Source organism: Henckelia pumila, chromosome 4, assembly GCF_033568475.1.
Source record: "Henckelia pumila isolate YLH828 chromosome 4, ASM3356847v2, whole genome shotgun sequence".
Taxonomy (NCBI): Eukaryota; Viridiplantae; Streptophyta; class Magnoliopsida; order Lamiales; family Gesneriaceae; genus Henckelia; species Henckelia pumila.
The window spans coordinates 33426223-33568954 of record NC_133123.1 but is presented as its reverse complement, the minus strand read 5'-3'; the positions used below and the strand labels follow the sequence as shown (position 1 = coordinate 33568954).

Here is a 142732-nt window from a genome sequence, read left to right as displayed (position 1 = left end):
AGAAGCCTTGCCTTGCCTTGCCAGGAGGAGTCTTGCCTTCCCTTGCCAAGAGATGTCTTCCTTTCCCTTGCGAGGAGAAGCTTTGTCTTGCCTTGCCATGAGGAGTCTTGCCTTCCCTTGCCAGAAGGAGTCTTGCCTTCCCTTGCCAAGAGGTGTTTTTCCTTCCCTTGCGAGGAGTATTGCCTTCCCTTGCCTTGCCTTGCCAAGAGGTGTCTTCCCTTCTCTTGCGAGGATAAGCCTTGCCTTTCCTTGCCAGGAGGAGTCTTGTCTTCCCTTGCCAAAAGGTGTTGAAATGCCTACTACTAATAAAATGCGGAAAAACTTTTTTTTTTTTTAAATAATACTATACATATACGCCCATACATATATGTATATAAAAATAACATATATTTCTTAAATAACCTGAAAAATATTAAATAAATAAATAAATCCTTAAAAATGTTTCATGCATCAATTTAAAATGATAAACAATGCTGCTGAAAAATCTCATATGCGGAATAATAATAAAATAAAACATGTTTCAAAATTCCATCATAATAGACTAAATAACTGCGACGGTCACGGGGTCCACTGCTCCGTGAGCTCATACGTCCTCACCACCGGTAGGAGCTACATAAATGTCATTATGCTCACCTGCACCATATAAGCGTAGTGAGCCTAGGGGCTCAACATGTCTAATCCTTTATAACAAGGTTAAAAATAATGCATCACGTAGATACTAATACATATACATGTACATGAGCATGCATGTAAACATTTTTCATAACATAAATGCTGAATCATAAATCATAAACATAACATAACTTTCTTCATCATACATAACATAATTGAGCATGTCATAAACATAAAAACTGAGTATGGTCATATCCATGAATGTGACTAATAACTGTGCCGACTGATCAGTCTAAAGAACCATCGTACGTGGCGGTGGATAAATCTACCTCTATGCTGGTAGTAAACTACCTCTGTGCCAGTGGTAAAACCACTTCTATGCCGGTAGTAGAACTACCTCTGTGTCAGTGGTAAAACCACTTCTATGCTGTCACATCACTTCAATTTCCATAAAAATATTTTTCATGCTCAATTCTTAATCATAAACACATCATAAAATATTTCATGTATGCATGCACTTAAAATATGTCCGTAATATATATTTAATTAATTTTAATAATAAATATACTTTTACTTAAAATAGACTTCATGCATAAAAATAATTAAATATATATTCCGGACTTAGTTTATTTTCATGGGTTGGTCCAGACTGCTGGTCACTCACTCTAAGCCCATTAAACTTAAATAAAAGCTCAATAATCATATCTTAGCCCAAATAACTTAATTAAACTTAATTGGGCCTAAATAAAAATATTTAAGCCATTAACTTAATTAAACCCAATAAAATTCTAGACTGGCCCAAAAATACACTGACTGGCCCAATGGGCCCAAAAACCCAAAGACTGGCCCAATAATTCCCATGGGCTCCCAAGCCCATAAAATTAATTGGGTTGACTTAAATAAATTATTTGAAGCCCAAATAAAATTATTTAGTGACCCAAATAATTTTATTTCTAATTAATTAGCCCAAAAACTTAATTAAAACATAAGTCACTTAAAAATTAAAATACTCGAGCCCGGCCCACCTAGCCCGGACCCGGACCTACCTGACCCGACCCACTTACACCCTAGACCCGAACCGGATGCCCAGACCCAACCCAGGACCAAACCCGACCCGGAAACCCCCAAAAAACCCCAAACCCGTAGCCCTCTTCCTTTGTTCTATTGGCTGGGCGAGCAGTTCTGCTGCTCGACTTTGGCCGGCCAACTACACTTGAACTAGCCTAGAGGTACGTACACATTGACTGAGATTGCCAGCGAGTATACATGTTTATATGTTGAATTTATTTGGCATTATTATATGGCATGATATATGATTTACCGCTTTCTATATTTATATGTCATGTGCATATACACGTTGAGCCTATACCTTGTTATACCTAACTATAGAGCCGCTCAGCTCTATACTCGATAGTCTGTTACTGAGAGTACCGTGACGGCGGGGGCATTTATGTCTGTCTACTCTGGTGTACTAGACAAGTGTGGTTGCACCCAGAGGTTGATCTGTGTGGTGGCAGCACTCATGTGGCGCCTGTACTGAGAATGACTTTTCAGATGACCCTTTACCAGTCATCATGTTGCATGCATCATATTTATACGTGTACTCATGTTTATGTACTGGTCGTTAGCGCTCACGTCCTAGTTGTTATCTTGGACACCCTATTCCATGGGGCAGGTCGCAGGATGGACGAAGCTGGTGGTTCAAGGCAGGATTAGGGAGCAGGCCTTGAGGAGTTAGTTATACAGCAGGATTCGATATAGCTGTATAATGTTTACTTTTAAGTATTTCGATATGGTTGTATCACTACTGATGAATAAGCTTGACACTTTTATACTAAGCTGATATGTAATTTATGGTTATGTTTCCGCACGTTTTACTCTGTTAAGTTATTTTGTTGTATTAAGTTTAATGCATGCTATTAGTTACCAGTTAGTAGGTGATACCATGCAGGGTCACTACATTTTTTGTATCAGAGCATGCTTAGATTTTGGGATTAGTACTTGGGATTTAAAATTAGTTTTGAGTAATTCTTGCGCATTTGGGATTTTAATGTGCAATTATTTTCAGGATATGGCTGACGAGAGTCACGGTAGTGTTGGCCAGGGAGGTGGTCATCATCATCGTCATCACCGCCATCATGATGATCAACATCGTCATCATGAGGGTAGACGTCTCTACTCTATCAATAAATTCATGCAAGTAGGACCGAAACCTTTGGTGGGAGGCGAGAATCCTGAACAAGCAAGAAGTTGGCTGTCTAAACTCGAGAGTACTTTTCGTGCTTTCGATTGTACTGAGGATCAGAAATTGAAAGTTCTAGAATTTGTTCTAGAGGATCGAGCACATTTTTGGTGGGATGTCAAAGCTGCTCAGGCACGTACTGAGAGAGGACAGGTGACTTGGGGAGATTTTCTGTCAGCAGTTTCAGAAACGGTATTTTCCTCCAGCTGTTCGTCAAGCACGATCGATGGAGTTGCTTACTCTGAGGTAAGGATCAATGACTATTGATCAATATCAGCAACGATTTCTTGATCTGCTACCTTTCAGTCCTCATATTAATGAGAGTGATGCATCGAAGTATGATCTCTTTCTACAAGGCCTGAACCAAGATATCTACTCACAGGTTGTTGTCTGTGATGACCCAGTATCTTATGAGACTTTGGTGAACCGTTGCCGTCTTGTGGAGACCAGCAACAGGCGTGCACAGTTGTTGATGCCATCACAACTTAGTGGATCATTTGAGCCTAGAGCTCAATCTGTTGTGCAATCAGGACCTACGTCTTCTTCTACTCCTACTACTTCATCTGGATCTCGTGGTTCACGAGGTATGTTCCGTTTTGGGAAGAAGAAGAAGAAGGAGGAGTTTTTTAGTTACTGTGGAGGGAAGCATCCTGCAGCTTTATGTCGGAGAGCTACTGGTGCTTGTTATATTTGCGGTCAGCAGAGACATCTGCGGAGAGATTGTCCTCAGCGCATGGGTTCTGCTAGTGGATCGGGATCACAGGTTGGATCTCAGGCTTCTACTTTTCCACGACAGCAGCCAGCACCACAGAGTTCTTCTGGGTACCGTCCCCAGACTCAAGGGCAGGAATTTGCTCTGTCTCAAGAACAGGCTACTGAGGGAAGCGATCGCATGTTGGCAGGTACCTTTCTGTTATGTGGTATTCCTGCACTTGTTTTAATTGATACTGGAGCATCGCATTCCTTTATTTCTAGTCGCTTTGTTAAGAGACATAGATTACCTTATGTATCATTAGATATGGATTTAGTTGTATCTACTCCATTGGAGCAGGAGGTAGTAACTAAGTGTCTAGTGATGTGTTGCCTTCTGGAGTTTGAGGGTAATGTGTTATCGGCTAATTTGATGATATTAGCGATGGCTGATTTTGACTGTATTTTGGGAATAGATATGCTGACTTTGTATCACGCTACTGTGTATTGTTATCAGCGTCTGGTACAGTTTCATCCTGCTAAGGATGATAGCTGGTACTTTTATGGTGAGGGTACGCGACCTCCGATGCCACTTGTTTCGGCTCTGAAGGCATGTCATGTCTTAGAGTCAGGTGGGGAGGGCTACCTCATCTATGCAGTTGATATGTCCGCGAGTATTCCGGGTATTGATCAGCTACCGGTTGTCAGCGAGTTTCCTGACGTATTTCCTGATGAGATTCCTGGTTTTCCTCCGGTGCGAGAGGTTGAATTTGGTATTGATTTAGTACCAGGAACTACGCCTATATCCCGAGCGCCTTATCGTCTAGCACCATCAGAGATGAGGGAATTGAAACAGCAGTTACAGGATCTGCTTGATAAGGGATATATTCGTCCGAGTGTTTCTCCGTGGGGAACACCTGTTTTGTTTGTCAAGAAGAAATATGGATCGATGCGATTGTGTATTGATTACAGGCAGTTGAATCGTGTCACCATCAAGAATAAGTATCCTTTGCCGCGGATTGATGATCTATTCAATCAACTACAGGGTACTTCTGTTTACTCCAAGATAGATCTGAGATCTGGATACCACCAGATGCGGGTACGAGACTCAGATATATCTACGACTGCTTTTAGGACCAGATACGGGCATTATTAATTTCTGGTTATGCCATTTGGTTTAACGAATGCACCGACAGTCTTTATGAATCTGATGAATCAGGTATTTTGAGAATATCTGGATAGATTTGTCATCGTCTTCATTGATGATATTCTTGTCTATTCTCATGACAAGGATGAGTATGCACAGCATTTGAGTATTGTTTTACAGACGTTACGAGATAAGCAGCTGTATGCGAAATTGAGCAAGTGTGAATTCTGGCTTGATCGGGTAGTGTTTCTCGGTCATGTGATTTCTAATGAAGGGATATCTGTTGATCCTAGTAAGATAGAGGCAGTGCTGAACTGGACTCGTCCGACGACGGTTGCTGAGATTTGTAGTTTCTTGGGTCTAGCTGGATATTACCGTCGGTTCATCGAGAATTTTGCACAGTTGGCCAGAACTTTGACACAGCTTACACGGAAAGATGTTGCCTTCATATGGTCCTCGGATTCTGAGGAGTCATTTCACGAGCTGCGTGGACGTCTTACTACTGCACATGTTCTAGATCTACCTTCTGGATCAGGAGGTTATGTTGTCTATACTGATGCCTCTGATCAGGGGTTAGGATGTGTTCTGACACAGCATGGACATGTTATTGCCTATGCTTCTCGACAGTTGAAGACGCATGAGAGTAATTATCCAGTACATGATCTTGAGTTAGCCGCCATTGTATTTGCACTCAAGATCTGGAGGCATTATCTTTATGGCGAGAAATTTAAGATATTCACGGATCACAAGAGTTTGAAGTATTTATTCACTCTGGCAGAGTTGAATATGCGACAGAGACGCTGGATGGATCTTTTGAAGGATTATGATTGTGAAATCAAATATCATCCAGGTTCTGCTAATATTACTGCTAATGCCTTGAGTCGACAGTTGAGACTTTCTGCACTTCAAACTAATGAAGTATCTCATATGATACAAGAGTGTTGTTCTTTGAGTTTTATGCTCAAGCACAAGAAAGGAAGAAATGGGATTCGATTGTATACTATTTTATCTGAACCAGCATTGTATTCTCGGATCAGAGATGCTCAGATATCTGATATTAAGACTTAGCGTTTGGCATGTTCAGCCAATGGAGTTAATACATCTGGATTTCATTTTTAGGCAGATGGTTTATTGTGCTTATCTAATCGAGTGGTTGTACCTAATGTTGCGGAGCTCAGAAACGATATTCTATCGCAAGCTCACAGGAGTCGATTATCAGTTCATCCTGGAAGCATGAAAATGTATAAGGACTTGCGAACTAGATTCTGGTGGAAAGGGATGAAAAGGAGTGTGCATCAATTTGTTTCGAGATGTTTGATTTGTCAACAGGTCAAGGCTGAACATCGATGACCAGGTGGATTACTGCAGAATCTTGAGATTCCCGAATGGAAGTGGGAGCACGTAACTATGGATTTTGTTACCCACTTACCTATGACTTCACGTCAGTGTGATGCTATCTGGGTCGTTGTTGACCGTTAGACGAAATCAGCACACTTTATTCCTTATAACCGGGAGTATTCTTATGATCGCATGGCACGTTTATACATCCAGGAGATAGTGCGATTGCATGGGATTCCAGTGAGCATAGTCAGCAATAGAGACCCGCGATTTACCTCACGTTTTTGGGGTAGTTTTTAGGAGGAGTTGGGTACCACTCTGATTTTGAGCACTGCATATCATCCGGAGACTGACGGACAGTCAGAGCGGACGATTCGTACATTGGAGGATATGCTACGTTCTTCTGTCATGGACTTTGGCTTATCTTGGCAGGATCAATTACCTTTGATCGAATTTGCCTACAATAACAGTTATCATCGTAGTATTGATATGGCACCTTTCGAGGCATTGTACGGTCGACGGTGTCGTACTCCGTTATTCTGGGATGAAGTCGGGGAACGACAAGTCGAGGGTCCTGAATTGGTGCAGCAGATTGTAGACAAGGTAGATTTGATCAAGCATAGAATCAAAGTTGCTCAAGATAGACAAGCCAGTTATGCTAATATTCGTCGCAGGCCACTTCAGTTTGAGCCTGGTGAATATGTGTTTCTACGAGTATCACCTTTCAGGAAGGTGATGAGATTCGGCGTGAAAGGCAAGTTGTCTCCTCGTTTTATTGGACCTTTCCAGATACTGGAAAAGATCGGAGATGTTGCATATCGTTTGACGTTACCGCCAAATCTTTCCAGTATACATAATGTTTTTCATGTGTCGTTACTTCGACAGTATATAGCTGATGAATCTCATGTGATTCAGTCTACTGATATTCAGCTAGATCCAGATCTGTCTTTTGTTGAACGACCAATCCGTATCTTAGACAGAAAGGAGAAAGTTCTTCGGAACAAGACTATACCACTTGTGATGGTACAGTGGCAGCGCCGAGGCGTTGAAGAAGCAACTTGGGAAACTGAGAGTCATATGCAAGCAGAATATCCTGAGTTGTTTGCTTTGTATTTTTGATTACCATGTAGTTGTAATTACAGTTGTTGTAATAAAACATGGTTTGATGTTTCATATTATTATCTTGATTTGTCTTTAGATTTTATTTCGCGGATGAAATATCTAAAGGTGGGGAGAATGTAGTAACCCAAATTCCATTTTAAGATAATGATATGTTAAACATGATTAAGGGTTAGTAATTAACCAATTCCAGGGCATAATTGGACTTCAGAATTACCAGAGGGATCGCTGCATATAAGGGTGATAGCCAAGTTTCACTTTCCATGCTATGATATGGCATATAATTTTAAATGTGGCAAAACATGATTAAGGAGTCCTTATTTGGTAAAAATAAGTGGAAAATCAGCTCCGGAACGTCCGAAAATGGTAGGAAGGGTCCTGGGGGTCTCGGACAATTCGAAGGCACCGAAATGAGTTCGGACCATCCGAACTCAAATACAAAGTTCGGAGGATCCAAACCTGGGTTCGGAGGATCCGAACCCAGCACTTAGGAGGCTCCGAACTCCCCCAAACAGCAATGCTAGATGACTAATCCGCAATTTTCGACAAGTGTCGTACATACAGGTTCGGAGGGTCCGAACCCAGTTCGGAGGCTCCGAACTCCGACGGATTTTTGGCTATAAATAGGGCTCTTCGGAGTCATAATTTGAAATACAAATTCGCGAGGTTCCTTCTTCAGTTATATAGTGTGAGTTATACACTTGAGGGCCCTATCGGTTATAATAAAGGTTCTGCAATAACCAAGGAGTGGTTATAGTCATCCGGGACTAGCGACTCCAAAGGGCTATCTACGGATGAAGGTATGGTTCGGGAATCTATTTAAGTTTTGGGAGTACTTATTAGCTTAGTTAAGGCTTATAGAATTTATGTAGTGATACGGTGAACTTTTGAATATAGGCTTGGAACCTAGTATCCTACTATACTTGAACTAGCCTAGAGGTACGTACACATTGACTGAGATTGCCAGCGAGTATACATGTTTATATGTTGCATTTATTTGGCATTATTATATGGCATGATATATGATTTACTGCTTTCTATATTCATATGTCATGTGCATATACACGTTGAGCCTATACCTTGTTATACCTGACTATAGAGCCGCTCAGCTCTATACTCGATAGTTTGTCACTGAGAGTACCGCGACAGCGGGGGAATTTATGTCTGTCTACTCTGGTGTACTAGACGAGTGTGGTTGCACCCAGAGGTTGATTCGTGCGGTGGCAGCACTCATGTGGCGCCTGTACTGAGAATGACTTTTCAGATGACCCTTTACCAGTTATCATGTTGCATGCATCATATTTATACGTGTACTCATGTTTATGTACTGGGCGTTAGCTCTCACGTCCTAGTTGTTATCTTGGACACCCTATTCCATGGGGCAGGTTGCAGGATGGACGGAGCTGGTGGTTCAAGGCAGGATTAGGGAGCAGGCCTTGAGGAGTTAGTTATACAGCAGGATTCGATATAGCTGTATAATGTTTACTTTTAAGTATTTCGATATGGTTGTATCACTACTGATGAATAAGCTTGACACTTTTATACTAAGCTGATATGTAATTTATGGTTATGTTTCTGTACGTTTTACTCTGTTAAGTTATTTTGCTGTATTAAGTTTAATGCATGCTATTAGTTTTCAGTTAGTAGGTGATACCATGCAGGGTCACTACATTGACTCATCTGATCTAGCTGTCCGTCGTTCTGAAGATATTGAACTGAAATAAGTTGTAATCAAACAACAAAAGTCTCTTTGAAGTCTAGGCCGAAAGAACGAGTGTATCGAGAATCTCTGTCTAAACTGACAGACTTCGGCAAAAAAATGACACCTGACGACTTTCGACAAGATATCAATCCTCTGCTCTTGAATAAAATTAATTTTGTACGGAATACGATAGCAGATTTCATCAATCGGTCAATCAAAATCAGATAGTAGATAAAATAAGAACAGCTCAAACCATTAGTTGTTGCATACAATTCCTCAGATAAAGATTCTGTAAGGCCCGAAAATATTAAGTTCTTAATGATGAGATTTAAGATTTAAATTCCGAATAAGAGAGAAAAGATGAATTTAAGAATTTATGGAAATTAGAGATTTCAATTTCGGGTCAAAAATATTTAATTTGAGGATTTTTCGGATTTTAAGATTTTAATATCCGAAATTCTTAAATTAAAAGATTAAAAATATTTGAATTGATATTTATGGAATTTAAGATGTAAATTCCAAGATTAGAAATATCAAGGATTTAATTTGAGTTTGAAATCCGAGCAAGGGCCAATTTGCAAATATTGCAAAATTCAAGGACTAAAATGTGATAAGGTCCGAAATGATTCAATTTTAATCCGAAAATATTTAATTTGAGAATATTTAGAGTTTAGAATTAAATTCTAATATTCTTAAATTATTTAGGATTGAAATTGAATTAAATCGCTTGTTCGGGGACTGAATTGCAATTAAGCAAGAGTTTAGGGACTAAATTGCAAATAAGCTTATATATATAAAAATTGACACAATTTTCCACTCAATTCACGTGAACTCAGCAGAAATAAGGCAAAGAATTCTGAAAACCAGCCTTCATGCCATTTTCATTTATTTCAAGCTTTGATATCTTTTGATCCGCTCGGTAGAATTTCCGATTGATCATATATTTGCGATTACGGCTTCGAGTGCCACGTTTTGACGTAAGTTTTATGAAGTTATACCATGTTTGAATTTGTAAGATGTTGGTAGAATTAAGATTTGATTGTATAAACATGTCTTAGTATATATGATGATAGCATATCTAAGATGGATCGAAAAAATATCGTCGTTTGAGCATGTTCATGAATTTTTGAAGAAATTTGTGAAATATGAATTTGGAGGGCTGACATTCACGTGAATGGGATGTTAATTTGGAGATGTCATGTTATCAAGATGATGATCATATTGATATTTAAGCTTTTGGAATTATCGATTTTGTACCGTTACGCCGTCGGTTCAAGAATTTGATAGCAATTGAATGAAGATTGATTGAGATGAATAAGAATTGAGTGTGATTGATATGTTTAGCTTATGAACATGTCATTCCAGATTTTCTTGAAGTTTGACGACTCGAGAATCCAATCTTCGAACCGAGAAAGAAGGAAGCAAAGTGTGAAGCTATTTAGAATTGCAAGATTTCCAAGACTTGGAATAGCTTTTAATATGAATTCGTGATACATATTATTCAGAATTGGAGCTTCTCAGATTCATAAGGAAAGGTATGATTCAACATTATCCTCTCCAGGTAGAACAACTCGAAAACGTGGTGGTTTTTGAGTTTTTCTAAAATCACATAATTATTTGTCCAAGTGTTTTTTATGTGATGTATTTCTTATTATTGCCTTGCATGATGTTTGAATGGTGTGTTCAAGATGTGTTAGCTTATTTAATTCATACAGATTATGTTGCATTCATCTTGAACCCTACCTTGAATAGCACAGAGGGCAGAATGGCCTAAAGTGCATATGACGTTTGGAGGGCTATAGTTGAGTGGCACGGAATGTAGATTTACTTCCAGAGCTAGATGAATCACTATAGTTGCACCAAAGTCAGGGGAATTGAGATATTTAACGCCACCTCGATTGGGTAAGTTGGTGGTCGGTTAAATATTTTATTTCCCCGGGATCTCAAGAACTAAGATTTATTGGTATCAGATTTGATAGCCTATTCCTTGAAACATGCATTGCATTTATGCATTAACCTAGAGATTTCTATGGTTTAGAATATGCAATTATAAATGCTAGAATTTTGTGATATCCCATTCTAGATATGAATGTATTGATATGCTTGATATGATATTGCTTTAGATGAATAGCTATGCTTTAAGGATTGAAGAAAGAAGTATATTTCTATGATTACATGTTGTTACATGTTTTGATGATTTAGAATTCTTATAGCATATAGATTCAATATGCTTATATGATGTATATGCATGTCTTTTAAACTGAGAATTATATTCTCACCGGAGTTATCCGGCTATTGCTTTGTTTTGTATGTGTGCATGACAATAGGTGGGGAAAGAGCTAGTCAGAAGCGACAAGAATAGCTCGAGAGAGTGTAATAGCATGTGGTGATTCGGGTTTTAGCAGTTGATGTACTAGATTTTGTATCGAATATGTTAGAACACTAGATATTGGTATATGTTTGATATTCATCACTTTTGAGATTGGTACATATTGTGTATTTTAGACCACGATTTCATGTATAATTTTATACATGTTACCAAGATGATATGAGCTATGCATGATTCTATTTTTATGGTTTAATACACAATTCAAGAATCAGAGAAATTCAGCCAGAAATCGCTGGTTTGTTGACCTACGTGCGGGCGAGAGGTCTTCTCGCGCGAGCGCAGGCTACCAGCGTATTTCGCTGGAACTTTGCCTCGCGCCCGCGCAAGGTGTTTATCGTGTGCGCGCGCAAGCCATTGGTTAGCCGCGGGAGGAATGAATCGCGCGAGGGCGAGATAATTCTCACGCGCGCGCGCGAGGTAGCATGTTAAAAAAAATCTGGTTGAATTAGATTGTGTTGTATGATGTTTAAGTTTAATTGCCCCAAGATAAGATTAGCAATCCGGGTCCCCACAACATGTGTTATCAGAGCATAATTTCTTGGAATAAGATAGAAGTTGAGCGAGGTAGATTGAGTTGCATGCATTTATAGTATTGCATGATTCTGCTTTACTTGAATTGAGAAATTGTATGCAAACATGATATATTGATTGAACACTACTTGTTGCACTGATATGAGACTTATATGCTTATATGCTAATATGGATGCATGATTTATTGAATTCATCAGAATAAGTGAATTCGTTGTAAGCATGTATTATGTGAAAAGCATGAGCATTTGCAAGTATGTGTTCTCTTCAGACGCGTGAGATTATATGTATGTTATACTGACATTGTATTTTATAATCTCTGCAATATCTATTGTTTCTGTTATCGAATCAGACATATTGTAAATATAGCATAAGAACCTCAGACATAACAGAACAATGTTGAGGTAAGGTATTGAGCCTATCGATATTATGATTGCCCTGAGGAGTATGTTAGTTGAACAACTCCAGAGCTATTAATCACCGACTCAGAAAGATACAGAATATGCTATGTCTAGAAAGGAGTGAGTTGAAAAGCTGGATCAGTTGTTCAAGTAAAGAATATTCAGATGAACATAGAACCAGCCTGATTTGATATCAACTCCAGGACTTAGCAAGAAGTTGGTGAATTTGCCAGAAGAACTTATGGAATAGCAGACGTATTGAAATGGTTTGACAGATAAGTAAACAAAATTTTTTCTTTTTGTATGTGAAAAGATAGAAAAGCAGAATTTGCCAAACAAAAGAATAACAACTTGAATTAGTTGATAGAAGCCAGTGACTGAATAAAGAAATCACGAACCGGTAGTACGAGGCAAAGTTGAATTTTTATTCACACCTCCGTAGTTACAACAACTATGATCATCACCTACACCACAACTTCCATAGCTGTATAGCTATGAAGCAAGAGAAAGTGACAACAGCAGCAAAGATTGATGTAGTCGAAACGCCAACAGATGAAGAAATAGCAACATAGCTCCCCTAGCTGAAACAGATCAAGATAAAATGTGAATGGCAGATAATTTCATAGACAATAAGCAAGTACAGAAAATAAGGCTCAAGTTGTATCATATAAGAATATTGCAGGTATGTGAGTTTATTCTAGTTAACCCGCTTATATATTGATTGCATAGCATACATTCATAGATTAGTGATTTGTTATGCTACAATCCTTATCTGATGAGCCTGTATTCATAGTATTTGCTGAGATTTTGCCTTTGAGTAGATGAAACGCATTTATAAGAAGAGTCAGAAAAGATAAAATACAGATTTGATGAAATAAGATTGAATTCGATAATTAAAATTTTAGGGTACTAAGCTAGCATGCATTATAGATATTAATGCAATACCTGCAGAGATTCAGTTAGATCAACAATAGAAATGACTAAAGATTTATGATATGAGTTTTAGACAGTACGATTCCTTTTATTCGGTACTGGTTATATCAAGATGAACGTAGAAGAATGTCGGAAGAATTCTAGTCGATATACTGAACTAATATAGAATTAACCTAGAATTGACATATATGTCAGTGGTTAGAATGTACAAAAATAGTTCAATGACATATTCCGACCTTTCTACGAAATGAAAGGAGTTTGAGATAGAGTGGTGTTTAGTACGAAGGTCTTATGACAACTCGTATCGAAGAGCACTGCTTAAGCTGAAGAACTCCAAAAACAGCAGAATATTGATTAGCAAAGCATTATTCTAGTACAGAAGTGATTATTAATTCTATGACAACAAGTTAAGTCGAAAAGATAATATTCGACTATTGTCAAAAGGGAATTAATAAATAAACTCATATCCATAGAAAATAAGAAAAAATCAGTTACAGTTGAGCTTTCTCTTCAATTTTGCTGAAGTTATTACATTATAGAAATCATGATTCTTGAATCTCTTGATATCGATTCTGAGGTTTTTGTATTCGACCTCGATCGATTTTGATTGACTCTTATTTTTTTGCTAGAGTCTGATTTGATTCATTTTTCTTGATTTTTATGATGCAAGTGAATTGGTATCTTTTAGCAGATTTTTTCATTCAGAATATGTAATTTTGGATGATCTTGATTTGAGCAAGTTCCTTTGAGTCGAGAATATCAGCCAGAATTATGGGTTGATTGCATAATTTGTCAGTAATTGGGAAATAGAAAGAAGGAATCTTGATCAATTGTGTGCAGATCTGTAATATTTGTACTTTTGCGCTTGCGTTTCGAGACATCTACTCAAACAATCAGAATTGTTGCAATCCAAGATAAACTCCATTGTCTTGGAAAGTTAAAAGCAACATTGTTATTAGCTCAAGCAATGAAAATGTGATTGAGAACATTAGATTCATAGATCAGATAAGACAGCAGATAAGAACAGATGCATTTTGCGGTGAAAAATCGTTTGAGGGTGCCATATATTCTAGATATGAAATATCAGATTCTGAAAGAGGCATATGACAACATATTTAATATCCATTCAGTTGTCTACACATGTATGACTTACATGTAGTCATTACTTGGAAATCAGTATTGGTGAAATAAATGAAAGTAGATATGACAGAATTGACATTACCAATACTAAAAGTCCAGTAAAAGAAGCAGAAAAGAAGAACCCGAGTGATTTCTGTAACAGATTAGTTACATAAGATCGGAAAGAAGATCAACTTTTTGAAAGATTTTAGTTCGAATCTACTCAAATCGTCATGATTTTCCAATTTAGATTGTAGTAGATTTTGACAGATTCAAGAATATGTTGTATTAGACATGATATACACATAAATAGATACCTGCTATGAAGTTAGCAAGATTATTAGATTACATGAATTATTGAAATCTATTGCCGAGATAGAGACTTTAGATTTATTTTCTAAATTGTGGCACTGATTGTCAGATGTTCTGAGTATTTGGTTGTATGAGATTCATTATAACATCCTCCGATTAGTGGACTATCAGATGTGATTATCCAGATTTCCGAGGATATGCTCAAAACAATAGTACTATATTCGGTACTAGTTGATTGATTATGTGCCACTTGATTACTATAATTCATGTGACATCTATCTGATAGATATAGAGACAGTATTTGATGATTGATTGATAAGAAAAACAGAATTATTTTTTGATCGAAATGATATTTCAGAAGTATCAGCTATCAGACCAGATATGAGTCAAGAAAATATAAAAATGTGAAGATTGATTTGAACAGAATAAGAACAGAGCAGCATAGATAGAGTTAGCAAATAAGAAACAGATACATATTTTTATCTATGAATAAAATTATCAGCAAGAAAATTCGTCACAGAGCATTATCCAATTCATAAAGAGATTTCAGAAGTGGATCAATAATTGATTCTTGTGAGCATTTGATCTAGTTTATTGATTAATACTCAATTTCGAATGGTCATATAGATGAATTGTCATCCATATACATTGGCTGAAGAATATCAGCTAGAATATGTATGTGCATTCAATTAAGATAAAGCAGAAGTCGATAAGATTTTAAGAGAAGCCAACTAACCTATGCAGAGTGAGATCACGAGAAAGAACAACTTCGATATAAGTTGACGCAGTGATTATATGTTAATGAGAATAGATATGATTCCAGAAGCGATCAGAAAGAAGAATAAAATACTATAGAAAAGAAGATATCAGAATAGATATCTAAAGCTCACAGAAGTGAAGTAAGTATTACTTCAGTTAGCTATACAACTTACGAGAATCAACAGTAAGATCGAATGCGATTTCGAGGACGAAATCATTCCTTAGAGGGGAGAAATTGTAAGAACCGAAAATATTAAGTTCTTAATGATGGAATTTAAGATTTAAATTCCGAATAAGAGAGAAAAGATGAATTTACAAATTTATGGAAATTAGAGATTTCAATTTTGGGTCAAAAATATTTAATTTGAAGATTTTTCGGATTTTAAGATTTTAATATTCGGAATTCTTAAATTAAAAGTTTAAAAATATTTGAATTGATATTTATGAAATTTAAGACGTAAATTCCAAGATTAGAAATATCAAGGATTTAATTTGAGGATGAAATCCGAGCAAGGGCCAATTTGCAAATATTGCGAAATTCAAGGACTAAAATGCGATAAGGTCCGAAATGATTTAATTTTAATTCTAGATTATTTAATTTGAGAATATTTAGAGTTTAGAATTAAATTCTAATATTCTTAAATTATTTAGAATTGAAATTGAATTAAATCGCTTGTTCGGGGACTGAATTGCAATTAAGCAAGAGTTCAGAGACTAAATTGCAAATAAGCTTATATATATCAAAACTGACACAATTTTCCACTCAATTCACATGAACTCAGCAGAAAGAAGGCAGAAAATTCTGAAAACCAGCCTTCACGCCATTTTCATTTATTTCAAGCTTCGATATCTTTTGATCCGCTCGGTAGAATTTCCGATTGATCATATAATTGCGATCATGACTTTGAGTGCTATGTTTTGACGTAATTTTTATAAAGTTATAACATGTTTGAATTTGTAAGATGTTGGTAGAATTAATATTTGATTGTATAAACATCTCTTAGTATATATGATGATAGCATATCTAACATGGATCGAGAAAATATCGTCGTTTGAGCATGTTTATGAATTTTTGAAGAAATTTGTGAAATCTGAATTTGGAGGGCTGACATTCACGTGAATGGGATGTTAATTTGGAGATGTCATATTATCAAGATGATGATCATATTGATATTTAAGCTTTTGGAATTACCGATTTTGTACCGTTACGCCATCGGTTCAAGAATTTGATAGCAATTGAATGAAGATTGATTGAGCTGAATAAGAATTGAGTGTGATTGATATGTTTAGCTTATGAACATGTCATTCCAGATTTTCTTGAAGTTTAACGACTCGAGAATCCAATTTTCGAACCGAGAAAGAAGGAAGCAAAGTGTGAAGCTATTTAGAATTGCAAGATTTCCAAGACTTGGAATAGCTTTTAATATGAATTCGTGATACATATTATTCAGACTTGGAGCTTCTCAGATTCAGAAGGAAAGATATGATTCGACATTATCCTCTCCAGGTAGAACAACTCGAGAACGTGGTGGTTTTCGATTTTTTTCTAAAATCACATACTTATTTGTCTAAGTGTTTTTATGTGATGTATTTCTTATTATTGCCTTGCATGATGTTTGAATGGTGTGTTCAAGATGTGTTAGCTTATTTAATGTATACAGATTATGTTGCATTCATCTTGAACCCTACCTTGAATAGCACAGAGGGCAGAATGGCCTAAAGTGCATATGACGTTTGGAGGGCTATAGTTGAGTGGAACTGAATGTAGATTTATTTCCAGAGCTAGATGACTCACTATAGTTGCACCAAATTCAGAGGAATTGAGATATTTAACGCCACCTCGATTGGGTAAGTTGGTGGTCGGTTAAAGATTTTATTTCCCCGGGATCCAAGAAATAAGATTTATTGGTATCAGATTTGATAGTCTATTCCTTGAAACATGCATTGCATTTATGCATTAACCTAGAGATTTTTATGGTTTAGAATATGCAATTATAAATGCTAAAATGTTGTGATATCTCATTCTATATATGAATGTATTGATATGCTTGATATGATATTACTTTAGATGAATAGCTATGCTTTAAGGATTGAAGAAAGGAATATATTTCTATGATTACATGCAGTGGCGGCGGAGAATAATGTGGGCAAAGCTGGGCTTTAACCCAGCAGAAGTTTTGATTTTTTAGGCCCAAGTATGCATGTTTAAAGCCCAATTTATTTACCGTTTATTATTAATTGTGTAGAACCATTAATCCATTAAGGGGTTATTAAATTTGTGAAAACATTATCTCACAAAAAAATAAAGAAAGCACGATAAAGTCCATTTAATTATAAGCAACCGATTGAATTTTTCGAATGAAGAAGAAGTGGCGCACAGAACGACACGAGAGGAGAACTTCAATTCTTCAAATATAGGTCCATGTTTCAAATTTATTTACATATAAATCTGTAATCAATTATATAAATTTTATTTTTTAGATATTATGCAAGTATATTAAATTTTTACTTTCTAGGGTTGATGGTGAATGGAGATTTTAAGATTTCTAATATTTAGGGCTAAAAATTGCAAAATACGGTAAATAATAATTCTATATGTTTCTATGAGGCATTAATATTGAGTCAGATTCAAAAATCTCGGTTGATGCAATCTACTCCTGCGCACAAGACTTCACAGAATTCGGTCAAATAATTTCAGCATGTTGCTTACTTGTAAGGAATGAGCTCTTGTTTAATATCGAACATGTTAGGAGGCAAGCAAATAGAGTACCTTGGTTAAAACGGCTCTTCAATATGCTTGTTTTAATATTTCTACTGTTATTCCTAGTTCTATTATTAGCATTGTTATGGACAATGTTTGTAATCTTCTATTGATACTTTATAAAATTTGGTGTGTCGAGTTATAAAAAAAAAAATTCTATATGTTTTTTTAGTTTTTTTTATTTTTATTATGTGAAATTTAAATTAATAATTAAAAATATTATGCCCACCAGAGAAAATATTCCTGGCTACGCCCCTGATTACATGTTGTTACATGTTTTGATGATTTAGAATTCTTATAGCATATAGATTCAATATGCTTATATGATATATATGCATGTCTTTCATACTAAGAATTATATTCTCACTGGAGTTATCCGGCTATTGCTTTGTTTTGAATATGTGCATGGCAATAGGTGGGGCAGGAGCTAGTTAGAAGCGACAAGAATAGCTCGAGAGAGAGTAATAGCATGTGGTGATTCGGGTTTTAGCAGTTGATGTACTAGATTTTGTATCGAATATGTTAGAACACTAGATATTGGTATATGTTTGATATTCGTCACTTTTGAGATTGGTATATATTGTGTATTTTAGACCACGATTTCATGTATAATTTTATACATGTTACCAAGATGATATGAGCTATGCATGATTCTATTTTTATGGTTTAATACACAATTCAAGAATCAGAGAAATTCAGCCAAAAATCGCTGGTTTGTTGACCTGCGCGTGGGCGAGTGGTCTTCTCGCGCGAGCGCAGGCTACCAGCGTATTTCGCTGGAACTTTGCCTCGCGCCCGCGCGAGCAATTGGTTAGCTGCGGGAGGAATGACTCGCGCGGGCGAGATGATTCTCACGCGCGCGCGCGAGGTAACATGTTAAAAAAAATCTGGTTGAATTAGATTGTGTTGTATGATGTTTAAGTTTAATTGCCCCAAGATAAAATTAGCAACCCGGGTCCCCACAGATTCGCAGTCAGAAATCTCATACAATCTAATCCTCTTCTCTGTCTCCAAATCAGTTCCGTCTGCGAAAACAATTACTCCAACTCTTAAGATAGAAAAGATCACGGAAACCTCCTCATAAGAAAACGATGCCAAAACTCCCAATCAATAAGATCGCTGCGAGCTCAAGTCCAGAAACAGACATTGAGTCTCGAGCGTCTTCAGTTATCTCGATGGCTAGACTAGAGCGTGATTCCTCTGAATAAGAATACATCCCAAAATCTCGATAAGAAGAATGCCAAGTACTGAAAGATCATCAGTATCAAAAATCAGTATACTGGAGTGCTAATCGACAGAATTTCCATCACCAGATCATAAAATCTAGGAAAACAGCTTGATCCAAATATAATTCAGACATCGAAGAATATCATACAACTGCTCGGCACCACAATCTGCTATACGATTCTCAAAAGCTCTAAATGATCAGTACAATTCTTAATCCAAAAAGATAAGAAATCATCGATAAGAATTTCTAGTCCCAACTAATTCTTCTGAAAGATCCGGTTAATAGAAATTTAACAACACTATAGGAGTGTTCGTCAATTCGAACGACTCAACCAAAGTTAAGGAGCACGATAAACATTAAACAGATTCCTCAATAAGAAGGCAAGAGACTCACCAGTATATATCAGTCAATAAGAGTAGGAAAACCAAAATCGAACGGCTACCTGCTAGGTCATCTCCGGGTGCATTCCGAGTCCGTGGATCATCAAACAGAGCAAAAACTCGTTCTTGCTGTCTAGAAGGCTGGTTCGCATAATGATTACCTTCCTGTCCATTCTGCTGCTGAGGTTGGAAAGAGTGGACCGTAGATGCTTGCCGTTGAGGCTGAGCTGACTGTCTCGAAGAACTTCCACTCCGTGCTTGCTCAGGGACACGCTGAGGACATGCTCTGGCAAAGTGCCCCGCCTGGTTACAGATATAACAGCTTCCAAAAATACCTCTACACTGATCACTGGAGTGACGACCTCCGCAATATGCACAAGAAATTCCTGATTGACCCGAATTCTGTCCCGATCCGAACTGTCTCGAGCCACTAGAGCTTGAAGAACTGCTTCCGTGCTTCTTAAATTGCTTCCCCTTCGGATGATAGTAATCCTTCTTATTACTTCCACTACTTCCACCCTCAGATTTTGTTGGTTGATTCTGAAACTGAAAAGACTGATTCTGGTTTTAGGACGGTTGGTTTTGGTATTGAGAAGGTTGTGCCTGGAACTGTCTCTGCTGCTGCTGAGGCACAAACTGACTTCCTCTCTGTGTCCACAAACCTGCTTCAGCTCCTTTTTCATGATTCATGGCATTCGCAAAATTATTAGGCCTAGCAGTGTTTACCAACGTGAAGATATCAGGGTTCAGACCATTAATGAACTGGTCGGCTTTTTCTTCTTCGTTGTCGGCAATGTGAGGTGCAAATCTCAGAAAACTATTAAACTTGGCCACATACTCTTCAATATTCAAATTCTCCTGCCTCAGATTTGCAAACTCAGCTCCCTTGTCCTTTCGGTACGAAACTGGGAAAAACCGCTTATAAAATTGAGATTTGAAAAGATTCCAGTTACTAGCTGAACCTCGGTTTTCCATGGCTCTCTTCGTCGTGATCCACAAGTTCTTAGCAACACCACGAAGCTGATGAATGACCAACCTGGTTCTGCGGTCATCCGAATAGTCAAGAGAATCGAACAATTGATCAATGTCGTCCAACCAGCTCTCACAGTCAACGGGATTCTCTGTACCTAACAACAACGACGGATTAAACGATTGAAACCTTTTCAGCAAGGTTTCCATAGGAGTCGATGTAGCATCCATCTGCTCTGTTTCAGTACTGGCTTGCTCATTCAGAGGAGTAACTAGAGGTGGGTTTCTGTTAATAACTCGACAAGGACCCATATGATAACCAAAGGTTAGGACACAAGATATCTCAATCGCTACAATTTGGTTCCCTTCAACCTCTCAGAATTCGGATACCAGTCGATAAACAAACAATTATATCTCAAGTAGTACATGCTTTATAAATTAAATCACATAATCATGTAACTCAATTAATTCTCAAATAATAAAGCATGCTCGCATGAAATTAAAAATAATCAATAAATAAATCAATCACATGCGAGGAGCCAATTCAAGCGGACTCGATCTACCCCGCGCACTCTAATTCAGTACAAGAATCTTTTCGCTCTGATACCACTTAATGTGAGACCCTGATTCTAATCCTCTAATAGCAAAATAATACAAACATACATCGATAATCAAAGCCCGAAGAAATCGAATAAAAACAAATTTCTTTTTAAAGGTGCCGCGCTCGATCGCATGAACTTGCGCGATCGAGCGCGCCATCCAAGCATCAAACACTACGGAAAATTTGAGGTGCCGCGCTCGATCCGCTGAACTCGTGCGATCGAGCGTGCCACCCCTGGACATAATACTGCCACAAAATTGAAGGGCCGCGCTCGATCCGCTCAACTCGTTCGATCGAGCGCGCCCTCTGCCCAAAAAAATCAGAAGACAGAGCAGGTTCCCCAACTCCAATTCAACAAACCAAAACTAATCAAATTCAACATGAGCTCGTTCAACATGCACAATACAATACCATACAAAGTAGTTCTAAAAATATTCGTCCATTCCAAAATATTATAACATGCTACAATTTCTAGGTTTACAACTCACGAAAATACAACGAGTTCGAATACAAAATCGACTCCTAAACACCAAGACCTCACTTCTATCCACTCGACCACCTAGCCATTCGATCTATGACTTGGTCCTATCCCACTTGTCGCCAAACACACATACAAAGACAAGACAACAGCCGGATAATCCGGTGAGAATAATATTCCCAGTAAAAGAGACTAACTTGCAATCTCACATAAACATATCACAACATGATATGCATCAACTTCCACATAATATATCAACTCAAGATATACATAATAAATCCATTCAAATGCGGAATTAAAATGATATGCATGACTTTAAAAATTTGGGATTATCAAGTTTGGATAATCAAAAGGTACTCCGGTTATTCTCTTCCTCTTATTGGGTTCCCGAGGATAAAATATTTCACAAATCACACCGACCCTCCATTCGGGGTGGATAGTGTATAATTCAATCCTCTAAACTCTGAAGCAACTATAGAGGGTTAAGTCGGTCATTGCAGTAAATCGCCTGCCAATGCCCCCTACTATAATCCTCAGATCGTCTAAATCAAAATGAATGAATTCAAAAGGCTCAATATGAATGCAAGTCCAAGGCATAGCTCATTCAATAATCCAAGTAAACAATAACATGAAAGTATGTGATTTCTCCGGAACACTCGAATCAAGTCGGATTCGAGATAAACGTTCTATTCCAGTTTAAGTCGTCTTATACCTCTTCTCAAGACGTCGATGCTCCAAACCTGGAAACAACAACAATAAACTCATTCAAATACTCCCTCGAATCTACTTCATACAATAAGAATTCGATATTATACCGGCTCCAATCTTCAGAACGATCTAACTTTTGCACCCTCGCAACTCAACGGCCTTCAAATAATCTGTAAAAGAAGTAATAAAGGCTCGAGATTAAAATACAACTCAATCGAAGACTCAGCTCAACAGTTCAAACCGATTAACAATCCAAAACTCAAACCGGCGGCATAACGACTGTATCCTGATCAAATCGGAAACACAGACAGCAGTATAATATCGATAAAAACTCATAGCAATGCTAATACAACCATAACAATCCAATTCCAACAAATCACAAAATCCTCATTTTTTAAACTTGCTTCCATAAATCATAACAAATCCGAACGATGCTCTATTTCGAAACCGACAGAGAATAAACGATCAAAACTCTGTCAAGAACAACATAACCGAAACTCAATCGATTCTAATGACATCCAAAAATTAGAAAGTGTTCGATCGAAGAAAAACTTACGATAGAACGGATCTCTTGCAGCCATGATCGTTAAACTGCCTTTAAAAATAAATTCCAACGGACGGATCGAGCTCGGGGTGAAATCTAGAAAGCTTGGGAGGCGTTTTCTCGCCTTCAATGTAGGGAGAGGCGATGGAGGAGGATGACAATGAAGAAAAGAATTCAATCCCAAGTATAAATATATATTAAAGTCCAAAATTATGTTTTAGTCCCTGAAATTTCCGAAATTTGCAAAAAGGACCCTGATCAAAATTAAGTCGGCTCTTGAACTCTGTAATCTCCGATTATCTCAATTAAAGTCAATTAAGATAAATTTGGGGTGTTACAAAATGTATAAACACCAGCCTGGGACCGACCTATTACCGCCAGGGCTAAGTAAGCCACCTCCTCATAAACAACATCAGAGGTAGAACTCCTTCACCTACTAAAACAACCACCGCACTGGTAGCTCTACCACTTCTCACAAGTCAGTGAAAGCCCCATTTTTCCCTCAAAATTGGTGTTCGTCGTGCCGTGTTCATGTTTTCCCCGGATATTGAGGAAAAAATGCTTCACCAAGCACATTATCTTCGCCGACCCGCCGACCTCATCAACTCATGAACAAGTACACAGCCTACTATCACGCGATCCTGATTAGAACTCCATACGAAGATCACTTGCGGAGACTCCATCATGTTGAAGCCCGGGAGCTTTTTTCCGCGTCCCTCCTCAACTCGTTTCCGCATATTCGAGAAGATGAAGTCGGGCACCTGGTATCTAGCCTCAAGAAAGTTTCACGCCCTGGATTCTCGAAGGCAAGGCCCGCAGATTTTGAAATGGGTAGTTGAAGAAAGCTGAACTTTCTCTCATTCTTTGAATCCTAAGAGCCCGGCTTATATTCCCGAGACGAGAGAACTTGCTATTCTATCAACCGGGTCCTATCTCATCACTCCGGAAAATCTTTTTATGATCCTCACATCAATCGGTGTGAACCAGGAAGGGGTCCTCGGTCACAGATGGAGAAGCCGGGGGAGCATGCGTTTCAGCCCGGGAATATCAACTTCAAATCTCATTTGGGTTTGTCGAGCGTATGGACCAGTCACACCAAGATCTGCCATGCAATCTAGCAGTAAAGCCCTGACATCTTTATTACAAAGCCCAAAGGCGATCTACTACCCTGGAACCTAAAAGCCCATGGCAGCCTCATGGCACCTAAACTCAGGCGATCTATCACCCTGGTACTCAAGGCCCGTGGTGAATCACGAGCACATAAGCCCAGACGATCTACCACTCTGGCACCTAAAAGCCCATGGCAGCCCCATGGCACCTAAACTCAGGTGATCTACCACCATGGTACTCAAGGCCCGTGGTAATTCACGAGCACATAAGCCCAGGCGATCTACCACCCTGGCACCTAAAAGCCCATGGCAGCCCCATGACACCTAAACTCAGGCGATCTATCACCCTGGTACTCAAGGCCCGTGGTAATTCACGAGCACATAAGCCCAGATGATTTACCACCCTGGCACCTAAAAGCCCATGGCAGCCCTATGGTACCTAAACCCAGGCGATCTACCACCCTGGTACTCAAGGCCCGTGGTAATTCACGAGCACATAAGACCAGGTGATCTACCACACTGGAACCTAAAAGCCCATGGCAGCCCCATGACACCTAAACCCAGGCGATCTACCACCCTGGTACTCAAGGCTTGTAGTAATTCACGAGCACATAAGCTCATGTGATCTACCACCCTGGCACCTAAAAGCCCATGGCACCTACTGAAAGCTTAGGGCAATCTACGCTCTGGCACCTATCTTATAAGTCTCGGAGTTTTGAGGCCCAGACATCTATTTGAAAGCTCAAGATTGGAGATTTAGCATGTCACTCGAGTTTGGAGACTAGTTTTCTCGGGACAGCGAAGCAAGTCCTAGCCCGACTATTTTTGGGATGAGTGGTGTTACCCCGGTAAAATATCTCGGGTTATCACCAAATCCAAGTGGTTTTCAAGAGCCCGAATGCGTTATGGTTTCTAGATGGGTAGGTAGAAGAAGACAGGGAGGAAGTAGAGCCTAAGCAAAATAGGGAAGAGGTGTCTTCCCTTCCCTTGCCAAAGAGGTGTCTTCTCTTCCCTTGCGAGGATAAGCCTTGTCTTTTCTTGCCAGGAGGAGTCTTGCCTTCCCTTGTCAAAAGGTGTCTTCCTTTCCATTGCGAGGAGATGTCTTGCCTTGCCTTGCCAGGAGGAGTCTTGCATTCCCTTGCCAAGAGGTGTCTTTCTTTCCCTTGCGAGGAAAAGTCTTGCCTTGCCTTGCCAGGAGGAGTCTTGCCTTCCATTGCCAAGAAGTGTCTTCCCTTCCCTTGCGAGGATAAGCCTTGCCTTGCCAGGAGGAGTCTTGCCTTGCCTTGCCAAAAGTTGTCTTCCTTTCCCTTGCGAGGAGAAGCCTTGCCTTGCCTTGCCAGGAGGAGTCTTGTCTTCCCTTGCCAGGAGGAGTCTTGCCTTGCCTTGCCAAAAGTTGTCTTCCTTTCCCTTGCGAGGAGAAGCCTTGCCTTGCCTTGCCAGGAGGAGTCTTGTCTTCCCTTGTCTTCCCTTGCCAAGAGGTGTCTTCTCTTCCCTTGCAAGGAGAAGCCCTGCCTTGCCTTGCCAGGAGGAGTCTTGTCTTACCCTGTCACCCGGAGCACCCTGGCCCCGAGCACCCCGTCACCCGGAGCACCCTGGACTCGAGCACCCCGTCCTCCCGTGCACACTTCCCTGGCTAGGATCAGAATGTGGGTCCCACGGCATGGACACCACCTGGTAGTGACAGAAAATAATAATGAATAGGCATGTGCACTGTCCAGAAATTACGGAAAACATCTTGTCACATTTAATGCTGTCAGGAGACCCATTCCATTCAATCATTACTCTTCCTCAAGAGTTCCCTATAAATACCAGGTTCCTTAGCCTGACTATGGCGTGTTTTTTACGTTCTTTGACATCTTCACAATACACACTCAATTTCTCAATCTCTCAATAGCATAAGCCCACTCCATACATCTTAATCTAACTTAAGCATCGGAGTGGCGATGCTGGAGAACCCCTCCGGCGCCCCACTGACGAGTTTTTTCTTGTTTCTTGGTACGTAGGCCTCAGAAGATAGCTTCACGACGAGGCAAGAAAGCTTGTCGCTATTTTATCCCCGGGGTCATACCCACCCCCGGGTTCCCGTTTTATGATAATCACATCAATATATAATTGTGGTGAAAATCAATCAGCTAAAGAATCAATATGGATCATGGTGATCTGTACAAAGCTAGCGGCAGTTTAAGAGCGAGTGGAAGAGCAAACAGCTCCAATTTTGGTGCTCAAAACATGGTCTTTGTGAGTTGGGCCGTAGGACTTTCGATTGGGTTCTTTGTGAAGGTTAATTTTGTTAGTTATTAAATTATTTATTAATATGACTTCTTCTTGTTTTTTTTTTTTTTTTTATACAAAAGGGAGGAGATGACTTGGAGTAGAATCTATGTTAATTGACGGACATGTAAGATCAATTATATTTTTAGTTAAATATTTTATAAAGCCTTTAAATTTAAAAGTTATGGGTGTCAATTTGTGTGTCGGGTTGAGGAAATTTTTTTAAAAAAACTTCTCAACTTGAATCCGACTCAACCCGAAAACGATCAACCCGAACTCAACCCCGGCTAACCCGACTAACCCGATCAACCCGAACCAACCCGAGTTATTATTTTTTAACAAAAAAATAATTAAATTAAATTCAAAAAACACAATAATAATAATAATATTTAATTTAAACAGATAATAACAAAATCTAAACTTATATATAATTTAAATTTAAATGTCTAGTTGTAAAAAATTTAAATTATACTTGCTACAAAAAATAAAAAATTATTTTACAATATCAAAATTGTATAAAATAAACATTAAATGACAAAAATCTATAATATCAATATACAAATTTTTTTTTCAAACATATATCCAACACATAAAAATGTATCAAATATTTCTTAATTTAATATAAAAATAAAAAAAAAAATTCGGGTCACCTCCGATTGACCCGAACCCAACCCAAACTCAATTAATTTTTTCGAGTTAGCTTTCATATCAACCCGATTCGATCCGAACCAAAAAACCCTAAGAACAAAACAAATGCTGCAACACAGGTTTTGCATGTGGCGGACACTGCGAAGTGCGACCAAGAACAAAACAAATGCTGCAATCACAGCTTTAATATTGCTATCTAACGACATCTCACACTCAGAAAATTAAATCTAGCCACAGTCCGCAGATGGAACATAAACCCAGAGATATCTAAGGATATACCATATAACTGGAAATATATATATTTCATTAGCTTTTTTAATTTTGAGTTTTCACTTTTTGTCATGTTATTAAGTAGAGACGCTGATCATCTTTAGCCCGCCATCAAATGGGATTGGAAAAACGTCGACTATAGGTGAGTTACATGACAATCTATTTTTAAAATCTAATATACTAATATTTTTTTTATTTAAAATTTTTATCTGATCTCGTAATATTCTTAATAAAAAAAATCGACTATTCGATGAAATGATATATTAAACAGTATTTTTTTTTGGACAAGGATATATTAAACAGTATTATTATAAAACACTCCAAACATAAATCTATTTTTTTAAAAAAAATTAAACATGGGTGAGGATAATTGTTAAATTTAATTTTCAGAAAAATATATTTTTTAAAAATAATTTCTCTATCATATTCATATAATCTTTATTATATTATTTTGTTTCTCAGATAATCTGTTTTTTTTTTTTTTTTGGATTTGTAACACTCGTACTTTAATTTGAAATATTAGAAACGGAACCTCAATTGGTTTAATCTCACTATATATATACACAATCTTCCAAATTTCATACGACCGGGTAAGAACGTCATTTTACAAGGCTAAAATTAGAATTTTCTCTTAATAGATATGTAACGTGAATTATTTGGAGGAAAAATGTTTCAAAGGAATCAGTGAACCAAGTTCTTTCACCAAATTTAAAAGTTAGAATAATTAAAAAAAATAGACATGTATTAATTTGGGTTAGGATAGAATTAGCCCAATAAATAAAAGAGTGGATCCTGTAACCCACAATCTTTCAGTCACGTCAGTTTGACTTTTACACCATTTTGGCTAAGCCAGTCAAATTAAACTATAATTATTTTTTTAAGAGGAAAACTATAATTATTTTTCTTGGACATATTGGTAACAAATGTTTATATCTTCTCCCAACAGAAAAAAAAAAAAAAAAATCTGGAAAAGAAAAACCAACCTTAATTCCAGTTTCATAGCACAAAACTTAATATTTGCATGTAAAATCTTGGAGATCTTAATATTAAAAGACAAAACACCGAAACACAGGAGAAGAAAGCAAAGGGAGAAGTAATTATCAATAGTTTCCAAAATCCATTAATAAAAACCCTAATAGAAAAGAATATATAATAATTCTAAAAAAAAGAAAAGAAAATAATATATAATCGAAAACATTAATCTTCATATTAATTGTACACACAAAAAGAACAAAAATAATCTGAAGAACCAACTAGAAACCTTGAGCCACATCTAGTGGTGGTACATAATAGATTTGAAATGTCTTGATTCATTTTTTATAATGTGATTTATACCATTGTTTTCTCGAGGTTATATATGCAACTATTCAAACGTTACTTATGAATGAATACATGGCATTGGGATCTCTCGAGTTTCGACGATTATATACTCGATCAGTAAATAAAAAATGCATGTTTTTTATCCGAAAAATACCGATACTAAATTATTATAGAACTTCGATCTCATTCAATGTATTAAAGTAGTGTTTGAGAGGGCTTCTAGGAAGCACTTCTCAGCTTTTTGTGAAATTTTGTGAAGAAAAAGCTGAGAAATACTTCCTAAAATCTCTTCAAAACACTACCTAAATATAATATTGAAGTTAATAAAAATATATGTATTCGATCGTTCTATATAAATTTCATGATTTACAAGAATCAATACGACAATCAAAAATATCGATCTTAAGATACTATCTTAAAGTTAGCTTCGAGACACAGGAATCACTAAGTGTCAGCAATTCACTGAGGTTGCGCTTGGATTGAAGGATTTGAAATCAATGGATTTCGATTATAATTTTAGTGTTAACAATGAAACATAGAAAAATTTCAAATTCATAGCTTAATTATTTACACATTACTTAGATGGAGTAAAAAGAATTTTAAATCACCACTTTATTGGATGAACTTGAAATCCATCACAACTACCATGAATTACTATATAAACATAAAAAAAAGTGGATTTGATGTTTGTAGTGCTACTTCTCTAAACAACAAAAATGCATTTGAAATTCATGGATTTGAAATACTTCAATCCAAGCGGAGCCTGAATGAATTTTGTAAATCAATCATCAGGGGCAAACTGGAGAACCATCACCAGCTTTCTTTGAGTCATAACAAGGGCAACATGTACGGTTGTCTCCTATAAATCCCGGCGGCACACACCCGCATTCATTACAGCATTTGACACAGGTATCTTGACACACCTCCATGTGGTTTACTGCATATATGCATCTCCACTGGCATTTGAAGCTGCATTCTGAATAATAATCACATTTTCATTATGATTATTAGAAAAAAAAAATCAAATATCTAACATTTTACATATCTTTCATCCCGTATATAATTATTTATTGATGATTTGAGATTTTTTTTTAAAAAATGGATGAAAAACTAACGATCTGGATGCGCGAATCCGCATGCACTGGCAACCTGATTTACGTACTTAATATAAAACTAGAGTTAGTAAACATTATATTTAAAGACCAAATTAACCACGTACAAAAAAAACGAGAGATAGAATTAAGCATGAAAATATGGATGTAATTAAATATATACGTACAAGTAAAATTCGACATGAAAAAACGCAGAAGAGGAGTAAAATAAATTGAAATCTTAAAGAAAAAGCCATTCTTAGATATGAAAATTATATTTATAAGTGAATATTCAAATTAATGGCGAGCTTATATAATATATATTGATGCGGGCGAAATAATTATGTCCCTATTCAGCAAATAAAATAGGAAGTCGCACGTCCTCCTGATCTCCTGCTTCTATGATCACCTGAAAAAGTCGCACGTCTTTCTTTTGGGCTGTCACCTGATTCACGAACACACGTTAGAGGCGCCGGGTGGTTACCCGGCGAAAACCCTCCGACGCTCAAGTCAGCGATCACCTCCACACAAAATAGGAGAGCAGAGAGCTTTTGTAGGCTCAAGAGTCACTTACCTTGAAATGAAGAGATTTACTTCTATTTATAGGCAAAATTGAGATAAATCGCACATTAACCCTTCTAGGCTTCAAAAATGCAAATTAATTACCCAGGACTCTAAATTTAAGAATTAGTCCTTTTAAAAATATTATTCTCGCAAATTGAACCATTTTATTTATTTATATTTATAAGTATATTAAAAATATATTTATACCCATCATAGGCCCCCTACTCTCAATGTTTATCCAAAATTTAATTTATTCGTCTATATATATATATATATATATATATATATATATATTTTATACTCGATTTTCTCTATTTTGGAAAATGTTGAGAGTAAGGATTTTTTAGTCATTTTTATTCACACTATCATCCACTTACCCGAATCTAGGGTTTAAGACTCTCCTATAAATAGTAAGTGTACCGCTGGCTCACCTCGATTTCCTCCCACGAAATGACAGGTTCATTACTCTGCTTTCTCCCACATTTATGCTTTCTTCTTTATATATTTATATAATCTGCACCTCTTTGTCCCCTTCTTCTTTCCTCTTTTTTAGTTTTTGTTTCATGCTCTGTTTCCTCTTTTTTATTTGTTTGTTGTTTTTTTCTTTTTCTTTCTTACGGCGTTGATTGTAGCCGATTAGAGATGAGTTGTCGTTCTCATGTGGATATGCTTGCGCGAAGCTTATAGACATCTTTCTGTGTTCTTGGTGGTTTCTCCACTAATTTTTTGAGATTTCGAAGGAGGCAGAGGGATGGTTGGGGCAATAGGTGAGGATTGGTGTGCGTGTGATGGCGGCGATGGCTCGCCAGGGGTTGCGAGGTGGTGATGGGAACAGCGATGCGTTGCTAGGCGGAGAAGATGAGCGGGCGTCGCTCTTTGTTGATTTTGGAAGTGGTGCGATGGTGTGCGGCAGTGATGTTATTGTATGGCATGGAGGTTGCGATTCTTGGGCGGAGATACAGCTGCTGAAGCGGCTGGTCGTTGGTGACGGGGTGCTTTTCGGGGTGTTGATTGTAGCGGCGTAGTGGAGGAGTGGCTGCCGCGGTGTGTTGCTGGGCGCAGTAATGGGCGCGGCGAGGCGCTGTTCGGGATGTTTGTAGCAGCTTGCTGCTATTTGGAGTTGGGTAGGATGATGGTGAGTTGGCCGTGGAGGGGTGATTCTTGTAGCGGCGTGCTACTAATCATGGTGAAGCTTTGTAAGGCGTCGGGCGATGTAAGGCTGGAGTGGAATGCGGGTGAGCGGGTGTCGCTCATGGTACTATTTTGGCAGATACGGGGCAGCGGCATGCTGCTGGGGGTGGTTGTGCTGATGAGCGGGTGTCGCTCTTGATCGGCGGAGATGTGGTGATAGGCGGTGAGGAGGGCAGCGGCGTGCTGCTGGGTTGCGTGTGCATGGAGCGGGTGTCGCTCATTTTACTGTTCTGGCGAAGATGGGAGGGGAAAGAGCGGGCGTCGCTCCCTTGGTTGTTGTTACTGTATTTATGTGTTATACAATTAATTTTCAGTTTATTGACTGTATATTTGTTTATGTATATGTGTTTCATGTTTATGCATTAATTATTTTTGAGGAATATTTTCAAAGAAGAATCTCAAATATACAAAATTTAATTCGTGAGATCCTCGCAAAATTACGTAAGATGCGGCAGAGGGAAAGAATATTCCTTATTAATGTCTCTACGTGAATCCCAGACTGAGTCCAATCATAGCCTTGATTCTTAGTCCCAGCTCAGGTGTAGGTATCGTCAGTTTGAGTAATTTTGTCACACTTGACGTTGCGTCGGCATCATTACAGAGCCCAAAGCCTATCGATTTTAATCTTGAGCCCGACCCTGGTTCTTCTAGCGAGTCAGACAGTGATGGGATTCCTGGTGAGATGGTGTCCCATCCTTTGTCTCGGGAAAGCGTTTCTTACGTGTGCCGCTGCAAAGGAATACCCAGATCCTGCGACATTATAGTTCCGTGCCCTGGTGACTCTCGTCACTCTCCGCCTGCTGGTTTTTTCACAGTTTATGTTGAACACCTAAACAGCGGTTTCTCAATTCCTCCATGCCCTATCCTGATAGGGTTAATAAAAAGCTTAGGTGTTAGTCTCAGTCAGTTGACTCCTAATGCCCTTCTGTATTTTTTCGGATTTCGACATCAAATGGGTGCTTTTGAATTGGATCCAAGCTTGGATTTATTTCATGCACTTTTTTCAGCTCGTCCCACGAAACCGAACTTTGATATATACTTCCAGCCCCGTCCGAAGTGTAGGTTCTTACGTAAACTTCGATCTCATCGAGGTGCTTGGAAGTCAGATTTCTTTTATGCTAAAGATTGCGGGTGGGGGGTGCCCGTGGATTGGAGCTCTGGGCTTACTATAATAAAGAATAAAGGATCTATTCTTGAGCTTCAATCACAGTGTCGGTCTCTGGGGCTCTTTAACGAAAATTTTGACCCTCGGTGTTTAGTTAGTGCTGGTACTATTTAGGTCTTTTGCGTGTGTAATCATTTACTTGTTGTATTTACTACTTATATTCGTTTGGCTCTGAACATTGTTTTTTTATATTTATGCAATCTCCCTTACAGGTAACCAGATTGACCTGAGTAAGCTCCGTCATCGGGAGAATACCTCCGGCCGCCCTCTTCCTTGGAGTGGGCCGAAGCACAAGGGGAATGGGAGAGATGCATCTGATCGTGTTGCTGCGTCAGTTCCCCGTGCTGGAGAGAGCCGAGGCGTGGTACCACGGGGACGCCAGGGCCATAGTATCCCTTCCTTGCCTGATGAGAGATCTTCGGGTGCTGGTGCTATTGAGCACCGGAGGGGGGCGGGCAAGAGGCCGATGGAGGAGGGTAAAAAAGGGGGTGAAGTCCTTCCTGCTGATCCTGCGAAGAAACTTCGGGAGGCTTCATCCTCTTCGGTGAGGAAAGCGAGATCACACCCCTTTCTTCTTGACGGGGTGAATAGGGATGGTGCAGAGTCCTTCTGGGACTCTAGTGATTTTTAGATTGGCCTTAGGCGGGGGGCCAAGGTAGTAGGGGATCATGATTTGAACCATTTGATCCCTCGATCCTCTTCGATCCTACACCACTCTATTGCCCTTGGCTCTTGTCAGGTATTCTTGAAGAGTTTATTTTTCTTATCTTGATATTATCAATAAGGTTCTTATTTATTTTTCTCTATTGGCTTCAGATTTTGTCCGCTGTACGAGCTCTGGAGGCTCGAGAAGACAAGGCTCGGGCTGACGAGGCTAAGATTCTGAAGGAGTTGGCCAAACTGAAGGAAGATGTTGTTCGCCTTGAAGCTTCGGAGGTTAGGGCGAAGGAAGAGATTCTTCGTTTGGGAGGGGAGAATGCTAGCATTAAGGAAGAACTCCGTCAGTGGCCGGAGAAGCTTGGTGTGAAAGAAAAGGAGGGGGAGACTCTTCGTTCCGAGCTTAGTGCTCTTTATGAGAGGCACTATACTGAGGTGCAGACTGGAGCTGGGTTTTTGTCCTCCCCTCCGGGGTTGCAGTTGCAGAGGAGTTTGGAGGAGAGGGCTGTTGAATCGTTTTGCACCTCCGCTGCTTTTGAGGAGGAAGTTTTTCGGCGTGCCTATGCGATTCATGATGAGTTGATACTTGAGAGCCGCCGGATTCTTCGCGAGCAGCATGTTTCGGAGAATGTGGTCAAGATTATTGGCCCTGGTTTTCCAGATCCGGACATGGGACCGACTGATATGCCGAGGGTATCTGCGCCCCTTGATGATTTTGGTGACTTCGAGATTATAGAGGCTTTGAACTCCCTCCAGGGAGATGATGCTCCTGGTGTTCCATGATATTTATTTCATGTGTAGAGAGTTGTCCTTTAAACGATTTTGCGTTTTTTGGAATTTTTATTATAGTCTCTTTCCAGCTCCTGCGAGAGCGATATTCCGATGTTTTTATACTCTGTGTCTGTTTTTTGGAGCTGGTTTTTGTTATACTCTGCTATATATCTTGGTTTATTTTATGCTTGCTTCGAAATATTTCCTTATTGTTATACTCTCGCTAGTACTTGGAAATTGATCAGGTTTCCAAGGTTTGTCGTGTCTCTTGGAAAAGCGTACACCTACCTCATGGGTGGTGGGGGCTTCCTATTCGTCTTGACCTCTTACAGTGTCAAAGTACCTTAGCTGGGCTGGCCAGGCCTCTTATGCTTTAGGTGACCTATTTTTTGACGACCAGGGTTTAGTGACGATTAAAAATGCTTTTAAGTGAATAAACATGCGTGATTTGCTCATGTAGTTTTGTGAAGGGAGAAAGCATGATGCGATGCTTTTACAAAAACTTTTATTTATATGAAAACGTATTACAACTACGGAACTATTACTCTTGTTGCTTAGCTAAAAAGAAAAAGCAGCTATGAGTTACTGAAAATATTTCTTTAAGTTTGCCACATTCCACGTTCTAGGCAGCACCTTCCCGTTCGAATGCTGAAGGCGATAAGCTCCTTCTCGGGCTATTTTGATTACTTTATATGGTCCTTCCCACTTTGGATCCAGCTTTCCTACGGGGTGTAGGACATCTGCTCTTCTCATTACCAGGTCTCCCACCTGGAAAGTTCGTTGTTTTACTCGGTGGTCATATGCCCTTGACATCCGTGCTCTGTGCCTTGCGGCTCGTACTGCTGCCCCTTCTCTAAGCTCCTCAATAAGGTCTAGAGATGCCCGTAAATCCTGCTCTTTTCCCTCTGCATTGTAATGTTTTATCCTTAGTGATTCTTCTCCGATTTCTGCAGGGGCAATGGCTTCGGCCCCATAGGCCAGGCTGAACGGAGATTCTCCTGTCGAGCTTCACGGAGTAGTTCTGTATTCCCACAGGACACTGGGTAGTTCGTCAACCCATTTTCCATTGGCCTCCCCAATTCGAGTCTTGATATGTTGCAGGATAGTTCGATTGGTTACTTCGGTCTGTCCGTTGGCTTGTGGATGCCCGACGGAAGTGAAGAATTGTTGGATGGACAGTCTTAGGCACCATTCCCTCATATTGGCACCGGAAAACTGAGTGCCGTTGTCAGACACTAGTGCTCGCGGAATTCCGAATCGGCAAACTATATTTTTCCATAGGAAATTAATCACCTCTTTCTCAGAAATTTTTGCAAGTGGCTCTGCTTCGACCCATTTAGTAAAGTAGTCGACAGCTACGATGAGAAACTTTCTTTGCCCTGCAGCAAGAGGAAAAGGCCCTACTAGGTCCACTCCCCATTGAGCAAAAGGCAATGGGATTTCGAGTGGTTGAAGCAGTGTAGCTGGTAGATGCTGAATATTAGCATGTTCTTGACACGGCCTACATCGTTTTACTAGCTCGAGCGCATCTTGCCTCATCGTAGGCCAAAAGTATCCTTGTCGGAGTGCTTTTCCAGCCAACGCTTTGCCTCCCAAATGGTTTCCACAAATTCCTTCGTGGATTTCCCTGAGTACGTAGTCTGCCTGAGCAGGTGCAAGACATTTCAAGTACGGCTGAGAGTACCCCCTCTTGTACAGTTCTCCGTCTATTAAAGTGAATCGAGCGGCTCTTACCCTAAGCTTTCTTGCTTTGTCCTGCTCTGGGGGGCGTTCTCCTTCTGACAGGTACTTGATGATTTCATCCTTCCAACTTGGCTCATCCTGATTCGCACACAGGATGTTAAGACTTCCAGTTCCTATTCCCTTTTTATCACACGTGATGAACGTAATTTTCCTGCTACTAATTCCTGTCGCGGAGCTGCCGAATTTGGCCAGTTGATCTGCTATTTCATTTTCAGCTCGAGGAATTTGCTTGATTTCAAAATTCTCTAAACGAACAAGAAGGTCCTTCACTTTTGATAAGTACTCCTTCATACTATCTTCTTTGGCTTCATAGTTCCCTTGAACTTGATTGACTATGAGTTATGAATCGCTATAGGCGATCAGCTTTCCAGCCCCTGCCGCTAAAGCCAGTTCTATTCCCATGATAAGTGCTTCGTATTCTGCTTCATTGTTTGATGTTGGAAACTGAAATTTGATGGCGTACTGGAACTGATCTCCCTGTGGACTCTCTACTAACACTCCTGCTCCACTCCCTCCAGACGTGGAGGATCCATCTACGTGGATTGCCCAAGTGGGAGCTGAAACTCCTGCGCCATTGGTTTTCATTTCTACTATGAAGTCTGCTAGAACTTGTGCTTTAATGGCGGGGCGCGGCTGATATTCAATCCCATACTCACTTAGCTCGACGGCCCATTTGGTCATCCTTCCAGATGTCTCTGGGCTGGACAATATTCTCTTCAAAGGGTGATTTGTTAGTGCGACCACATGGTGGGATAAAAAGTAGGGACGCAGCTTTCTTCCTGCCACCACTAATGCTAAGGCCAACTTCTCGATGTTAGTGTATCGGAGCTCGGCGCCTTGCAGTACTTTGCTTATGTAGTACACGGATTTATGTTCTCGTTCCCTGTCCACCGTCAGAACTGCGCTGATTGATTCAGTCGATATTGCCAAGTAGAGTAAAAGGGTATCTCCGTCTCTTGGTTTCACGAGCAATGGTGATGCTGCTAAGTACTTTTTTAAGTCTTCGAAAGCATGCTGACATTCTTCGGTCCAACGAAAACCTTTTCCCTGCCTTAGGACTTTGAAGAATGGCAACCCTCTGTCAGCCGATCTGGAAATAAAACGGTTCAAGGCGGCCATCCTTCCTGCTAACTCCTGCATCCCTTTTATGCTTTTGGGGGGCGCCATGCTTAGGATTGTTTTAATTTTCTCAGGGTTCACCTCTATTCCTCGCTGGGAAACCATGTATCCTAAGAATTTTCCTCCTCGAACCCCAAAAGCACATTTTTCGGGGTTTAACTTCATTTTGTATTTTCTCAATATCTCAAAACATTCTTTGAGATCTTCCACATGCTTGAGAGCTATAACGCTTTTTATCAACATATCATCGATATAGACCTCCATACTCCGCCCGTTCAATTTCTCGAACATTTTGTTTACCAATCTTTGATACGTGGCCCCAGCATTTTTCAATCCAAAAGGCATTACTTCATAGCAATAGATACCTTGATCAGTAATAAAGCTTGATTTTTCTTGATCTTCAGGAGCTAACCCTATCTGATTATACCCTTGGTAAGCATCCAAAAAACTGAGCAACTCACATCCGGCGGTGGAATCAACCAACAAGTCGATTTGTGGCAAGGGAAAGAGATCTTTGGGGCAAGCCTTGTTTAAATCGGTGAAGTCTATGCATAGACGCCACTTACCTCCGGGTTTGGGAACAAGCACCACATTTGCTAGCCATTCGGGATAAGAGACTGGCCTGATATATTTGGTCTTCACCAGTTTTTTTACTTCGACCGTAATATGTTTGTTCTTTTCTGCTCCAAAAGATCGTTTCTTTTGCTTTACTGGCTTTATCCTGGGGTCCACATTAAGTTGATGGAGGGCATACTCATGAGGTATTCCTGGTAAGGGTTCATCTTCCCAGGCAAATACATCTGCATTTTCCCTGAGGAACGTTGTTATCATCTGTTCTACTTCAGCAGGCATCTCCGTTCCAATCTTAAGAGTTCTACCGGGACTTCCTGGAGTTACCTCTATTCTTTTGAGCGCTTCGGTTGCCTCTAAGTGTTTTACTTTCTCGACTTCACTATCGATAGTATGTATTCTATCATTTTTGGGCTCATCTGTCTGTGGATGCCTTTTCTTCTGAGTTGATATCTCGTCCACCCTTGACCTTTTCTTGCAATTGGCTGGGTCTCGCAGGATGTTAGCATGACACTCCCGAGCCAACCTGCTATCACCTACAGCCTCTCCAACTCCTTCTGACGTTGGAAACTTCAACTTCATATGATAGGTTGATCCTATGTCTTGGAACACATTTAGACTCGGGCGCCCCAGTATCACGTTATATGTAGAGGATGCATTTACTACCAAAAACTTTATCATTTTTGTAACTCTTCTCGGATACGATCCTAGCGAGAGAGGAAGTGTGATCTCTCCTAGTGCTTCCACTACTTCTCCAGAAAATCCAACTAAAGGGGTGCTGATGGGCGTTAGCTGTGCATTGTCTATCCCCATTTTAACAAATGCATTAAGAAAAATGATATCTGCTGAACTTCCTGAGTCAACCAGCATCTTTTTCACCCAGAAGTTGGATATTGTAGCGGAGACAACCAATGCGTCATTGTGCTCAACTAAAGGGTATTCCCTATCTGATTCAGTGAATGTCATTTATTTTGATATTTTCGATATTTCACACATGACTTGGGCTTGGTTAGGGTGAGGACAGTGATTCCCCCTAGAAGCATTACGCAGAAGAGTCTTCCTTGCTCTATTTGAATCTCCGCAAGCTGGTCCCCCGGTTATAACAGCGATAACCCCTCCGGTCGGCATGTTCTCATGGAAATCTCCATTATGCATTCCTTGCTTCTCATGATTCTTTGGGGGTTCTCTGTTTCGGCGGTCTTCATAAGTCTTGTTGTCTCGTTGTTGGTGGTGAGACTTACTCACGAAGTCTTTTAAATAACCACGTTTGATTAGCTTCTCTATTTCTGTTCTCAAACTATAACAGTCTTCGGTAGAATGTCCTTTGTCTTTGTGAAAGTGGCAATACTTGTCAGATTTCAGTCGCTTTGGGTTGTCTTTCATTGGCCTCGGAGGTTGCAGCAAACCTTGCTTTTCCGCAACCACCAATATATCAGTCAAGCGTGCATTTAGGGGTACCTGCTGAAGACGAGGGCCTTGGAATCCTCGTTTTTCTTCTTTTCGGCCTTCTCTTGGTTTTTCTTCTTCTCTTTTTCTTTTTCCTAAATATCGTGGTTCAATAGTCTCCTCAATGCGTATATACTTCTCGGCTCTTTCCAGTAATTCTTCCAAGGTGCTTGGGGGTTTTCCCGCTATGGATTCCTTAAACTTTCGATGACGGAGGTTTTGTTGCATAATTCCTGCCAAGAGATCATGATTGACATGTGGGACTTCGTGACCAGCCTGAGTGAAACGCTGCACATACTCTCTCAAGCTCTCTCCTTCTTTTTGCACAACCGAGAATAGGTATGATGCGGTCTTAGGATATTTTCGATTAATGGAGAACTGATGAAGAAAACGCTGAGTAAGTTGTTCCAGGCTTGCAATGCTTCCTGCTGGGAGTTTATTGAACCACGCCAGTGCGCGATTAGTCAGCTTAGTCCGGAAGATTTTGCAGTACGCGGCATCACTGAAGTCATATAGATCGGCTTTTGCATAAAACCTGTCGAGATGATCCTGAGGATCTCCTGAACCATCGTACTCTGGCAGACTTGCTATCTTCACTCCAGCTGTCAGTACCTCGGCTAAGATAGCAGTAGTGAATGGGCTACGCCGGGCCGGTAAGATTGCTAGAGCACTTTCTCCTCTCTCCTCAGTCCGAATTCCGGGGCGCACGGGCCCGTGGCTATTTACCTCCTCTTCATGGAGCACTGTTTCCCTTCTTGCACTGGGGTTTGGTACCCTGTTCGTTCCAACTTCTTCTTCTAGTGTGCGTCTCCTTTCTTGGTGTTGAGGAGGAGGCAATTCACCATTTACATTTGGATTGTTTTCCAAGTTATGCTGTTGCGTTGCCAAAAAATGTGTCATGGCCTCCGCGACCGCACGTGAGGCAGCTTCCTCCAACATGGATTTCAAGGCATTTGGGGTGATCAGAAACTCCTCTTGCGGCGGGTGGTTAGGAGGCGGGAGCTCCCGTCCACCTTCAGTGTTACGGGTGGCATGTGATCGCGTTTGCATCTCTAGTGGATAGGTGGCTTTCCCACAGACGGCGCCAATCTGATGCGGGCGAAATAATTATGTCCCTATTCAGCAAATAAAATAGGAAGTCGCACGTCCTCCTGATCTCCTGCTTCTATGATCACCTGAAAAAGTCGCATGTCTTCCTTTTGGGCTGTCACCTGATTCACGAACACACGTTAAAGGCGTCGGGTGGTTACCCGGCGAAAATCCTCCGACGCTCAAGTCAGCGATCACCTCCACACAAAATAGGAGAGCAGAGAGCTTTTGTAGGCTCAAGAGTCACTTACCTTGAAATGAAGAGATTCACTTCTATTTATAGGCAAAATTGAACTAAATCGCACATTAACCCTTCTAGGCTTCAAAAATGCAAATTAATTACCCAGGACTCTAAATTTAAGAATTAGTCCTTTTAAAAATATTATTCTCGCAAATTGAACCATTTTATTTATTTATATTTATAAGTATATTAAAAATATATTTATACCCATCATATATAGAGGACACAGGTCAAAACTTTGGTTGATTAAATATCAATCTAATTAATGTTATCGAATTTAAGGTTTAGTTATTCAAGGAAAAAAAATCATTTACTGATGTAACTGGTAACATGCATGGAATATTTTTACATGCATCGTTTTGTCACAAAAGGACATTTTCCATTGTTCAAACTTCAAAGATTCACTCGGTCTAATGAATATTTTTTTTAGGTATTTCCATTATTGGTTGATTCGTTTAAAATTCAAATCCAGTATTTCATTTCGGTGATCTTCAAATCCTTCAATTAATTTTAATTATAAATTATCCTTTTTCTATAAAAGTAAGATGTTTTCAAATAATCAATCAGGGAAATAACTTCAAATTTGTTATAAATCATAATAGAAATAGAGAGATGAGTAGAGAGAATTCATGAGAGAAGAAAGAATTCATATGAGTCAATATTCAGGTGCAATTATTATTGAACTCAATTATCTTATTTATAGAGAAAGATTACTAGATACAAATCTTTACAAATATTATCTTGACATATTTATAAAGATCACGAATCTTTCAAATCTAACTAAATAAGATAATCATCTATAATAATAATATATTTACAACACTCCCCCTTAGATGATTATTTGCACAAGCAATCAATTCTTTAAAATCTCCATTTGGCAAGATTGATGTTCGGGAACTTCATCGGGACTCAAGTGCTGCCTCGTTAAAACCTTGACAGTAAAACCCCGTGGAAAAAATCTGAACGAAAGAAAAAGAGTACAACACCATATACTTTCTTTGGATGTCTTTCCGAAGATAGATGCGCCTCGTTAAAACCTTATTAGGAAAAACCCAATTGGACAAAATCCTAATGAAGGAAAAAGAGTACGACATCTCTCGGGATACTTGTTAATTGCCTCATTAAAAACCTTGTTATGAAAAACCACGTGGGAAAAATCATAGACAAGTGAAAAATAGTACAACTTTGATTGCTCCCCCTCTTGCAAGCATCACTTGAAATTATTAACTCGTCTTATTCCAATCTTGTGCACTTCTTTGCCAAAAATTGATTCAGATGCTGATTTTGCCATAGATATGGTACTTCAAGACCAAATATCTTTTCTTATTCTTCAAGTTGGCAAAAACAATATTTTGAGCATCGAATCCTTCGAGGATGTTTCTATATGTATCACCATCAAATCAGTGCATTTATGACAAGCGCAAATATTTTCTCATAATATATTTGAAATATTTTGAGAAACTTTGCTAATATTTGCTCATATTGCCACATATAATTGTTATTGAAAATTTCAACAAATTGTAGTTCAAAATAATCATAATTTTGCATAATAGCAAAACACACGAATGATTATATCATTTCAATCTCAAATAACTTGTGAAATCTCATGTTTTAATACTTGTTATTCTTCAGGAATAACATAATCCAAATTGGATTCATTGAAAATAATTGATCGTTCACGCTTCTAGCGTTCTTTTTCATTTACTTGCAAGTAATATAAGATATGGTCCTGCAGGACATTAATTTATTTCATAACGACCAGCCTCCATTATTCTTTTCACATTGAGATATTCACACATTTTCTTTAAAGGGGTTTCGTCACTAAAGAAGATTTATATATATTGTTCAACTTGAACATAAATGAAGCTAAACAATCTTATAAACAAGATCAAATAATGTATTTGAGATTTAAACTTTGAACACCATGTTCACTTCATATTTCATTGGGATCGATCTAAAATATTCTTGTAGCTTCTATTTCCTCCCCCTCAATGTTGGAAACATTGTTTCACAAGAATAACGAATGAGAATTTCGCGTCATAAAATCTCATTGTTCAAAATAATTGATCATAAGATCTAATTAATTTCCAACATATTTATAATCTCTTCAAGAGATTTATGTAGTGCATTTCTCGCAAACATTAATTTTCGATACATAATCATTTGGCATAATATTTACAACATATATTTCATATATCCCCAAATATGACGCATTTATTCTCATGGTTTAATAGTTGATTGGAGGCAAAATAAATCAACTAAACCAACATATTTATAATCATAAAATTGATATGTATATCCTCTTTTGATCAAGCTTGTCTTGATTACATATTCTGGAAGTTTTTCTCAATACGTATTTTCACAAACATCATGTTGTGCTTCGTGGGCCTACGTTATTTATTCATTCCAGATAATATGGGGATTTCTATCAATTTGAGCTTTTATGATAGTGCCATCAATTTTGCTAAGCCATAAATAAGAATTCATAAAATCTTCTGGATCTTTGATTCAAAAAACTTTATATTTATCGATCCAAAAAATTTTGGCTTATTCATCAACATCTTTGTGCATATCTATAGTTTTTCAACTATTTATATAATTTGAATGCTTAATTCAATCCATTATGCCAAACTCTGAAAGTATTTGTATCAATGATACTTTTGGAGCTCTTTAGCTCTTCTAGAAATATTGATTTGTAATATACTATTTAAACCAAATCAATATCTACTAGATTCAAAAATTCATGTACGTCAATGTTTATCACTATTTTATAATATCAAGCACGTCATTATTTTCATCGTCACTCAAACGATCTTCTAGATCTTTCAAACATCCAATCAATATCCGATGAAACATATGATTTGGGTAGACATCAACGTTCTCCACAAACTTTTATATCTTGCTTGATAGATATCAATAAATCTTTTACGTACTTCAGGTACGATAGTGATACGAGATACCGATGTACGTTTAGTACAATACTTGATTATGACGTATATCTCAATATTTTGTGCTGAATTTTTAATTCATATCTCGCTTCATACGATATGACATATTCTTCCTTGAAGAATTAAACTACAGTACATCAACTGTGTTAATTGGCACTGTCACATTCACTTAAAAGAATGGACCACATTAATCAGACAATTTTCATAATTGTCTTTCCTTGAACAAAATACTATAAATAAGATAATATAATAAAATAATTGAAATTAAAAAATCGGGCGTACCTTTCAAATTCTTGTATGCATCAAGTAGATATTTTACCTTCAACGGTAACATTCGATCTATCATAAATATCATTTCACATTAAATTCATGTTCCTTCATGTAAGATAATAACATGTGATAAAAATACTATATCATTTATTTAAAAATGATAGATTAATCAAATGATTTTGAAAAAAATCCAAAATTTATATCCGCAATCAAAATTGATGAATTTAAAATCCATAATCAAAATTTATTAAATAAAGATTTAACAACCCAATATATCCTTAAAATATAAAAATTGTCAAATCAAAAAATTTATCACCAAATTGCATAATCAATATCTCATGCAATATATTGACTAATAGAATAGATTCACAAAATTTGTAGTTTTTATTTTATATCATCAAAATAATTTATGTGAATCAAAACAAAACACATTCTAGAGTTTTCCACAATTTAGTTTAAACAAATACAAAATTAATTTACCAAAAATAAATTGGTTCAATAAATAAATAAAATGACTTGAAGTTAGTCATAAATCAACTCATTGACATCATCATGCATAGGCTACCATCAATCCATCATCGTCGTTTTCCAATATAGATGATGGTCCAATTCAGTGGGTTTAACATTTATTTTTCTTTTTCGGTTGATAGTGTTGCGATCTTACTACCGCACATTCATAATTTTCAATCAATAGCCTATGCAGTTGATCATTGAACATCAAGTCGCTATTCATAAAAATAGTGACAAATAATAGATCATGCTTCTTCTAGAGCATTAAAAACAAATATATGATTTGAATCGATATCAAGTCAATATCTTTTGATATATATCTCACAACTACCTTTAATAATATTTTCTTATGGATATTGATAATTTCAGATTATATATCGATATTCTTTGAGAAATTGTACTAAATTTCTCAATTCATAAGATCCTCAACTCGAGAATATTTCAAAATCTTGGATCTTATATTAATATTCTTCATGAATATTATCAAATCTTGCATATTTTTATCAATATTTCAATATTGATACAATAATTTCCTTTTATCAATATGTCAATATTGATATATTTTGAAATGAGATCAATTTCTTCAATGATATTTGTAGATATTTGATATCATATCAGATATCAATCATGATTTTTTCACTTTCTCAATATACGAAATCATATATCACATCTTTATCGTGAGTCTATTAAGATTCTCAATATATTATATTATAAATAGGAATCTCTTTAGATTCTCAATATATGTGATCTTATATCAGATCTTAATCTTGAATATTTCAATATTCAATATATTATATCATGAATTCATGAATATCTTTCGATATATCAAAATTGAAATCATGAATCTCTCAAAATTTTCAGTATATTGTATCATGATAATGAATTTCTTCAAATTCTCAATATAAAATCATGTTGTGCTACTTTATAGCCATCAACATATTCATGATATTTCATGGGCACCAATATATCAATTATTTTCATTGTGCTACTTCTAGAGCACCAATGAATATCTCTTTGTGCTACTTCTAGAGCACCAATGAATATCTCTCATAAATTTGAGTATTGACAACATGTTGTGCTATTTCAATAGCATCAATAAAACGAGAATTATTTTCATTCTCAATTGGTTACAGCATCGTGCTGATAACATGTTATAAATCATAATAGAAATAGAGAGATGAGTAGAGAGAATTCATGAGAGAAGAAAGAATTCATATGAGTCAATACTCAGGTGCAATTATTATTGAACTCAATTATCTTATTTATAGGAAAAGATTACTAGATACAAATCTTTACAGATATTATCTTGACATATTTATAAAGATCACGAATCTTTCAAATCTAACTAAATAAGATAATCATATATAATAATAATAATATATTTATAACAAAATTCAATATCCTTAACTAGGGCTGGCAAATTTCAGAAAAATCTCGACCCTTCCCGATTTTCAACTCGTTTCTGTCCTGAATTTTTTCCGTCTCGAACTTTTTCCGACCCGAGTGGTCGCGATTTTTTCCGACCCGATCAATTTTGGGATCGGAAAAGGCAACTCTACCTGACAGGATTCCCGACCCGACCCGAATATATAAATAATATTTTTTAATAATACTTTTTAATTAAAAAAATAAAATTTTTTTATAATTTTCTGTTTTAATATTAATGTTTTATAATTATCTATTATTTAATTATTTTTTATATTTATATTTATCTTTTTCAATATTAACATTGAGTTATAAATTTTTTTTAAAATTATAATGAATAATTATATGTTTTTATTGTATTAATCAAGTAGTTGTTTTAGTTTATTTATAATATACTAAAAAAATGTTTTAGTTTTTTAATGGTTATATACAATGAAATTTTAATTTATTTGTAATGTACTAATAAATTATTTGAATTTCTTCATAATTTTTTTAAAAATATTTTCATAGATTTTTTTTAAAAAAAAATATTGTTCGGGATTACCCTCTCCCGATCCGACCACTACAAGAAAGCACGCTAAATAGCGACGAAAATTTAAAATTCGTCTCTAAATTTAGCGACGTTTTATTGAAATTTGTCGCTATTAGCGACAGCTGTAAATCATGGAGTCGCTAATTCAAATTTACGACAAGTGTGAAAAATTAGTCGCTATTATTAGCGACTAAATATTAAATTTCATCGCTAATAGAGACAATATGGCAGAGTTGTCGTTAAATTAGGGACGAACATCTACGAAATAGTCGGGAATTACGACCAAATATTATTTCCGTCTCTATTTACGACTAAATATTAAATAAGTCACTAATACCGACAAAACAATAATTTGTCTTTAATACCGACTAATAATTTAGCGCGTCGCTAATAACGACGAATATAATACACTCGTCGCTATTAGCGACGACTTAACTGGGAAATTCGATCCTACCCATGGAGTATTATCCCGTGGGTGGTGTGGACTTTTATGATTAGTGCAAAATATGTGGGACTCACATAATTTGCACCAATCACATACTTCTACCTACCTCATGGGGAAAACACTCATGGGGTAGGATCGAACCTCCCCGACTTAACTTCTGACGCTAATAGCGATGCTGTAATATATTCATCGCTATTAGCGATGGAATTATTCTCTATAGGTCGCTAATAGCGACTCAATTTTACAAGTAGTCGCTAATCTTCAGATTTATATGTTCCAACGCTAGCCACCTCACTTGTTTCCTTTTTGTTCTTTCGTTTTTTTTCCCACGGCCGATCCATTCTCTTTCGCCGTTCACCGCCAATCTCCGCTCATCGCCGCCCGAAGCCCGGCTGCTCATCGTCGCCTGATGCCCGGCCGCTCCTCGCCAGCCTCTCTTCCATTTTGAGATAATAAGCTTGGTATTTTTTTTATAGTTGTACGTACGTATATTTTATGTATAAATCTTGCAAAAGTTTTTGACTAATTTCAAAATTTTTGGGTTGTAAATGTGTTTATAATATGAAATGAAGCTTACGAAGGCCGCCAGCCCTCCCGCCGCCGTTGCCGCCGTAGATCTTTGTCATCTCCGATCGCCGCCGTCCGCTGCTCCCGCCTGTTAGTGTTGAATAATATAATTAAGTTGTATGTTAGTATAATATTGTATATTTTTTAAAAAAAAATTACGGGTAAATTTATGTGTTTTTGACTTTTTCGCAGCCATCGTCTCCGTCTCCGTCGCCCCCGATCTGCCATCTTCATTTGCTGAGGTATATATATATATATTATATAAAATATATATAAATGTATAAATATATATGAGTATGTATACATATATATGTAATTTAGTATATATGTAAATTAATGTGTTTTTGAATTTTTCGCAGCCACCGTCGTTGCCGCCGTCGTCGTCGTCGCCACCCCGGATCTGCCATCTTCAGTTTGATCCGAAAAACTTATTTTTATTTTGTCTGTTAGTTTGTTGTACAGTAAATTATGTAGAAAAACAATCAAACCTTGTGTAGTAGTTAACTAATTTTAATGTTTTCTTTATTTTAATGTATATGATCGTACATTTCATATATATTTTAGCAATATAAAAAACAAAATAAATTAAAAATATATATATATCGCGAAATTCAGCGAACCTTAATAAATATTTCGTCCCTAAAATAGCGACTAAATGCAATATTTTTGTTTCAATTACGACGATTTTATAAATAATTCCTCGCAAATAATGACTAAAATCATTAAAATACGTCGCTATGTAACGACGAAATTATCTACAAAACGTCTCTAATAGCGACAAATTATTTACAATTTCGTCGCTAACAACGACAGATTTAATAAATAAAATTAGTCGCTATTAGCAACGAAAGTTCTAATGAAGGCTGTCACAATTACCTACGAAATTATTTTTCGTCGCAATTAAAGACGAATTATATTTGTCGCTATTAGAGACGAAATATATGTTTGTCGCAATTAGGACGAAATATTACTGTCTCAAATAGCGATGAAATTAAAGTATTTTAGTCGCTAATAGCAACGTTTATTTTTAATTCGTCGTTAATACCTAACGACGAAGAAATTAACGACCATTTATTAATTCGTTGCTAATTCGTCGTTAATTCAAATTTAGCGACGCTTTAAGGCTATTAAAACCGTCGCTAGACGCCGAGTTTTTTTGAAGTGGACGGGATCCCGAATGTTCGGGATTCCGAACATTCGGGTCTCGACACTTTTTGGGTGCGGGATCGGGAGAAAAAAAATATCACAATTTCTATCGGGACGGGAATCGGGTAAGGGGGTTACGGAACGGATCCCGACCCGATCCCACATCTATTCTTGACGACTTCTCCAACAAAAAATTCCAATGTAATTCAATGCCAGCTCCAGGTCGTACATTGTTTTGAGATTTCAAATTCTGTATTCAAATATATTTAAGGAGAGTTTGTGATAACTTTTAATTTAGAAAGTATTTCTTTCTAATTTGATGAATATTTTCGATTCAACTTTATTAATTTTTAACCAAAAGCTTGACTTGAGTCAATGTTTTTATGTTTTCTTCTTCTTTTTTTTTTTAGCTTTTCAGGCATAAAAACGAAATATTTTTCATTGGTCGGGTCAAATATAGAAAATATTTTCATTTTAGGTCTTTTTATGACCGACAACGACTACAAAAAAAATCTGGTATTTGCGACTGTCCAAGCGTCGCAAATACCGTTGCAAACTTGAATTTGCAACGATTTTGCGACGGTTCTCCACTAGCGTTGCATAAGTCACCGTTGCATTTATTTGCGACGGTTGAGTCAAACCGTGGCAAATTTTGCCACACTTAATTGCTACTGTGGCAATATATTGCAACGGTTTAAGACTAACCGTCGCAAATTTTTGTCACGGTTTAAAATAAACCGTTGAAAAAAATGCGACGCTTTTACATAAAGTGTGGCAATGGCCACTAATATGTCTCACCAATCGATGTGCAAAATTCTGTCAAGAATTGAGGCCAAAAAGAAATAATATGATATTTCCTACATGTATTGCTCTGAATTTCTTTCTTAATTTGGTGTCTTCATTGTTTTAATTTCAAAGTATGTGTTTCTTTGATGGAATCGTTGGTGCGTTTGCTTTAGCTTCTGAAAGGAATTTTAATTCCTTGAAATTTCTACCTTGAGATTAATTAGATTGCATTAGAATTTTGCCTTCTAGACAAAGATAGGATCTAGTATAAATATTCTATGCTCGCGATATTGACTAGAATAGATATTTATCTAGAATGAATATTATATCTTTATTAAGAAATTAAGTAATTTATGTTTATAAAATATTATCAAGATATGATATGATAGGTTAAATATTATATGTTTTTCTCGAAAATCTATAGATAGATACTTACCTAGATTCATTAATATCTTGATAAGGAATTATTGGTTATCATTGTTATCAAATATTATCGAGATATTATTGTTTGTGTTCAAAAGAGTCTTATTCCTAACAAAGACTTATTTCTTTAATTGTGTAGGACTCTACAAGGAAATCCTTCCATGTTTGGACTCTCATCTATAAGTAAAGGATTTCTGAGCACAAACAAACGTACACTTCAGAGGATAATTCAGAAGAGCTTTCAAAGAAAATCACATAGAAGAATTTGAAGATTCTGAAGAAGTTTTGCAACCATCGTCGTTGCTTGTCCCCGTGTTGCCGTTCGTGTTGAAGACATCAGAGACAACACTGTGGGAATAGTGTTGTTCGAAGATATTTTGTGTCTCTTCAAATTTAGGCTACGGGAGTTGCATCTATTGTTTTTACTCTGATTTATTTATGATGCAAGTTTGATTTCTCAACTTGTTGAAAAATTTAGGATTTAATGACTTTTCGTAAAATCACTAGGATTATCTTTGTAAGACTGATCTTACGTTTACTAGTGATATTTAGCCCTAAGGCACCCGCACGAGTTTTTATACTCGTGCAAAATTAATTTCTTGATTTTAACCTACAATTACAATACGTTTTCTGTCAGCTTCTGATCTAGGGGGTGTTTTGGAGAGCTTTTACTTATTTAAAAGTGATTCTAGTAGAGATTATTTTAAAGTTGATGAAAAGCTAAAGTTGGAAGTGTTTGGAAATAGAAGTTGAAAGCTAATACAAGCTAAAATTTAGTGTTTGGAAAATAATTACTTCCAAACTTAATTTTTTAACTAAGTGACAACCATACCCTTATTTAATTATTTAATTTTTGATACTCACACTATAAAAAATGAGTTTATATATTATTTTACATTATGAATTTTGTATCAAAAATATTTTATTTTTTATAAGATGCATACTTGAAAAAATATATAAGATTAAAAAAAAATAAAAATATTAAAAATGAAAAATTTGTATAAATATACAAGATACGTACAAAAATGTATGAAAATACAATATATATATATATAAATATATATATTTAAATAAATGCTTGTAATAATAATGTAAAATTTAAAAAAAATGCTTGTAATAATAATGTAAAATTAAAAAAATAATAAAAGCATATGTAATATGACATGTTTGATTAAGGGTATATATGTCAACTAATTGTAATTTTATACCTTAAACAAAAAAAGCAGAAACTAAAAAAAACATCAAATTTTAGTTTCTTGCTTTTGAGTAAAAGTTGTAGAAGCTAAAACAGAATTTAACATTTACAAATACTCAAAAGCACTTCTATGCAACTAGAAACTAGGAAGTACTTTGTAGAAGGTCTACCAAACACTCCCTTAATCTTTGAATATTAATATATTGAGACCAAACTTTCATTAGTTTTGAATTGAATATTATAAGTTTATAACCCAAACTTTGGGATGAACTGATATTATTTTTCATGACGTGAAAACTCTATGTCGCTACTTTTTGATGCGCACTACATTGGGTAAAACATTAACTAATGCATAATAGGCTTAATAACATACAAATTAAGTTGACCATGTAAATCACAATAGAGTATAGACAAATTCTTTGCCACATATTAGTCCAAAAATGTATTGATATAGAGAATCGAACTCCTAACATCGGGTTAAATGTTTCCCTTGAACTTAAGGTAGTTATACAGTGGTAGACTGGTAGATTCTGTCGATAAAAAAATGATTGTTTGTACCGTGATATGTTTATATACCAATCTTACTATTTATTACAATGCTTATGTTTTTTTTCCCTAATTGATGTACTTATATATTAGTGATTATACTGGTTCTTTGACTTCAATTTGAATGAAATTTCAGTTTGGTTAGAAAAACACGATGGTGTCTCCGACCCTATCTTTGCACCAAATTTGGTGCAAAGCTTTTAAATTTTTTTTTCTGGGTTAATTCTCTTATTAATTAATAGTTTAATTGGTAGATAATGTAAATTGCAAATATATAATAATTAATGAATGGTTCGATATAAATTCCTTGTTACTTACAATAATTTACAAATATATTATAATTTTTAAAATATTTAATTATTAAAAAAATCAAATTTGGTGCAAATATAGGGTCGGAGATACCTATCTTTTTTTAAAATATTCCACACATATAAATCTATTTTTTAAAAAAAATTAAACATGGGTGAGGATAATTGTTAAATTTAATTTAACAGAAAAAATATATTTTAAAAAATAAATTCTCTATCATATTCGTATAATCAATATTATGTTATTTTGTTTCTCAAATAATCTGTTTTATTTTTTTTGGCTTTGTAACACTCGTACTTTAATTTGAAATATTAGAAACGGAACCTCAATTGGTTAATCTCACTATATATACACACTCTTCCAAATTTTATACGACCACGCAAGAACACGTCATTTTACAAGGCTAAAATTACAATTTTCGATCTTAATAGATATGTAACGTGAATTATTTGGAGGAAAAATGTTTCAAAGGAATCGGTGAACCAAGTTCTTTCACCAAATTTAAGTGAGAATAATATGAAAAAAAAATAGACATGTATCAATTTGGGTTAGGATAGAATTAGCCCAATAAATTAAAGATTGGATACAACTGTAACCCACAATCTTTCAGTGACGTCAGTTTGACTTTTACACCATTTTGGCTAAGCCAGTCAAATAAAACTATAATTATTTTTCTTGGACATATTGGTAACAAAAGCTTGCTCCATCGACATTTAACATAAAGTATGGACCAATCATGTCATATTTTTATTTATATCCAACCTAACCATGTATGGAATCAAAGGGTGTGGTCTCTACTTTACTCCGTTTGATGGTACGTTTGTTTCCAAATTTACAATAATATATAGTTATATATATAAATAATGTATTCCACGTTATTTTGACCCTTTTGCTAATTGAATTTCCTAAACTTCACGCCTGAAATTAATGGAAAAAGTGGTCTGAATAAAAAGTTTTATTACATGATTATTTGCAAGCGAAAGCTACACAAGCACAATTTATTGCTCAAACCCTGCTCATAAAAAACTACCTTAACATTAAAACAATGAAAACTCCATTGCTTACAACATAGGATCATTATCTGTTCCACTTCGTCTTAATTAATTAATGCCATTCTTTTTTTTGGCCTCAATATCTGACAGAATCTTGCACATAGATGCGTGAGACGAGCCACCTTGGCTTAGGCCATTTGTAGCACTAGTTTTCAATTGTCGAGCCCTTTCCCTCATGGCTTCCCCATCTTTGTGCTCCATCAAAGTCCTCACCATCTTCTCTATCTCCTCCCTCCCGACCACTTTCTTGGTCGGCAACACCTCCGGCCGCACCGCCACCCCGAGCTCCTCCGTCAAAAAGGCGGCGTTCATCCTTTGCTCGGCATAAAGTGGCCAAGCTATCATCGGCACGCCACTCACTATGCTCTCTAAAGTCGAGTTCCATCCACAGTGCGACATGAATCCTCCTATCGATGGATGCGCCAGGATTTCGACCTGTTGACCCCATGTAGGCACGAGCATTCCTATATTTTCGGTCCGGTTCAAAAACCCTCTAGGCAAATAGTCATCTTCCGTCCCCTCGATGTTATCCGGGAAAAACGAATCGTTCACGTGGCCTTTCTTTGGCGGCCGGACCACCCACAGAAACCTCTGTCGGCTCAGCTCCAATCCCCAAGCTAGCTCGGTGGTTTGCTCGGCAGATAGCACCCCACCGCTTCCGAACGACACGAAAAGAACTCTTTGATTGGGTTGTCGGTCTAACCAATCCATCAATATTCCACTATTTAAGCCCGTCGGTTCGACCCTTCTCGTTAAAGGACCGATGGGATACACCGGAGACTTGAGTAGTACTGATTTCATGGCTTCGTTTTCCACGAAAGCTTGGAGAGTTTTGGGCTCCAAAGCTCCACAGGAGTTTACCAAAATCCCATCACATAAGATGATCTCTTTCCCCATCCTTAAATACTCGCGATACTGCTGATCGTCCCGGTCCAGCATCATGTCCACGGCGTCCTCCGGTTTAACCGGTTTGCAACCCGGAATCTTCAAGTGACCCGGTTCATCAATGTACTGGCCCTTGATTTCTTCATCAAGAACAGGGCAATACACGGACAACGCAAGAAACCATGCAGTGGAAGTAAATAGCACGTACTTGGGCATGTCGAACTCAGCCGCCACTTTCAGCGACTCGGTCCCGAAGTAAACGACGATGATGGCGTCGGGACGGCGGTCCATGGCGGCGATGGCGGACCGGACGAGAGGCACGGCCTCCCGCATCATCATGTACATTTGCGTCACCACTTTGGTATCCGGGCCTACGAGTTTCGAAATATCAACAGGAGGAAGTCGGATAATTTCGACTAGTCCCTCGGCTCTTGGAGGGTTCACGAGATTGGATTCCGACGGTGCGCCGGTGGTGACTAGAAGAACGGTGGAGCGGACGCCGTGCTGTTCGGCGAGGCGGTCGGCGAGGGCCAGAATCGGGAAGACGTGCCCCGCCTCCGGGCTGGAGAGCAAAACGACGCGAAGATTGTTGCATGAAGAGATATCCATTGAATCAATTAGTCAACACGCGCTGCATCGATGACAAATAAATAAATATATATTTAACTGGAAATGATTGTGTCGTGATGCATGTGTATAATGAATCGGTTAATTATAATTCAGTTTCCAAACCTAAACAAAAATTAATGATCAGTTCCTGTCAAAAAAAAACTTTGTTTAAATTCTTTGGGCCCACATGTTTTGTTTCGGATAAAATTCGATACAAAACATGAAAAATATGGTACAAATACATGATATTTGAGTATCAAATGTGTTAGATCTAGTATAAATATATTATTTTCAAGTACTAAAAAATATTGATATTAATAACACATTTATCTTATTTGGATGAAAATCGGTACAAAACATTGAAAATATGATACGCATATGTGATTTTTGAGTACCGAATGTGTTATATCTGATACAAATATATGATTTTTGAGTACTCAAACACATGTTGCAAGTTCACATTAATAAAGATGTTTAGATTTTATGCTCAAAATTGTATTTTTTGTACTCGATCTTGAACAATTAGTGCTCAAATATCTTGTATTTGTACCATATTTTCAATGCTTTGTACTTAATTTTATCCGAGTAAAATAATGTGGGCCCAGGGAGTGCAAACAAATTTTTTCTGACAAGAGACTGATTCTTAATTTGTTTTTGGATTTAGGGACTGAACACCAATTCTCCCATAATAAAATGATTCGAGTGAAACATAATTTATTATTATTTGATAAAAAAAAAAAAAAAAACATGTTATACATGATCACGACATGGTAACGTGACGGATCTTCAAAAATTAGATAAAACAATCTTTGGAAGAATAATCCTATATACAAAATGGCGGGTGTATGTATTAATGTATATATATATGTTAGCGACTTTCACCTGCCGGCCCCCAATTATTATTGTGTCTCATCCCCCAATCATTATCATGCATATAATTTTATGTATGATATATTATTTACGTGAAAAATTATAAAATATTAGATTAATTATTGAGATAATACATGTAAGATATATCGTATTTTAGTATCACTTGGAGTTCAACTGACCGTTGGATCATATGAGTCTCGCCTGATTCAAACACTATGATGGATATCTGTACCATCTATTTTTAAGCATATGGATGGGGTAGGTGGAGGGAGCGCTTCCACCAACCCCCTTCAAATTGTTTTATCATCTGAGCCATATATCAAATATTGATAAGTCGAAATGGTTTGTGGTGTAGAATAATGAAAAAAAATATGATAATAAATTTTTTTTGAGATAAAATATGTTAATAAATTGAAATAGAAGAACGACGCATAATTATTTTCGAATTTGAGTCAATTGATAGACAATGTATTTCAATTAATCACATTATTCACAACAAATGATGTCGTAAATTATTATATATATATATATGTATATGTAGTATGACATCAATATTAGGGATTACATACAAGCTACTTCTTTTTTTTAAGAATTTGATTTCTTAATTATATTCTCTACTCAAGCCGACAATTTTAACAATGATAAATTTTTCTCTCACATAGAATGATACATTTTCACGTTGAATGATTGACGTGTAGCATATGAAACAAGTATATATATAGATAACCTAAAAATTATGGGGTTTTTCTAAATAATTCATAAAAAATTAAATTTAACAGAATATTATTAAAATAAAAAAAAAGGAAGAGTCGAATCTTTTTCAAAAAAAGGTTGAAATAATGTTTTCCCGCGGATTCTGACTAGACTCTTAGGGCCTGTTTGATATGGGTGATAACCTCATGATTAGCAAATAATCTGGTGTTTGTCTCGAGTTTTGCAATTGTTGGGATAACTCTGGGCCCGGCATAAATCTACTGTTTGCGCTTGAAAAGGACGAAAATTGAAACACACGTCGAAGCAGGTATTCTTAATCCTATTCGCTACAGTAACCGGAAAATGAATACAAAATGACCATTTTCTCCCTCCTTATTACTTACCAACCCCAATTCAAACTCTCTCCGACGACACACACACACTCCTGCAGACTTCACTACGAGACTCTCTCTCGGTTACAGATCTGGAGCCATTTCAGATGTGGACATATCTCTTCACATTTTGTTTTGGAAACAAACTAAAATTAATCAAACAATTAAAATTATTTAAACTCTTCGCTTCAAAAGAAGCCGACCCGGTGGCGCACATCACTGTCGTTCTCACGTTCTCAATTAGCTCCTCCGTCCTCGCCTCTTGCAACAGTATCTCCGACAGCTGCTCCGTACTCATCACCAGCCTCACCTTCCAAACGCCGCCGCTCTTAAACCTCGAGAAAACCTCCCCCTCCGAGTGCACTTTAGGTGAATATTTTCTGATGCTCTTTAGTTTCTCCTGTTTTGGTTGAATTCTTCGTTGCCTTGTTTTGTGAAGTGTAGCTTCGGGATTTTCTTGTACGTTTTCATATTTCCCTTTAATTCCTTTTGTACAAATACTGGAGTTGAAGTCAATGCGTGCATCAAAGATTTATTTGGATACTTGTTTCGTGTTTCCAGTTTTCAAATTGAATCAAATGAGGTGGGTTTGGAGGGGAAGAGAGTGTATAATGATGAAGATTTTGATCTGTTTGGATCACTGAGACATTGGTTTTATTTAAAAAATAAAATAAAGAAAAAATAAATGATATGTAATAATAGAAGGGACGAGGGGTATTTTAGTCTAATGAAAATTTGTCCACACTTTTATCCTTATCATAAAAAACGTACCAAACAAATTAAAGCTTTATAAATATATTTTATAATTATATTGAAAAAATATACTTATCCCATAAATTATCTTTACATTAATAATCCAATCACACGTATCAAACATAACCTTAGTTTTATTTTTTGTTTTTAAGTTTAAGTGTCCGACTTGAACGATTCGCACCAATTGAGAGAATTATATTTTTGAGAGAATTATTTGCACTTTTCCAGTTAAAAGTGAATTTTTTATATGCAATCATGTAACTTAAATGTTTTATTTTCATATTTGATCATGTTACGGTGAATTTTCATTTTTGTCATATAACTATATTGTTTGCATTTTTTATCTTTTAGCTTCTAGTTATTTTTATTTTTGATCTTTTTTATCGATCATAAAAGAAACGAAAATTGAAAAAAAAAACATGTTAAAGAATGAAAAATAAAAACAATTAATACACACAAGTTGGAGGACTAAACTACGAAAATTAAACCATAATTGGACCAAAATGAAAATTAAACATGTGCTAGTTACAGGAGGGAAACTACAAATTCATAGTTAAATGAATAAAAATGAAAAAAAATGTAAATAACATGACCAAAAATGTAGTTCTCCTCGAAAAAGTAATATATATAAATTGTAAAATATTAAAATTTATATATTTTAGAAGGAAAAAAATAAGTGTATTGCACATGAAACGCAGGTTGTTTTGTTGAAAATTAACTACCTGATGGAATTAATGTTGTGCCAATTTTTTAATTACTTTATGTTAACGTACGTTAATATGAAAATATAGGAAAATAGATGCATTAACACGTTAAATTTTTCTGTATATCATACATACACGACATATTTTAAAGCACATACTTGTTTTAAATCGGCCTCCTTCATTTATCTTGACAATTTCTATCTTTTACTTTATTTTTCTAATATATATTTCTCATGATAATAAACTATATATAATGCATACACGACATATTTTTGGATCTTATTTTGCTGTACTTTTATCGGCTTGGATGACGTTATATTATTTCCTTTGTTCAATTGGAATTTGTTGGCTTCTTACAAATTTGCAGTGGTTTTCATCGATTGCTTGATTACTAATATATAGGACAAGTTATGTATTTCAATATTTTTTCCAACTTTGAAAATAAATTTATATTTTTTTTTGAAATTAAAATAAATTTATATTATTTCCACACATATTTGTTACTTATAAAACAATGTTTTTCATTTTTCTAATATCGATAATTGCAGCAAGCTTCACCAAGAGTTTGATTTATTCATCTCTTCATCTACATATTTAATTTAAAATATTAATATATATGCATTCTTATAGTTGTCTAAAAAAATCCATATGCTTTTATATCATACTAGATGAGGTAGTTTTAATTTATCTATTTAAAATGAGATATTTTAAAACATAGATTTAAATTTTTTGTTGTAATTGACATTTAAATAAAACAAATGAAAAAGATAAAGATATTGTCAAGCTAAGAGAACTTATATCGACGGACCAAGTCGGTAAATAACTAAATATATGTGACTCAAATTTGATTATTGCAACTCTAATTTTCTTTTTTAGCATTAAAATTTAAAGATTATATTTTTTGTTCAATTTGGTTTAAACCTTGACTAAAACTCTTGGCACAAGAACCGCAAACATGAGAAACCGGAACTGAAACGTTGTCCTAAAGGTTCAATTTCGGAACCGGGACTGAAACATTTCATTGGAATTGCAACCGAATTATGGTAGCACGAATAATTATTTTATTGACAATTTTTTGATATAGATATCTTATTAATTTAGGTAATTAATAAATTATGATATTTTTTTATATCAAAGTAAGACATACTCATCGTTAAAAAAATTCCAATGAAGCGATCTCGTAGTTAATTTGTGATGTGGATCTTCCACGTAATCTGACTCATAAAAAAATTTATTCTATAAAGTCGGTATATTTCACAGATATATATATATATGTGTGTGTGTTTGTGTGTGAAACTGCATGTCTTACAAAATAATTCACTATTGATGCAGTCCAAATGCCATTTTGATGAAAAGTTTTTCTGGTAAGTTTTGTTTTGGTTATCCGCATAATAAACCGGCCTAAGATCAGAATCGAAAATCAAGTTGATAATATAAATTCGTTAATTACGTACTAATTTTTTTATGGACTATTTTGTATAATTAATAATTATAAAAATAAAGGAAAGTAATGGATGCCCGCAAATGATATTAAAGAACTTCGTACATGACATTATTGTGCATATATTATTGGTGGTTTGCACTACCAGCCCCATCTTTCTCGATCTTTGAGGTTACCGGTTGGTAGGCCGTAGGCGTAGGATCCGACCACTCACGAAATTTTGGTTTTTAAGAAATTAAAATTTCATTATCACGTGTACAAATAAAAATCTACTAGGCATTATTACTTGCTTGCTTTCAATTTTGATGACATTTGCTCGAGAGTTGTCCGAGTTGACGAAGTAAATGAATATTTTATCGATATTTATGTGTTCAATTTTTTTATATCAATACTTTCTTGGATTAATGTATTGCACATGACTTATCCAATGTAGTTTGCATGATTTAAATGATATACAAGATTAATTGGCTTCATAATTAAAGAATTTATCAAGGGATTAAAGAAGATTAAAAATAATTGATTTGTGTGTTGAAAATATATATTAGTTGTTATTAATCTTTCAACAGCATGCACGCAGCAACTCAGTATATAGCGAGCCGAGAGTTTGAATCTTTATCTTTAAGACAAATTTGCCCGCCTAGGTGCTTACGGGTTTGATCAAATCGTCTCCCAAGATAGAACGCTAATCAGCAACTTCGGTAGTAGCATTACAAAAACCGAAGAATCTTTTGAACACTGAAAGTGTTTAAGAAACTCATACTCGAATATGGGTATGCAAGAAGAAGAGAAATGAATCAGAAAATGAGCGAGTTGGAATGAATGGGGAGATGTCTATTTATAGACGTTGGAAGGCTGCCTCGATGGGTTGCATAACTTCAGACGCACTGGTTCAGTCGAAGTGGTGCACTGGTTCAGGCGAAGAGATGCACTGATTCAGGCCGAATAGATGCATACGTTCAGCTGAAAGGACGCACTGGTTAGGACCCAAAAGTCGCACTGATTCAGGCTGAAGTGTTGCACTGATTCGGGCTGACACTGATTCGGAAGCAAAAAAATAAATATTTAATTAATTTTTGTCCAAAAAAGTAATATCATGTCAAAACCCAGCCCAGCCCACGCCCACGCCCACGTCCGTGCCGTGCCGAGCTGATCGGTCGGGAGGCGGCGCGCGTGTGGCTAATGGTTCGAACCTAGCCTAGACAAGGTCCGCTCCCCTTAACAAACATGGGTACCCCTTGGGGCCCCAACCCCTTGTCTCATCTTAGGCATTATATAGTGGTGTCCTTTTCCATATTTTACCAATGTGGGACAATGGGTATCAATCTCATTCACAACCCACAACAGCCAACCATTTTTTTCCAACAATCCCCCACATGAATGTGATTTATGCGAATTTGTATGCATATGCTAAAACAGAGTTTTTTGCGAAAAATTATTGCATGGGGAGAGGTAGCTTGCGGCTTTGAACCTTCCTTAGTGAAATACTATCGGATTTACTAGGCTGCCTAGTGAACGTGATGTCTTGAACTATTCAGCCGTTGATGTAAACCAAGACAACAGTATTCACACAATAATTTTTCTCACACTTTATTTGTTCTCATGATTTTGTCCGTTTTGACCCTGTACAACATCTTGGATTCTTAAGTGTTTCGTTGAAGCGGCCCATCTTCTCACTTAAATAGGTGACCTCCTATTATATGAGTATCCTGTCATATCTTATTTCTTAAAGAAATATAGGAATCATTAAAAGTTTGAAAACTTAACCTCACTACTTGCACAGGTTGCACTTTTATCCTAGGAATGAGAATAGAACGAAGTTCTAAGTACACGCAAACGTTCATAACTTGATTTTCCCATTGAACCAAGATTTTGGGATCTCCAGTCTACAAGGTTGGGTTTTCGCTATGAATATTCTTTAATTTTGTAGGTTTTAATCTCATTCATCTTGATAAGCAGTTTACTTGATCTCTCCCTAAACCTTTTGTCAACGGATCCGCTAAGTTGTCTTTTGATTTTACATAATCAACTGCGATAACACCATTTGAGATCAACTGCCTAATGGTATTATGTCTTCGACGTATGTGTCTTTACTTACCATTATACATACTACTTTGTGCCCTACCTATAGCCGACTGACTATCACAATGTATCATTATTGATGACACTGGTTTCGTCCAACACGGAATATCTTCTAGGAAATTATGAAGTCATTCCGCTTCTTCTCCCGCTTTGTCTAAAGCTATGAATTCCGATTCTATTTTGAACGAGCTATACACGTTTGTTAAAGGATTTCCATGACACAGCTCCTCCACCGTTGGTGAATACATATCCACTTGTGGACTTCGAGTTTTTTGTGTTTGAAATCCAATTTGCATCATAATATCCTTCAAGTACAGAAGGATATGTTGCATAATGTAATCCATAGTACATTGAATACTTTAAGTATTTAAATACTCTTTCCAATGCTTTCCAATGATCATGGCTAGGATTACTTGTGAATCTACTCAATTTATTTATTGAGTAAGCAATATCAGGACGAGTACAATTTGTAATATACATTAGACTTCCAATAATCCTTGCATATTGCTGTTGAGATACGGGTTCACCTCGATTTTTAGATAAATGTAAATTTAAATCTACGGGTGATTTTATCGGCGTAACATCATACGCGTTGAATTTCCTAAGTACTTTCTCAATATAATGAGATTGTGTTAAGATAATGCCTTCAGACATGTTTTCAATCTTAATTCCTAAGATAACGTCTGCTTTTCCCATATCTTTCATATCAAAATGTTTTGTCAACATTTTCTTAGTATTCATGATGATATTATGACTATTACCCATTATGAGCATGTCGTCTACATATAGACAAACAATTACATATGAGTCAGATGTGCCCTTTATATAAACACATTTATCACACTCGTTAATCTTGAATCCATTTGACATCATTGTTTTGTCAGATTTTTCATGCCATTGTTTAGGAGCTTGTTTTAGTCCATACAATGACTTAACGAGTCGGCACACTTTCTTTTCTTGACCAGGAGCAATAAAGCCGTCAGGTTGTTCCATATATATTTCTTCTTCCAACTCACCATTTAAAAATGCCGTTTTTACATCCATTTGATGAATTTTGAGATTATTTAAAGCATCAATTGCTATAAGTACTCGAATAGACGTTATTCTCGTCACAGGTGAATATGTGTCGAAGAAATCCAACCCTTCTTTTTGTCTAAATCCTTTGACCACTAACCTTGCTTTGTATTTTTTCACCGTTCCATCAGCTTTGTATTTCCTTTTTAAGATCCATTTGCATCCTAAAGGTTTGCTTCCCGGTGGGAGATCTACTAACTCCCAAGTATGATTTTGCATGATGGAATCTATTTCACTTTTTATGGCCTCTTTCCAAAGTGGAGCATCAGGACTAGATAGTGCTTCACTTAAAGTCCTTGGATCATTTTCTATAGCATAACTAAGAAAATCAGGACCAAATGTTTTAGCTATCTTAGCTCTCTTACTACGCCTTGGTTCTTCACTTTCATGAGTTTCCTCATTAGTGGATTCATGAACTCTTTTGGAAGAGCTCTTTTCTTTTCCTTCTTTACAAGGAAAGACGTTCTCAAAAAATGCAGCATTCCTCGATTCAATAATGATATTTTCATGTATATCAAGAATCACTGACTTGTGCACTAAGAATCTATATGCACTACTGTTGTTTGCATATCCAATGAAGATGCAATCTACAGTCTTAGGTCCAATCTTTACTTGTTTTGGCTTTGGTATTTCTACTTTCGCCAAACACCCCCACACTTTCAAGTATTTGTATGAGGGCTTATGTCCTTTCTACAATTCGTAAGGAGGTTCATTCTTCTTTTTATGTGGAATTTTGTTAAGAATATGATTTGCCAAAAGTATTGCTTCCTCCCACAAGTTTTGGGGTAGTCCAGAACTAATTAGCATGACATTCATCATTTCTTTCAGAGTACAGTTTTTTCTTTCCACAACACCATTAGATTGTGGTGAATAAGGAGCAGTTGTTTGATGAATAATGCCAGATTCATTGCAAAATTCTTCAAACGGAGCAACATATTCACCTCCTCTATCACTACGAATTTTCTTGATTCTTTTGCCTAATTGATTTTCAACTTCATTCTTATAGGTCTTAAATGCTTCAAGAGCCTCATCTTTGCTTCTTAAAAGAAACACATAACAGAATCTTGTGCAATCATCTATGAATGTAATAAAGTATTTTTTCCCACCTCTAGTTTGTACAAACTTTAAATCACAAACATCGGTGTGAATTAGTTCTAGAGGTATTGTACTTCTTTCCACTGTGTGAAAAGGTACTTTAGTTAATTTAGCTTCAACACATACTTCATATTTGTAGTTTGAATCAATCTTAGTCCTTGGAATAAGATTTAGTTTTCCAAGTTTTCTTAAAGTGTTGAAGTTAACATGTCCTAATCTAGTATGCCATAAATTAGAACATTCAACCAAGTAATTCAAAGCATTAACTTTATTACTTTCAAGATCACGAAGTACAGTCATTACATTCATCTTGAACAGTCCATTTTCTATATATCCTTTTCCTAGGAACTGTCCCTTTTTCATGATTACAACTTTTTCAGCTTCAAAAACTATTCTAAATCCGGCCTTAACCAGCCTAGAACCGGATACAACATTCTTCCTTATGTCCGAAACATGAAGGACATCAATAAGAGTAAGCTCTTTTTCCGAAGTCATCTTGATCACCACTTTGCCTAATCCAACGATCTTAGAAGTCGCATTGTTACCCATATAGAGCTCTCGTCCACTTATAGGAGTATACTTCGAGAATAAATCCTTGTCAGCACGGACATGTCGCGTCACTCCGGTGTCGATAAACCATTCTTTGGGATGATCAAACATGTTAGCCTCGAAGACTACTGCTGACAGATCTATCTCGGACAAATCAATAGGCACAGATTTGTGTTGGACCACATTTGCCCGATATTGATTGTCCTTCTTCGGTAAGCGACAATTCTTGGCTTTGTGGTTCGTTTTTCCATAGTTTCAACGGGTTCCTTTCCACTTCTTATTCTTCCCTTGCTTCAAATCTTTTCCAAATTGTTTCCTTTTCTTCGTAGCGTTTGGCTCTATTAGGTTTGCCTTTGCTTCCATCGGCATTTTACCAGCTTTGATCTCCGCTTTGCGATTGTCTTCCTCAATTCGCAGCCTGACGATCAAGTCCTCGAGCCCCATTTCCTTGCGTTTATGCTTCAAACAATTTTTGAATTATTTCCATAAAGGTGGTAGCTTTTCAATCAGCGCAGCAACTTGGAATGATTCACTGATCATCATCCCTTCAGCCATTATATCATGGATGATGATTTAGAACTCTTGCACTTGGCTAATCACTGTCTTGGTATCAACCATTTTGAACTCAAGAAACTTTTCGACTACAAATTTCTTTGTGCCAGCATCCTCGGTCTTATACTTTTTCTCCAAGGATTCCCACAGTTCCTTAGCAGTCTTGGTTGCAGAGTATACGCTGTACAGCGTATTATCCAACCCATTCAGTATGTAGTTCCGGCACAAGAATTCGCTGTGAGACCATGCATCGAAAGCAGACCTTGCTTGTGTGTCAGCATTTGGTGCCGGAACAGCAACCACTTCCTTCAAAAATCTCGCCAGATGAAGTGTCATGAGGTAAAACAACATCTTTTGTTGCCATGTCTTGAAGTCAGTACCGGAGAACTTCTCAGGTCTCTCGGCATGCTCATTAGAAGCAGCAGGGGCCGTGACAACCGGTGCAACAGATGGTGGCGACGTAACAGGGGGTGGTGGTGAGGGCGTAATAGGGTGCGGCATGACACTGGCAGATGGATCAGTATCCATCATACAAAATTTGTCTTAAACTTGTTATTAATCTTTCAACAGCATGCACGCAGCAACTCAGTATATAGCGAGCCGAGAGTTTGACTCTCTATCTTTAAAACAAATTTTCCCGCCTAGGTGCTTACGGGTTTGATCAAATCATCTCCCAAGATAGAACGCTAATCAACAACTTTGGTAGTAGCACTACAAAAACCGAATAATATTTTGAACACTGAAAGTGTTTAAGAAAATCAGACTCGAATATGAGTATGCAAGAAGAAGAGAAATGAATCAGAAAATGAGCGAGTTGGAATGAATGGGGAGAGGTCTATTTATAGACGTTGGAAGGCTGCCTCGATGGGTTGCATCACTTCAGACGCACTGGTTCAGTCGAAGTGGTGCACTGGTTCAGGCGAAGAGACGCACTGATTCAGGCCGAAGAGATGCACACGTTCAGCTGAAAGGATGCACTGGTTAGGACCCAAAAGTCGCACTGATTCAGGCTGACACTGATTCGGAAGCAAAAAATAAAATATTTTATTAATTTTTGTCCAAAAAAGTTATATCATGTCAAAGCCAAGCCCAGCCCAGCCCAGCCCACGCCCATGTCCGGTCAGACGGCGGCGGCGCGCGCGCATGTGGCTAATGGTTCGAACCTAGCCTAGACTAGGTCCGCTCCTCTTAACAAACATGGGTACCCCTTGGGGCTCCAACCCCTTGTCTCATCTTAGGCATTATATAGTGGTGTCTTTTTCCACATTTTACCAATGTGGGACAATGAGTATCAATCTCATTCACAACCCACAACAACCAACCATTTTTTTCCAACATTAGTAAGTATCGAGTTATGGACGATATTAAAATACATATATGATTTTTATAGCACACAGGAGTTAAAATAATTCAACCGGGTCAATAAAATAGTACACACATTTAAACACATGTACAGTTAGACAAAAATCACTGAAAATTAAAAGTTAGTGTCAAAACCAAATTTTGAAAATTTTGTGGACCAAAACCAAAACATGGACAAGTTAATTTGACCAAAAAAAATATTTTCCATTTAATTTGCATGTTTTTTTTTCTTGTTTGGTCTTTTTTTCCGGGACTTCATCTTATCTATCAGAAATTGCTTATGTGACCGTCATGGATGTTGACATAGATTTTTGGAAGTAAACTTCCTTGTGTTTCATGAATATCAAACTTATTTCCAATCATATCTAATCACTTATCCATGGTAGTTTATAAATTACCATCATATCTTTGATCGTTATCATTTGATTTTTGAATTTTTGAATATTTTATATATTTTGATTCAAATTTTGTGATTATTAATTTTTAATCAATTAAGTTTGGATTCATAAAATGTAGCTTAAAAAACACTTAAATAATTTCAATTTTTAAAATATATTTATTAAAAAAATAGAAACGATTTTGACATTTGAATGTTATTAGTCGAATCCTCACAAAATTAATCGAATTTTATGAGATTTCATAGAATTTGGGCTTATAAAAACAATAAATTTATTTTTTATAATAAAATTATATACTTTACTCAAAATATCATTTACCCAAAATTTTTGCTATCAAATTCCAAAATATATTTAAATTTTTTTCCAAACAATAAAATAAAATTTCAATTTATTGGATTTAAAATCAATTACAATTACAAATTTTCGACTGATTCAACCGATGGAACCGTTTGTTTTCCGGTTCTTGACCATTCAGACCAATTTGATCGTTAAACTAACCGATTTTTTCAGATGTTTCAGACTGGACCTGTGGTCGGTTTTTTATCGAACCGTTCGATACGGTCTGATTTTAAAACCATGCACATCTAACTCGTACTTTTAAGTTGAAATCAATTAACTACGTTCGATGCTTAGGTGAATTGGGCACGACTCGAGTAAAATGGAACAAATTTGTTTGTAATTATTATTATTATTATTGTTGTTACATATAACTTGTACTTTTAAGTTGAAATCAATTAACATCAACTGGACCAACTTCACTCCAAACGAACATTATTTGATCAATCGAACACGAATTCATCATATAAATTAACTTGAAATTAAGACAACATAGCTAGGATCATTATTTGTTATCCATCATATGTTAATATTTCATAGCATGCTCCCCGTTAAGCTTCCTTTTGGACTCAATATCTGACACGATCTTACACATCCATTGGTGAGACGAGCCACCTTGGCTTAGGCCATTTGTAGCACTAGTTTTCAATTGTTGAGCCCTATCCCTCATTGCTTCCCCATCTTTGTGCTCCATCAAAATCCTCACCATCTTCTCTATCTCCTCCCTCCCCACCACGTTCTTGGTCGGCAACACCTCCGGCCGCACCGCCAGCCCGAGCTCCTCCACCAAAAAGGTGGCGTTCATCCTTTGCTCGGCATAGAGAGGCCAAGCTATCATCGGTACGCCACTCATTATACTCTCTAATATCGAGTTCCATCCACAATGCGACATGAATCCTCCTACCGACGGATGCGCAAGGATTTCGACTTGTTGCCCCCATTTAGGCAATAGTATTCCGGTGGTTTTGGTCCGGTTCAAAAACCCTCTAGGCAAATAGTCATCTTCATGAGTCCCCTTCATGTTATCCGGGAAGAGCTCATCATTCACATGGCCTTTCTTTGGAGGCCGGATCACCCACACGAACCTCTGTCGGCTCAGCTCCAACCCCCAAGCTAGCTCGGTGGTTTGCTCGGCCGACAGCACCCCACCACCTCCGAATGACACGAAAAGAACACTTTGATTGGGTTGTTTGTCTAGCCAATCCATCAAGTACTCATGACTCTTCAAGCCCCTCGGCTCCACCCGCTGCGTTAAAGGGCCGATGGGATACACCGGCGACTTGAGTACTGATTTCATAGCTTCGTTTTCCATGAAAGCTTGGAGGGTTTTGGCCTCCAAATCTTCACAAGTGTTAACAAGAATCCCATCAGATAAAGCCAACCCTTTCCCGATCCTTAAATACTCGCGATAAGGCTGATCATCCCTGTCCAGCATCATATCCACGAGGTCCTCGGTTCGAACCGGTTTGCAACCGGGAATCTTCAAGTGACCCGGTTCATCAATGTACCGGCCCTTGATTTCATCATCAAGAACAGGGCAATACACAGACAACGCAAGAAACCATGCAGTGGAAGTAAATAACACGTACTTTGGCATGTCGAACTCAGCCGCGACTTTCAGCGATTCGGTCCCGAAATAAACGACGAAGAGGGCGTCGGGAAGGCGGTCCATGGCGGCGATGGCGGAGCGGACGAGAGGCACGGCTTCCCGCATCATCAAGCACAGCTGAGTCACCACTTTGGTATCAGGGCCTACGAGTTTCGAAATATCAACCGGAGGAAGTGGGATAATCTCTACAAGTGCGTATCCCTTCTCTCTGTGACGGTTGACATGATTGGATTCCGGCGAGGCACCGGTTGTGACCAGAAGAACGGTGGAGCGAACGCCGTGTTGGTCGGCGAGGCGGTGGGCGAGTGCAAGAATCGGGACAATGTGTCCAATCTCGGGACTGGAGACGAGAATGACATGAAGATCCATGGCTAATTAAGAACACTACTGCAACCTCTGCCGATGACAAATATGATATAAAAATGTTTTGAGTTATAATCTGTGAATTGAATGCTCATATATATGTATATATAAGTGTGGCTGGTTTGCACCTACCCAATCCATCTTTGAGCTTACGGGTGAGTGGCGGGGGGGAACGTGCACCCTCCGCCTTCACTGGTGGTGTGATTTTTATTTATATACAATAATTTTTTTTAGGGAAAACTACTAATTAATTAATAGCAATGTTCTAAAAAACTTGATTAAATCTCGTTTAATCTCGTTTAAGCTTGAAATTTTTCCAAAACGCCTCGTTTCAGCTAAAAACGGTAAAAAACTCGTTTCGGCTAAAAACGGTCAAACACATGTTGATCATATTAAGTGTAATTAAATATGCTTAGATGCAATTTTTTAAAATACCAAAATTGATTAATAACACGAAGAAAGAACATGAATTATCAAATTTATTAGTAAGTAATGCTAGCAATGTAAAAATTGTACAATCTTGGATAGTTAAGTGTACTAATGATGAGTATATGCAGTACATATTGAAGAAAATTAATACTAATATTTTAAAGTAGTCTAGTTAAATTGAGTTTGTATTTGATGATAACTGATATAAAATGAATGATATAATAAATTGAATTAGACTTTGGCAAAAAATCAATGCATTCTTGTTAAATTTATTATATTTAGGCATTATTTACTCCATTAATTTGTGTTAGATATTTAAAATTTCACGTTTAAGCTCGTATTAATACCACATACGCTTGCTTACTTTCACGCTTCGATGCGTTTCGCACTTTTTAGAACATATTATTAATTGATAATGAGCTTATTTTTATTATATTATTTTTTAGATATGTAGGAAACTATTTATTAATATAATTTTAATACTTTTATGTTTTTAAGAACTTGAAATTTATTTGTTTAATATTAAATTTATGGTAATTTTATAATTTCATTTATTATTTGAATTAATATAATTAAAATTTTAATAAAAGTTGAAAACATTTTTTTTGCGTTTAAACTCGTAGTAATCTCGTTTAAATTTGAAAAACTTGAAATTTGACCTTCACGTTTCGACGCATTTTGCGTTTTTTAGAACCTTGATTAATAGTATCATTAAATGGCCACAAAGTACAAATTAAGACTCGAAAAAATCAAAAGAGTCTAGCAATGTTAGGGGGTTAATTGCATTCACACCCCCTGTGAAAAGTGTAAAAGGCATAAAACCCCTTAAAAATATTATTAGGCTAATGCATCCCTCAATTTTTTAAAATGTAGCACATTTCACCCCTATGTTATACAAAATCGGGCACATTTATACCCTCTCATAGGAGTTTTTATTCTAATTTTTTTAAAACATAGGGTCTAACATGCTATTAATTTTACACAGGGGGTTTTATACATTTTAAACTTTTTACAGGGGATGTGGATGCAATTAGCTCCAATGTTAGGACATGACTTGAGGAATTATTTTCATATGATGGTAAAAGGCTCTTTCTCAAAGATGAAAGTCTCGTATACGTTTCCGAAAGGGGGACTTTCACGTACCTCAATAAAGTATGATTGGAAATCGTGGATCATATGATATGTTTCCATCCCAATGCATTATATTTTATTATCAAGGGGGAATTAATTATATTAGTTAAGACGGATTTCGTACTCAATTGCTCTTCTTATGAAAAGTTATTATTTCTAATTTTATATATGAATCGAATCGATTCATCTCACAAATATATCATGAGACCATTTAGTAAAAGACCCATATATATATATATCATTAAATAAAGAGCACTAAAAGGTTAAAGTAAAAGTTTTAAAACAATTTCGTCCCCCTCAAAAAAAATGTAAATCCCTTCACTTAATGACATAAGTAGCTTTGTAAAAAAAAAAAAATGACATAAGTAGCAAATTTGTGGTTTATACAAAAACTCACATAAGATTGATTACATTTGCAAACATTTTTTTAGGAAAAATTACTTTTTTGGTCCTATATGTTTGTCACTTTGTAATTTCAATCCTCTAAATTTTCAAATTTCAATTTAAGTTCGCTATCTTTTTTTTTTGGCAATTTCAGTCATTTTTTCGATGTGACGATGATATAGCACAAATGTTGAGCTGATGTGTATAGTGTTACGTAAGCATTTTCGAATAAACACTACAAGAATATTTGGATTCAACAACACTTAAAACCGTTGTCTTTTTCTGTATGACAACGGTTTTTTTGAGTCCAAAAAACCCGCTCATAGACAACGTTTTTTTAAAAATCGTTGTCTTTTATAGGTCAAAGACAACGGTTTTTTAAAACCGTTGTCTATGAGCGGGGTTTTTTGGCCTACAACAACGGTTTTTAAAATTGTTGTCAATGTGCGTTCTTTTGTGACATAAGACAACAGTTTTTTATGATCTACGACAAGGGTTTTTTTAACCGTTGTCTTTCTTTTTTATGGGTCTTTTTTGTTATCGTCGACCCGTTTTCTTTCCTTTTTTAATTTATTTCCTTATTATTTTTTATTAAGAAACTTACGCACTTTTTTTAATTTCTTTCCTTATTATTTTTATTAAGAAACTTACACAATTCTATCTCTCTCGCAAGTTCCTGTCACGATTCCCCCCCAAACCCAACCCTAGACGCCCACTTCTTGCCGTCGATTCGCTGCCACCGAAGTGGGAAATTTATTATTGGAGCTATAATTCGCTTAGATCTCGTCTTAAGCTTTGTTTTGATTCCAATATAGCATGGAATCGCGACGTGAAGCTTCGAAGCCATCGCCCTGTTTGACCATAGTTGCGCAAGTAGCATTTTTTTAATCTTCTTTTCATTTCTTCTTTTCGGTTCTGAGTAAATTGGCTGCGTACGTGTCTGAATTCCGTTTTCTTTATTTTTTTCGGTGTGTCCAGCCTGTGATTTTGTTTTGGTATCCATGTTTGTGTTTCACACCTCCATATGTGTTGCTTTTTGGTATACTCTTGTGTGTATTTGTGCGTGGTTTCTGCCGTTCACACTTGTGTTTTTTAATGGCTTGAGTTGTCGTTCTTCCTGCCTCTACCTCACAATAATAGAGGGAGGGGAAACGAGCACTTTTTTCAGGTAGCTTAGGCCTTCTCAGTTTTATCTTGATAAATAATCGAGCATTTCTTCATTTCTTGTCCATTTAAATCTTATAATATCTTATATATAAGCTCTGTGATTACTATCGCTTCATTTTCCCTCTTTTTTTATTGTTTATGTGTTCGGTGGTTGTGGTTTTCTTTAATTTCTTTTGAATCTTTGCTGAATCTGGACATTATATTCATCCACCGAGGCCACAGTGAGTTATTCAGGGACTATGAATGATGAATACGAGAAGGTTATCAGTAGAATGAACCCTCCTAGGTATCTCTCTTTTTTTGTGTTATTCATCTGTACAAAAGTCGGTACAATTGATTTCTCAGTGATGCTGTGTTATTTATTTCATTCTCTTGTTGCTCTTAATTTTAATTGATAATGAAGCTTACAAGAATGTTACTGTCATTCAGGTATGTGTTGGTTTGATCTTTTTATGGTTCATTCTTGATTTCTGCAAGGTGGGATTTTTCCGAATTTAATATTTTGTTCCCTGTAAATGTCTTCTCTTTATGCAGTTGGACAGTGCAAACAAACATGAAATTCTTCTTGAAGTAGTACAAGTACATACTGATATCAATCTTGTCATTACCAAAGCTAATATTTGTTCTGATGGATACCTTCCACATGTATGGAATATTAGGAAACAGATGCATCACTAATCACTATAATTTTTTCATCACTTGTGTACCCAATATATATGGTTTGAATCCATGATTCCTTGTCGAAATAGAGCCAGAGATTCTGGAGGTATGTCGGGTATTCGCTGAGATGATGTTCTATGTTTTTGCAAAGAATAGAGCCAAATTTTGGTGAGTTAGATTCTTTCATATTTTTTCCTGTTTGAACGTCTATGACTACTCATCTGATGAACTTGCTAGAAACTTATTTTCCTAATAGAAGTTCCAATTCAGATAGTTTAAACATGATACGTAATCACTTTGCAATCATAAGAATTCATTACAGAAAGATGGACACCAACAAATAGAGTGCATGCAATGGAGTTATTAATAATAATTATTATTATTAAATTGACCCAGCACAAAATTTCTTGCTTTATTTATATAAAAATTATATATATATATATATATATATATATATATATATATATCATGTAATGGAAGTTATTAAGTATAATGATTACAAACCTCTAAAGCACTTGATCATACAAGCAAGTCGAGTTTTAAATTGCTAATACAAGATATAAGAGTATGTTAAGCCTTATACTTTTACATGGATGCTGATACGTGATTTATGCTAGTTTAATGTTCCTAATCACTCATATTTGCTAACCTTACATTTACATTTGGATAAATATATTGTCTTGCATAGGCACTTAAGTTGTGGAAGAGGTGCTGATTGATGTAGGTATTTTGAGCATGCATACACTAATTAGACATAGCAATGCTTGTTCTGTTCAGTTGATCCGTGAATGCAAAGGTCATCTTTCTCAAATACTGACAGATTATGAAAGCACTCAATACTTAAACCATCTTTGGTTGAGAAACTTGTGCTAGTAGTGCAATACTTGTTATAGTGCCTCGCTATATATGCTCCATACAAATTCTTGTTTATATCAAATTAATGTGCATACTTGTATCCACTTGGGAAAGGAAACTTCTATAAAGAATATTTTGAGAAAAGATGGACTTCACTTATTGTTCCACCTATCCAGTCCCAATTGGAGGCTAGTGAGTTGCTAAGAACAAAACATGAATTGGGCTTGACGTGTGATGGAGGATTTTAGTGGTGTTGCTGCTTCTAAACTGTTGGAGCAAGAAATGCGTGAAGTGGTAAGTTCTGGGATGTTTAAAATGTAGAATTTTACTACATTTAACATTTAATGGCAACCTTCTTGTGTATCAAATTAAATTCATCAAGTTGATTGTCATTGATGTCCAAGAGATTCGTATACTAATCTATTTATTCTTTGCATATAACCTGTATGCATGTATGTTGGACCTTTTTTTGTATTTCGTCAAGTCTAATTTCTAGAAGTAGATTAAAGCAGCATCTTATTTCCGAGTAGATATGTACAAAGTTGAACTGTATATCTCTATCTAGCTTTAGCGGTCATGATAATGTAATTGCTTTAATTCGATATCCCACTCTGATTAAACTTGCAAGGACCTGTAGTTTGAAAATATATCATGTGTCAGCCTAAATACCGGTTTGTTGTCTATTTTTTTTTTCTGTTTGTGGGTATTTTTGGTGGTCTCGAGATAGATGGTATATCTACATATCTTCTGAGATCTGTCATCAGTACTACTTTGAAAGATCGCCTTACTTTGGGTCTGTGCTCTGCGGGAGGGTGTTAACCCATCTCCTTATTTAAGTCTCTTTCTCAATGTTTTTCATTCTCACATATCTTAAGTTGGGTATTTTTTCTATTCACATTATTTTACATTCATGATATCTAACTCAGATTAAGAATGCATGACATCTGTGTATAATAGGATTGATATTCCCGCTAGAGTTGTAGGATTCTTAAGGTGATACACCATGGTAAAAATAGCCTAGGACCCTGGAACCTCAAACATGACATCACATAATTCATGGATTATAGTAAGTACAACAATCATGTTCAAAATCATCACGACTTTGGGATTGGTGAAGATTTTTTTGCGTATATTACAACGTTTGATTTCTTAGACAATTTTTTCCTGACGGTTATCTTTTGCTTCCTTGAACATTCTTCAATTGCCTTCAATAAATTATAAATTCTCAAATAATTTGCAAAGTTGAAATCTTATTTTGTTTCTTATGATATGCTGTTGTTTGAGGATTACATCGTAGATGGATCACTGCTACTTTCTTATATGCTTCTGTTTGAGGAATTGGCACCATATGGTTTAAATGCTTTTTTGCAAAGCTATTTGTTTGCTCTATGTGCTTCACATTTATGTTTCTAACTGTTTTTTGAGATTCCTTTAATTTCAATTAAACTGTGATTGTATTATGATAACCTAGAGTACCATGTAAGGGAGGAACTCAAGACGGCACCTTGATCAATGGTTGTCATAGTTAAACACCCTCACACCCTCTAAAGGTTTGTTGCTTAGCTGAATCTATTAATATTTGTCAGTATATTGTGTTTTTTTTACTTCAATTAATTTGAACGCAAGGTTATGAATTTGTGTAGGTTATCGCTTTTTTTGTTCCAACTATATTGCAGGTCGGTGGACGCAGCACAATGGAACTCTTTAAGACACTAGAATGGTTGAATATTTCCAGGCGTACATTGGGGATGTGCTTGATGTTGTGAGGTACTTATAATAGTGGATAAATTTCAGTGAAAAGTCTTTCGTGGATGATTTGAAGAAAGAGATTAAAGAAGCCTATGATTCTTGATCATTTCATTCAAAGCCTCAACTTGTACGTGCTCCTTTGTGGTGTTACAGCACGTGTCTGAGGAACTCGGTTGATCCACTCCTAGAAAAAGCAGATATCGAAAAAGATGGGAAAATCAGCTTATAAGAGTTCCGCAAACTTCTAAGAGCTTTTTGGTGGTTGTGTTGCTTGACCTTTGTTTACATTGTCGTTCGTACTCATTTTATTGGTGGTTTATTAAATTTTTTTAGAGCGCTGTAAATATTATTTTCGAATGCTGGAAATTGTATATAAAAATTTTATTTTTGTATTTTAAATTATTTATAATATTAAAAAATTGTGTATTTTATTTTCATATTTTTTTTTGTTTTTTATTTAAAAAAAGACAACGTTTTTAAACCGTTGTCGTAGGTCTTTTAAAACTGTTGTTAAATGCTGTGTTGTTAAAGGGGTGCTCAACGACAGCGGTTAAAAACCGTTGTCTTTTAAGGCAAAGACAACGGTTTTACACCGTTGTAAAACCGTTGTCTTTGCCTTAAAAGACAACGGTTTTTAACCGTTGTCGTTGAGCACCCCCTTTAACAACACAGAATTTAACAACAGTTTTAAATGGCCTACGACAACGGTTTTTCACCGTTGTCTTTAGCCTTTTTTCTTGTAGTGAAAAAATGTTGAAATTACCAAAAATCGGAACATGTAGGACTAAAACTGAAATATGAAAACCTAGATGATCGAAATCGCAAAATGACAAACATACTGGACTAAAGTTATTGCAGTTTTCTCTTTTTTACAAAAAAAAATATTTTGATGATTTCATAAAGAAGAAGTAGCTACATATAAACTATCATTTAGAGTTTTTGAATTTGGTATTCGGTACATTCATAAAATTTTGAATGTGTCAAGCTACTAGATCAATTGTAACAATTAATCTAGAAAACTAGAAAAATAATAAACATTTGTGTAGTTGAGTTTTAGTATAAAATAAAATGTAGAGAGCATTAAGAGAGTGATGAATGAGAAGGAAATGTGGAGTAGCTCGTTATAGACATTCACGTTTATTTTGTTGATTTAGACTAGTTTGCGCTAGTAATACAGGTTTTCATATATAATATTGAGTTTTTTTTTTTTTTTTTATGTTTGAGTCGTTAGGAAGTTATTGTTCCTAAGAAAACATAAGCAACTTTGGGATGATCGAATATGGCTCCTTGTTCACTTTACCTTATTGTGCTTGCTACGTTTAAAATAAACGTACGTAGTTTGTGCATGCACATGTTCCTAGTTAGCTATTAGGGGTGTAAACAAGTCAAGTTACTCGTTAGCAGCTCGTTCAAAACTCGACTCGAGTTCGAGTAGATCGAACATATAATCGAGTTCGAGTTCGAGTTCGAGTTCGAGTTCGAGTATTAAATATGTGTGTTCGAGTAGCTCGCGAGCTACTCGATAATATATTTATATATATAATAGAATATAAATATATATAATCTAATGCATATAATATTATATATATTATTTATTTATTCATATATATATATATATATATATATTTATTTATTTATTTTTCGAGCTCGAGTAACTCGAAATATACACGAGTCGAGTTCGAATATAAAATTAGTTACTCGATTGAGTTCGAGTTCGAGTAGACAAATACAAGTCAAGCTCGAGCTCGAGTAGTATGATACTTGATTCGACTCGACTCGTTTGCACCACTATTTCCTACTGTCATTTTTGGTTTGTAATTGTTTTTTCTTGGATGATATTTTTTTTAAACTTGTTCGGGTAAAGAATGTGTTTATACTATAGCGAGAGAATGAACATTTAAAAAAATATTTGTACAGATTTTCCGAATAAAACGAATTTCAGCTGTTTTAATTTCAATCAACTGGATGCAACCCAACTCAAAAAGAGATTTTAAGAGTGCGGAAAGATTCTACTAGGTTTTAGAGAATTAATATACACAGTCAGCTGGACATGACAGCAAGATTCAGCTAGAATAAATAAATGACTTGAAAGTGAATTCCGATTATAAGTAATTAAAAGAGTCTGAATTTGTTTATGGAAGTTATATATATAAAACTACATTTTTACGTTTTTTCTTGCTCTTGGGTGATTTCGCTAAAAGATTTTGATCATACAATTGCATTTGTGCTTGTACAAACCTACTTTTAACTGGTGTAAACTGTAAACCTTAACCACATGAAACTTCTAGCATCTCAACATAAAAAATATCAACTTGTTGAGAAACAAACTTTGATAATTTACAATGGTTCACTCTTCTGTACGTACTCGGCTCGATATTATCATGAACACAACTGGTAGATATAAATAAAAACAGCACAAGTGATCCTAAATAATCGAATATGAAATATTGTGTGTGGCTCTTGATGTGAAGCTTGAAAAGTGAGTGTTTTCAGAATGATTTATGCTAAAGATTGATGGTTTCAGTAGATCGATCGCCCTCAATGTTTAAAGAATTGGTCTTTAAATATCAGACATTGTCCAACATTAGCATTAAAAAATTAAAAAAAAAATCCTCAAATGTACTGGTAGTCGGCATGCATGCGAAGAATTTAAATTAAATTATAAATTATTGAATTTAAATTAAACAAAATAAATTTTAGGGAAAAAATCATTTTGGTCCTCTATCTTTACCTGTTTTCTCTTTTAGTCTAACTAATCAAAGTTTTTTATTAGTCCTCTAACTTTTAAATTTTGGCTATATTGGTCCTAATTTTATCGGAATATCTAATTTTTGTCGGAAATTGATGATTTGACAATAAAATTCGATGCTTTTCAATTTGAAAGATAATCATACTACTTGAAATGTAACCTAATTTTATAAATTTCGGTATGTTAATAGAATAAATATGTGTTCATAATTTTTTTAAAAAAAAACTAACAAAATCAAAAGTAAAAAACCGTGGACTTTAATTAGAATTTTTAATTATCTCACTTTTGGAATATTTCTTGTTTCTCTGTTTGAGAAAATGGTTTTCTTCACATCCAAAAAAATTTTTTTGACTCGAATGATTTATTTTTAAATTAGTTTTTTTTAATAGAAAACGAGAAAGATTAAAAAAAATATGATTATGAGCATTATAGTTATTTTTTTCTCATGAAATATGGAAAATTAATTTTTAAACTTAAATACAAATAGAGATGATTGAATCTTCATTGCGATTTTTTCGATGAGATTTGATTTTTGTTCATGTGTAAATGATGCTTTTTCTCAAGAGTTTTTGAAGGATCGCGTAATCCGGACTGGCGTTATTAATTGGGATAGAAAGATACGAGAAACATGTTTATCACATCTATTTTTTGTATTTGCTTATTATTATTATTTTATGGTTCGGTTTAATAATGTGAAATTTAAGTGGCATTCCAAATAGGTTGGTATCCTTTCAAATTGAAAAATCTCGGAAATTTCTTGAAAAATTAAACATTTCGGTAAAAATCATACCAAAATAGCCAAAATTTAAAATTTAGAGAACCAATACAGAACTTCGACTAATTAGAAGACTTAAAGATAAATAGGTAAAGATAGAGGTCCAAAATGACTTTTTACCCTAAATTTTATGTTTGGTTATTATAAGATCGTTTAGAATTTATTAAAATATATTTTTTAGTAGGAATATTTTAGTTATTTTGGTCTATAACTATTCTATATATTGTTATAATATTTAGAGTATTATAAAAAGCATAGCATGGCATCAAACATTCTCTCGATTCTTGTCAATGACGTAGAAACTCGTAGTTATAATTTTTCGATGTGTATTAGATAGACCTTGAACTAACACAATAACTAACCTACAAAGCTCATCCGAAAAGATGTTGGTAGATGAAATCAAACTATCTTTGGTAGATGAAATCAAACTATTGTCCTAATCAAGCGTCCACTCACTCCATTAACTCGAACGTCTACTTGAGGTACATTCTCTAGAACTTTATAGTATGAGTCTTTTAGGTATAAGCATGGTGTCAATGTGTCACCATTATTCCCTCAATCTTTTTGATTATAAGAGCGTGTGATAATTTTAGTTAAGCCAAAATAATCAATCAAACTGATTTGTTCCTGTTAATTTGAAATTATGGTTATCATGTTTTAAAAAATAAAGATTTTGAGCTTTGGGAATGTGCTAAGTTTGAGTGAATTCAATGTTGCGTTATTGATATGCTAATCGGGTTAATGAATGAATATTTAGCTTTTATTTACGGAGTTTGTATCTCGCTTAATTTGAATATTCGATTACCATTAAAAAAAACAATTTTTTTAGAAGCGGTATGCTTTATTATTTTGAGGAAAAATTTGCTCAATTCGGTTTTTTTTTTTGAAAAAAATCGGTTTATTTAATTTTGTTTAATTTGGTTCGATATATATATATATGTATATATATATATATTACTAAGTCTTAATTAAGACTAATAGAGTCAAAAATAGTGATATATTTTATTTTATTTTTTGAATTTTACTATTTTAAATTACAGTTTAGTTTCTCATTAATTTTTATAATAATGACATAACCTTCATATATATATATATATATATATATATATATATATATATATATATTTATTGTTTGACCCATAAATTAATTTGTGCCATTAATTTATCATTTAATCAATTAAAAAATTTAATGATAGATCTCGGTGAATTAAAGCCCAATAAAGTTACAGGAACTGCAAAGAATTGGTCAACAACTTTCAAGACCCACTACTGCACTCGGGGAACCGGATTGACTCTCGAGGAATCAAGCAGAGAAAGAGGAGAAGACCAAGTCAAAACAGTTACAAGTAGTGGGATGGTGAAGTTGGGCACTCGGGGAACCTTAGGCACTCGGGGAACCAAGCTGAGAAAGAGTGAGAGAAAGACTAAATCAAAGCAGTTAAGAGTTAGTGAAGCTGTTAATGGGGCTGTTAGTGCTGCAAGTAGTGGGGCTAGTGGAGGTGAGCAGTTGAGAAACTGACTCGGGAACCAGCATATAAAAGATGCATTCATGCAGAACACAAGAGAACAACCAACAATCCAACAATTCCAAGCTCCAAAAGCTCGAATTCTTCAGCATATTTCTGCATATTTTCAAAATTTTATCATTTTTCTTGTATTTTTCTAGATTTCCAGTACATATTTTCAGTAATATTTCGTAGTTCCTCGAGCTTTTCAGCAACATCTTTTATTTTGTTTTATGGCAAACACTTGTCATTTTCAAATTTCTAGTAGTAATGTTGAAGTTTCAATTGCTATTAATGATTTTTCTTTTTTTATTCCTTATGTTATTTGGCGTTTAACCGGTAGAATTGAGACCGACGATTAAACCAGGGCTCACATTCGCTTGATTTTAGAAGTTAGATTTTATTTTTCATTTTTATTTCATTTCGGCACTCACGTGTCTGGCACGCCTGCACAACACACAAAAATTGCCAATTTTTATGTGCAAACATATATATATATATATATATATATATATAATCAATTTAAATTGAAATATGATCTTTAATTATTTTTTACAATAATAATATTACATCAATTTAAATATAAATCAAAATAATTATTAAAAAGAATGAACAAATACACAACACGTTCCATCGAATCGATATAATAGTATTGAAAAAGTATGGAGATGCTACAAGACATTATAGATTGTTCATTGGTCCAATCTCAAAGTTAGCATCTTGGTTTAGGGTCCCCATTGCCTAAGCACCAAAACCGGATAAGATTTATCTAAATATAATAATTTAATATAATATTGCGAGAGAACTACAATGACAACTTAAGAACCACTAATTTAATTTAGATGTGACACTTGACATAAATGTGATACCTAAGACTTCCCACGCGCACGTGGAGTAATAAATTATTGGGGTCCCATGTATGTGTCTTTATATATTTATATATATATATAATTATTTTTGAAGCATATATACATGTATGTGAGTATTAATTTTTAATGTTACAATTTGATATGAATAAATATTAATTATCTTAAGATGAATTTATCTCGACCATTCAAAATTAATTTTTTAAACATTGATTGATATTTAATTAGTTAGAGATGGGAAGAGGATATGTTACTTATATTATTATGATATAACCGGTGGTCAATTTAAGGCCATTTGTTAGATGGCAACCTAGCACATTTGTTACCCACTCAAGCGCACCATGAAACATATCACATGGTAAGGGGCCCTTGTGGAGAGTGAACAATTTATTTTATACAACCTACACTACAAAATATTATATACATATACATATATATCTTCGTTAGGCACCGATTGGTTCGTTAATAAAATGAATAAAGACGAGTAATCAAAAAACAATAAATCTTATATTTAAATAAGATAATGATGCATAACAAAAATCATTTATAAAACTTAAGATTTAATAAAACAAAAAGAATAATCAACTAATAATATTTCACAACAAACAGCACGTTAATGTACAAAATTTATTAGAAAACAAAATTGAATGCAAGATAAAATGGAGTTTTAAGTAATACCACTTTTTTTTTAATTAAAATTTCAGGATCAAGAGTTTCCATATTACAAGCTTGTGTAGCAATGGCACAAATTGTGGAAACCAGGTTCTTGAGGAATGAAGTTTAACAACAAACAAGGGAAAACGAGTAATCTCCCCGTGCAATGGCATCTAGCCTAATACAAAAGATGGTTCTTATATTATTAACTGGTGAGATTATTGTCAAACGCGTCCGACGAGCCGTGTAGATATCTGATTACCAGCGGCTACGACGATGCAGGCATGATACCTCAAAGCAATGTGGCACAATTGGGCGTCTAGCTGATCAGCGCACACAACTTTGAGACTAGGCACAAGCCTTTCTGCTCCCAAGTGTTAGTTCCAAATCATCCATTCCAACGTCGTGTATTATTTCACCCTCCCACGCCTTAACCGTGCCCTTACTAAACTCGAGCTCAGGGCCACACGACCTCTTTGCTGTGGCGGATCTCCATCTATATTCTCCACAACCATCAAATGTATCTTGGAGAGAATGCGGGTGAGCCACGGGTTTCACAAGGTTATAAGTTGGTGAAAGGGGAGGAGCAGAAGCCGGTGCTGTCTGGAAACTAACCCAACAAGCAGCATTTGCTGGAGAAAACTCAGATTCATCACCTTCTGGAATTGGGACTGGCGTGAAACGACGAGGGCGTTTTGGACTAGATGGGGCCGAAGCAGCGAAAAATGGGTGGAATAAAGAATTCAGCGGAGCATTGGGAATAGATCCCCAATGCGGCTTCGGTTTCGAATTTCTGGTCGGAGAAGAAAGTGGAGGTGTAATGGGGGCACTACTGGATATACGAAGAGGAGGAAGGGAGGAGGAAAAAGATGATAACTTTCGAATGATGGGGAGATTGTATGAGGTCGAGTATCCATCACAGCGAGATGGACTTGGGAAGGACGAGGTTGTGGGGCTGGCATGGTAAGAAGGTGCTGGACTAGGGAATGCTGACGAATTCGGACTCGGTTGGATTGATGGAGGCAAGCTCATAATCATAGGAGGCAACGATGCCTCGGACACCGGTCGATTGGATCCCTGTGCACGTCCAAGTAAATCAAGTGAGCCAATAGCAATAACAAGTATATTGTCAAAGTCCATTATTAGAGCAAAAAATACAACTTGCCTACTAACTTTCAAGAAAAAACATGATAAATATAAGAAAGGGCAGCTGAACAATTGCACAACATCAAGAGGCCATCACATTCAATGATCATATTTTAGATCCTTCAATTTCAGGCTATAACACAAGGTGGAATCGATCATCATGTATCTGCAGATGAACAATAAAAAAAAAACGCCAATTTACCTTCACGAATGTCTCCAAAATCGATAAAGAGATGTAATTTAACTCAAGAATATCGGGCAAAAAAAGTTCACCTGATCAATTAATCAATCACCTTATAATCAATCGGGTTGGAACATTTTCCAACAATCAATCAAGAAATACCAAAATCAAATGACCCCATTTCAAATATCAACAGAAAATCAGAGCAGAAGGAAAAAGAAGACAAACAGCAACTATGAATTAACCTTGCGATAAGTGGTGCCATCTTCCTCAACAAGCCAACCAGCTTCGGCGCAGAGCGCCTTCAAGACTTCGTTATTGTCGCAGTGTTTAGGGAGCTTAAAGTTGCCCTGTGCTCGAAGGCCGGCGAAGATTTTGGCGGCTATTGCTCTCCTCTTCCTCTCTCTCCTCTTGTTGTTCTCCCTCTCCTTCCATGTCGGCAGCCGCCCCGTCGATGAACCTCCCGCCGTCATTTCTAGTGGCTCACGCGGCGGCTCTCTCTCTGTTTCTCTCTCTGTGCGTGTTGAGTTAGCGTGAATGATTGAAGAGGCTGAAAATGGGACATATATCGCTCACGAGGGGGGCTTTGCCCCCACGCTTTATTGGAATTTGTTTTAATTACTGGTTTATCCTTTGTTTCGCCTTTGACTCAAATGTCACGTGATTTTGGATCTATCAAACTTTGGCTCTCTTTTTCAGGGATTTAATCATTTTTGAAGTCCATGAGATATTGTATGTATCGTGTTTATGTTAATATCATGTGAACATATATTAGTGAGTGAGACAATCTCATGATTTTATATTCGTGAGACGGATTGTGTGATTCTTGTTTACATTGAGAAGTAATATTTTTAGCATAAGAAGTAATATTTATGTCATAAATTGGGTCGAACAGGAGATTTACGGCAAAAATTTGACTAATAAGGGGAAATTATTAAAATTACAGGGAAAAAAATAAAGATGACGAACTAAAATTAAAATTTTATAACATAGATGATCAATGTTGCAAAGAGCTAGACAAATATAAATATAAAAGAATAAAAATACAATTTTTCTAATTATTGAATTTATCTTTCCAAACAATTACTTATTTTATTATTCATTGTAAAACTTTTTTAAATTATTTATGCTAAATTTTAGTTTCATAACTCAAATAAATCACGGAGTATAACTTTAGTGTTTTTCATGTGATTTTCGATATCGTTTTTGCTAGTTGTAATTTTTTTATTGTTTGATTCAAGAAATGAGATAATGGAATATACATCGTTGATATCGATGTATAACTCAAATCTAATGGTATTGTCATTATTAATAGAAGAAATAGAACAAAAATGTTTTGTTCTCAAGAACAATCCATTGATTGTGGTTTACTTGTTTCGATCACATATTCTAGGGAAGAGGTTGAGGCTTTTGCTATGATGGCTTGGACGGGTAGAAAGTTTGCAAGAGGGTACATACAAACATGCAGCAAAAGCTTGAGATCAGTATTGATCGAGTATTTTTTCTTTGGGAAACATTGCGATGCGCTAATATGAGATTAAGATCTTGTGATGATGTTGTACAGATGCAAGAAGATATCAACTACCAACTGGCAACCCCCATCTCCAGGACAGCTGCGTTTAAATGTTGATGCGAGCTACAATACTATGAACAATTCATCTAGTGTGGGGGCCGTGGTGAGGGATAATTACAGTTTTGTTTGGGGTGCGAAAGCTAGTGTGATTCAACATCGAAGATCTGTTTTGGAGTAGTCATTAGCTTTGGGATGGATTTTTGCTTGAACCGAGGTTTCACCAATGTTTACATTTTTTGGACTCTCTTTTAGTGGTGTGTGTTGTGGATCGACAATCAGAGACTCTTGGTCCGAAAGGAGCGATACTGATTGAGATTCGATCGCTATTTTCTACCCCTGGGTTTATTTCCATCAAACATATGCGGCGATCGACTAAAAAGAGTTGTTTATCATTTGGCTCAAGGAGTTATTAGTTCTTCATTATCTTTTGAATTTTTCAACGGTTGTTTACCATCCATCATGGCTTACTGATGTTGTAAAACTTGACTTCTTTCAACATCTATGGTAAGTTATTTCAAAAAATAAAAAATAAACAAATCCATTTGATTGAAATTGAAAGGCGATGGCAGAAACCTTCCTTTAACCCTCACATTTCCCCTAATTACAAATGCACCCAAAATTTGTACTCTTATTCGTTCAAGACCTCCCCCCCCCCCCCACACTGCCACAGTCACACTTCCATTCGTCAACTATTCAACCTCAAGTCTTCGCGTCGCCTCGCCCTAAACCCTCACAAGAACAAATACAATGGCAGGATCAAAATCCTCCCACATTTTCCTCTTGATTCTGAATCTTCTTTCAATTTTCCCTTTCCGCAGCTTTTCATTCTCTCCGGACCGTCCCACCGATCGCCGCATTCTGGTATTGCTCGACGATCTGTCGCTTAAATCGTCCCACTCGCTGTTCTTTTCGTCCCTTCAATCCCGCGGCTACGTCGTTGATTTCAAGGTCGCGGATGATCCCACCATCGCCGTCAAGCGCTATGGCCAGTATTTGTACGACGGTCTCATCGTTTTCTCTCCCTCTATTGACAGTAAGTTTGATTGGTTTGTATGATCGGTGGATTGGAGGGAATTTGATCGGGTTCTATTTTTTCTTTAACTTTTGTTTTGTTTTTTTAATTTATGAGAGATTCGTGTAGGGTTTGGAGGGTCGTTGGATGTGGAGGCGGTTTTGGATTTTGTTGACTCGGGGCATGATTTGATTTTGGCTGCGGATTCAAATGCTTCCGATTTGATCCGTAACATTGCTGCTGAATGTGGAGTGGATTTCGATGAGGTGGGTGATTCTGCTTCTTCTTTGTTTTAGATTTTATGTTGCAGAATAAGCTGGCGCATGAACTTTTACTTGAAAGCAAGCTAATGAGATTGAGATTTGTTTGATTAAAATCCGATTTCCTTGGATTTTGACTCATATTTTCATGCTGTCAGACCCCGGAAACCCTTTTTGCAGCATCCATGGTTCTTCATTGTTATTTATCACTGACATTTTCGAGTACATGAACATACAGTCATCAAGTAAAAATTTTAATATTTGCATTGCAATGCACGCATTCTGCCAGTCCATATGCTTGCGCAGTAGAGTTTTAGTTTATGTAATTGAAACCATAGCAGTGCTAGTTCTAATAGAAAAAAGGAACGCTCATAAATCAACCTTCTTATTGCCTTTTAATGCTTGTGTCTTCATTAAAAAAAGATCAGAGAATATATTTAATATAATTACCTCGTCAGCGTGGGGCCTGGCTAGAAAGCTCGGTTTTTTTATCATTACTTTAGATAATCAATAGGTAAGCACTTGGCAAGGAAGATAATTTTTGCTTATTTATGATGCACTGAACACTTGACTCCCCTTTGGATGTCTTTGCGATCTTCCTAGTTGTGCATTGTGATGTAATGCATCAATATACCGGCTAGTTAACCTGCACTTTCATATATATATATATATATATATATATATATATGATGTTTATGAGTTTGCACTATTGTACAGGCTCCCACCAGCATGGTCATAGATCATTCTAGTTATGCTGTCTCAGAAACTGAGGGAGACCACACGCTAATTGCAGCTGACGATTTTATTCAATCTGATGTTATTTTGGGAACTAAAAAGATCGAGGTCAGTTTTTATAATTGAATGACTGGTATGATTTTTTATTGAACATATTCTGGTGTCACGGGCATGCATTTCAGGATTTTGTAACTTCCTCACACATTTGTAACTGTTAATGTGTTTATTACTATATTTCAGATGAACTTTTATTCAATCTGATGTTTCATGGAGTGCAAAAATGAGGGGATGGTTATTGAGGGGCATGTGACTGGTGCATGCATTATTGCATATGCTGGTTTCATAAATGTGCATTGCTTGACTATGTATCTGCCATATGTGGTTTGTGTATTTATGCTTCAACTTAACTTATCTGATCTTTCGCAATGATTGGTATTTGCAAAACAGGCCCCTGTGCTTTTCAAAGGTATTGGGCATTCACTGAATCCAGAAAATAGCTTGGTAATATCGAATATTATTATGTTTGCCTTTGTATTTTTTTCACCACTATAGTTCATGGAACAAATATTGGGGTGAACATTGACTGATGATAGGTTTTCGATAATAACCTTCTCCACTGTTATTCCTAATGCAATTTGTAGGTTTTGAAGGTTCTTTCCGCATCTGCTTCTGCATACTCTGCTAATCCAAACTTGAAATTGTCTAGTCCACCATCGCTTACCGGAACTGCTATCTCTCTAGTTTCAATTGTACAGGTTAGTTATATCTATTTTTCATATTTTGCCTTGTTCGATAAATGCTCATCAACTATTGTGTTAGGATACATTTAAAATTGCATCAATATGCGGTTCATACTTTTTCCTCCAACATATATCTAGCATAACATAAAATTATGCATTACAGGCTAGAAATAATGCACGGATTATGATCTCTGGCTCATTAAACATGTTTAGCAACAGGTATGCTTTGCTGTGAAGTTAATTTTGCGTATATATTATGTCTTTTATATAAGAATTAGTTCTTCGAATTGCTTGAGTAAGCTCTTTTTTTGCAGTAAGAATTCTTTTTTTGTTGCACCAGGTTGTTCAGATCAGGGGTGCAAAAGGCCGGAAACTTGAACAAGTGAGTGTATTTATGTGCAATAGCACTATTTATTTGTCTTACGCCTTGTTTGCGTGTTTCGTCTAAAAAGCCGAATGACCTGTTGAATTCTTTATGTAAATTAATGCCGATGTAATCATTCGATCTGCTTTATCATGTCATATTACAAAGTTATGTTTTTATGCCTGATGTAGCATTTATACAATCTTGTGTTAGTTGAGTTGAGGATTATTGTATTATCAGAATAATGGAGTCATATAATCACTGCATAATTATATTTGATTATTATGACACAAAAAGAATTCCTGTGTCATCCTTGTTTTTGTTAGGTTATGAAATGTATTGTTTCCTGCAAATTTCCATTTAAAGAGGTGTGGTTGTCATTTTCATGTTTTGCTATGGAGGAGCATAATATTTCCGTCTGTTGTTCAACAAGTTAGAAGATGCTTATGTTGCTGCCTTTCAACTAACAGAAAATGTGATGTATGTGGACAGATATGTAAAATCTGGAAATGAACAGTTTGTTACTGAACTTAGCAAATGGATCTTTCATGAAAGGGGTCATCTTAAGGTTATTTATTTTAATGGTGATAGCATTCTTCGATTTTTAGGATCCATTTTTCAACAGTCAAACAATTTGGAACTTTTTTTGTTCATTCATGCTTTAGGCTGTCAACATGAAACACAACAAAGTTGGTGAAACAGAAGAGCCTCAAATGTATCGGATCAATGATGACCTGGTAATTCTAAATTTTTAAGTGCTAAAACCTTGTTACCTTTTTTTACTACCATTGTCTTTTAAACTCTACCAGTCAATAAAATAACTGACTTACCCGATCCACCTGAATGGTTTCTTCTGAATATTACAAAATTTTTTGACGATTAGTAATATCTTCTAGGAATTTTCTGTTGAAATCTTTGAGTGGTCCGGTACTAGTTGGGTACCATATGTTGCAAATGACGTCCAAGTGCAGTTCTACATGATGAGCCCGTACGTATTGAAAACATTGTCAACAGATCAGAAGGTAGGTTTCTCAATACATATGTACATCAAACTCTCTAATGAACACTGTGTACTCATATCTTGTATATGTGAATCGCTGCAGGGGAAGTATCACACTTCATTCAAGGTACCTGATGTCTATGGAGTTTTCCAGTTTAAGATTGAATATCAGAGGCTGGGATATGCTAGCTTATCTCTTTCCAAGCAGGTATTTTTATATCTTAGTATTTTGGGAGTTTTTACCCATGCGATTTGCAAACTTACCAGATTTAGAAGTTAAAAGACGAGCTAACATGATTGATAACTGTTGTTTGTCACAAAGATATCACTTCAGCTTGCAATAAAAACATCTTAAAATATCCAGTGAGAGTAGATAGAGTTGTTTACGCTGTATGCTCAATGCTGAGAGATTCTGTTTAAGGTGTTTAAATATCACTTGCTGGAGCCATATATGAGGTTTTTCGTTGTACTGCAGATTCCTGTACGACCTTTTAGACACAATGAATACGAGAGGTTTATCGTCACAGCGTTCCCTTACTATGGTGCTTCGTTCTCCATGGTAAACTCTCTCCCTCTGTCTCTCTCTCAATTTGGGCTGTGTTATTTTTGAAATTTTATGTCCTCAACGGGCAATTGTTTCGACATTTTCACTTAGCTACGATAATTGATGACTGCAGATGGCTGGATTCTTTATCTTCAGTTTCATTTACCTTTACCACAAGTGAAAGCGGTCTTCTGTAGACAAGCTTGCTGTTGATTATCACCTATTTAGTTCTTCTGGCCTTGCTATAGATGTTTCCCGAGGTTTATTGAAGGTCCTAACTTTATAGGTACGGCATGTATTGTAGCTTCAAGGACAATTTTGGATTAAAAATGAGAGGAAGTTTCAACTTTAAAGTTCTACCTCATTGAATAGGAATATATAAAATTTATCTTCTATTGTGGAAACTTTCAGGCACGATATTTCATTATTACTAGCCCCTTGCAACATGTTCACTTGAGATTTTTATTTGTTATATCATTTACTGAACTTTCTTTTTTTTAATGGAGTATTAATATTTCATTCGGAAACATGACGTCGTTGGGAGAAGAAGTTACAAATTGTGTTGCATTTAAATCACACGTGAATTTATGATTAAATTCATTTTAATCATAAATAAAATTATTATTATTATAGGACAAAATTGAGCTAAATAAATATTTTTTTTATGTTATGGTACATATTATAATATGATGATAAAATTCTCATCATTATAAGACAAAATCAAGTTAAATAATGATTTTTATGCTATGGTTAATTTTGAAGTTGAATTCGAAATATTATCAATTATAAAGACTAGATTTTCTTTTTTGATTTTTATGCTATGGTTAATTTTGAAGTTGAATTTGAAATATTATCAATTATAAAGACTATATTTTCTTTTTTTTTTTAAAAAAACTCTTTCTAAAAAAAATGAAGAAGAAAAAGAATAATTTTTTTCAAGACAGCAGACCGAGTAACATTAAAGAATTCTTTTGTATATTAGGCTTATTTAAAAGTGAGTTATGATCCCGTGAAGGCAAAAAAAAAAAAATAATAAAATAAAAAAGAATTATGAGAACCAATTTTCTCGTTTTAAGTTTCCATGCGTAAAAAACAAAACGCCGTTGCCGGGGATCGAACCCGGGTCACCCGCGTGACAGGCGGGAATACTCACCACTATACTACAACGACTTGCTTGTTAGGTTATCACATCTAATAAACCTTAAACAATTATTTACAATTCCAAACTACAAAGTAATTCGCGTTGCGAGTTTCATTGAGTTGGGGCTGAATTCGTCGCCCCCTCCACTGTATGCATACAAAGTCCAAAGAATCGATTACACCAAATTCATTCATTCGCATGACATGAAAAAGGTGATTTTATTACATTTTCATAATATACGATTTCATAACAAGACTCGCAATAACATTTATGTAGCCACTGTCGGAATTCCATTAACACGAGAGTATCAAAATCTGATAACATATGAACAATCCTGGAGCATTATATGTGATGATTGGGACTAGCAAGTACAGAATCTTGTCTCATTTATGGAGAAACCCATTGGAGGCATGTATCCCAATCTGCTCCAGCACCTTCTCCAGCTTCAAGTGTTTGCTGCACCATGCTTCCATTAGCTTCACCTCTTTGGCTTCAGCCTCCCTCTGCAATGAATTCAGTTGCTCTCTGTATTCTCCTTCCATTCTGCTCAAGAAAGCTGATTCCTCCTCCCTTATGCATCTTATCTTCGCCTCTATCTCCTCCGTCTTCTCCCTCCTCCGCCGCGCCTTCTCCGATTCCAGCTGCTGCTCCAGCCTGCTCAGTCTCCAAGTCGCTTCTTTCTTGTGCCGCATCCAGTTTTCTTTCCCTTCGTCCAGATCTTTGCAGAGTTGAATCAAGGTGCCCATCTGCTGAACCGGGAAGAACCGGGACTGGGTGACGGTGTCGGGGTGGGCAGGGTCGAGGACCGCCGGCTCGGAAGGGGAGAGCGTCAGGCTTACAGACGGGGACGGAGTGGAGGAAGATGATGTCAGAGACGACGTTGTTGTCGGTGTGTTATTCATATTCATCCACGGAAGAAGCCCAGCTCCTGTGCCGGAAACGGGATTCACTGGATCGGTGTCCGTGGCCGTCGCCGCCGTCGATCCGAGGGAGAGAATCGGCGGTGGTTCGGGAAGCGGTAGAGTCCCAGGCATGAGAATCGTCGACGGGGACTGATAAGCGAAGAGCTTCGGCTGCACGTACTTCTCCGCGAACGTCTCCAGTATATGATCGTACTTCCCCTGAGCGGCTTTCTCCGGCGACACGCTGCCGTTCGCGACGGAGACTCCCGGAGGATTGCCGTACTCCTGATTACCCTTCTGCGACTTCTGAAGCTGCTTCAACTGCTTCTCCTTGAACACCTCCCACCACTTCCCCAGCCGCTTGGCGGTGCGGCCGGGCACCTCTGCGGCGATCTTCTTCCACTTGTTCCCGTACTTGGCCTGCAGAGAAATGACCAGACTCTGCTCCTCCGGTGTGAGCGACCCCTTCTTTATCCCAGGCTTGAGGTAATTCTTCCACCTCTCGAGGCAAGATTTGGGGTCCCTATCAAGAGGCTTCCCCATTCTCTGCGAGATGAGATTCCATTCCTTTGGACCATACTGCTTGACATACGCGCGGAGGAGAGCATCTTCTTCCGGCTGCCACCTCTGTCTCTCCTTCATCTCTTCACCATTTTCGAATCAGAAAACACCCCAATAACCTCAACTCCTCATTCTTCCCTCAAGATCCCTTCTTGGGTCAAAGCACAAGAGTGAAAATATATAGCAAAAAAGGGTACTCTTCACTGTTTCCCCATAGCTCAAGGGCAGATGAACAGGGGAAAAATAATGTATTATATAGTAGTTGGGGGAGTAGAATTCCTGTATATAAATACAATAATAATATAATTACATAACATAACATAACATTTGGGTAAAAAAATCAAGGGAAGATAACAACAGTGGGGACATGGGGAGGTGCGAGGGTGGCTGAGTGATGATTCAGAATTGTGGTGGAAATGACAGGACAGGGGAAGGTGGGTGGGGTGGGGTGGGGGGAGAGGGGTGGACTGTGTTCTGGGGGCTACTACTAGTGTAGTGTAGTGTAGTGTACAGTGGTACTGTGTTAAAAAGATGCCAAGCTAAAAATGAGCTGTGTTAAACACTTGCTGGGGCCATTTGTCTTCCTATGCCTTTTTCTTTTCTTTTCTTTTCATCTGCGTTGCTCCCACGCTCCAATCATTACACCCACCCATCAATCTTTGTCCAATGTATTTCAAATACCAACATTTTAATTTTTGTACGTGGTTTGAGGTTTCCTTCTTCTTTTTTTTTTTAGTCCATGGTCGTCCTTCATTTATGTGAAATTCATCATTTATATATGAATACTATCAAGAATTGGTTCGCATTTAACATATGTTATCTCGGTTTCTATCATGTAGATGACTTTTTTTTTCGTTTGGGTATCAATTCTCGAACATATAAAATTATATTATATTTAGAGATACTTTTCTCCACTCTTTTATTCCTATATGCTCTATTGAATGAATTAAACAGAGATAAACTGGGGAGTTTGTTTATAATTTATTTTTTTAATGATTTTTTTTTTCGATTTTGTGTTCTATAATCAGGACGAGGGTAGCGTTTAGTATCTAATCAGTTGATTTTTTCAGTTCTATTCGAAAATTGTTGTTTTGATTCTGGTGATATATGCATCGTTTGATTCCATACATATTAATGAGTATAAACTCATCGATATAAAGACGTAAACATATATTGCTAAAGGCGTTCAAATTGTGACACTCGTGTTCGATTGTTGGTAATCTTTGATTAGGATTTAGGAGTTCAAAATAATCAAATCGATCTAAATATAAATAATTTATATATATATATATATATATTTGAGATCGAATTCAATTTTATTCGAGACTCAAAGTATTTAAACATGTAAGCAAACTTACTTATAAAATAAATAAAAAAACATGCAAGCAAACAAGAAAGTAAAAGCATTAATTTAAAAGGGGACGCGTGGGTGAAACGTTGGAAAGAGAAGCGAGTTGGGGGAAAGGGGAAAAGTGGGAGACGCATCAACGCATTTCTCGGATCTGCTGTGGGGAAAAGAACCCAACCCGTATTTAGTGTTTTGGTCCGTTTTATTTTTTGGGTGTGCCCTTCTTTTTCCCACCTCGGGGATCCCATTTCTATTTCATGCCTAATCATCCCCACTTTTCCACCACTCTTTTTTTCCCAATTCTAAATCAACCTTTATATTTTTTTTGTTCTTTATTTAATGAAGAAAAATGATAACTTGTTTATTTTCGTTATTTTGATTATGACAAATTTCGATATTTTAATGAGTCGAGCTCGATCTTCGATTCTTGAAATTGAATATTCCGATCGAATTCGAATGGAGCTCGACGTCCAATCCTAATCGTGCAACAACTTTTGAATAAAGCATAATCATAATCGTTTTTAGCACAAAAAGTTCGGAAGTAGTTTTTGGAAATTTGAAAATTAAAACATTTTTTTACTGAAATTTACGGAGTTAATATGATCTTTTGGGAAATTAACCTTGACATTTTGGGGTGTAATATGCAGAATTTTGGAAATTGAAGATAAAGCTAAAAGTTCTCTATACTCGTGTTCAAAAAGAAATGGTCCGTGTCGCTTTGTTTTTGTTTTGATTTTGTATTCTACACGTAGAAAGGGGACTAAACTATATGATAATCGATAAAGAAAAAAAATATATGAAAAAGTTATTTAAGATAAGATTGTCATGTAAAAATTATTCTTATTATCGAATTGTGACGTTTGTTTATTACGTGATTTAAAAATAAAAAAATGCTATAAGTACAACAAATATCGTGTACAACGATATTTATAATAATAATATCGTGATATTTTGTTATTTTATCGCAAAATTTTTTATTTAATGTATGATGAAATTTTGATAAATTAAATTCTTGTATTTAATTTTTTGTGTATTGAAGTTGTCGTGACTTTTGATAAAAAGAATAAATATTTCATCATACTTGTAATTTTTTAATGGAAGGAAAAAAAAACAAAAGTTATTCGGAAAGAGATTCTATAAATGAAATTTCACAATTCCACCCACCCAAAATTCTAAAAGTAGATCACTTGTTGGTACTACCTTAATAATTCCACCCCTATGGCCGTATCGTATTATTTTTAATTCCTAAAGTTTAAAATTATTTCTCTCATCTATTGATTATTTCGAGTTTTGTTGTATAATGAATTTAATTTAATTATATTATTTTATAACTATGTAGGAAAATATTATTAATTGTAATTGTAATTTATTTTTTAATAATTTTTAGAACCTAAGTTCGAAAATTTTGAGCTTGGTCACTTTGCGTTTTTTAAAACCTTCTAGGTGAGTCACATGCCAAAATAAAGTACCAAACGAATTAGCGCATCAACTAAATTCCGTGAATAGCCAGAAGAGCCAAGACAAGATGGACAATAGTGACCATAGTAATAAGTTGTTTACTATAATATACTAAAAAATAAATTGCATTTTGAAAATTAACCAAACCAAACCCCTTATGCATTTCGGGGTTTTCTTAAAATAGATTCATTCGCTTACATCGATGTTCCAAGATTCAATGAATATCTGCTTACCAGAATATCATATGCAGTCTTCGTGATTAAATGTGAAGTGTGAATATTTTTCTCGGTTTTAAACACAAAAAAAAGGATAAAAATATGTTTGAATTATATTTAAATAATAGATACTATAAAACTTCTTGAAATAAAAAATAAAAAATCCAAAGGCTCGGAGCCTTGTCACCTTTCTCTGTTTATGTAATATTTCATAAAAGCTCTACAAAACACTGCATTACGTCTATAATTCAATAAAGAGTCCTAATTCAACTTTGAATCGGATTGGGCCTAGAATTGGACTAGGGTGAATGATTTGGTTGATTGGGCCAATTGGAAATGTTGGGCTTTTCCCAATCCGTCGGCCGTCACCCGTCGGTTTAAACTAACCGGCTCTCAATCGACAGATGGAGGATTAAGCCTAAATGTTTTCTTTTTTGGTTTATTATGATTAAAAACTATAGGTAAATTAAATTTAAATTTAATGTTCCTTTATATTCTTTCAAATTTGTATAATTAGATTTTAATCAAAAAATCATTCATTCTCTATATTGTACTTCAAAATTATTCTTGAACTATTTGTTTTTAAAATTTTGAGGGTTTTAAACGATTTTTAATTAATTTAATTAATTTCTGATTAAAATTCATCGTAATCAAATTTATGATCAACATCTCAAGAAGTTGATGATCAAATCGAGACATAAATCGATGATTAATCAGAAAGGTAATCGATGGGATAAAAATTCAAATATATTAATGAACAAAATAATCTCAATCTCATAAACCCAAGATACAAGGACTCAAACCAATCAAACACTCTGTCTCTCATGTCCAAGATACATTCTCATTTGTTCTCTAATTTGAGCTCTCTTTATCTTTGAAGATTATTGTTGTGTTCTTTGCTAACTTGAGCGTCGGAGTGTCTAAATCGGTGACCATACTCTGAAGAGTGTTCGTGGTCTCCGACGAGTGTTCGTGATTCAGATGACGATTCACGAAGTTACAGCTAACAAGTCCATGCTTACGAAATTATGACCTAAGAAAGTTCAGCTTACAAACCTACGCTTACTGTGTTTCATTTCAGCTTACAGACCTTGTGCTTACGAGATTCTACTTATAAACCCGTTCGATTTCATACTCCGATTTTTGTAGTTCGAATATTGTGTTTTTTAGCTGCATGGATGTAACCAAAACCGTCAAAATTATATTCAAAATTAGGAAATAATCACCCTTCGAAGTATCGATTCCGATCATCGGTAGGTGATCAAGAACCATGGTCGGACCTAACCTTACCCTCTCATTTCATTAAAAAAGAAAAAAGAAAAAAGAAAAAAGAAAAAAACAAGTAGGAGCTGTTGTAGTGGACACTTCCTAGGTCGTGGTTTGTCCAAACAAGGTCTTGAAAGTACAAGTAACGCCGCGCCGCCGCCACCCGCCGCTTCTACTCTCCCAGTGTCTCCTCGTCAAACCCAGTTCCAACTCTTTCCCCGACACCCGCAAAATCTGTTTCTGGATCAAGATTTCTTGAGTTAGTCCCATTTCGAATCCCAATTTAGATTCCGTTTATTATGTCATCATCTCCTCCGCCATGTGAAGCCCGGCAGTTGATTCTTCCCAAGCTCCTTCACACTTCCACCCCACATCTATCATCCCTTCTGTACGATCCCAAGTCCAGTTCCCTCGCCTTTCGCCATTTTGATTCATCGTTTTCAGTGTACCCTTGTGTTAATCTTTTGAATATTTCATCTTTCCCCTCCCCACAAACTCTTATCCCTTCCCCAACATCCTCCGCCACCTTCCTCCACCTCCAAACTTCTCCCGAATCCACCACCACCATTTTCCTCACGTGCTCCCCCGTTGTCCGTCCTTCCTCATCCACCCTCCTCCGCTTCTACCTTTTGCGGGACGACCGTTTCGGGAAAATTAAAGTTTTATCCAGTCACAGGGATTTGGAGTGGGATCAGGGTAAGGGAGGTATGTTGTTTAAAACTAATCACGGGATCTCGATGAAATTATCTGGTGGGATTAATGTTTTCTCGCTGTACTCGGTTTCCAACTCTAAGATATGGGTTTTTGCTGTGAGATTGATTGGTGATCATGATGGTGCCCAGGCTTTGAAGCTAATGAAGTGTGCGTTGATTGACTGTTGTTTCCCCATATTTGAGATTAAGGTTTTGTTTGGGTTCTTGATTCTTGGGGAAGAGAATGGGGTTAGAGTTTTCCCTCTCCGGCCCTTGGTTAAGGGTAGGCAGAGAAAGGAGAAGAAGAGTGTTGGTAAAAGATTGAATTTGCATAGTGGATCGAGTAATGGAGGGAAAACTTTGGCCACAGACGGAGAATTGAATTTGTTATCTGTCAAGGGTGAAAAGAGTGAGAGGCACAATGATTCGGGTGAGTTTTTTATTAGTTTCTGACGTGTTTTGATTTCCTTCAGTGTTATACTTTGATCAGCTGTAACTGATCATAATCAAGCCATGTATAATTTTCAACTTTAGTTCTTTGATTTTTCCTCCGTCCTTATGAGTTATGGATGATTGAGTTAGGAGTTTAGAAAGATCAAGTTTTTGGTGTGTTGTCTGTAGTTATCGGATTTCATATGCTTGGTTATTTTGTGTGGAAAGTGTTGCGGATATGTACAATTTCATGTGCCAGCTGAATCTTCCTTCTATATTTTAATTTTGTGAAATAACATTAGTAGCGGGAAGAACATTTCATAAAACGGCTGATCTGGGTGCTTTAGTGCTACTTTGGTTTTACTTGAATTCATGGTCGACATTTATGGCTAATCATATGGATTCTGGAGCGCGTAGCTATAGGTTAAAATTATCCTTATTTTAATTTGCAAAGCCTTTGGAGTTGTTTGGTTTGTTGAGGAACTACGGTTTATAGAATCTCACCAACATTAAGGTGGCTGAGCAGATATGTTTAATCTTTGGAGGGATCGAGTGAAATTTAGCGCATATTTTTCATTTGCAAAGTTTTGAAGCCACATTTATGATTTTTATGGCACCCAACCATTTTACTATGCCTTAGCTTAGCACAATCTGTGACACTTTTTGGATCATTCCTCTTAAATTTTAAGTAGGTTTTGTTGTTGTTGCGACCTATTTTTCTACTTTTTAGAATGTGGTTATGTGTTAATTGGTAATGAAATTTCTTTTATATTTGCCTTTTTGCTCGTTCAGCTTTGCATGAAGAAAAATTGGAAAATCTTCACTTATATTTCAATGTTTTCTGAAAGTACAGTTTTTTCCTGATGCTATAATGTTTAGAACTCTGAAACTTTGCCATTTTCTCCAGCTTCTCATTGTGCACTATAACTTGCAGCGAAGTTGAGGTTTACGAAATTGAGACAAGACTCTAAAGACACGGGTGGTGTATTTGTGGCTTTTGAGGATAAGGATTTTAATGGTTCTGTATCAGTGAAGATGCCTGGAAAATCAGTGAAGGCGATTTCTGTTGAGGCATTGTCCGCAAATAAATTTGTGATCTTAGACTCTATAGGAAATTTACACGTGTTGTGCCTCTCGTCTTCACTTCATGGATTGGATACCGGTTGTGTAATGAGGCAGTCAACTCAAACAATGAAAGTTCTTAAGATGGCTGTTTTTCATGATGTTTCCGCAGGTGGATTTTCGAAGCTTATAAGTTATAAATTGTTCCTATTTATTTGTAGCACTAAGCATAGGTTTCAGAAGAAAACCAAAAGGCCTGATGGCATGTATGGTTATTTTCTATCTAAATACACTTGCTGTCGATGTTCAGTGACACGAACCGTCTGGATGTCAGATGGATGCTATACTGTGCACCTGATGGCAGTTTCTGGGGTGGATGCTTCTGTTGATGAATCTGAAGTGGAGGACACAGATGAAAAACTAGTGAAAACTTCAGGTTCCGATGATTATCTTGTATCCCATATTCTTCATCATACCTGCTCTAATGTGAGAGATGACCATATGATCCATGTGGCTTCATCATTTTGATTTGAGGCAGAATGTGTTGGCATCATGAAGTGTTTTAGATGATATGTGTCAACCACCATTCATTATTTGATGACCATGACCTTCAATATCCTCTAGGGATTTGTTTTAGTTTTATGATGTATTGCTACATCAACATGGGAAAACACACACACACAGCCGAATGGATTTGATCTTATGTTGGAACAAGAATTTGGATCTGAGCTAGATCTTTTGATGTTGTGAATCCAATTATGAAACAAGATTCAAAGAGTAGTTGGATCTGGCAGTCGCTATGTCTTATGTTTAATTAAGTCTTTCTATGCTATCTGCTGAAGCATTCCTTCTATTACTATGTGATCTTTTATGCTCTGAAACTAAATCATCTGCCTTTTTGGTAGTTACACAGGCAATTTTGACCAGTGAAAAGATCCACGATATCGTGCCTATGGATGCTAATGCTATTCTCATTTTGGGACAAGGTATGCCAACTCTAACCCCATCCACTTTTCCAGATCAAAGACACGAGTGTGATATTCAAGAATGACTGCATACTTACATTTTCTTAGTACTGTTCTTGTGGTATGTGAGTGTCAAATGGATATGAACATTTGATTCTTGCCATCTCAGATTTAATACCCATATTTTTAATCATGGAGTTGTAATTTTTTTTTTCTCAGTGTTACAAAAGTGAGGATTCCATTTCAGTTATAAATAATAGCATTTCATTAAAAATCATCATCTTATAATTACTTAACTGAGCTAATATTCTTTTGGGCTTGGTTTGCAGTTTCCAAAATTATGAATTCCCATGGTACTAAAATCTCTGGGATTATTTTCCTTGTATTCCATTGTCTTTTGATTGCATTTCTGATGTTAAGTTTATATATTTTTCCCCTATTCCTGATAAAACATGATATTCATATTCGTTTTTTTTGGGATATAATTGAATTCATCTTCTGCAGTCACTGTAGGAAGTAGTTACTAGTTAGTTCATAAGCAATATATTTTGGACAGTACAAATTTTGAATTCACTACTTGGTGTTGGCCCATGTAGTGATTTTACTGATGTATGTACTATTTTCATCTTGCTATCCTTTTTTCCTTGTGCATCTTATTTTTTTCTCATTTTTATAAAAAAATTGACAGGAAGCTTGTTTGCTTATGCAATTTCTTAGTCTCACCTGGTGATCATGTTTTGGGAGCAATTAGTTCGTCACATGCCAAAAATTCTACAGTTTTTCAGGTGAATATGTGCTAATACTGTTGTGCCTATAATTTTTTTCCAGCTGTTAGATATGAAAATTTTCTCAATACTTGCAGCATTCTTGATTCTGAACATAGCACATCTGATTTGCTCATCAGATGAAGTATAAAGTATCAGTGCTGGGAACACCGAAGTTTTTCCTCAGGCTGTTGTTTGATTGGGTCCATGCACCATTGTTTTGCCTGCAAAGGTTAGGTTTTTCTTCTTCTCATGCGGTAGAACTTATAATTGAATGTTACAAAAATGTCTGCCACGGTGTCGGACCAAGAACACCAAGAATGGTTCAAACAAGCCAAGTCTTTTGATCAATTATTAGGCCTAAAGAAAAAGCTTTAATCTCATCGTTACATTTTCTTTTTATTATCAAGATGTTCGTACATTTCATTCAGGGTGATGTCTTTATTTAATTTAATTTTTTTAAACTTGAATCGTAGTTATAGTTGAAGTTTTTTGAATTGATGGCACAAGTACACCTGTTATGTGATTATAATTTGTAGAAAATCACAATCTCACAGGTGTCTTAGGCATCACATTATACTCTAGCTTTACATATTGTACGTTGATTACGATTCTCCTAAGTGCATGAAGAAGAACCCTTGTCGTATACGTCGTCGGAAGATACTTAAATTTTCATTTTTCTTTTCTCCAAATATGTTATTTTGGTGGTTCCGTGTCTTAATTCAATCAACATCCTCATCAATGCACCAAACATGTTTCCCTGAAATTCCGATGAAGTGACTTACTCGCAATAAAGAACTTAATAGGCAATCTGTTTCTTCTACTCTTTTTTTTAATTAAAAAAAAAAACTTTTTCATCAGCAGAATTTGAAGGATCTTCCCGATGACTTTCAATGGTGTGACCACCGAATAACACAATGGTTAGATGAGCCTTCTCTTCAGCACGGGCTCTCTCATGGCTGCCGCTCTACTCGTCTATATGTCATCCCCAGTTTGCCCGTGGTGTTCTGAACGCTTATTTCTTTGCCGAGGATTCTACCATATTTCCTTACTCGGGTGTGCAAAGTTGAGAATAAGGGTCATTTGATGGATATTCGGGAGACGTGAAAATGAATCGATCTCGATTGGTTTCATTTCCAGAGATCGAAAGTATTCCTGCAAATGAAATTTTCAGATTGTTTAGTCCGTATCTGTCCAGTTGTTTCTTACCTGTGGGATATTTGTTGAACCAGATTTTAAATATTTAAAGAGTGAGACTTGGTTTGATATATTATATGATGGAGCCAGTGGAATCTCAAAAGATCATATAATGCCATACTCTGAGGCAGAGAAGTAAGACAAAAACCAAAATCTAGTAGAGCCTAGAGATTATGATAGCACATTCAGCAAACAAAATGGTGGGGCCTACTCTCTCTGCAACTTGGAAAAAACACACATCTATATATACTTTTTTAGAAATTTAACTTCCGGTGAGAGTTTTTTTCTTTTTTCAAATTTGTCATTTCATGCCATTTCTTATTTTTAATTCATTTGTCATTTGTTTGATGTAATTTTTTTTTTCGAAACACATTTATAGAAAAAGAAAACTATTTGTGGAGAAAAACTAATCGTTGACGGTTCGTGAGTTTTAATATTTTATTCATACAATATAATTATATATCTTTAATATTATTATTATTATTATTTTATTTTATTTTATTAAGTGTGCGTATCCTATTCTAATTATTTTTGGTGTCATGGTTTGTTTTTTGAATTTTTTCCTTTTGTACCCCTACACTCTTCTCTCTCCAACTCACTTCTTTTACATTTTCTCTCTATGATGATACGTGTACTAATTATTCAGCAATTTGTGAGTGATTATAAGTGATTTTGCTAAGTTTGTCTTGTTATTAATTGATTAGTGTTCAACTACTGTAGCTAATGGATTTTGAGTAAGCCAGCTGTAACTGTTGACTTGTGGTTAGCCTATGCTATAATCTGATCAAACCGAAAACACAGATAGCAGTATAGCATCGCAATCATCTCAAACTAATACCAAAACAACATCGATTCAAAACCAACACATTACAAAACTCCACTTTTCGAAATATGCTACAAAAATCATGACCCAATTGAACTATTGATAGATATACTATTAACACATAAGAATTCTTGAATTAATGGTTCAAGAATCATCTTATTTATCAATCCAAAAACTTCTGGTTAATGGATGATAATACCATTGTATACTATCAATAATTTATTATATGGGATATCAAAACCAATCAAATATGTCAAACTGTGAAGTATTTGTATCAATAAGTTTTACAGGTATCTACACTTCTAACTCCTCACATCCTCTAATTCTTTTATCATATCTTTTTTCATCAATTAAAACTAAACTTCATTCATGACTAATTTTTTTATATTTTAAAAAATAAATAAATAGACAAACACTTTAAAATTAACAAATTATTTAATATACAATACATTATATTTAATATTTTACACACGCAACGCGTGTGCTCCGTCACTAGTTATATATGAATTTCGAGCTTCTTAACTTTTATTATCAAACTTTAATGTTCCAAGAAATATTTCAAATGGCTCATGAATAGGTTTAAAAATGTTGAGACGAGCTAAAAAAAATCTGAAATTTTCTAACTTCAAATTGCGTCGAACTCAAATATGTTTGATTCGAGCCGAAATCGAGCATTTGAAAAATATTTACATATAAAAAATTAGATAATATACGTGGATCTTAGGAAAAAAAAATTATGTGTGGAGAGGAAGAAAAAGAAGATTGGAGCCGATGGGGGTGAAAGTGCCAATGCCATGATGATGACCATGACCTGTCTCACATCTGCACATGCACAATAAACATTCTCATCTCTATAATTCGACACCCCCCACATATTTCTCTTTCAGACCCATCACATTAACTTCTTACCTCACCATTTTTGCATATTCCAATCAATTAGCTTCATTATCTATTAAGAAATGATAATTCATTATGCGTGTAAAAAATGAGTGTTTTTTAAACTTGAGATTGTATTTTATTAACAATTAGAGAATAGAATCATTTTAAAATTTTATTTTAAAAAAATAGACCAGAATATCAAACTATTATTACGTTATACCTTCCCCCTCTTCTTCTTGCTCACAGTTAACTTACTTCTCGTACTTTGGGGCACTGTTTGGTTTGAGGTATGGTATAAGTAATATATAGATAAGTAATATAATGTAATAAAAAAAAAATAAAGAATGATAGTTAAAATAATATTGAATTTGATTGATATATTATAGTTTATTTGATTTGATTGATTAAATTTTATATAAAAATGTTAAATGACTATTTTGTCTTTTTAACAATAAATAAAATAAAAATTATATTCTTTATAAGGGGTAATATATTAATTTAAATTTAATGATTTTATTGATGTAAGATAAATAATTAATGATTTGATTGATGTAAAATAAATAGTTAATATATAGATAAATAATATGATGAGAAGAACGTGGGATGAAATGAGATGAGTTATACATATATTGGTAATATGGCAAACAGAACGGTGCCTAGCGGTCCAAAATATTATAGTGATTGCACAAATACATTGTGAATGTTTTAGGGTGCATCTTGACAAGGAAAATCTATTGTCTTCGATATGTGATTTGTAGTCCATATAATACTAAGATTTCAAATTTGAGAAAATGTATCATTGAAATTCAATTATAACAATCTCCGTCGATTCAATAAAATAGAATTCTACTGACTTTTCTTTTTTTCTTTTTAAATGCTCACGGAATGATCAAAATAAGGGGAAAAAATTATTTGAAATGAACTGTAATTCAAAATTAACCTATCATGTACCATACTCAAAAATTCAGGACATGCATGACAGAAGTGTGTCTCAATTCCCAAATCAAGAAACACAATAAATTATTGATGTCCCACCAATGCAAGGGTGTCATTATAGCACCACAAGTCATCAAATGGGGTCAATTTCCTTGGCCTTCTATGCTTTAGCAATAACAAAGGACAATGATTTTCACATTGATCCCAACTGTCTAAACACCAAAATTTTGATGATTTCAACATAAACATTTCGCAACTCTTTAACTCGTGACATGAGATGACGAAGATAAAATGAAAAATAAGGATAACATAACTAATTTTTTTAGCTTTAATTATTGTAAAATTTGAGTCGAAAATTGAGCACTAGAGCAATTAACCTAAATCTTAGTTCAATCAGATTCACTACAGGGAAAATTTCAGCTGACACACCTATTTCTCAATTATCAGGACTCGAACCAGATATCATATATAAAATAAGTGAACCGCTCTCTAGCGCTCAATTTTCGTTCATATTCGAAGGTATCATTTTGAATAGATAAAAAGTTGTAGACAAAGATTTAAAGCATTAGATATTCCTGAAAAATTTCACTTTTTACTCTCTAAATTCAGGAAAGGGATCTTTTTTTTCCTGCATTGCCTGAAAAAGAAACAAGAAACTTTGAATTCGAGAGCAGAGAATTGATGAATTTGAATTCTTTGGCCAAATTTTAAAGTTTCTTGGAAAGCAGCTGAGCTCTTGGGCATCTTCTGCTGATTCTGCAGCATTCCAACAAGAGAACACACCAAGTCGCAGCATGTTCTATAAAGTGAAGCCAAACCAAACATGTCATCAATACTGACCAAAGGTTCCATGGAGCAATGCCACGTTACTTCACGGCGACACGACGACACGGATTTCAGCTTGAAAGAATGGGCAATCAAGGCCCGAATATCCCGCGAAAACACGCATTCTAGAAGATTTTCTGCCTCGAATTTACGGAGTTTTAGAGAAGATCTAGCATCAAGCATAGCCATTTCCAGCACTGCTTCCTCCCCAGGATACACAGCAAGAGGTAACAACATATATTCAAGATCAAGAAGTAAAGCTATAAACTTTTCTGAGTTCTTATTTTCTTGAACTGATGCAGAGGAAATTAACCCTTCAACATATTCATTTACCACTGCCTTAAAAGGTAAGAATTGGCAAGGAAAATTGAATTCAAGAATCAAGATACAGGTTTCTTGTTTCTACTTTTAAAGAACAAGTTTGGCTATTTTGCGTGCAGCATTACAGGCCAAAACTGTGTATTCGTGGGAGTATATCCCAACCGATGGAGCCGCCACCCTTAGCTCCAAGTGGAATAACGCAGAGAAGTATATAAGCAATCCCTTATCAGGAGAAGTCCCTTTGGAATGTTTATCTGCAAAAACACTGAGCGGGAGAACGTTTCGAAGTGTAACGAGTAGGATCACTATGTCAGCACCACTCATTTATCCTTCTCACTTGCAGCAGTTTCATGCCAAGTCTCCAATAATTGAACTTGAAGATGAAACGAAAATCACCATTCAAGGTCTTATCTTTGTTTCTTTTTTCCAACTTCCCATTTCTATACAGTGTTGATTTTGTATCAGCCAACGTTATGTTTTTTGTTCGAATTTAGAGAAACAACCGTGCACGACTAGAGACGTGGGAACGCAGAGCACTCCGGTCGATGTTAGTTCAAGCAGTCCTAGTCCTGCTTCCACTCCTTCTATTGAAGAAAGATCAATAAAGCATGGTGAAGCAGAAGGTGGAGATTCATCTGTTTGCTTCAGTGAAAACTCAAAGTCCGAGACAGAGGTAAATATCAAGTTACCATTAGTATCTTATATTAAACAGTAGAGTTAGTAACTATGCAAAGTTAGAGGATCAAGAAATGAATAAAATCAGAAGCATCACTTTCTTGGTCCCAATATAAGCAAGTTGTAGGAAAAAATGGTCCCAAGCGAATTACCACAGGCATCCTAAGCTTGAAAGTTCACCACATGAAAAGCCTAGCAAAGTTGCACGGTTTAAAAAACTTAAGTTTTGATTTAGATTACGTTGTGAACGGGAAATTCGATTCGCCTCAGACCTTTCTTCTATACAAAGGTTTTTTTTCTAACACTTAAAATCAAGTCGAGGGAAGTACATTGTTTTTTGAAACGACGGAATCCATCGTTTATCCTTGTATGTTATTTTCGACTCAGATATCGCTAAATCATTTTTACTATCAGTCGTAACTTTTGGAACAAGACTGAAATGAATCTAGCAAAGCATATCACAAGACAGTTCCCTAATGATTTCTGGGGTGGGGGGCTGATAAATGGTCCCTCAAGCATGTGCCAGAGCACATGTGTTCTTATGTGGTCACACTCTTGATCTTGTTCTGTATATCTTCATCTCCCCCTAGATTACACTTTTTGTCTTCACCCTTTTCACCAATGGCCAAAATCTGTTCTTATTGGAAGATAATAACAACCCTTTATTTACTTGACAAAACCACCCCCACAAGTTACTGCCATGCTCTCAAAAATTTGAAGATAACACCAAGAAATCTATCACATAGCACTGAAATGACAAATCTGACAAGAATGCTTCTGGTGCAAATGGCCCCGGCAGGTGGAAGAGAAAGAAACAACAGACAAACAGCACACAGAAAGAAATGAAGCAGAAGAGACAAAGAAAATGAGGAAGCAGATAATGTGCATCATGTGCAGCAGCAGCAGCAGCAGCAGCCAGGGAGCTGTGGGATGCCTATCGATTATATCATTGAAGGGTTTGTGGATGAGAACAAGGACAAAAAAAGGGCCAAAAATAAACCAAGAAAAACACTAACCGTTCTACCATTTTTGTACCCTATAAATAAGAGGCTGCTCAAAAGAATGCATTGTAACTTTGTTCATCATAAAGTAGAAAGATGCTCCATTTTCAAGCTATTCCCTCCCATGTAATTATGGAAGTACTGTCAATAGATGGGCTGGCAGAACAATCGTCTAATTTAGATAAATAAAATGTGTCCCTCTTGTGCATTGAAGTTATAGTATAATCTTCTTTCTTTTCTTTCTTTCTTTCTTCGTTTCTGTGACACAAACATGCCATTATAGTAATCTGCAATTGCTGATTCAAGTAAGTTCACTTGGTCCTTTTTTGGATAGGAATTGCTGATGAAAAATATGATTCATTGATATCAATCAACTAGGGAACGAGCATCCGACCACACTCGTTGGGTGCTAAACAGATTAACCAATAGTGCCCCAAACAAAAACATTTTTTTTTTGGTGAACTTGACAAGAAACTATAACAAATAGAGCAACTTAGCACAATGACATGAAATATAAAGTATACGAGAAATTCAAACGGGAAACCTCCACAACAAAAACCGCGCAATCGTGTTCCACCAAAATAATCTCCATTGTGATAAATAATAAGTTCATGATTAGAAACAAGTGGTACATAATTATGAATCTATCCTGATATCAACCCGACGAACTCATGTATAATTTGTTGTGTAGAGGCAGACTGATTCGTAACTCGTCGCAACCCACCACTAGCCTTGAGAGACCACCCATAATTTTGGTGGATTTGGAAATTATCATCCACCTCATAGCCAAGGGGTACTTCAAAATATACCCCAAAAGTTTTTCTAAAAGTATTGTCCAAGTTTTAGCTCAATCAAATTATTAGATCTTAATCGCAAGCATATCACTAACAATCTTGTGTTGTGAATGTAGAGGACATATTATTTAGGCAAAATATGTATCACTTGATAGAAGATGAAGTAATTATATTGGCAGATGCTCTCCTACAACAGTTTGGTTGAAATATTTGGGCCTTGACCCAGACCTTCATTAATGGGCTTAGAATTCGATATTCACAGTTGCCACGTCATCACCAAAGATTTGGCAGTTAAACGGTGGCCACAATTTTATGTTCTGCCTTCCCTCCAATCTCCGGATAACACCACCACTCGCCTTCTCACGTATGCAGATGAAACCGGCGGCCGCGGCGGCGACTATGTCAAGTGGCGGCGGAGGAGGAATGACACTTAGCGCTCTGCGTTTCGGCACCACATCTGGGCGCTCCTATTTTCTCTCACTGAATCGACGGCTGCTGCCTCCATCAAAGTCTATCGAACCCGACCACTCCGGTGTTTGCTTTATTGCCGGGAATCAAGGTTCAATTTTTCTCAACATTCAAGCTGCAACGAAACTCAAAATTGTTCCCAGAGCTGCCGAATCGACTCAGTCGTCCTCTCCTGTGGCCAATGCTGCTGCAAACATCAAGAAAGACACTATTCCGGATAATGAGTTTTCGCTCGCCAAGGTACCCTTTTTTACTGTGCAGTGTTTCCTAATTTTTCGGCTGTTTTGAATTTTGGCATTTGTAGAGCTATTCAATGCATGCTATCAAATTATGAAACCTTTTTTAACCGTATGCTGCTTTATATTTTTCAGAATCATCAATTTTCAAATGAGTGTGTTGTATAGGATGTGGTAAATGGTAATTTAGTGTTATTCTGATTATTTTAAGCTTCATTCGGTTCATTGGTTACAGCATCAAAGGATTTATATAACTTCTCAATGTCCCACTAACAAGGCAATCCAATCTTTGGTTTTCCATGACAAAGGTCATGCGTGAGTGACAAAATATCATGTCGCTTACATCTAATATTTAGCTCTTGCAATTACATGTTAAGAGTATTCGGCAAATGTTATTTCCAAACATTTGTGAAATCTCGAGTGGTAAAGCAGTTTCCTTCACAATGACTAACTTTCGATTCTTATGCCCAGGTTTCTTTTGGTGTAATTGGATTAGGTGTTGGCGTTACACTTCTCTCGTGAGTATATTCTTTTCTTTTTTCATGAAATATCGTCTCTTGTCTAGCCTTCTTTCATTTCTGTAAGGAAAAGGACCATTGAATTCCTGATCTTTTCTTTTTAAAAAAAAAAAATTTATCTGGGTGTGTTGGCTAAAATAATTTCTTTCAAACAGCATTCCAACCATTCTTGCACTAGTCACACGACAAATTTAACCTTTTCATGTTTTGTAATAAGTGGTCAATGCAAAATACCCAACATGTGCTCCATATTTTTGTCTTTGCATGTATTTAGAAGAGACCTCAGAACATAGGTTATTTTCAGAGTTCTCTACTTCTCTTCATATATTTTGTGCCCTTTGATTTTCAAGTAGCAAATGTACCATGAATAAGATTGATGAATTTGACTAGTATGCTCACACAGCTATGGATTTGGGGCATACTTTAACATCCTCCCAGGATCTGAATGGTCAGCACTGATGCTGACCTATGGCTTTCCTCTCGCAGTAATTGGCATGGCTCTGAAGGTTAATATCTTCTTAGTTTCAAGTTTCAACATACATTCCGCGTTATATTTCATTCTATCATCCTTCTCTATTATTTGCATCTATACATACATGCTTATTCTAAACCATATGGTATTTGTTTATAACTTTACCTATGCATGATGCACAAGGAAGCTAGACCTTTACTAATTTTACTTGCCGAAGTTGAGAAGGATATACTTATTATGCCTTTTACCCTTGCCTTATATATGATGTTCATGTCTTTATATTGTTTTCTAGTATGCAGAGCTTAAGCCAGTCCCCTGCGTGACATACTCAGATGCTCTGGTGCTGAGAGAAAAATGTGCAACTGAAATTCTTAAGCAGGTTCTTTTTTTTGTCATATTCCTTGTACACTTCACTTGAATGACGCAAACAATTGCCGAGTCATGCTTAGTTCTGGTGATTGCTTGCTCCTATTTGAAACATCTTGATATTAAATCCCCTATTCAAGTTTGCATTACAGCACAAGATATTCATTCCCCTTTGCTGCTTCCTGTCTTAAAGTAATTAGTTTGAAATTGGATGGGTATCATTTTAAATGACATTTTTAGCTATCATCCATGCACTTTTAATTTTTCTGGCTTATTTGCTAGGTTAGAAATGATGTTACAAGATACCGTTATGGGGACGAACAGCATCTGGAAGAAGCATTAAAACGAATATTCCAATATGGACAGGTAGTCAAACCCCTTGGCTTTCTTCTGTGTCCTTCCAAACTCAGTCCAAATTCGAAAGATTTAAATCATTGACGAATTAAATGCTTGTTCGTTCATATAATTGATATGGGATCTCCATTATACTTTTCTGTTAGGGTGGAGGAATAGCACGCAGGAGTGCCCCAATTCTACAAAGTATCCGGGAAGAAGTACGACCCCCCGAAACCTGCTTTATGTTCCTAATGCTATGTCAATAGTTTAATCTCCCATATCAAACTTGTATTTGTGTTAGCTTTTTCACTAATAGACAGTCATCTACAATTATATTCATTTGCTATTACTCCGATGAGCTTCAATTTAAGTATAAGTTGCACTATGCATTACTAAGTCCGTAATTGTTGTTTTGCAAATTTTGACAGGCTGTCTTATTTGAACTTATGGTTTTATTTGTTTGTTTTAGGTTACTGAGGATGGATTATACTGTTTGACATTGGTATTTGAGGCTAAAGCCCTGAGTTTGTCTGATTTTGAGCAAAGACAGGTAGGATAATAGCAAATCTATGCGAAATATTAATATTATGATTCTCCAATGCCACCCTTCTGAAATTCCAAATATCCCCTAGCTAAGTTCTTCAAAATTTGCTCATTTGCAGGCAAAGTTTACTTCATTCTTTGGACCAGGAATCACAGCTGAAATTGGTAAGTACCGTCGCCTTGTTTACGCAGTATATAACATACATTTGTTTCAAGTTCTAATTAACACGGCTTCGAGTTTGTGGATGCAGCCGAAGGACAGAACAATTTATACGAGGTCAAGCTAATCTCCAATACAACACCGTAAATATTTGTGTAAGTTTCACAGGCCCTCTATGGAAAACTGAATGTTATACTTTTCTAAATGAATTATGTATATTTTAATGGAACATGTGTACAGCAAAATGTATATTTATTACACAAGTTGGTAAAGAAGAAGTGGCAAGAACAAAGGTGTTAAGGGATTATTTCTGGACTGGCAACCCATAATTCATGAGAAAAGCAGAATATCAGAAGTATTTCTGGCAAATTTTCGTTAAGTTTTCATCACAGAACGACTCATAACTGTCCCCATGAATCTGTTGAGCATAAGAAGGTTCAATACGTATTCCATTTTGTTTGTTTTACAATGAACACATGATCAACAACAACAAAATTGACCAAACACTGATACAAGTTCTTCCAGAAAATCAAACATCACAAAACATTCTGAATGTCACAAATCGAAAGGAAACAAGGCAGTTAATGGTTAAAACCACATTTAGTAATCTCCAGTAACAGCAGGAATTTTTTCCACGGTTTCGATGGCTGGATTGGGTTAATGCATGAGAAAGTACAAGTTGGGATCTTTATCCCCTTGAAGCCTTTATTCGTCGTCCCCTGCAATAAAAAATTGTATCAGAGCACCTGAAACTAGCTTGCTACTAAAGTAGAGATGTTGATCAGATTGGAAGACAATGGCTCCATGATGAGCATATTGAAAGACACAAACCGTTATTAACAATGGATTTTAGTTACAAACATAATAATAAAAAGGTTTTAACCCGTTTTTTAACGATGTATTTTAGTCACCAATTCAACTTAACTAAATTTCAATTATATAATATAAAATTTCAGTTACAAATTAAAAAATTCACGCAAGACTTCAACAACTTAGTTTTTCAAATATTCTTTACCGGTATATATCTTATTTCCCCAGACAGGTTAAGTTTCATGGCAAGATCTGCCAGCTTCAAAATTTCCCCCAGACACATTGTAACATGGACACTCGGAAACAAATCTCATATACCAATGTTTAATAGTGAATACCTTCTTTTACATTCTAATAATGCAATGCACATATCATGCATACATCCACGCACATGCATACATCGGCGCATTTTTCTCCGACAACTTTTGGTGGATTATGAGCCATTTTCCCAGTCCCTTTAACTAGTTTTGTGATCTGAGGAAACTAATTGAATTAACCCCCATCTTAGGTTTCATATCTACATATTAAATGTTTTGCAGTAATGCTGAAGTATTTAAGACATCTATAGCAAAGTGATTGCATTAATTCACTCTCTTATGGGATAAGATTACTACCTTAAAGAGCACGTGTATTTTTCAATGGCTTCTTTTTCTTCAGCATCGATGGCAAACCATTTCTCATTGCCGGTAAGCGATTCTCCATTTCCAACATCTGCCAATCAAAGACAGAAATTGCGACTTTAAATTTTTTTTACCTCAACACCGTACCTAGCAAAGGAATGAAAATGTCACATGACTTACTTTGATGCAGCACATCAGACTTTCCTATGCAATTCAATTTCCAGTATGCATGACCACCACGACCCTTGAAGATAGGCTCTATTCTTACAGCATCAGATTTTTTATTATCTGCAAGAACCATACAGAATGATGCCGGAATATCAGAAAACTGATATAACATTAATGATCAAAGCATGAAGTTACTCGAACACAAAAACCAGCAAAAACACTAGTGCTTCGAGCTTCAATTACAAAAAACTGTAGACTTTAAATATAAATTTTCGATAACTGGAAGATTGTAAGATGGGAGATACTATCTTTCATGTAGAGAAGACAGTACAAGATAATAAAAATTTCAGCATCCCACTATTAAGAAGGCTTATACAAAGCAGGTGTTTGGTTGATATTTATCTACTTGGATGAATCCTTCATGACTTACTGTTAAACATGCCTGTTGACTTGAGCACCTTGTCATGAGCTTGTGCTGCCTCCGCTTTAATGCGGGAGACAATGGCTTCATGTTCAGAGATTGTAAGACGGGAACCGTTATTGATGACAATTGCCTTGGCAATATCATCTTGCATTTTCTGCTTCAAACTCTTCTCCTGTGTGAAGTTAACAAGTTTCGTGTGAAAAAAAATTCTGAGAAACTTAAATTCCTAAAAAACCATCTTAATAATTTTTATTACCTTGTCTTTTGCTTCAGTAACTAGTTGTCTAGCTTCCTTGACCTTTTCAGCATGTTTTTTGTTTTGGTCGTCCATCCAATTCCGTACCTTTCTATACATGGTGAAAACACAATGAATATCTGTAAACTTGAAAACTGAAGCACCAGTAAAACATTAAAATGGAAAAGGTACTTACTCAGTTCCAAGAACCTCATCACACAGAAAGTTTAAGAGCTTAAGCTTTTTGGAAGTAGCTAGGGTCTCATAATCAGATGCATTATCTAAAGAATCCAACCCATGAACTTTATGAACACCTCTGGATTCAGACAAGCATTTCTTAAGTGCATGGAACCATGAGCTTTTCCCATTTGATGGGCTTAGAGTTTCACTGCAAAGAATGGAAAAACAAGTTATCAATTTATCCAGTGAAAGAGAGTTAATTCACTTGCCAGTTTACAGGATAGTGGCCATACTCTTCCCCTCTATCAGACCGTATCACAGATATTAGCTGAATACAGAACTGGACAGTTGCAGAAAATTTGCTGTGGCGTCCAGTTCGCCCATGTAATAAGTCTCGAAGAATACTTTCTGGTTGCCGTTTTCTCACCTCAAGGATCTGTTGATCAAATTACAGAGACAAGGAAAATTAGGAAAACCAAAATGACCATGATATCAGGGCAAGGTTACAGCTAGCACATACTAATTTTGAAGAGATCGCCTAGAAGTAATTAACAGTAGAAAATCATAAAATGCAGGTTATAACCGAAGGGATGACATCAAGAGTGAAATATGCATGATTCGGAGAATATATAAACCTCAGAATAAAATGTAACGCACGCAGAGTCCCAACTATATCAAACGAGATTTCTGTTATCAGAGTCACTGTGATTGCTATTACTTGCCTTTCCAAAAACAGCACAGAATTCTAGGAACTGCAAAGCATCTCCAACATCTTCTGCACATACATCAATTCCAGCAACACTTCTCAAGTCACTTCCCATGGGCAATGGAATTTCAACTTGAAAATCTTCATTCAGGGGCTTCAGAACGTCTTTGTTATTTGCAGTATCACTTTCCTTTACTTTTTTTCTTTTAGCATTTCCATCGTCATCTTTGCCAACAGTGATTGTCCCATTCACAATTTCTTTTAGATCATCTCTGGCATCGTATGATTCCCTTTTCTTGGATTTATTATTAATGGCATCCAACTTTCTTGGACTTGTCCTCCTGGTTAAATTGAATTCATTCTTGTTGTTATAGTCCTTCTTTGCTAATCCACCCCTAGCTGTTTTCAGTTTCTTCACATCATTAGGAACATCATTCTCCTTCAAGTTTACTTTATCGCCAGTTCTACTATTCATCCCATCTGATCTATCCCTCTTTGTTTTCTTTGCATTTTTCTCACGGGAAGGTGAACCATTTTCTCTTGTTAAAACATCATTAATCCCCTTGCGATGATGTATTTCTTCAGGCTGCTCCTGCATTATTTTTCCCTTACTCCCAATTCTCTTCAGAGCGGCATCACTGTCTGTGTTGCCATTTTTCACTGCTTTAGCTTCCTTGGACTTCACCAAGGTAGGATTTAGCAGATTTGCATCCACTTTTCCATCAAAAGAATTTTCCTTTCCCCGTTTTCTAGGAGATACGCCAGCTTCCTGTAAATTTGAGAAGCAGGGCACAAGATAGATTACATAGTCAGCAAATACAATGCAGTAACATCTAAATTTTGCAGGTCCAACAGTTACTGATGACACTGTATATCTTATTTAAGGAGGCGACCTTAGACGGTGAAGCAACTATGTTGGTGAAGTGCCCCGACCCTTTAAGAAGCATCTCAGAAACAGAAGAAAATCCAGTTGCCTTTGCTGCAGTGATAAGTATACCAGTGGGTTGATGACCTCTTTTCTTCCTACGATACACAATTTTATCAGGAAAACACAGGAAGAACAACCATCCAAAAATATGTCAAAAGACTCACATGCAAATACTGCAGTTGCAAATCCCTCTGCATTTGGGACAATTCCACTCCCCTAAAGCAGACACTTCTTCGGCCTTCTCTCCATACCTAACTTAGAGAAAACAAATAACATGTGATACAAAATTTATCCACCAACATCCACACAAAAGCTATTTGAAATCAATATAATAAAAAAGCGAACAATAACCTGTTTAAGAGGCATTTATGACAAAACATAATGGGGCATGGTTTGTTGTTCCTCTGAATTGTGCACGATGCCACGAAGTCTCTAGTTTTTTGACGACACTAAAGAACATCAAGTATAAAACAGACATATATTCTTGTCAAAAAGAAGAGAGAGAAATGAACTCGTATAAAATACTGTGTACTCAGCAGTAGAATCACCAAAGTTGTGACACTAATGCAGACTTTGCAATGCATACTTAAAGTTTAAGCAATAAAAAACAAGAACTTGACATATTTTTGCTTTAATATGCACAAGATGTTAGATCACGACAGAGAATACTTAACACTATTCTGTGTAGGATCAAATCCCACCATCCACCATAGACCAATTCCGAGCTTCGTGGAATGAATTCATAGTGATTATTTCAAGAACGTAATTCAGCATATCATCTAATTTTGAAGTACAATATATTGTACAAATGCCAGTGACAGTGTTTAGATATCATACAAGGATGAAGGAACAAATTAAAACTTCAAGATTACTTCATGTGTGACAAGTAGTTGGAGTGGCAATTGAAGATAGCAATAATTTCGTGTGATATTCACTATAAAAACAGTAATTTGAGCATCCCATTACTTTTTATTCACTTGGGCATTTTAAAAGTGCCTTTGCTCCCATAGTTAAAAAAATCATGGTTCCTTCCGCCGCAACTCTTAAAATTTTGATAACTACGATACAAGAAATGAAAAGCTAACTACGAACACTTCTCTTCAAATCAACAAACAGGTAAATTATTAAAGGTAACAGAATGCGCATATCATAGTGGTGGGGTTGAGTGGAATGAATCGGAACACCTGATGACAAGTTTTCCCATTGACGGGATCATAAATCCGGCCGCCCACAAGGCGTACTCCGGGAGACTTGTTCCTCTTAGAAGGTGAAGAAATAACAACATTTTCCACAGACCCAGATGGTTTCTTGGACTTGCTTTCCTTCTTCTGAGGGCTCTTAATTTTTTCTTTCCGAGATACACTCTGCTTCGAAGCAGAACCTGAATCAACAGCCATACTCGCCGAAAGTTTCCAAACACTTGGGACTTCCAGCAGAAATTATTCAAGAGTTTCAGACTCAGAATCGGGGGAAAGGGATTTAAGAAACGAATAATTTGGAGGGACTTTGATTTGTTCGGGGATGAGCGGCGCCAATCGAAATTTGAACTTTGGTGTCTCTATAATTCTTCTCCCGCCGTTGGAGAATGGAAATGGAGGAATTGGGCTTGTAATATGGACTGAGCCCATTTTGTTGATAAAGGCCCCTTTAGGTATTAATATCTTTTCCTTTCTCATGATGATTATGGCTCATGTTCCATAAACGTTAGATAGAGATTTATTTTTTTCTTTCTTTGGTTTTCAAAAGTAAAAATACTCATATACTATTTTTCTTGAATGGAACTTAGCAAATTCTCCATTCATGTATCGATGCTCATTTCTGATCACAAACAAAAAGGATCCCGAGTCCCAAAATTTCTTCAAATGAAATTGCAACATCATGAAAGAAGTGATTTTGAAGATCTTTGACCACCGATCGAATAAAATAATATGACGTATGCTAATTCTCATAATTGAGCCAACAAAAACACAAACACGTCTCATAAAACAATATCAAGCGCAATTCTTTTCCCGAGCAAAAATATCAAATGCTAAGAGTGATTATAGGAAAAATTGTGAACCGTTCAATACATTTAAGCACAGGAAAATGTTTGGGAACCATGATCGTCCCTTGTCAAAACTATCTTCTTTTGAAAACCACACAAGCGACTTGAAGAGAGAGAACAAGCTAGCTAGGTTTCCTCATGTTACGCCCAGCACGAATAACTTCATCAACAAGTAGCAACTGAGATGCAATCACAGGGCTGCAATAGAACGTCTCTTTTAGAATGTGAAGCAAGTGACTGTAAACCAATGATTGTAGAAATCTACATCGTCCCTCGGAGAGAGAATTTTCATGGGGGGAAGAATGAAAAACTCGGAAGAATCGTGAATATTAGTTCGACAAAAAGTTGTGACTTACGCAGAGTTTATGATCTGACGTTTGACAGAGTAATTGTCAAAGATGCCCTCCAGTTGGGGATCAATAGGTTCTCCAGTGTGTTGATTAAGGCCAACTACATTTCCCTTGTCATGTTCTCCCTGAAAAGTAAAGAGCAATCTTAGAAGACATGCAACCGAATGAATTCTATTGATTGTTTCATGGAAATTTTTTAGTCAAATACTAAAAAAGCAACAACTACCGTGAGATCAATAATCACATCTTGAGTATCAAGTCCAGAGTTCTCGGCTAGTGTCTTTGGAATCACAAGAAGAGCATCAGCAAATGCTTCCACGCCAAGTTGAGCACGCTGTCCACAGTTTCCAATCATCGAAACAAATTCAAGTTAGTACATGACAGTTCAAAACCCAGTCAATACACTGCAACATCCCACAAACACAAGGACCTCCAATCATGAGACTGAAACTGCATTTAAAATACACGGGGGGAAATTTCATGCGCAGCAGCCGTTATCCACACAAGCAAACATACCCCTTTAACGGTTTTCTTCACTTCATTAACAAGGTGTTGTCTGGCAGCCACCTCAAAAGCCCCTGCACCCTGTGGTATACAGAACGATTAATAATCATAGGTTCTCTAAGCTGTTTGCCTATCAGGAAAAACTCGATGGATATTCATATCCCTGAAAAACAGCAACAGCAGTACTCATTTGACTCCCGGGTTCCCAAATCACAAGTACAAAAGCAAAAGACAGTCCATTGGGCATGGGCATTAAAACATGCAAGCCATGGCCATGAACAAATATAAACTAAAATCTAGATAACAGCTCGACTTCATTTTACAGACGAATGGTTCTCAATTTTCTCTTCTTTTGGGTAAAATGGCTCACCTTTCAAGCAGTGTCATATTGTAAAAAAAAAACTAAAAACAAGATAACAGAACTACAACACGAAAACCCAAGATCTCTAGTAACTCACTAGTACAACAGCTTCATCTTCAATCGTATTTTTCACTGCCCTCAGCCCATCACGAACAGCATCCTTAATCTGAGCAATTGTGTGATCATTCGGTCCTGGATATAGGTCGAAGGTAGCATAAGTACATTAGAATGCAACATAACAAAATATACAAGTAAAATTCTCCACAAGCAGAAAGCAAAGGGTACATACAGAACCAATACACCAGTAACAAGATTATTGTCCATCGATGATGGAAGAACCAGATGAGCAACTAAACATACCTTTAATGAGTATTGTACAGGAGTGTGGATTTTTCACGTTTTCTACAAATGTATACTTTTCTTCTCCAAGTACGTGCTCATAGACCAATCCAGCCCAACCGAGACAGTCAGGAGTTAGGTCATCAACTGAATTGACAGCCTCTCCGCCACAAGCTAAAACTAATCTCTCCATGTTTCTCCTTTTGGCTCTTCGCAAGGCGACTATCTAAACAAATGTCATCAGAATCAGTAGAACGAAGTGTAGGATGCAAATAGCCACAAAACATCTAATAATCAAATCATGTGTAGTATGCAAATAACCACGAAACATCATCAAAGAATCAGATCCTCACAAATACAGGTAAGAACGATGACAGATTTCAAAAAAAAAAAGAAGATTAACCAAACTAAAGAAACACGGCCTATTTATATCGATGAGTGAACGCCAATGAACTAAAACAGGAAACTTTTGCCATGCGTACAAAGCACGTTACTAAAAGAGACAAACAATCTATAGTCATGATAAAATGAAATTAAGACGGAAAGGATCATTAAAAGAACACAAGGGAGCTCTAAGTTTTAACCAATCTTGCATTCATGCGTCACAATAATACAAAGATTAACTAGGCGAATGAGAGCACTAAATTCTATTGTTTCTACTTCTCAACAATGTTGTCCTTCAAGAATTCAACTAAGTGCTTAAAAATCAACAGAAAATAGAAAAGTAACCGACAAGATGCTAAATAACAGGAATTCATAAAGTCAGGTGAATAGATCAAAAACTTTCACAAACTCAAGTGGAGCAATGATGTAAAGGACAGAACTAGACATAATATGGAGATGTCATCATCCAGTCAGGCTAACTTCCAACAAACTTCATAAAAGGTAAAGATGCCTTACTCCTTCTCGAGCAAGAAGATCCAACGATGGAGGATCGATTCCTTTTTGATTGATGACAATAAAACTGTTATCATTACCAGCACACACCTGGAACAACACAAAATATAAGCAAGTGAAGGTTTGCTCCTCTACAACAAGACTACTTAATTGCACCCTTAAACAGGATACCTTGTTCTTTAAATCAATAATTTTCTGTACTCTTTGATCAACAGATCGCCTCTCAGCTGCAACCATTGCTTCTCTCTGCTCTGCATTTGAGTAGAAAAATCCTGCATTTACCTCACTGAACAACATAACGTAAGTCATATTGCTCATGAATATCAAGAGAAATAAATGAGGCACGAACTAGTAAAAGATTACACGTCATCACCTCTTCTCATACTCCAATGATACATTACAGGTTAAAATATGGCAATTTTCTGCTCGGCGTTTCATATCTGGATGTCTGGATCCATGGTCAAGAACAAGACCCTCAACCTAACACGGTCACAAGAATGAAGTTAATTTATTAGCTAATTACTGGATGCAAAGGAGAGAAGAATAAAAATTAGTAGAAGAATTTAAAAAACCACAAGGAAGAAAACTTTTTTAGGAATTCCACTTGACAATGATTTCCTCCAAGTCTGATTCACGAAGAGAGATATATATTTTACCACTTGAACATTGGCACTTGAATTAATAAGAAATTAAGAACATTGAAATAAAAGCTATATGATTATTAGACTCTTGAAATTGAAATAGAGTATGCATGTGTCATTATCAAACAAGGTCATTAACTAGATGCTGCCCCCACATGAGCATCATCGAACAAACAGAAATCTATAACTCCACAAAATAAAAGAGATCAACAAGCATGCAAGAAGCATCCTTTTTTTTCCATTTTCTGATCAAGTGGGGAGAAGAACTCCGAAGAAGACATCAAATTAGCAGATTTCATTAAGAGAAAACATTTCTCATCAAGAACATGGTGATTATGAGTAACTATTTTGAAAGCTCTTCATAAAACAGCCTCAGAAAATTTTGAAGTTTGAATAACACACAGCTAGCAGTTAGATAACTGAGTGACTACAATCGCGAACAAAGGTAGGCTTTAATTGTGTTAAAAAAAGAAGAGAAAACCAAGTTCCATATCAACTGACATACCAGACGAGTGTCGACATCAAACTTGTGGCGCATGTGCATTATCTCAACCATAAAAAGATCAATAGGCTCTTCGGCCTTACGAATGCAGAGAACCTAGAACATCAGGTGAATAAGAAATAAAACATAAATAAAAAGATATTAAAAGCCAGAAGACTAACAGCAATAAAGACATAACAGCATTTATTAGTTCAACATGTACAGAAATCATGGTAAAACATCTAGTACTTACAGAATTTACAACTATCTCAGTCAATTGATCAGCCAATGCCTCGTATAGCTGCAAAAAAGAAAGAGCGTAGATCTGAGATGTAACAGGCAATTAAAGTGAAAATACATTTCGTCGATTCGAATATAGTGACTGAAAAAGAACCTTTGTCCTTAATGTTGTTCTCGCCACCATCTTCAGTATCTCTTTATCAGGTTCGTCACCCATCACCACTGGAGTCTTGAAATTTTCAAGAAATTGGAGCGTTGCTCTTTTTGCAATTTCATATCCATCAACTAAAACTCGTGGATGTGTTCCTGGATGAAAGAAAGAAAGAAAGAAAGAAAGAAAGAAAGAAAGAACAGGTTTCATTTCAATTTACCAAAGCTCAAGAAAAATGGAATATAAACCATTTCAACAAATGTCTAATCAGACAATGTTTACAGCAAAAATAAGTGTATACCATAGGGAAATTGAAAAGGATAAAACATTAAGGCTCCATTTGAACAATTATTTATAAAATGTTTTTATAAAAGTGTTTTTAAAAAAAAAAAAATTAAAATGTTTTAAAAGTTGTTTAAAAAATAAATATGCATATAGACAACTATTCAATAAAAACATTTTTACAATTGAGAAGTAGGAAGTTTTGTTTTCCAACATTGCTTTCAATTCTAATAACATAAAAAACACATCTCATTTACAGTCTCATGTTCTTCTCATGACATTGACTATGATTTTTCTGGAGAACATATATTTTTATTTACTTGCTCTTACACTTGTATAGGAAGTAGTGGAGAAGACACTGGAGGTGATTCTTCAACACAACACATTTCTATAACAAATAAACATAAGGACACCCCTCTCTCCCAATAAATTAACTGGGGAGGGTGGACTCCATTCATTTAGTATTATTATTTCACTTAACCCATCATAACCAAACAATGATATGACGGTAAATTTCTAAAAAAACTAATATGCTGCTACATAACCACGACATGATGAACAAAAGAGTGCATTACACTGAAACTGTACAATAACTTCAAAGAAAGTAAAGTTGCCAACCTTCATCTATGTACCGCTCTGATTGCTTCATAAGCTCACCGATGAAGATGACAGTGGAAGTTGTACCATCTCCGCTCATATCGTCTTGAGCAACAGCGGTCCTAGCAATCATTATGGCGGTAGGGTTTTGAATTTGCTGTCATATTCGAGTAAAGAGATATCATGAAAATTAAGTCATGAACACATCATTATCCTCTTTGTACAAAAATATTGCTCACACAAAACATTAAACCCCAACTTTATTATATTTTTTTGAATGTAAAAATTTTTAAAAATATAATTTAAGCTTTCCACCATTAAGCCTTAATTTTGAGAACCACTTTGAATGAAAGTTACAAAAAACACAAATGTGAATATATATGATGAGGAAGACTCGGAAGATAATTGGTTGCTGACAACTGTTTGAGGCCATGGATAAGCATACTAGTCAAACCATTACAATCAATCTTATCACACATTTAGCTATATAACACACCATAATTTCCATTGCATAACCATTAGCATCAATCCAATTATAGCCCCGTTACACCCTATTTCCGACGCAAGGAAATATACTTCTTGGTATCCCAAAGTTGACAAAGATCTTAACCGAATACATAAAACTACCACTAGACAAATTCCGGACTTAATACTGAGAACTGAGAATATGTGTACTGAGACAAATTTCCATTCAGTCACAAGCATACACTAATCACACTATTAAGTATCAAGCATCCATGTTTAAAAGGTTGGCATACAGTCTAAATATTTTTATAGCATGTCATGACATTTACAAGTTCCGACATGACACATTTATAAAACAGCTATGCAACTCACTTCCGACGACCCCAAGCAGCAAAGCCCACAAAATTTCCGGGGGGTTGGTGGGGGGACAGCTTAAGATACCACCATTTTATTTTATTTTATTTTGAAAAAATAGCCAGAAATACACACTCCAGAAGCAAGAAAAATAAAGAAACAAACTAACCATCTCCTTCAAAAGAGTGTTACCGTCCTTGGTTAGTTTAATATCACCAGCTCCACCAACAAGCCTAGCGAGAACGCAAACAGTCAATCAAAACAACAAAAAGAAAAAAAACAACACACAGCAAGCGAGAAAAAAGTTAAAAAAATTACATCTTGATAGTGCCTTTAGGGCCGAGATTGGTTTTAAGAACATCTTGGAGTCCCTTCGCGGCATTGATGTTCATGTGAAGCGCATGCGATTTGTTGAGCACCTCAGCGTTCGGATTCAACACCCTAAGCGACATCGTGGCTCACACACTTTCACCTGATCTACACAACCAAAGCAGACACAATCAAACAATCCACGATAAGCGTAAAACAACGATGCAACTATCGTGATTGAATCGACAGGTAACGATAGAAGTACCGCTGCGAAATGCAGAGCAAATCTGATGGTTCGAAAAGGCGTCCGCAGGGGAAGTGGAGTAAGGTCACCGAAGGAGGGAAATGGTTACTAGGGCTTACCGGGGGTTTCTCATTTATTCAACCAGTTGGAAACGCATTTTCTTTATGCGTTTTTGAGGACTTCGAATCAAAATCGTGTACGGGCTACACCAAAAAAAAAAAAAAAAAAAAAGGAACCATCGTATTCATTTTCTCTTTGTTTTTTATTTGAATATACTTTATTTAATAAATCAAATAATTTTAAAATTTTATTTCTGAATCACAAATTTAAAATGTTTTGTGAACTCTAAAGTCTAAACATGTGTAATTTATTATTTAAAATAGTTTATCATGACAATGTTTCATTTTTTACTCAGATCTAATAATTAACCAGTAAGAATAATAAATCAAGAAACCAGATCAAACTCATTAAAAGATTCAAATCATGTTTACTATATTACGACATCCAAGTCGTTAATATTTTAAAGGAATCGTACCCACCCGATTAATATAAACTCTTATCCAACTCGATTTGTACTTGAAGTTTTATGGATTGGATCCATTATATAGCAATTATATTTAAAATAAAAAATATATATATTTATAGTTTTTTTTTAAACGTCCACAAATGTAAACAAATTCAAAGCTCCTGAGGGGATGTCCAAGTTCATGAAGCAAGTGAATTTTTGGTTGGATGTCAGGTTCCCCTACCAACATCTTTTGGACTAGCCTATCACACAGGGCTTGCCTAGTGTCGTTTACTTGGCTAACGTAGTTTGTAAATTATTGCATTAATCCGGGGGTTTATCCAGTACGCACTGAAGGTAGCGGCTGCGGATTTCCAAGTCACAAAAAAAAAATCATCAAAGTCCCATTTGGTTCAGTTGATGAAATTATCGAATGATTAATAAATAAACGATAAAAATATATGATAAGGATCAGTAATTTGTGTTGAAAACTAACTAAACCCTTTCCATCCTTATAAATTAATCTTGCGGCTTGATTGCAATCGTAGTAATCTCGCACGAAAGACGATGTTATCAGCGGGATTTCGACCTTGCGCCGGAAAACCTCCCGCACATCTGACGCAGCAGCCAAATCTATCCAAGAATCTAATCTTTCCCACCATAAAGGCCCCATCTTTTTCTTGCAATCCACCCAACAAAAGAAAATTCAAGCCCAGCAAAACAAATGCATCGTCTTCTTCACTGACCACCCAAGAAGCATCAATCTTGGACGATAATGAAGCGAAAGAAAAGCCAAGAATCGTGGCGAAGCCGATGGAGAGACCCAGGCTGGTCTTGAGATTCGTTTGGTTGGAAAAGAATATCGGAATTGCGATAGACCAAGTGATTCCCGGCGGCCATGGGACCATTCCTTTGAGCCCATACTATTTTTGGCCGAGAAAAGATGCTTGGGAGGAGCTTAAGGTCATGCTGGAGAGCAAGCCTTGGATTTCACAGAAGCAAACGGTGATTCTGCTCAACCAGGCTACCGACATCATTAATCTGTGGCAGGAAAGTGGGGAGAGTTAACTTTGTAAGATTTTAATGTCAATCTTGGAAGAAATTTCTCTTTTTTTTTTAATTTTGTTTCTTTTTTCTGAACACTTTTTACCCTTTTTTTAATGGCATAAACAGATGTGCCTAAAAGATACGGTTCCCTGTATTCTGTAACAGTTCTTGGTTTTATCTAATTATATCATATTGAGACGGTACAAAATATCAAGCAGGGATCGAGGCAGCGGTTTGAAAAGCTTAAATATGTTATTTCATCGGCCAATTTATGCTCCTTCCATGCTCTTCCCTGCAACTGGAAATCTCCTCAAGTATTCCTTGCTTGCTGAATATGATTTCCAAATGTTTCTTTTAATTGGACGCAAGTTGCATTTGCATCTGTTTGACATCATATTTTCCTGAACTTTAAAATGTTTAACAATTGTTTTATGTGATTCTTACTTCGAACTTCTTTGAAGATGGCAATCCTGGAGATGGCAAGATTGGACCAAATATTCAGTTTTGATGTTTTGTGGTTGCCTCCCGATTAAAGCAAGCTTCGACCCTTTTATTTTATGTTTCCTATGTTATTTTGCGCTATTTTTGTTTAACTTCTGAAGGCCTGAAGTTGCTCCGGATGAACCGAACCCTTCATGAACTATGGCTCCTTATGTTTTAGATTTTATTTTTCTCTCTCTTAAAAGCTGAGACACGTATGTGAACTTTTCTGCTACTGAATTGGTCTCAAGTTTGGTCGAACTACCGATCGTGAGGACATTTTCTTCTTCTTCAACTTCGTACAAGAAGTCCAGAAGTCTGACACGCTTGTTTGATCTCTCACTGAGAATTTCTTCATTAGTCACTGTGCAATAGCAGAGATAATCTATGACAAAGGCTTCATTTGCTTAAAACACCAACAAATCTATTTCTATGGGTTTTTTTTAGGGGGAAAAAACATCTCACTTAGGGAACATTAAAACTAAATTAAAATCTCCTAAGGTAAACCATAACATATCAAACCATAAATACCGCTTAAAAATTAAAGAAATTAAAGGTCCAATGAGTGTTCGGCTTAAATTCAAAATCTGAAGGATGCCAAAGAGGTATATAACTTGAGCCACGCTGGAACTAAATATAGCAGTTTTGTACGTTAATTACCATGAACAAATAGATGAAGTATTTTGAAAACTGTATATAGGATATCCAGATAAACGAAGTTAGGGAAAGCCTCTGTGAACAATAAATAAAAATTAATCCACAAGGCAAGAAATAGTACATTGCACATAAGAAAGCATGCAAGTATGAAGGGAGACCACTCCATCCACACGATTTCACTCATCAAACTCGTGCATATGATCTAAGAGGTAGTTTGCAGCCAGCTCCTCGTTCTTGTTGCACGCAAAATATACTTCCAATACCAAAGCTCGATCGAACCCCATCGCTTCAAGCTGCAAGACCAAACACCATAGTGTAATTGAGACAATTGTGCTGTTTTGTTCACGGCATCGATGCATTTGAATTTGAAATTAAGACATTTGAGAATTATATGATTTGACATGATTATTGGGAGAGACCAATTCCAATTTGTTTAAAAATATATACAGAAATATAAATACGACAAAAAATTTCACCAAAACACACGATGAATTTTGAGTTGTGAAATTGAAATCCATTATGTCAAATCCAAGTATCCAAAGAGAGTGTTGGGACCAAACTAATAGATCACGTAGAAGGGATACATTTTCTCTTAAAAATAAGTTTCTCGGTGGCTTGCATTGAGGTTACATAATCACAACATAGAATCGAACGTATACTACCATATCAAAAGCTATAGTCAATGGTGACTAAACAACTCAACTTTTTTGAGCCTTGCAATAATCCAAGCCTCACATCACGACTATTGCACCAAATCATCAGTCACATAAAATATTAGCTACAATGGTTAATCCCAACACGTAATAGATTTAATGACACTTAAGGTTTTTCCCAGCAGTTATGAGCTAAAAGATTATTTTGCCAAGAGATGATAATAATGGTAACCAAATGAAGTAAACAATTAATGAGATTGTGCGCAAATGAACTACAAAGTAGCCTCAAAGTAACACATTCAGCTTATGTTTGAATAAAAATTGGTTTTAGTAGGAAAAACTTACACGTTCAATTGCTTCACGTTCTTCTGGTGTGACAGTGATGGCCTGCGGCATCGCTTCAGCCATTTGTTCTAATATGTTCCTGTTTGCATCAAAGTTACATCCAAAGCTCAGAAAAGATACATACTTGGGAGTAAAACAACTTGAAGTTATATCAACTAGAATCAACAAAGGTAAACCCACTGCAGATTTTCTCACCCCTCCCCCTCGACAGGTTCATTTATTAAGCGTAGAAAATCAGCCTGATGCTCTTGTATCATTCGAACTAATTGTGGATTTTGTTTCCCTAGTTCTTGAAGCATGGGCTGGAAGTACAGAAAAGAGGAGTTTACAAGGTAAAGTTAGCACTAAAATATTAACATCCATAAATTGAAACGACTAATTGAACGTGCAAGTACCTGCAAGATTTGTGGATTGGCTTGCACCAGGGCTCGCAGTGATTGAAACTAAAAACAAGAACAAGAAAATCAAAACACAAAATTTGTACTGGAAAGCCAATTTGTAGAAAACCATGTTTGGTACCTGTGGACTGTTGCGAAGGAAATCTAGGGCACCGGCACTTGCATTTGAGCCCATGTTAGGGAGGCCCTGGCTCCATGAAAATGCAAACAATTATTATTGTTCTTGTTTTCTTCTTTAAATTCATTTAATAACTACCATCCTTTTTAGTTCTTTCCATTAAAGATCAAATGATATTTCAGAGATTGGGAAAAACTCCTACCTGTGGAAATAGGTCCAATGGATTAGAATTGGGTCCAGTAGAAGGTACTACTGCTGGCTGTGTAGCCTGGATTGGAGGATTCACTGGCTGCCCACCAGCAGGTGCTTGCACCGCAGGAGCAACTTCTGCTTGCTCTGGAATTCCCTGAGATTAAACTTCCACTCAAGGTTATATTATGATATAGCTATTCAAGGTGGAAGAGAAGAAAAATCAAAAGCAATCCGGAAGAGGAGAAAAATCAAAAGCAATCCACAAAATATCAAAATCATGCTGTTGATTCTCACTGTCACATTCCATAGTTCTCTATATAATAGGGATAAAAATGAAATAGACTGGAGGGAACTAACAGAATAAAGGTATTCAACTGCTCTCTCCGGATTGTTATAAGCAGCACGCAGTGCACGAATAACTGTGTCTCGATCCCAACATCCACCACCCATATCAAGGATCTGTTGAACAGCACCCTCCAAATTATTTCCAGCAACAAGATTCGAAGCCGCTTGACCATACACATCTGTCTCTGAGCTGTTGAATAAAAATACATTATTCTGCATAAAAGTCTGTAAAATGCAACTATTTCACAAGTAATAAACAGACAAGGTTTACTCACGAAGCAGGGGCAGGGGCAGGGGCAGGGGCAGGGGCAGGGGCAGGGGCAGGAGCAGGAGCAGGAGCAGGAGCAGGAGCAAGGGCAGGAGTAGGAGCAGGAACAGATTCAGGAGCTGACTGTGGACTGCAAATGCAAGAGAGAGAAATTCTTAATAAGGACATAAAGTGAAATATTAAAAAAATTGTTGATGTTAGCTAAAAACTAGACCAACATGAACTACTCACGGTGCAATAGTTGATACAGGTACTGGACCAGCAGTCACAGGCTGTGTTGGAGGAGGGGTATTGCTTGCAGGTTGGGTCTATAGGGAGACAAAGAAACAATCAAAACATATCAAACTAAAACATATTTCAAGAACTTTAAATCCTCAACAGGAATTTAAGCCTAAATTTAGAATAGACAAATCTAGACAGATGCAGCCACTCAAACACTGCAAGGAAAAATGCACACATGCATGTCATTGTAGTTTTAAACAAAACTGGAAAAAAAATTGATTAATATGTTTGGAAATCGGAATATATATTTGGGACCACTACTAAAATTTACGTGTCTTCCTTTTTTTTCTTCTTACTACAAATTTCTGTTTGGGTCTTGATCATTTTATCATTTTTATGAGATGTTTGAGCAAGTCATTTACTTAATTTTATCCAAAAACTGGTTTTAAGTTTTAAATCATACCATCATCACCAGGGAAAAAAGGTAAAAAAGGAAAATAAATCAGCCTCCTCAAGATTCACCTTGAATGCATAATTCACAATTACAACTAAAAATATCAATTATTCACGCAACAACTTCAATGTGAAAAAATAATTTCACACTAACTTAGCCAGAAACTGTGGAAAATACATTTAGATGGACTTACTGTACTCGCTGGAGTGGTAGACGCAGTTGCAGCTCCACTTGATGATGCCTTGCTCTACAAAATTTCAGAGCACGTATAGAATTATAGTCAGTATAAATTTAACTTTTTGGGAATTAATCTGCATTTGTCTTTCTGGGTTGTGTAAGGGTGCCTGAGGAATCAGGCAAGCCCCAGTCAAAACACCAGTTTACTACCAAAATATCTAATGTAGCATCCATCATTGTCCCTTTGCATGTGGCATGTGTTATATGTTAGGTTAACATTTTGTATCTTGTTTACCAAAGAGTTCTTTAAAAAATCTGCATTCACATGAAATCCCAGAGAGTAATGGGGCAGGAGAAGCTACAGAACACTTCAAATGACAATACAGTCAATTTACCTTGGTCAACATAATCACCACAAAACTTTTTTCCGCAACTTTGTTTTCCTCCAGTGTTGTATTATCTTTAAGAACCTTCCCTTGATGAATCAGCATCTGCTGAGCAGCTGGGTATACATCAGAACCCTGAACCGTTTCAATAATTTTCTTCACATCGGCCACCTAACAAGAATGAAATATCGTGAGAGAATAGACCTAACGACAAATGATAAAAAAGAACAAAGACAAATGCATATGCAAGTTCACATTTGATTTCAAATCTTAACCATGACACCCGGGAGAGCTATAATACAATGCAAGTATATCTAAAAGTCTTTTAATATAATTTACCCCGAGGAATACCATATATGATCCAAATCAAAGGTTGTCTAAAACAGTTTCCTATGATTTTCCATCACTAATCTGTCATGTGACTAAAATTACATTCTTGCCCTTGCTCCATCCTCCTTATACAGGACAATATTCTGCTTACACTGGTTGACGACTAAACCGTAGTGCCTCTAATCCTCTCGATAATCAGTTCTTCCAAAACCAAAAATATGAAGATTTTCAAGAGATTTGAACAACAATATATCAAACATGATGGCATTGGAGTTAAAATAATCCAATAGCAAAACGAATATCTTGCACGGTAGCAGTAGATAACTCTACCACATGACTCTCCACGAGACGTGTATCTGCCATCATCTTAGGCAATACATATTCACGATAAAAAGTCAAACTTTAAAATCAAAACCAAACATTACGACCCACAATCAAATCACTGGAGAAAAAGGAGCTGAGCTCGATGGAGAAAAACAAAATTAACTCCGACTCCAATTATGATTAGGAAATTTTATCACGTCAAGAATAAGAAAAGGCCAATTCAGGGCCCTAATTACCCTCTCCAATCACAAAATACAATTAGAATCAAATCGCGCCACTAAAGACACATCAACTAAGATACCCGTCAATACCAAAGTAATATTAGTTCAAATTCCTGTTATAATTCGGAATAAACGCCACGTCAAGGGTATAGATATGTCAATTCAGAACCCTAATCCTCTCCAATTAACGACTACTAGGAAAATCAAATCTAAGACATCCATATAGGCTAACATATGAAGCAATTCGTGTACGTCAAAGCAAGAGACAGGGAGGCAGAGAATTGATCCCATACTGTCTCATCGGATTTCACTTCGATCTCGAAGTGTGTCCCCTTCAGAGTCTTCACGCAAATCTTCATCTTCTTACTTTCAACTTCTGAACGATACTCCCAAGAGCCGCCTCCGATCTCCGCCGCCGCCGGCAAGTACGTGTGGAACACCGGGAGCAAAAAGATAAAAATCTCGACTCTCGAAGGCACAAGCCAAAGTATACTATTGACAGAAGCGCAACGGTCACGGTATATATACAAGAGTGAGATAATAATTTGGTGACCGAGCAGTCACTGAAAGGCTCCCTAAATCCAATCCCTTACCGACGCGTGTCAATGAGCTGGATCGCTGCATGCTTGCAATTGATTTAGGCATGTTAAAAATCAAGATACTCTATATATTAATATTTTAGGGCTAATTGCATCCACACCCCATATGAAAAGTCTAAAAGGCATAAAACCTCTTGTGTAAAATTAATAGTATGTTAGACCCTATGTTTTAAAGAAATTAGCATAAAAACCCCTATCAGAGGTATAAATGTGCCCGAGTTTGTATAACATAGGGGTGAAATGTGCTACATTTTAAAAAACTGAAGGATGCATTAGCCTATTAATATTTCTTAAGGAGTTTTATGCTTTTTAAACTTTTTACATGGGTGTGGATGCAATTAGCCCTAATACTTTATGACATATGTGTGTGTGATCGATTTATGAAAAAAAATATTTTTTAAATTTTAATTTATCCATTTTTGAAATTATGATGACAAGAGAGAAAAGATAGCATGGAAAGAGATTTATGAAATAAAATTAGCTGGCCAAAAGGTATTTTCAAATTACAAAAAATATTTATAAAAAATTTTGTGGATTTCATATATTTTGATTGACTTTGGGTTCAGGACTGGTTCGGGTTGATGAATTTTTAAATAAAATCTTCACCAACCCGACACGCGTCCACCCTAATTGATACCCCTATATTTTTATTACTCTGACATACTCTTTGCAAAAAAATTTATAGACATTTATAAATTTTTCATGGAATTATATGAATTCTAGATCTTTAATTATACCTTATTTTGTAAATATATTTTTAATATATTTATTATCTTTACTATCTTTAGGCTTTGTTTACTTAGTGAGATTAATTATATATAGATAAATAATACTAAGACTATTAAACTAATTTTATAGGATGTTGAATAATGATGCATAAACAAATAAACAATCACATGCTTACTTTGATTGATCAATTTTGTGATTGATACTATGAATAAATGACGAGTTACAATTTTGCCTTTTTTGTATATTATATAATCTTATTTTTAGTTTTTATTTGTAAAATTGAGATTGTGATTTTTATTGAAGAATATAAATTATTATTAATCAACATGTAAATTATTTTATTTGACCAAAATTATTTAGTATAAATATTATTTATTTTTTAAAACAACAATTAAAAAATTGAGTTAAAAAATTTTCCCCCATTAATAAGGATAAAATCTAATGAAATGTATTAATCATATATTAAATTATTAGATTTTTTTTCATTTTTATAATTTTCAAATGGATCTTTCGTATATTTAAATCAAATGAAATTTAGAGGGTGTTTGGCTAAGCTTATTAAAAAAGAGCTTATAAGCCCCTAGAGCTTATAAGCTGTTTTACGAGCTTATAAGCTGTTAGAATTTATTTTAAAAATAAGTTGTTAAAGTGTTTGGGTAAACTTATTTTAAACAACTTAAAGATTTTGATATGTTTGGTATTATAAGATCTTTTTATTGTCAAAATTACCAAAAAGGGTATAATTATATGAAAATAATATTTCGAGTTATACATATACGAAAATAGTTTTAGTATTAAAATATAAAATTGTTTTAATATTTTACTTTGGAAAAATTTATGTGATTTGTAAATTTTTTAAAATAATATTTAATATTTAATGTGTGGAGGATATGATGGAGATTTATGAATATATTCAAAAATATTTTAGAGAGATGGAATATTAAAATAATATCTTTTTGAAAAAAGTATCTCCTCCTTACTTTTTTAAAAACAGCTTATAAGCTGTCAAACAGCTTATTTTGACAGCTTATAAGCTGTTTTTAAAAATTTTTGCCAAACAAAATTTGAGAGCTTAAAAGCTCTAAAACAGCTTATAAGCTGTTGGAAATAGCTTTTAAGCTCTGCCAAACACCCTCTTATTAATATATCTTAAAGTATTTGAAATTTATATCCATGTTATATAATTTTTTAAATGATATTTTCATCGATTATTTTTTTGGAAAATAAATTAAAGATATTAGTGTATTTTTTTTAATTAAAAACATAATGATTATTTATCGCACCATTTATTTGTGATAAATAATCAAAGTTTAAAGTTTAAATTAGGTAACTATGGATGAGCTTTATGAGTTACGGACCCTAAAAAATCAAGTAAACATGTGATTGCATAGGATTATTAATATAATATTATGCTTATCATAGCAAGTAAACACAACCTTACTATATTATAAAACTTCATCCCCACATAGAAATTGATTTGATCCGACTTGCTTATACCAAAATCAAATTACCAATATACCCTAGAAAATTACAGTCTACTTCATATTATCTCCAGGCAAAATGGTCAGAATAAATACACATCATTTCACATAATCACGTTTAACTTCAAATTTGAAATTCAAAATTCAAATTGAAAAAACCGATTAACTTTCTTTTTCATGTCATTTTCTTCCGTAAAAATTATTTGATTTGGTCATTGTTTTAGCACACGCAAATGCGTGTGCATCTTTCTACTAGTAAGTATAATAGTTTACAGAATAAAAAAAATAAAAAAATTTAATTCAAATAATTAATAAAAGAAACAAAATTTTATTTATTTAAAAATTTATTTATGATTTTCGATTTTATTGGCCAACAAAATTTTATTTTTTTAATAATAATTTTATTAAAAACTCGTAATTATAATTTTTTAATTTCAAACTATTGTTAAAAAATAATGAATTATTTTTTTGAAAGTTAAAGATAGTGAATTATTATTATTAATTATTAATATTAGTATCTCTGTTATCTCTTTTATATTTTATTAAGAGTGAGATTTGTTTAAAAACCAAATGATATGTTGGTATGAAATAAAAAATATTATAATGTAATTTTATTCCACCTAAACCTCTCACAAACGCCACTCTCCTCTCAACTTCCATATCCTTCTTAAATTATTTTTGAAATAAATTATCCTTTTTAAAAGAAAACTGTCAACAAGTATTAAAGATCCGCTATGTATCCTCTTATGTAGGGATGGACATTCGGTTAATTCGGTCAAAAATCGAATCGAATTAACCGAAATCAAATTAACCGAATTATTTTTTGGTTAACCGAACTGAACCGAACCGAATTTATATTAAAACCTATTTAACCTAACCGAATTAAAAATCGGTCCAATTTTTTTAAAAAAATTTAAAAATTAAAATTTTATAAAATTAATAATTTAAATATGTTTTTTTATCATTATAAATATATATTAATCTTAAAAAATTAAAATATGAAAAATTAAGTAAAATATTAAATATAAACCCATTAAAAATATATTATAAATTATATATAAGGCATAATAAAAAAAATTAAAATTTAATTATTTATAATTCGGTTAACTTAATTAACCAAATTTTTTTTTAAAAAACCCGAAAACCGAACCGAATTAACCGGTTTAACTGAAATTTTCTAACATAAAAACTGAATTTCCGAATTAACCGAACCGAATTTCCGAATTGATTCGGTTCGGTCGGTTAATTCAATTTAACCGAAATTTTGTTCACCCCTCCCTACTCTTATGCACCCTTTCCAATAAATATTTAAACTGCAACTTTTTACTTCGCATCGACACTGTAAGGAGTCCCAAATACAGATCATGTCTTTGAACGACCGGAATAATCAAGATCGCCTTGATTGTCTCAATGAGCTGTGGATTTGTATTAGGGCTAAATGAAAGTGCAGGTTGATCAAAATTAACACACTGACCCGATGCTCTCTCATATCGGACTAAACATTCTCTCACCCTAGCTCCTTCTTCCGTAGATGCTTTGAAGAATATGAGATTGTCATCTGCAGAAAATAAATGTGATACCGATGGGCATGTGTTCACAATCTTCACCCCTCGTATCAACCCTTGAGCTTCATAGCTGTTAAACAACGAGGTTAAACCATGAGCACACAACAGAAACAAATGCAGATACGATGACAGTTGATTCTCTTGGCGAAGACCACGACCTGACCTAAGTGATCCAAATACTTCCCCATTAATTCGGAAAGAATAATTCATTGATGTCGCACTGTTCATTATTCTCGTCATCAAACTCTCCGCAAAACCCAGACGTCCCATTAGGGTAGACGAAAAATCCCACTCGACCTGATCATACGCCTTGCTCATATCGAGTTTCAGTGCTGCATAATCAGTTCTCCGAACTATTTTGCTCCTCAAATAAGCAAAGATTTTATTTATATATATTTCCATATTTTTCTCAACTAATATGATAAATTGATAAATAAATTTTAAATTTATTTTTATATTATTTTAGAAATGAAAAAAATAATAATTTTAAATATTATTGAAAAAATAATATTTATACATAACATATAATACTGAATATATTATATGATTTTATACACATGCAACGCGTGAGTGCGATTATACTAGTTTATATTAAAAATAATAATTTTGACATAATAATAAATATCTTGTAAGACGGTTTTATCAATTTATATTTACGAGACGAATCAATCTGACGCATATTTACAACGAAAAGTAATATTTTTGACTAAAAATTAAATAGCGTTTTCAATTATCATATGAAATAGGAGTTTCGTCTTACAAAATTGACAACCGTCATTTGTTGATGGTTGATCGATTAGTAGATATGGCTCACAACATTATATAGTTTTTGTATACTAAAAAACATACAAATATTTAAAAAATTAAAATTTAATAACATAATAATTATTTGTTTAAGCCATTTAAAAATATTTCATAATCTTGTAATACAAATTTGATTTTATATTTGTTTAAGATCTGATGATGATAATTTTGGAATTTTAGATCAAACTCTGCACCCAATCCCAGCCGTCCAATGTCTAGGGTTTTCCAGGTACATGGATTAACCTCCAAGCTTTAAAAGTTTTCATGCTCCCACTACACCGCTGTTCGTAAATTTTCAGCGCCGAATCTAGGGTTGTTCTTGTCTGGGCCCCTCTCCCTCTCCCTTCTCTTTGCCAAGGTACGATCTTTATGTCACCAATTTACTCCCAGGTTTATGGAAATCAATCTTTTTTAACTGATTTTGTGTCAAGTTCTGAGAATTTGGTATCTTTTTTTTTCGTTATTTTTTCTCTGGGTTTAGAAATGTCTTTGTGTTCATTTGTTATTAATCTGCTTGATGACTTGTTGTGGAACGTGCTTTTATTTGTACATCTTGCAATATCGTGCGTTCATGTTTTGCATTAGGTTTTGAGCTGTGGCAAATGGTTGTCCATCGATGATTTTTATAATCTCGGCGATGATAATATTTTTCTTTAAAAAAAACGTGTTTAGGAACCGTTCAATCGATCGAATTGTTTACTGGAATAACATTTATGCAGTATCTTTTCTGTTGACATGTCGCCAGAACCATGCTTTGAGAAATTTACTTAAAATTTCTGAATTGCATGTATGCATCTATCTTAACTAAAAAAAAGGTCAGAATTCTTGGGGAGTAATCCAATTTTTGTTCTAGAAACTCAGAAATAGTGGGAGGCCCTGCATTTTTCCTCACATAAATGAATCGACTTTTATAACTCCTTACCCCCTTAGCAATCTATTTTTATGATTATTCGTTCCCCTGTTCCCAGGGTTTAGAAGTTCCTCCTTTAATATATAGAACTAACAGTTGCTTACATACCTTTATTTTAGCATAAAAGGTCTTTCAAGATGTTCACTGCCGCACAAAAGATTCACAAGGACAAAAATGCTGAGCCCACTGAGTTTGAGGAGAATGTTGCCCAGGTCCGTACTCTTGCTTTATGTTTTGGTTTCCTTATTGTAGACACGCATCATCATGATATCCGTTTTGTTGACATGTATACAGGCTCTTTTTGATTTGGAAAACACAAACCAAGAGATTAAGAGTGACTTGAAAGATCTTTACATCAACTCTGCCTCGTAGGTTCTACTTGGCTGTGTATTTGCGTTGCTTTGTGCTACTCCTGAGCATTGGCCCCACTCTTTTGCGAAGTTTGTTATAATCCCATTCGTTAACATATTACAGGCAGATTGATGTTTCTGGAGGCAAGAAGGCGGTAGCTATTCATGTTCCTTTTAGATTGAGGAAATCTTTCCGCAAAATTCAACCCAGACTAGTGAGAGAACTTGAGAAGAAATTTAGCGGAAAGGTAAGATTGATATAAATAAACTGTTTGCTGCATTATCCAACATAAGTTTACTCTCTAGTTCAATTAGTTTTATTTTGTTCAGAAAAAAAGGTTCTGCAGAAGTTTTGTTATGCTGGGAGATTCAAATTATAAAATGCATCATTTTTCTAATTTCTCTTGTCAATTTTTAGTTTTTAATAATATTATAGTTTCTTTGTCAAAGTATAAATGCATTATTTGTCTTGCCAGTACTATAGCTTTAAATAATATTGAAGTTTCTAATTATCTAAAACGCAAAAACTATTTCTGATTGAAACGATGCAATATTCATATGACAACATATGTTTGCATTCAGCCACTTTTGCATTTAGCCACTTGACTATTCTCACTTTCTCAGGAAGTTGTCCTTATAGCTACGCGAAGGATTTCGCGCCCACCTAAGAAGGGTTCTGCAGTTCAAAGGCCACGTACCCGCACTCTAACTAGTGTGCACGAAGCCCTTCTTGAGGACATAGTTTATCCTGCCGAGATTGTTGGTAAGCGCACAAGATACAGGCTTGATGGTTCTAAGATAATGAAGGTGATTGATTTTTTTTTTTCATTCTTTATTTCTTTTTTCAAATTTTTCGCGGTATTCTGGTTGATGATGTATTTTTATCTTTCTGCTAACTACAGGTCTTCTTGGATCCTAAAGCCAAGAATGATACCGAGAATAAGCTAGAGACTTTTGCTGGAGTCTACAGGAAGCTCTCAGGGAAAGATGTTGTCTTTGAATTTCCAATAACAGAGGCTTGAAAACCTGCTGTTTTCTTATTTTTGCTTACCCTGGCATTTTTGCAGAACCGAGTTTAGAACAACTATTTTTCAATCAGTTACAAAAGGTCCTATGGAAATCCAATTGGTTGCGTTAATCAGATAATTTCTGTGCCATCTTGGTGATGTTTAAAGCTACTACTTTATTTTCGTTCACTGATCGAGTACAAATTGATTGCAAATCTCAACTTAAATGTCTTCATGTTTCTAGAGTAGAGTTGTCATCACGGGCATCCGGGCATTTTAATTACTGGCCTCTTATTATCAAAATTATTGAACCGCGTGCTGCAACTTGTTATGGAACTAGATCTTTTCAATTATTTCTGAGCTCAAACTTCTATATTATCTGTTAAATTGAGAAGATAATTGATTGACCAGCTATAATTTGGTGTATTTAGGATTTGTATGTGATAATTATTGGTGGATGGCTAATTTATTTATTCATTTTATGCATTTATAATAAATATATTCGTTTCAAGTCTTATTTACTGATCATGATTTGTAATTTTCAGTCAATCAAATTAAAATCGATTTCAACCCTACAACTTTCTCGTCATCTTTTCCAGAACAAAAACAGTGTTCTGTTTTAGAAGTCTTTTCTTGTTCCCTTCGATCTTTTAAGCGGTGGATGAGATCCCAGCATATGGATAATATTCAAATCATGCATTCAATGATTTTTATTTTTACACATAGGCGTAATTAATTATATATTGTTGACGTGACAAATCATGAGACATTAGATCTATCATTGGGGTAATACCTATATAGTAGGTTGAAATCTACCCTTCTAAACTCCCCCCGTTTTTTTGTCTTCGGATAAATCAAATCAATAATTCTTCGACATTTGCCATTTTGTGTTAACTGTTCATCTCTAGTTTTCCCTGTTTTTGAAAAAAATTTCGTTCTATTTTCCCCCTAAACTCAAGACAACTTTTTCTCCTCATACGGCCTTCAAATGCTTCTCGTTTTCCCTTTATTTTATTTTTTAAAAAAAAATGAAAAAATGGTATGGAGCATTTAATTTGACTTAGAAATGGGGTAGGTGTGTTGTATGTAACTTTTTTCATTTCGAAACATGATTTGATCCTAGCTTAATAGTGTATGCAATCTAATGTGTACTACTCAATTCTGATTCTGCTATGCTATAATTTAGTTCAATGAGTCTTTGGTTCGTGACCAACTCGAATATTCATGAATCTAGAGATGGATATGAAATTTTTTGAAAGATCTGCCCCTTGTCGACTCGTTTGGATACGTAGATTAAACAATCTCAGATCAAATTTTCAGAAGTGATCTTAGGTGTCTTGTGAACTGCATGAAACCAAATTGGAGGATCTGACCCATACAAAGTCGATCATACTTGTTTCAAAGAGTTTATTTTACATTAAAATGTAGTATGTAGTAGAAAACCATGGCTCTCTCACGCGTAGTAATACATTTCTATATGTATATACCCGTGTACAACTATGGTTAGTATACTAAGATTGGATGTAGCAGAAGAGATACCTAAAGTCCCTACTTTGAAGCAGCAAACTTTGATGGCTCGAAAAACTGGCTGTTTACTCCTGCCCGATACAGATTCATACCAGAATCAGATGCAGCAGTGATCTCTGTGTTTGCGGGTACAAACAACACATCACCTTCAGTAATACACTCTTCAGATGATGCTGTACACAACGTTCCGGCACCGGCCATCACCACATAAATTGAAGGGCCAGGAACTTCAGAGAAAACTGTTGATGTTTCTTTTGGGAGAACGCAGTGATCCACCTCGAATTCATCAAACGGTGGGATGTATTTCCTTGTAAAAGGATTAGAAACAACCCCAGATAGGATTTCTGGAAAACCCTGCAAGAAAAGCGAGGTTACTTGAATTTGTATGAGCTATTTGTACCACATAAATTCCGCGGTACAAGTAGTACAAGATAAATCAGGAGACAAAAAGAGTCGAACAGTAATAGCGTATTTACCTGGTTGTATGTGCACATGGAACAGAGAGTTTGGACATCGCAGTAATAGCGTATTTACCTGGTTGTATGTGAGCATGGAACAGAGAGTTTGGACATCCCGGTGCTTTGGAGTAAGACCAGCGCGGACGACGTTGTCAGACGTTGCCATGCACTCGACACATTCACCATATATATAGGCATGAGGTTCGTTGGCCCCCAGGTATAGGGCTTCACCTGGATTAAGTCTCACATAATTTAACAAGAAGGCTGCTAAGACACCAATATCTTCTGGATATTGCTTCTCAAGCTTTAAAACCAATTGCTCCTTATCTGTTAGCTCAGCCACCTATGAGAAATGCTGGTGAAAACGATTTCTAAGACAAAAACTATTGTCAAATGAAGCGAATATGTAATTTCTAGGCAAAATTGCGACTGTGTTACCACATTGCATGCTTCTCCAGAGAACTAAATACCCCAAAAGTGGGAAAATTTGGAGAGGTGCAAGAGATATTTCCAAATCATTATCTTTAAAAAGATTCAAAGCAAGGTACTAGCCACAGGCTGGTTCCGGAATCAAGGATGGATAACAGATCAACTGAATAAGTGGACTCAAAACAAACAAAAGCATTGTGAAAAATAACATAAAATTGAGTTAGAAACATCGAAAATGAGATTTCATAATACCTCACGCTTTCTGCTAAGTCGACTTATCAACTTGGAGATAACATCAGATATCGTGGCCTTGTTAACCAACATGAGCTCGGTAAATAAGTTTCGCAAGACCTCTTTTGATTTCTTCTCATCATCTTGTTTACTTACATGTAACACTTGATCTGCGCATGCACTCCCAATCACCTCAACAATCTCAGGGACGTTGTGAAGGACACGCTCAAGTTCCTAATCACAGGAGCAAATCATCCATATAAAAAAATAGAATCCTTCAAATCTGACGGTATGTCCGAACCTATATGCTTGAACGAATGAATCATCGCAACTAAAAAAGTTATTTGTCTGAAATGTCCTAAAAGATTCAATAACTTCGAGACCAACATGAAGATGATCGATCATCCTAACCTATGTAACTCAAAACTTCATCCACGAAATCTAAAGCTAAACTGCAGGATGAAATACATCCACAGTTTTTATATATACCAATCAACCATGTAGAAGTTTTCAATAATAAAACTACACAGATCAATTACAGAGTACTTGCACTCTATTCGGACACATGTTGGAAACAGTACTAACCGGTTTTCAGTTCTACGCGGAAAAATCAAGAAATCCGAGTTAACCATACAACAACCCAAGGACTAACAAGTTGAGAACATTACACTACCTCAATCCCAACAAACCCACACAAAGCCTCGAACTGAGTAACCGCCAAAGCCATCTCAGGCTTGTGATTGTCATCTTTGTACACGCCTGGCTCTTGCTTATGCAGGATTGCAGCCAAATCCTTGTCTGGATGAGCCTGTATCGACAGTGCTTTCGCAACAGAAAGTACCTAAAAACATGGACAAAATCCTTCAAAACATCACTTAATTTAGCAAACACAACACAAGCAAGAATCTTCGACTTCTCATCGAGTATATCGACTTAAAATTCTATCTGATTTCAAAACCATCACAACTTGTTGAGCAATGTTTGGTCGACGATTTCCCTCCAAAAACAGGAACTTCATACCCCTCAATTTATTAATATCTCTGGCCATTCGTTTAAAACGGATACAAAGAAATCAGAAAATACAACTGAATTTCGATAGGTACACAGAGCGATAGAAAATCCTCGATTACCTTGAAGAGAAAAGGGAGATTGGGACCCCATTTTTTCAACACTCCATCTCCAAGCACAGCAGGGTTCCGCTCAATCCACTCCTTCAAACTCACCAAGTCACCGGAACCACCGTTACCCACCGGCACTACGACGTAAGAAGGGCCGGAGTCGTGGCTCCCCATCCAGAACTCGGCGTAGGGATCATCGTCCCGGATCACTTCTCCACTATTCTTCGCGTGCAACCACGCCACACTGGATTCTTTCCCAAGTTTTCCCCAATCATAGTCCTTGACACAGCACTTGAGCCTGACGATCCCAGGATTCTCAGCCCCCATGGAAATGAAAAGAAAGCAAGATTTTTACTCACAGAAAGGAAATGGGAATCTGGGGAAATGGCAAGGAAGAAAGGCGATAGAGTCCATTGGTGGAAAAGTTGGAGTCTGGTTTTTGAAGAAATAATCGAGAGGGAATAGTACAGAGAGAGACAGTTGACGCCTCAAGAATTTCGTTAAACGTTAAATTCTAGAAACTTTAAACCGAACAAAATCAAGATTTATTAATTTTATATTTTTTTACCAAAAATTTATGTAATTTATCGGTGTAATTTTATTTTAAAAATATTTACTTACTACTTTTTTACTCAATCCGTCCGAAAGTAAGAAAATCACTCGAAAAATAAATTTTTTTTAACAAACTTTCTGTTTTATTCTTATTTAATAAATTAAATTGTAATTAGCTAATATATGTATGAAAAAAATTAAAGACACTTGTAAGGAAAACTACAAATTTCTAATTTTGGTATTAAATTCCTATATCAAAACATGAGAAAATACAATAATTTAATGTTGTGCACATCCCTCTATATAAAATCGTTCATTTTAAAAAAAATATTCTATAACTTAAATTCAAGCATATTTACTTCATTAATTAGATATTTTATGCTCTATTTGTAACAATATATGATTTTAAAAGATAGTTGATTTTATACTTTTAAGTTTTTATTTTATTGGGTGTTAGGAGATATAGTCATATAGATAGTACGTGGCAAAGGTAGAATGAATTTTTATATGGCACACTATCTTTTACTTTTATAAGTCTGCGTCGAACCTACTAATTTAGGTGCCATAAAGTCGCTATTAACTTTGAATTTGTTTTTATCGAAGATAAATAGGTAGATATGGGCCATATGGCCTCTCTACTATATAGTTTTTTTATTTTTTTAAAAATGAAGATCAAAAGTCAAAATTTGAAAATTTTAAAATAATGTTGAGAGGAAGAAACGTGTTTTTGACACTAAGGGTTGGTTGATTGAGTTGCAAAATTATGTACACACCTATATATTTATACCTACACAAATATAAGAGAATATGCATGTAAGTTGGGACAATTCCAGAGGTTGATTTCGAATAATTGGAAGTTGTTTTCGGGAATATGTGAAATATAAAGCAAAAGCGTGTTTTAAGAGGCACCCGATCCTTCTTCTTTTTGTCGACCAACGGAGAGATGTGTGAAAATGACTAAAAGTTAGGGAGAAAAATAATAAATGGAAAATCACAGGCAATTTTAGAAATAATATATTTAAGAATTTCATATGCTCTAAGGCTAAGCGCTTTAAAACACATAAAAATTATTCTACTTTCGATGAACTAGTAGCTGTTAAAAGATAATTAACTTGGACCTAATTATAAGAATAAAAAATGTCACCTTGGTTTTGCCACTAATTATAAGATCAAATCTTTATCTTTTACCAAATTTTATAACTGATTTTAACAATTAAATTCTATTATTTTAAATTACACGACACAGACATAACATTTCGATGGCTCTTGACTCTTTCACCAATTATATATTACTTTCCAACCATCTTCATTAGCAAAATATTGACTTGTGCATTGAAGTTCTGTTATGCTCGAAGATAACATGGTCGAATTTTTCAATATTTTATGTTTAAATTGTGTTCCTTGTCACCCGTGAAGTTTTATCTTCTTAAAGTTATAAATCTTTTCTTTTTTCAAGAGGATGGCTATCCTATCCTATCTTTCTATTCCCTATTTTTATTTTTACTTTATTATTATTCTTACCATCAACCTTAGAGAATATAG

General features: G+C 35.8%; 15 protein-coding genes, 2 long non-coding RNA genes and 1 other non-coding gene across 33 annotated transcripts; 8 read left to right on the top strand and 10 right to left on the bottom strand.

Moving 5' to 3' along the window:
- Nucleotides 1–46570: 46570 nt before the first annotated feature.
- On the top strand, nt 46571–47416 carry LOC140894569 (uncharacterized). The gene is made up of 4 exons (XR_012153865.1): nt 46571–46816; nt 46928–47012; nt 47115–47164; nt 47282–47416. It is a non-coding gene; the product is annotated as an uncharacterized lncRNA (long non-coding RNA).
- A 4807-nt stretch (nt 47417–52223) lies between these two features.
- On the bottom strand, nt 52224–53922 carry LOC140865555 (anthocyanidin 3-O-glucosyltransferase 5-like). The gene has a single exon (XM_073270233.1). It carries the CDS (start codon nt 53871–53873, stop codon nt 52428–52430), a length of 1446 nt encoding a protein of 481 aa, XP_073126334.1. The 5' UTR covers nt 53874–53922; the 3' UTR covers nt 52224–52427.
- Nucleotides 53923–66697: 12775 nt separating this feature from the next.
- Nucleotides 66698–68149, bottom strand: LOC140860804 (anthocyanidin 3-O-glucosyltransferase 5-like). The gene has a single exon (XM_073263810.1). It carries the CDS (start codon nt 68147–68149, stop codon nt 66698–66700), a length of 1452 nt encoding a protein of 483 aa, XP_073119911.1.
- A 2605-nt stretch (nt 68150–70754) lies between these two features.
- Nucleotides 70755–74876, top strand: LOC140864634 (uncharacterized). 3 transcript variants are annotated; one of them, XR_012144296.1, is made up of 4 exons: nt 70755–72082; nt 72946–73063; nt 74241–74319; nt 74446–74876. It is a non-coding gene; the product is annotated as an uncharacterized lncRNA (long non-coding RNA). The 3 variants fall into 3 exon arrangements; XR_012144295.1 differs by having other exon boundaries at nt 70755–73063; nt 74446–74536; nt 74672–74876; XR_012144294.1 differs by having other exon boundaries at nt 70755–73063.
- A 6209-nt stretch (nt 74877–81085) lies between these two features.
- On the bottom strand, nt 81086–82980 carry LOC140863697 (protein BZR1 homolog 1-like). Its single transcript, XM_073267298.1, has 2 exons — nt 82640–82980; nt 81086–82144 (listed from the first exon to the last, which is right to left on the bottom strand). The coding sequence occupies exons 1-2, from the start codon at nt 82865–82867 to the stop codon at nt 81416–81418; spliced, it is 957 nt and encodes a 318-aa protein (XP_073123399.1). The 5' UTR covers nt 82868–82980; the 3' UTR covers nt 81086–81415.
- A 1642-nt stretch (nt 82981–84622) lies between these two features.
- On the top strand, nt 84623–89026 carry LOC140863356 (dolichyl-diphosphooligosaccharide--protein glycosyltransferase 48 kDa subunit-like). The gene is made up of 13 exons (XM_073266725.1): nt 84623–85000; nt 85109–85245; nt 85957–86082; nt 86422–86475; nt 86616–86729; nt 86878–86933; nt 87055–87096; nt 87571–87646; nt 87744–87815; nt 87975–88100; nt 88182–88286; nt 88554–88637; nt 88756–89026. Exons 1-13 carry the CDS (start codon nt 84715–84717, stop codon nt 88801–88803), a joined length of 1326 nt encoding a protein of 441 aa, XP_073122826.1. The 5' UTR covers nt 84623–84714; the 3' UTR covers nt 88804–89026.
- A 694-nt stretch (nt 89027–89720) lies between these two features.
- Nucleotides 89721–89792, bottom strand: TRNAD-GUC (transfer RNA aspartic acid (anticodon GUC)). Its single transcript has one exon. It is a non-coding gene; the product is annotated as a tRNA-Asp (tRNA).
- Nucleotides 89793–90030: 238 nt separating this feature from the next.
- On the bottom strand, nt 90031–91598 carry LOC140864422 (transcription factor AS1). The gene has a single exon (XM_073268598.1). It carries the CDS (start codon nt 91305–91307, stop codon nt 90147–90149), a length of 1161 nt encoding a protein of 386 aa, XP_073124699.1. The 5' UTR covers nt 91308–91598; the 3' UTR covers nt 90031–90146.
- A 4012-nt stretch (nt 91599–95610) lies between these two features.
- LOC140863774 (uncharacterized) lies at nt 95611–100701 on the top strand. Of its 11 annotated transcripts, none has more exons than XR_012144023.1 (7): nt 95611–96635; nt 97572–97871; nt 98010–98135; nt 98605–98685; nt 99382–99449; nt 99550–99660; nt 100293–100701. XR_012144023.1 is itself a non-coding variant. In XM_073267419.1 (7 exons), the coding sequence occupies exons 1-7, from the start codon at nt 95813–95815 to the stop codon at nt 100297–100299; spliced, it is 1473 nt and encodes a 490-aa protein (XP_073123520.1). In that variant the 5' UTR covers nt 95611–95812; the 3' UTR covers nt 100300–100701. The 11 variants fall into 11 exon arrangements, 3 of the variants coding, with proteins under 3 accessions (XP_073123520.1, XP_073123519.1, XP_073123521.1); XR_012144024.1 differs by having other exon boundaries at nt 99527–99660; XR_012144025.1 differs by having other exon boundaries at nt 99353–99449; nt 99527–99660.
- Nucleotides 100702–103698: 2997 nt separating this feature from the next.
- Nucleotides 103699–106809, top strand: LOC140865941 (uncharacterized). Of its 2 annotated transcripts, XR_012144764.1 has the most exons (7): nt 103699–103782; nt 103873–104315; nt 104391–104435; nt 104529–104813; nt 104904–105082; nt 105884–106390; nt 106777–106809. XR_012144764.1 is itself a non-coding variant. In XM_073270783.1 (5 exons), exons 1-5 carry the CDS (start codon nt 104087–104089, stop codon nt 106097–106099), a joined length of 954 nt encoding a protein of 317 aa, XP_073126884.1. In that variant the 5' UTR covers nt 103715–104086; the 3' UTR covers nt 106100–106401. The 2 variants fall into 2 exon arrangements, 1 of the variants encoding a protein (XP_073126884.1); XM_073270783.1 differs by lacking the exon at nt 106777–106809 and having other exon boundaries at nt 103715–104315; nt 105884–106401.
- Nucleotides 106810–107172: 363 nt separating this feature from the next.
- LOC140866207 (uncharacterized) lies at nt 107173–110295 on the top strand. The gene is made up of 9 exons (XM_073271134.1): nt 107173–107587; nt 108055–108101; nt 108505–108607; nt 108866–108952; nt 109222–109305; nt 109440–109493; nt 109745–109825; nt 109938–109983; nt 110070–110295. Exons 1-9 carry the CDS (start codon nt 107192–107194, stop codon nt 110123–110125), a joined length of 954 nt encoding a protein of 317 aa, XP_073127235.1. The 5' UTR covers nt 107173–107191; the 3' UTR covers nt 110126–110295.
- Nucleotides 110296–110409: 114 nt separating this feature from the next.
- On the bottom strand, nt 110410–115603 carry LOC140866713 (uncharacterized). Its single transcript, XM_073271745.1, has 12 exons — nt 115234–115603; nt 114401–114498; nt 114214–114300; nt 114015–114144; nt 113138–113890; nt 112709–112851; nt 112432–112623; nt 112257–112347; nt 112007–112172; nt 111589–111696; nt 111403–111499; nt 110410–110697 (listed from the first exon to the last, which is right to left on the bottom strand). The coding sequence occupies exons 1-12, from the start codon at nt 115444–115446 to the stop codon at nt 110667–110669; spliced, it is 2109 nt and encodes a 702-aa protein (XP_073127846.1). The 5' UTR covers nt 115447–115603; the 3' UTR covers nt 110410–110666.
- A 427-nt stretch (nt 115604–116030) lies between these two features.
- LOC140863295 (T-complex protein 1 subunit zeta 1) lies at nt 116031–122488 on the bottom strand. The gene is made up of 16 exons (XM_073266619.1): nt 122330–122488; nt 122074–122232; nt 121925–121988; nt 120958–121093; nt 120061–120212; nt 119920–119967; nt 119691–119783; nt 118918–119024; nt 118716–118830; nt 118548–118634; nt 117669–117873; nt 117406–117500; nt 116960–117028; nt 116670–116777; nt 116450–116568; nt 116031–116291 (listed from the first exon to the last, which is right to left on the bottom strand). Exons 2-16 carry the CDS (start codon nt 122205–122207, stop codon nt 116216–116218), a joined length of 1608 nt encoding a protein of 535 aa, XP_073122720.1. The 5' UTR covers nt 122208–122232; nt 122330–122488; the 3' UTR covers nt 116031–116215.
- An 892-nt stretch (nt 122489–123380) lies between these two features.
- Nucleotides 123381–124042, top strand: LOC140860803 (small ribosomal subunit protein cS23-like). The gene is made up of 2 exons (XM_073263809.1): nt 123381–123876; nt 123987–124042. Exons 1-2 carry the CDS (start codon nt 123381–123383, stop codon nt 124040–124042), a joined length of 552 nt encoding a protein of 183 aa, XP_073119910.1.
- Nucleotides 124043–125004: 962 nt separating this feature from the next.
- On the bottom strand, nt 125005–129938 carry LOC140860208 (ubiquitin receptor RAD23d-like). Its single transcript, XM_073263087.1, has 12 exons — nt 129724–129938; nt 128565–128726; nt 128186–128239; nt 127548–127624; nt 127324–127446; nt 127061–127238; nt 126714–126857; nt 126515–126580; nt 126391–126438; nt 126191–126297; nt 125996–126074; nt 125005–125290 (listed from the first exon to the last, which is right to left on the bottom strand). Exons 1-12 carry the CDS (start codon nt 129787–129789, stop codon nt 125174–125176), a joined length of 1221 nt encoding a protein of 406 aa, XP_073119188.1. The 5' UTR covers nt 129790–129938; the 3' UTR covers nt 125005–125173.
- A 3569-nt stretch (nt 129939–133507) lies between these two features.
- On the bottom strand, nt 133508–134206 carry LOC140860802 (uncharacterized). Its single transcript, XM_073263808.1, has one exon. It carries the CDS (start codon nt 134204–134206, stop codon nt 133508–133510), a length of 699 nt encoding a protein of 232 aa, XP_073119909.1.
- Nucleotides 134207–134815: 609 nt separating this feature from the next.
- Nucleotides 134816–137063, top strand: LOC140865431 (small ribosomal subunit protein eS7-like). Of its 3 annotated transcripts, none has more exons than XM_073270078.1 (6): nt 134816–134966; nt 135638–135730; nt 135813–135886; nt 135993–136116; nt 136493–136675; nt 136771–137063. In XM_073270078.1, the coding sequence occupies exons 2-6, from the start codon at nt 135656–135658 to the stop codon at nt 136888–136890; spliced, it is 576 nt and encodes a 191-aa protein (XP_073126179.1). In that variant the 5' UTR covers nt 134816–134966; nt 135638–135655; the 3' UTR covers nt 136891–137063. The 3 variants fall into 3 exon arrangements, with proteins under 3 accessions (XP_073126179.1, XP_073126180.1, XP_073126181.1); XM_073270079.1 differs by having other exon boundaries at nt 134870–134966; nt 135577–135730; XM_073270080.1 differs by having other exon boundaries at nt 134893–134966; nt 135646–135730.
- Nucleotides 137064–138251: 1188 nt separating this feature from the next.
- LOC140864107 (mannose-6-phosphate isomerase 2-like) lies at nt 138252–141135 on the bottom strand. The gene is made up of 5 exons (XM_073268039.1): nt 140651–141135; nt 140194–140361; nt 139542–139754; nt 138937–139203; nt 138252–138756 (listed from the first exon to the last, which is right to left on the bottom strand). The coding sequence occupies exons 1-5, from the start codon at nt 140963–140965 to the stop codon at nt 138424–138426; spliced, it is 1296 nt and encodes a 431-aa protein (XP_073124140.1). The 5' UTR covers nt 140966–141135; the 3' UTR covers nt 138252–138423.
- Between the last annotated feature and the right edge of the window lie 1597 nt (nt 141136–142732).

Excerpts from the sequence above, each read along its gene's own strand:
- LOC140865941 (XM_073270783.1), top strand. The coding sequence starts at position 104,087 with ATGTCATCAATACTGACCAAAGGTTCCATGGAGCAATGCCACGTTACT. Across the intron at positions 104,436-104,528 it reads ATTTACCACTGCCTTAAAAG|CATTACAGGCCAAAACTGTG; the intron begins GTAAGAATTGGC and ends TTTTGCGTGCAG. Across the intron at positions 105,083-105,883 it reads ACTCAAAGTCCGAGACAGAG|GTGGAAGAGAAAGAAACAAC; the intron begins GTAAATATCAAG and ends TGGCCCCGGCAG.
- LOC140866207 (XM_073271134.1), top strand. The coding sequence starts at position 107,192 with ATGTTCTGCCTTCCCTCCAATCTCCGGATAACACCACCACTCGCCTTC. Across the intron at positions 108,608-108,865 it reads TAATTGGCATGGCTCTGAAG|TATGCAGAGCTTAAGCCAGT; the intron begins GTTAATATCTTC and ends ATTGTTTTCTAG. Across the intron at positions 109,306-109,439 it reads GAATATTCCAATATGGACAG|GGTGGAGGAATAGCACGCAG; the intron begins GTAGTCAAACCC and ends CTTTTCTGTTAG.
- LOC140864107 (XM_073268039.1), bottom strand. The coding sequence starts at position 140,965 with ATGGGGGCTGAGAATCCTGGGATCGTCAGGCTCAAGTGCTGTGTCAAG. Across the intron at positions 139,755-140,193 it reads GTGGGTTTGTTGGGATTGAG|GAACTTGAGCGTGTCCTTCA; the intron begins GTAGTGTAATGT and ends TCCTGTGATTAG. Across the intron at positions 138,757-138,936 it reads CCATGCTCACATACAACCAG|GGTTTTCCAGAAATCCTATC; the intron begins GTAAATACGCTA and ends CTTTTCTTGCAG.
- LOC140866713 (XM_073271745.1), bottom strand. The coding sequence starts at position 115,446 with ATGGCTGTTGATTCAGGTTCTGCTTCGAAGCAGAGTGTATCTCGGAAA. Across the intron at positions 114,499-115,233 it reads ATGGGAAAACTTGTCATCAG|TGTCGTCAAAAAACTAGAGA; the intron begins GTGTTCCGATTC and ends GATGTTCTTTAG. Across the intron at positions 111,697-112,006 it reads GTCAACAGGCATGTTTAACA|ATAATAAAAAATCTGATGCT; the intron begins GTAAGTCATGAA and ends TGGTTCTTGCAG.
- LOC140863774 (XM_073267418.1), top strand. The coding sequence starts at position 95,813 with ATGTCATCATCTCCTCCGCCATGTGAAGCCCGGCAGTTGATTCTTCCC. Across the intron at positions 97,872-98,009 it reads TTTTCATGATGTTTCCGCAG|TGACACGAACCGTCTGGATG; the intron begins GTGGATTTTCGA and ends GTCGATGTTCAG. Across the intron at positions 99,450-99,568 it reads AAAATTCTACAGTTTTTCAG|ATGAAGTATAAAGTATCAGT; the intron begins GTGAATATGTGC and ends TTTGCTCATCAG.
- LOC140864422 (XM_073268598.1), bottom strand. The coding sequence starts at position 91,307 with ATGAAGGAGAGACAGAGGTGGCAGCCGGAAGAAGATGCTCTCCTCCGC.
- LOC140865431 (XM_073270078.1), top strand. The coding sequence starts at position 135,656 with ATGTTCACTGCCGCACAAAAGATTCACAAGGACAAAAATGCTGAGCCC. Across the intron at positions 136,117-136,492 it reads AGAAGAAATTTAGCGGAAAG|GAAGTTGTCCTTATAGCTAC; the intron begins GTAAGATTGATA and ends TCACTTTCTCAG. Across the intron at positions 136,676-136,770 it reads ATGGTTCTAAGATAATGAAG|GTCTTCTTGGATCCTAAAGC; the intron begins GTGATTGATTTT and ends TGCTAACTACAG.
- LOC140863697 (XM_073267298.1), bottom strand. The coding sequence starts at position 82,867 with ATGACGGCGGGAGGTTCATCGACGGGGCGGCTGCCGACATGGAAGGAG. Across the intron at positions 82,145-82,639 it reads ATGGCACCACTTATCGCAAG|GGATCCAATCGACCGGTGTC; the intron begins GTTAATTCATAG and ends GGACGTGCACAG.
- LOC140860802 (XM_073263808.1), bottom strand. The coding sequence starts at position 134,206 with ATGGAAATATATATAAATAAAATCTTTGCTTATTTGAGGAGCAAAATA.
- LOC140860208 (XM_073263087.1), bottom strand. The coding sequence starts at position 129,789 with ATGAAGATTTGCGTGAAGACTCTGAAGGGGACACACTTCGAGATCGAA. Across the intron at positions 126,858-127,060 it reads CAGTTGAATACCTTTATTCT|GGAATTCCAGAGCAAGCAGA; the intron begins GTTAGTTCCCTC and ends GTTTAATCTCAG. Across the intron at positions 126,439-126,514 it reads TCCTTCGCAACAGTCCACAG|TTTCAATCACTGCGAGCCCT; the intron begins GTACCAAACATG and ends TCTTGTTTTTAG.
- LOC140863356 (XM_073266725.1), top strand. The coding sequence starts at position 84,715 with ATGGCAGGATCAAAATCCTCCCACATTTTCCTCTTGATTCTGAATCTT. Across the intron at positions 85,246-85,956 it reads GTGGAGTGGATTTCGATGAG|GCTCCCACCAGCATGGTCAT; the intron begins GTGGGTGATTCT and ends ACTATTGTACAG. Across the intron at positions 88,638-88,755 it reads ATGGTGCTTCGTTCTCCATG|ATGGCTGGATTCTTTATCTT; the intron begins GTAAACTCTCTC and ends TGATGACTGCAG.
- LOC140860804 (XM_073263810.1), bottom strand. The coding sequence starts at position 68,149 with ATGGATCTTCATGTCATTCTCGTCTCCAGTCCCGAGATTGGACACATT.
- LOC140863295 (XM_073266619.1), bottom strand. The coding sequence starts at position 122,207 with ATGTCGCTTAGGGTGTTGAATCCGAACGCTGAGGTGCTCAACAAATCG. Across the intron at positions 120,213-120,957 it reads AGAGCGGTACATAGATGAAG|GAACACATCCACGAGTTTTA; the intron begins GTTGGCAACTTT and ends TCTTTCATCCAG. Across the intron at positions 117,501-117,668 it reads CTGTACAATACTCATTAAAG|GACCGAATGATCACACAATT; the intron begins GTATGTTTAGTT and ends ACCTATATCCAG.
- LOC140865555 (XM_073270233.1), bottom strand. The coding sequence starts at position 53,873 with ATGGATATCTCTTCATGCAACAATCTTCGCGTCGTTTTGCTCTCCAGC.
- LOC140860803 (XM_073263809.1), top strand. The coding sequence starts at position 123,381 with ATGTTATCAGCGGGATTTCGACCTTGCGCCGGAAAACCTCCCGCACAT. Across the intron at positions 123,877-123,986 it reads GTGGCAGGAAAGTGGGGAGA|ATGTGCCTAAAAGATACGGT; the intron begins GTTAACTTTGTA and ends TGGCATAAACAG.